Source organism: Coffea arabica, chromosome 2e (assembly GCF_036785885.1).
Source record: "Coffea arabica cultivar ET-39 chromosome 2e, Coffea Arabica ET-39 HiFi, whole genome shotgun sequence".
Lineage (NCBI taxonomy): Eukaryota > Viridiplantae > Streptophyta > Magnoliopsida > Gentianales > Rubiaceae > Coffea > Coffea arabica.
This window is the reverse complement of record NC_092313.1, coordinates 24,494,964-24,608,110: the sequence shown is the minus strand read 5'-3', so window position 1 is coordinate 24,608,110 and position 113,147 is coordinate 24,494,964. Positions and strand designations below refer to the sequence as shown.

At 33.4% G+C, this 113,147-nt stretch overlaps 9 protein-coding genes and 1 long non-coding RNA gene across 20 annotated transcripts in view; 4 read left to right on the top strand and 6 right to left on the bottom strand.

Annotated features, from left to right (window-relative positions):
• The first annotated feature begins 2,765 nt into the window (after positions 1–2,765).
• Positions 2,766–13,195, top strand: LOC113732097 (3-hydroxyisobutyryl-CoA hydrolase 1-like). The gene is made up of 14 exons (XM_027257715.2): positions 2,766–2,953; positions 3,414–3,494; positions 4,716–4,784; positions 5,202–5,265; positions 6,674–6,753; positions 6,880–6,963; positions 7,540–7,624; positions 9,496–9,581; positions 10,733–10,854; positions 11,326–11,386; positions 11,568–11,666; positions 12,547–12,648; positions 12,731–12,772; positions 12,866–13,195. Exons 1-14 carry the CDS (start codon positions 2,915–2,917, stop codon positions 13,001–13,003), a joined length of 1,152 nt encoding a protein of 383 aa, XP_027113516.1. The 5' UTR covers positions 2,766–2,914; the 3' UTR covers positions 13,004–13,195.
• Positions 13,196–18,290: 5,095 nt separating this feature from the next.
• Positions 18,291–19,817, bottom strand: LOC113732096 (E3 ubiquitin-protein ligase PUB23). The gene has a single exon (XM_027257714.2). The coding sequence runs from the start codon at positions 19,779–19,781 to the stop codon at positions 18,507–18,509; it is 1,275 nt and encodes a 424-aa protein (XP_027113515.1). The 5' UTR covers positions 19,782–19,817; the 3' UTR covers positions 18,291–18,506.
• A 2,969-nt stretch (positions 19,818–22,786) lies between these two features.
• On the top strand, positions 22,787–24,311 carry LOC140037244 (uncharacterized). The gene is made up of 2 exons (XR_011841163.1): positions 22,787–22,997; positions 23,692–24,311. It is a non-coding gene; the product is annotated as an uncharacterized lncRNA (long non-coding RNA).
• A 4,369-nt stretch (positions 24,312–28,680) lies between these two features.
• LOC113728796 (MND1-interacting protein 1-like) lies at positions 28,681–33,489 on the top strand. The gene is made up of 3 exons (XM_072081429.1): positions 28,681–30,425; positions 32,577–33,017; positions 33,266–33,489. The coding sequence occupies exons 1-2, from the start codon at positions 29,067–29,069 to the stop codon at positions 33,009–33,011; spliced, it is 1,794 nt and encodes a 597-aa protein (XP_071937530.1). The 5' UTR covers positions 28,681–29,066; the 3' UTR covers positions 33,012–33,017; positions 33,266–33,489.
• Positions 33,490–39,408: 5,919 nt separating this feature from the next.
• LOC140036923 (MND1-interacting protein 1-like) lies at positions 39,409–43,695 on the top strand. Its single transcript, XM_072080099.1, has 4 exons — positions 39,409–39,681; positions 40,126–40,871; positions 42,765–43,205; positions 43,406–43,695. The coding sequence occupies exons 2-3, from the start codon at positions 40,140–40,142 to the stop codon at positions 43,197–43,199; spliced, it is 1,167 nt and encodes a 388-aa protein (XP_071936200.1). The 5' UTR covers positions 39,409–39,681; positions 40,126–40,139; the 3' UTR covers positions 43,200–43,205; positions 43,406–43,695.
• A 692-nt stretch (positions 43,696–44,387) lies between these two features.
• LOC113732095 (DAR GTPase 2, mitochondrial) lies at positions 44,388–49,889 on the bottom strand. Its single transcript, XM_027257713.2, has 8 exons — positions 49,468–49,889; positions 49,083–49,187; positions 48,132–48,209; positions 47,110–47,260; positions 46,873–46,943; positions 46,242–46,338; positions 45,862–46,058; positions 44,388–44,663 (listed from the first exon to the last, which is right to left on the bottom strand). The coding sequence occupies exons 1-8, from the start codon at positions 49,639–49,641 to the stop codon at positions 44,418–44,420; spliced, it is 1,119 nt and encodes a 372-aa protein (XP_027113514.1). The 5' UTR covers positions 49,642–49,889; the 3' UTR covers positions 44,388–44,417.
• A 1,796-nt stretch (positions 49,890–51,685) lies between these two features.
• Positions 51,686–59,948, bottom strand: LOC113732094 (ent-kaurenoic acid oxidase 1-like). 3 transcript variants are annotated; one of them, XM_027257711.2, is made up of 10 exons: positions 59,427–59,948; positions 58,961–59,065; positions 54,557–54,863; positions 53,896–54,373; positions 53,442–53,705; positions 53,135–53,224; positions 52,964–53,042; positions 52,596–52,702; positions 52,242–52,363; positions 51,686–51,958 (listed from the first exon to the last, which is right to left on the bottom strand). In XM_027257711.2, the coding sequence occupies exons 3-10, from the start codon at positions 54,790–54,792 to the stop codon at positions 51,838–51,840; spliced, it is 1,497 nt and encodes a 498-aa protein (XP_027113512.2). In that variant the 5' UTR covers positions 54,793–54,863; positions 58,961–59,065; positions 59,427–59,948; the 3' UTR covers positions 51,686–51,837. The 3 variants fall into 3 exon arrangements, with proteins under 3 accessions (XP_027113512.2, XP_071936199.1, XP_027113513.2); XM_072080098.1 differs by lacking the exon at positions 58,961–59,065; XM_027257712.2 differs by lacking the exons at positions 58,961–59,065; positions 59,427–59,948 and having other exon boundaries at positions 54,557–55,431.
• Positions 59,949–94,604: 34,656 nt separating this feature from the next.
• LOC113732093 (DAR GTPase 2, mitochondrial-like) lies at positions 94,605–100,149 on the bottom strand. Of its 7 annotated transcripts, none has more exons than XM_027257705.2 (8): positions 99,671–100,149; positions 99,286–99,390; positions 98,356–98,447; positions 97,334–97,461; positions 97,098–97,168; positions 96,460–96,556; positions 96,078–96,274; positions 94,605–94,880 (listed from the first exon to the last, which is right to left on the bottom strand). In XM_027257705.2, exons 2-8 carry the CDS (start codon positions 99,289–99,291, stop codon positions 94,635–94,637), a joined length of 837 nt encoding a protein of 278 aa, XP_027113506.1. In that variant the 5' UTR covers positions 99,292–99,390; positions 99,671–100,149; the 3' UTR covers positions 94,605–94,634. The 7 variants fall into 7 exon arrangements, with proteins under 7 accessions (XP_027113506.1, XP_071936196.1, XP_027113510.1 ...); XM_072080095.1 differs by having other exon boundaries at positions 99,286–99,374; XM_027257709.2 differs by having other exon boundaries at positions 97,334–97,484; positions 98,553–99,390; positions 99,671–100,018.
• A 1,688-nt stretch (positions 100,150–101,837) lies between these two features.
• LOC113732092 (ent-kaurenoic acid oxidase 1) lies at positions 101,838–109,711 on the bottom strand. Of its 3 annotated transcripts, none has more exons than XM_027257703.2 (10): positions 109,519–109,711; positions 109,037–109,160; positions 104,714–105,020; positions 104,050–104,527; positions 103,596–103,859; positions 103,289–103,378; positions 103,118–103,196; positions 102,748–102,854; positions 102,394–102,515; positions 101,838–102,105 (listed from the first exon to the last, which is right to left on the bottom strand). In XM_027257703.2, exons 1-10 carry the CDS (start codon positions 109,687–109,689, stop codon positions 101,988–101,990), a joined length of 1,860 nt encoding a protein of 619 aa, XP_027113504.2. In that variant the 5' UTR covers positions 109,690–109,711; the 3' UTR covers positions 101,838–101,987. The 3 variants fall into 3 exon arrangements, with proteins under 3 accessions (XP_027113504.2, XP_027113505.1, XP_071936195.1); XM_027257704.2 differs by having other exon boundaries at positions 109,056–109,160; positions 109,519–109,709; XM_072080094.1 differs by lacking the exon at positions 102,394–102,515.
• A 1,439-nt stretch (positions 109,712–111,150) lies between these two features.
• The window catches only part of LOC113732091 (ent-kaurenoic acid oxidase 1-like), a 4,883-nt gene continuing 2,886 nt past the window's right edge, over positions 111,151–113,147 (bottom strand). The window contains exons 3-8 of the mRNA XM_027257702.2: positions 112,935–113,147; positions 112,662–112,751; positions 112,492–112,570; positions 112,123–112,229; positions 111,819–111,940; positions 111,151–111,532 (exon numbers count right to left, since the gene is read on the bottom strand). The exon at positions 112,935–113,147 is cut by the window's right edge and continues 51 nt beyond it. Of these exons, the coding sequence (XP_027113503.1) occupies positions 111,412–111,532; positions 111,819–111,940; positions 112,123–112,229; positions 112,492–112,570; positions 112,662–112,751; positions 112,935–113,147 (732 nt within the window). The 3' untranslated portion in view covers positions 111,151–111,411. The remainder of the gene's footprint in view (positions 111,533–111,818; positions 111,941–112,122; positions 112,230–112,491; positions 112,571–112,661; positions 112,752–112,934) is intronic.

Sequence of the window (113,147 nt, the reverse complement as noted above, 5' to 3'; positions counted from 1 at the left end):
CATTTTAGGAGAAGAGCTAAATGAACCAATACGGGAACCGGTAGGAACTGACCAACTATCGGACAAACAGGTGTACTATGCCCCAATGAAGCCACGTAGTGGCAATGCCATAGGAGACAATGTTTGAATCCTTGATCTCCCACCCCAACATAACTTTAAGTCATTGATGATGGCCAATAGCCCAAACAGATATAGGTTACTAATAGTAGTTATAAGCGTGCGACTTTTGAGCATTGCTATGAGCTTTGGTTGCTGCATGCTATTACTGTGGCTTATTGTTGTAAGTTTGGAAACAATGGAACTTGAAGAAAAAAATTGCCATTTGTGGGCACCTGGGGTGAGCCGAGAGAGGATCGGAAGAACTAGGAAGAGGGGGATGGGAGGTAGTTGTCTGAAGATGGGGTGGGGAGCGGGAGAGGGATCCTCGGCTCGTCCTGCTCCTATATACTAACTAGTTTTAAAGCCAAAAGACTAATATCAAAAGTCAAGAAATGGGTATTCAAAAGTATAAAATCCTTACTGTTGACATAAGTAGTACAAATGCACATTATAAGTACAAAAAATTCTAAAACAAAAGTCTCACAAAATAAAAAGAAGAATTGAGAAACTCTTGCGGTTTGAAATTATCACTATCATTAAGGTTCTAATTGCCCTTACTACACTAAGTATTTGTGGTGGGGATATGGCAATTTATCCCTAGGATACACAAAGTGAGAAAAAAAAGTTGATAGTAAATGTCAAGTTTCTCAAACTAAATAAAAATCAATGATTCTAGTTAGTTTTTTTTGCTTGAAACTTGTTATTTATAGTAAAACATACATACAACAAAGATCATAAAGTGATTAGACCTATTCACTCATGTCTTGGGCATCAGAAGATGGCATTTGAACTTCTTCAAACATGAAAAGGTGCCAAATAACGTTTCGTAAAAGTTAACCACCGCATAAGATTCGCCCATGGATCAATATGCAAATCTTGAGCCCAGAATTCTTGAGCGTGTCCGAACTGAGCGGCAGTGTGTTGAGCGAACTACAGTAGAGTGAACTGACGCTGGCAGGGTAAGCGAGGCGAACGAACTAACAGAGAGGGAGCGAGCGAACTGTCCTGCAAAAAAGATGAACGGCGGGGCTAGTTCCCCGGAGTAGCTCTGACGGTCAAGTCAGCGAGAGCTCAAGAGTGGAGCAACAACATAAGATGCTATATATATGGCGTACCTAGTATTGCCTTGGGATGGTGTATTTATAGAGTCCTTGATGATAGTTTCCTTGTAGGAGCATGAGTCCTTGTCAAGAGGGAGTCTCCCTAGGGCTCCGTCTACCATCTCCGAAGGGTTCAAGGGCCACGGCCCACTAGGCCCATCCAGCGGGGAGGCGGCGGCCATGCGCGAACTGGCATCCCCCTTTCTCGAACTATCCTGTTCAAGCTGACAGGCTACCACGTCCGAACTGACACGTGGCACCCGCGGACTGGCCCCACTACAATTCTAGTTAGTTTTTTTTGCTTGAAACTTGTTATTTATAGTAAAACATACATACAACAAAGATCACAAAGTGATTAGACCTATTCACTCATGTCTTGGGCATAAGAAGATGGCATTTGAACTTCTTCAAACATGAAAAGGTGCCAAATAACGTTTCGTAAAAACTAACCACCGCATAAGATTCGCCCATGGATCAACATGCAAATCTTGAGCCCAGAATTCTTGGACTCATAGAACAAAATCCACACTTTGGATTTGGCTTGTATCAAACTCGGATTTGCACGCAGATCTTTAAGTTTTGAGTTATTCAATGGATCTTTATGTTTTGAGTCCGAATTAACTTTTCAAATTCAAAATTAACAAGTCTCATAATTCCGTTTCATTTGACAAATTATTCCAACACACACTCCTCTGAAAGCAAAGATGCTCACATGGTAAGTGGTTATTAAGTTTATGCTGCATTGTCGAGTTCGGTATTGCCACTAGGGCTCTTTTTTCATTATATAGCGACATTTTTTTAGACTTTAGCATAAAGGAATAAAGTAAAGGAAGATAGTGAAAGTGCCATTTTAACAATTATTGAAAGAAAAGGGGCTGACTGATTTAAAATGTACACTTCAGATGGTTAAATCTTTAGTTCCAGTCGTTACAATTTGTTTGGGAGATAGGATTTCATGAGAAAAAATTGCGAGAAATAAGGAACTTTTAGTAGTCTGCCACTTTTCTATTGGATAGAAAAAAATAGAAATGGGCTGATTCGACAAATGAATTTTGCATTTACACCTTTAAAAAGTTTTTCGCCGTTTATGGTCTAATTTGGATGGAAAGCTATAGAAAGCTTTGTAAAATTTTTTAAAATGCCAATTCTACCCATCAATGATTGCTAAAATTTTTTTAAAGAATATAAGTACTTAATATTTTGTTCAAGAGCTTTTAAAGAACTAATAACATCCATAAAAAGGAAGAGTTCATTTTAGTTAGGGGTGCGATTGAATCAAATCAAATTTAAATAGTGCACTACTTGAGTTTGATTTAATTTAAAATATGGCAAGTGTGGATGGAACAAGCTCGCAAGTAACTCAATTGGGGTCCACTAGTTTGCACCACTTCTAATTGGTTATTTGTGAGTTTCTTTGGCCGAATGCAATTAAAGATCCAAGCCCAAACCCACATAGGTTTCCATATTAAGCCGAATCCTTCAGAAGGGAGCCCAATTTTTCATCCAAAATGTGTGAGGGTCCAATAGCCCAGTAAATAACTCGCGGTCATTTTAATACATTCTTTTACCCACTTTCATTTTACTTCACAGTTCACATGCACTTCTCTGTATAATCTAAACCATCAAAATTTCCGGCAACAGATGAACAGAAGCTACCAAAGTTACTTCGTTAAATTGTTCGACTGAAAATCCAAACCTTAAAAAGCTCAAGAATCATGGCTCCAGTGACTCCCACCAGCTCTGAAACTGAACTGGTATTTTTTTTTCTTAAATTCAAATTGTAGACTCCTTTAATATTTTTTTTGGTTACTTCTGATGCTGTGTTAAGTTAGTGGGGCAAACAAATAAAACATGGGATTTTGAAGCATCTTTTTCATTGGAAAGATTGAAACTTTCTGAAATTTTGCACTAATTTTACAGGGAATTTGGTGGAACTGATGTCAATTTTTATTGGGCTTTGTATGGTTTAAAGAAAATGGGCAAGAAGCTTATATATTCTATGGAGATATTGTTAGTTGTGCCATACTTAATTTATAGTGGCGTTTTGCACTCTTTTGTGTCTTGATGAAGTTAATGAATTGCATAAATTAGTGTTGAGGAATTACAGGATGCAATACTTGATATTCCATGCCTTACCAAGATAGATTTTTTTTCAAAATGGAGTTATTTGGATTCTTCGTCCAGTTATTGAATTCTAATAATGGGTTTTGGCAGATTTTGGTGGAAGAGAAGTCATCTGCAAGAATTTGGGTATTGAACAGGCCTAAGCAGTTGAATGCATTGAATTTTCCCATGGTATGTGTTTAGTAATTATGAGACATGTTTCTTTTCTAGGTTTCTCTTGCACTGATATCTTCTTGTACAATGCAAGGAATATAAGGAATATTTAACAACAGTATTCAGTTACTTTTTTCATTGGGCAAATAGGGCTCACTTTGTTGCATAAATTGGATTCAGTGATTGATCATGCATGTTTAGGTTTTTCAATTAGTGGTGACCTGTTGGATGATATGTATTAACCTAAACCAGTTTGTCATTCAAATTCTAATGCAGTTTGAAGTGTGTCAGTTTTTGAGGTTCTCATACTTGTACATTGACTCTTTGAAAGTGTGTGTAATTTTCGAACCTCATGTTGGAGAGGAAGTTTCTTTTTCTGATGAAGGGTGTGCGTTGTAAACATTCGGTTTTAATTCTCTGATGCTGCATATTATATGGAGGCTACAGCAGTAAGTGGAATAAGCAATGGAGTTGGTATCAACTTATTCCAGAAGCATGAATTAGTAATCTATGGCCTGTAATGTCCTATCTTGCTACCATTTTGATCATGTTGCTTTATTATGGGTCCGATGATCTACATTCCTGGTCCTCAAGCACGGTTATGTTGTTGTTTTATGTGATAATTAGATACAAATCAAATTCATAACCTAGACAAGGTTTTGCATGCATATATTTCAGTGTTTAAACCTTCATGGATATTCTATCTGGTAAGAAATGCTTAATTTTCTGTGCTTTCAAGGAATATTGTGATTTAAATGGGAATCAATAAGGACTGGCGATGTTATGATTGACCACTACCATGCTGAAGGAGTAACTGTTTTGAGTTTGGCATTTCGATGTCTTTGTGTGTAACTGAGGCTTGTGCGTTTAGTTAATTTTATACGTTTATTGAATACTCATGTGCCAGGTCTGTATTGTCAAGTGGCCATAATGGTTATCAGTTTTCCAACTGTTTTGAATATCATTTTCTCACCTTTAGAGTTTCTAGTTTGGCTTGTATATATCCCCTACGGTAGCTCACTCAAAATACTGCAGATTTCAATGAATGCAGTTTGATTTTTCATCTGATGCTTGCAATTAAAATATTTTCATGCTAAAATATTATTTGATGATATCTTGTTAAACCGACAGTAAGGATTTTGCTAGTCACACAAACCATAAGGGTGACGCAAGCATTTGCAAAAATTGTATCTGAACTTTAATAAATATCTTAGAGCTTTGTTGATTGTCTTGTTACAGGTATCTCGACTGCTGGATCTTTTCCTAGAAACTGAGAAGGATCTGAGTGTAAAGCTGATTGTTTTGAAGGTAAACTGCAACTTCATACTTCTCTGATTGTTTAGGGTTTTGCAAGGAGATCCTTCTTATATACTTGACTTAGAAGGTCGAGCAAAACATCCTTCTTGGACCAAATGTCCTTTAGTGTCAATGATAGGATTTTGTTTTGCCATGATCTGATAAATTTGGAACTTGTTAAGGCACTGTAGCTTTCTCTGTACTGTGTTTGGGCCTATGGTAGATGTAGATGATTGGTTTACTAAAGAATGTTAATTATGAGTTTAAAAATTGGCAGATCTTTCACTTTGAAACATCTAAGCAATTTCTTTACCCCAAAATTGTTGCTTGGTAAATTAATATGGGGTTGCCAAGATCTTGTTTTGTTGCTTTTTGAAGTGGTGTGTATTGTTCAGCGATTTTTTTTCTTTTTCCGGCTTATCATCTTAGGGAATAGGAAGAGCATTCTGTGCTGGAGGCGATGTTGCAAATGTGGTTCGTGATATTAGTCAAGGTGGATTCTTTCTTCCTTTTAATTGTCTTTTTGGCTGAACTAAAGTTTTCTATTCCAGATGATAAGACCCAAAGTTGATCCTTCAGTTTAGGGTGGATTGGATGTAACTTTAACATGCCTGTGTATGAATGTCTTGAAACAAAGTAGTGAAAATATTAGTTGATTCCAATCTTGTAGGAGACTGAAAGAAAATTAGCCCCAAAGTTTCAGATGATAGATTATCCAATATGTTTGAAGCACCTCTTAATTTGCAAGTTTAGTCAGAGCTATATTGACTGTGCTATTTTTGTTCCTTTTTTTACCCAGTTAGGCACTCGAATTTGCAATCTCTTAAAATTGGAAAAATATCTCTTAAGATTTTTTTAAGGATTACCTTTCTCCTTAGGATTTTTTATTTGTCACTCAGAACCCTTCTCTTATTTTCCTACACTTGAAAAGTTTGTCAAGGGTAAAAATGCTTGAAATAATACAAATAGACATTAAGCATTGAATTTTGTATTGCAGGCTTGTTTGCATACTAAAATGCATTTTCTTATGATTGTGTTTCAATTCAGTTATGACATCTAATTATTTTGCTTGTCTAACTCATACTGTTGGTTAAAGGTTTTCAGTATACCATTGATCTCCTTTTTTTGGTCCTTTTTCTCTTCCTTTATTTGTTCTTGAATAGATCTGATGCATATTTGCATTTATTCAGAAAGTTTACAAATTTCCTTAATTCTTCTGGAAATGTTATTTGCATGAAAAATACTCTTAATAAACCTGAAGCTATTAAGTTTGCATTTATGCATGTCCATATCCAACCGAGTGTTTTCAAGAACCAACAGTGGGCGGTGAGTAAAAAGGATAAAATATGAGTATAGAATGCATATTTTTTCTTTATCTTTGCTCTGTAAGTTTTGTTTTGATCCTTCAAATAACTGACATCCTTCTTTGTCTGGTCGGAATTTTATAGGCAGCGCTTTATCAGAATTTGACCTTTTGAGTACTATTATACATTGAAAAATTGATAACTTTGAGTGTGCATGCTCAAACATCTAACCAAATTAATTTTTAGTAGAAGTTCTAGAAGTTTGTCTCTGTATTCAATCACACTTTCTGGAGATAAATTTGTCAATAAAGAAATTCGTTGCAACTTAACACGTGAAAAGTTACCAAAAGAAAATCTGAATGACATTTAGAACTGTAAGGATCTAGGTGGTATTTAATAGAATTCTGAATTGTCTAGTTGATGATTAGAAGTTTTGAAGTTGGTCAGTTAACAATAGATACTTTAACTAAGGTTCTTATTTCTCAATACTTAAATTCTCCAGCTTATTTGCAATTGTAGTTATGTCAAGAAATTTCAGTTGGTCGTAAGAACCTTTATTACCTATAACTTATGATACTTTACTGTTATTTGCATCAGGAAACTGGAGATTAGGTGCACATTTTTTCCGTACAGAATTCACTTTGAACTATTTGATAGCAACATACAGTAAGCCACAGGTGCTAATTTATAATCATGATGAAGCTTTGCATTTTGTTGTTTATGACCTTTGACTCTTGAAGGTTTTGGTATGTGATACTTTAAATACTCCTATATTCTCACTATTAATCACCAATGTTTTGAAGGTTTCCATTCTTAATGGAATTGTCATGGGTGGAGGAGCGGGTGTTTCAATCCATGGTAGATTCCGAGTTGCTACAGAGAATTCGGTAGGTACTTCTTTCTTTGTTTCCTGTGAAAGTACTTGGTGTGCAATTCTCCTGTGTCTAAATTAATGTATTTGCTATGTTGCAGATTTTAGATCGCTGCTTTTTCTCCTTCTTTTCATCTTCTCTACTTATATCAGAAGTTTTTGATAGTTGATCCCCTTCTGAAACTTATCTTTTCTGATTTCTGTGTTTGGATAAGTTGGGATTTGAACTCTCAACACTGAGTGGATAAAATTTTCATTTGTTACCTGGATATCTGTTAGATGTCTTTTAGAATCCATGATTATCCTCTCCTCCCATTCAAAAGATCCAAAATATTTTGCCTGAGAAGTATGAATAAATTGAATTTTCAGAAGAAAATAAAATTGATAAACTGCACTGCTTTTTTAAGGTTATAATATGTTAATATCTGAAGGCGTATTGGCATTCTTGCCTCCTATCGCCAGCAAAAAATATGATGCTATTACTTTCTCAATTTCCAGTTTACTTATTATTTTCTCCTCCCTCATGCTATAATTGATTTGGATTTCAGTGAAATTTCTTGACTATAATCTCCTTGCTTTGACTTTCTTGTAGGTTTTCGCCATGCCTGAAACTGCCTTGGGACTTTTCCCTGATATTGGTGCCTCTTATTTCCTATCAAAACTCCCTGGCTTCTTGGGTAATTCCAGTTACATTTTTATTGTTTGCTCGTTTCTGTTTAGGGAAGTGAACATTTTTTAAACAAAAGCAGACAAGGGTACAGGGTTGATAACCTCCTACTTTACCTGATTCCATATTGATCACCATGTTAATTAAGGTTATACGTTGCAAGTAATTATATACTTAATAACAGTGAACATTAATTTCACTTAGTCCTACATTCCAAGATACTTAACCCATTGGTGAGAAGTCTGAACCTGAGTCTGACTTGATTTGCCGTACATTACATAAGCATTAGACCCTTTTGTTGATTATTTTACCATAAAAATGATTATATAAACTATATGTTCAGCAATATTTGGTTGGAAGTGTGTGTTGAGGCATTCAGAAGAGTAATCTTGATTTTTATTGTGAGAAATTATCGGAAAATACTTGATTCTGCTGCTTCTGTTCCAACTGTTTTTATTTATGTTTATACAAGTCAATGGTATATTTGTTGTGTCAAAGATTGTGTCAGCCTTTTAAACCTTAGAGACTTTGCATGTGCTTTACTAAAAAGGGCAAGCTGGGTTTGAGTTTCAATGTTTGAGCGGATTTAAAATGAAACATTTGTAATTTGATAATGATTCTCATGTTGAAATCCATGGTCTAAAAACTGTTATACATTGTCTCTTAGCTCAATTGCCACAATTTTGCCTGCCTCATATTTTTCTCATTGATTATGTTCTTGGTTTGGCATGTTTGATGATGTTAGCTGTTCTGGCAATGGGCCCTTTTACAATAAAGTACTTTCAAATATGATCAGTCTCATTGGACTGAAAAAATTGACAATCTTTCTAGTTCTGTTCTTTCTCCGCCTTCCCTCTCTGCCTTTAATTTCAAGATTTTTTTTTGGTAAGCTTAGTTTTAAGACTTTAGTGTACACTAAATGGTCTCTGAGATTGCAGTGTGTCACTTGCCTTTTGAATTTATCGTGTTCACTGGTTCAAGGAATAGAGGAATCTGATGGTTATTTCATGGTTGATCCTCTTAGCCTCCTTGGTTAATTGATGTTTGGTTCTGGGATCTTAATCAACTTGGTACTAAATTTTTTCAATTAAAAACCAAATGATTGAAGTTGATTCCCTTTTTGTGCCTGGAAGCTCTTTAATTGGTTGTTACTGGAATATGGGGAGAATACTTTTCTGGAACAGTTAACGTCATACTTTACAAATTTATTGGGCCACTATATTGCTACATGTAAATAATTACATGCTTTTATGCAGCAAACATTGTGTTACCTATCAAAAGGATAGTCCATAGGCACTAGAGATACTGTTTAAATTTCGAAACTTCCAAGCTTCTTATTTTTCACATATTTCACTAAGCTTTAATTTTTGATATCCAGTTGAAGGTTGTTCCAGATAAGCTAGTGACATTTTCTGATAATAATGTAATCTTAGCTGTAACTGATCCAGAGGCCCCTTTTTTCATTTGTCCAGATCCTGTTCGGGCCTTGCTATATATAATTAATGAGTGTCTGGTATGCACACACATAAAAGCACACAATAAATAATCAGGAACGTTTGTACATGCTTAAAAGTGGATACATCTAATTATAGATACAGAAGCAATACATGTATATATGTTTATCCGTATGAAAGGATTTCCCAGGTAGACATGTCATTAATGTTGGGTCTATATGTACATATTTAACTACTACATAGAATAAGTCATTGCTTTTCACTGCTATTTATATAACCTTCTTTACTCATATTTGTTGTGGCAGTTTTAACTCGTGATAGTCATTGTCTCATTTCTTAGTCTGTTAGAGAAAATATCATTTGCATCAGTACGGTGAGTTTATTTGCTGATTATACCTTTTCAATTGTAATTGAATGTCTTTGGCAGGAGAATATGTTGGCCTCACGGGTGCTAGGCTTGATGGTGCTGAAATGCTTGCCACTGGTCTAGCAACTCACTTTGTTCCAGCACAGGCACGTCTTTCTGCTAACATCTATTGAAATGAGAAGTTAGTGTTCTAAGTTTGAGGTGGTCTTACAACTTTTGACTTAAAAATTCTACAAATTTGACCATCTGCATGTACTTTTCAACTTGATATGCTTGTGGCTAGTCATTGGTATCAATTTTTTTGATTGTTCAGACTTAAAATGTTGTCTCTGACCTCATCTGATTCGGGCAAATTGACTGGACCTTCAATTGTAGGCTTGTAACGTAACTGGATGGTTGAGCAAAATGGTGAAATAAAGATAATAAACTATGAAAAGAAGAGGAAAAATGAACAAAAAAGAAAGGTTATGCAACCCAATGCTTTTGTGGATTTTTTCTTTTCTTTCTTTGGATGTGTGTTCCTCCGCCAACCGCCCCTCCCCCCCTTTTTAAAGCAGAAGAATCTGTGTTTTATTACCATGTAGGGGATTTTTTAATTTTTTTTGTTTCTTGTTTAGTTGTAAATTATTTTGGTTGGATGAACCCCAGTTGGGCAGGCTGTTAATCTGCCTTTATACTAGCTCAGCTTCTAGTGTTAGTATTGAGATAAATACTCAGCAAGCAGAGAAGGGAATCTTAACTCCATAACTCGTAAAATTAATCTATGAGGGCATCACTCTGTCTAAGCTCTTTTTGTTGCCTGAGTTGCCTTTGTGGCTTCTTCTGGTTCTTCATTGTATTAAAGAACTGTGTTTGGGTATGAATGACATATTGATTTTAGCATTCATTCTTCTCTGTGGCCTGCAAAATTATGTACATGATTTTAGTCTACAGATCAGGTTCCTTGGATCCCATCTGTAGATTATTTTCATTTTTGAGTGCTGCCATGTGGTTCATTTCACGAGTTGTCCTAGTTCTAGTTGTTATGATATACTATAGAGGAATTTTTCCAGTGCAATCAGTGAGGATTTCCCTGTCTGTGGTGACCTAAATAATCCTTTCCTACAACTCTTGAAGAAAATGTTCTGGGCATATTATCTGTTAAATAAACTTCTCAATAATTTAGGCTAGCAACTAGTAAGAATAAAGACTCATGTAAAGCTTGAAATATTCTTTCAGCTTTTTCTTTCTCATCTTATTATGTCTAAAACTCTAATTTAGTGTGATTGTTTTACTATCATGCTTATTTTCTGGACAGAGAATATCATCACTCGAAGAGGCACTCTATAAAGCAAATTCAAGTGATCTCGGTATTATTTCTTCAATCATTAGTGAATTCTCACAAGTGCCAACCTTGAAGGAGAAGAGCTTTTATCATAGGTAGTTTACTGTTAATTATGATATCATTGCATACGAATTACCTTGAATGTCCTCTGCTTGTGTCAAAATGGAACTGCTTGTGAATTTGATGCTTGCTCTTACGTTTAGTAAATTGTAATTAGCATCTTTCTTGCTATTGTTTCTACGTCAAGGGTCTTGTATATGAGTTCAAAAGACTAGTTTTGTATGATTGTCTTAAAAGTCTATTCTTATATGTGGTGGTGGAAATAACAGTTCTTTGCATTGCTTCTGCAGGGAAAAAGGTAATAAATGGTAATGTAGGTTGAGTCTTTTATAATATTTTTCAATGTTCGCTGCATATATTCAGATTAATATTCCTTTCTTTAGCTGTAATGCCTGGTAATTGAAGAGTACCTTATGAAGTTAGGACCTGTGTTACCTTTCCATGCAGTCATTATTTCATTCTTGTCTTCTGTCAGCGTCCTCATTAATGTTGAAATATATCTACAGGTTGACCATCATTAACAAGTCTTTTTCTCGAAGAACTGTCGAAGATATTATATCTACACTGGTAATTTTAATATTTTTCCCCTTTTCTGAAAGAAATTGCCCAATAACCATTTTGTTTGTTAGCTTGTACCAATGATTTTTTTTTTGTTGACCCTACAAGTTAGATTTATGAGTGGTTCTCTTATTTTATTCTTGAGAATTTCAATGGTGCTTGCCAACAATTTTGCACTCAATTCTGTTAGGAGAGGGAGGCTGCTGGCAGCAATGATGATTGGATCTTATCAACTATCCAGTCACTGAAGAAAGCATCCCCTACAAGTCTAAAGATTTCATTGAGATCGGTAAACATTTAATGATATTTGTTTGGCACGGAAATTGTTTGATTTAAATTGCGTCTGAATCCTTACCAACAAGGTCTAATATGTATATATGCAAAATGGGTTAGCTACAATCTATCATGACCTGATGCTTTAGTATGCAGGTTGTTTGAGTAACTTCTAAAAAATCTTTAAACGAGCATAATGATGATCCTATTGAATCCAATTGGCATATCCCACCAAAAAGGCTTGGCTATCTGATTGTAAAATGGCTCAGTATCTTCTCACTCAGAAATCAAATAACAATTGCAAATACCTCGAAGGATTGCATTAGCAATTTTTACGTCTGGTGCAGATAAAAAGTGGTGGGATTAGGCAAACTGCTGGGAAAAAGTTCATTATGGCTGCTTGTTATCATGTTATGTTCTTTTTGAAATAATTATTTATCTTGGACATTTAGCTAATGCTCCTATGCGTGATAGAACTTTTAGGATTTGTTCACGTTTGCATTATAACATCCTATGCGCTGGGCATGCATTGTTTTGTTTGTGTAAGCTACTCTGTCTGTAGTGACACTTTTGTTAAATAAGCCAAGTTCGATCGATTTAGTTCTTATGGCTGGTTGGGAGGTTGTGGAAAATGCTTCATAGAGGTGGGATAAACTAGGACTTGAATATCGTAGCTGTGGTACTGTTCACCATCAACCTTTCGAGATTAACTTGCAGAATTTTGTTTAGATGGCTTATTGATATATTCCTAGGAGGAGCTCAGAAGTGGGCTGCAGTGAGTTGATGATTCCGAAGTCCAGATACCATTTCTAGGCACAGTGATCATGTGTACTCCGGAAAGTTTGATGATTTTCGTTTTATTAAACAATTTTTGTTCTTCTGCTTGTTTATTGTAGATTAGAGAAGGGAGGCTCCAAGGCGTTGGTAAATGTCTTGTTCGTGAATATAGAATGGTTTGCCATGTCATGAGGGGCGAAATGAGCAAGGATTTTTTTGAGGTGTGTACCAATTCAATTCTGTCCTTTTCCTTATTACTTTCTTCCCCCAGTCCCAGATGACTAAACCTGTGTGCAAGTGCAGGGATGTCGAGCTATATTGCTGGACAAGGACAGGAATCCAAAGGTAGACAGGAATCCAAATTATCTAGCCAACAAAGTTCATTCTTTATATGAAAGTTTAAACCAATTTACATTCTCTCACTCTCACTCTCTCCAGTGGCAACCTTCTAAGTTGGAGCTGGTTAGTGACAAGATGGTTGACAGATACTTCTCTAAGGTAGATGAAGATGATTGGGAAGATCTGGAGCTCCCACCAAGATCAAACTTGCCTCATCATGCCATTGCAAAGCTCTAAATATCATCCAAAGGAAAATTCCCTTGATTCTGTTCAATTATCATAGTAATAACATGTAGCAACATGCCTCACATTTTTCCAAGGGTAATATAATAATGCCTTGTGTTGTTGAGAGGCTTTCTTGATGTAGATCGGAATTATTCATAATATTGTGATTAGAGGTGTCAATTTGGATTGAGATCCATTTATCCATCCATATAATTCATAAGTAAATGGATTTGGATGATCCATTTATAGTATTAGTTTTAAATGGTTGATCAAAGTAAAATCATTAAATTAAATGGATTTATATGGATTAATCACAAAAATCATATATATCCATTTACTTAAAAACCAAATAAAAGAAACGGAAAGGAATTGACTAAAAATCATATGTTTCTTGTTGCATGCTTTTCAACTCGATTCCAGGCAGAGAACCCAACTATAAAAACTCATCTTCAAACAGTCATTCTCAAAAACAGCTAATACGCATGTGACATTTCTATAAATACTCATCTTCCAGTACAAGGAAGAAGACCCCCACAAGGAATGTGCTGTGTGCTTGGAGGGTTTCAAGATCGGTGAAGTTTGCAAATTGCTACACATTTGCAACCACAACTTCCATGTTCAGTGCATAGACTCGTGGTTGCTGCAGGCGCCTTTTTGTCCTGTCTTTCGAACATTTGCGAAGACGCAATAGCTAGTGAGAAATATTTAATATCGTACATGATTATCATCATTTTCTCTAGTGGTTTTGGGATTTGGAATTTGGGTTTGAGCTAGACTCCTATTTGCCTGAAATTATTTTTTTTTTGGCCCCCGTGTAAATATGTAAATCCTTTTTAAGTGGTTGGCTCTTTAGTTGCGTTCAATGTGATCTTAAGAGTATCAAGCAGAAAACTCTTGAAACAGAATTCTGAAGCTATCTAACTTGCACTTTAGTGAGCAAGTGATTTGTAGGAATTTGTGTTCACCATGCTTATTTTGATACTGCTTTGGTCTTGATAGAATTATTTAAATGGATTATAAATGGATAATTGGTTTTTATTTAATCCATTTAGATCCATTTATTAAATGGATTGGATAAATTTCATCCACCATCTATTAAGTCAAAACCAATTATGAACCATTTATCCATATTGCCACCTCTAATCCATAGCATGTTTTCGAAATTGCAGAAAAGGAGAGAAAATGAGTTCAGTTTATAAACTTTGGCCTTGTATGGCAAGCAAGTTTTTGGCCAAGTTTGTCTTCACAAGTTTTCTAACAACTTTAATTATAGTAATCTCAAAAAACTTTTTAAAATATACACTTCAAAATATCCAAAAATTTACACACTTCAAAAATTTTTTCTACAATTTCTACAGTAAGCTACAGTAAAGTTTTAGACAAAAATTTAAAAAACTCACTTGCCAAATGGGGCCTTTGTTACAAGAAAATGAATAAATTAGTGATAGTTGTGACCCATAGAGGTGCAATTTATCAGTCATCTCTTGCTCCAATTGTTAATACTTGGACCTCATTTTCAGATGACCTAAGCTTTCACCCGTACTCTCAATAATTCTCAACTTGATGCTTCAAAGGTTGTTCAGAAGGATCATTTATGGCAACTTTGATAGACTTTTGTGCAGAGAAATGGTCAAGCCTTCCTATAGAAAACCAGCTAATAAACCAGCTGTGGACAAGTTGTATCTGATAACTTGCCACTTGTGATTCAGATAAGGAAAAGAAAGTGAATATTATCAATCCTCAAGGAACTGTCATGATTATGCTCAGAAGGAAAATAGAATATAGAAATGAATGACAGAAAGGAATAATCCATTTTTATGACTATGGCATTGAATCATCAAAACACCATATGACTTTTACAGTTTACTTGACCTCCTGTAGCCTAGTTTGTCACATGCAAAGAATTCTCCAAGTATAATGTAAATAATCTCTTGCGAAAATTGAATCTTGCCTTAAGATCAAGATCAATCTGTGAGTCTTAATCTTGAAAGAGACATAATTCTTTTAATATTGAAGAAACTGGATATGACAAAAAATCGATTACGAAATAAAACAACTAAGAAGATGAATCTTTGACTGCACACTAAAAATTTTGTTTAGTGAAAGAAATCAGTGGACATACCTAACCTTGCCTAAGGTCGGCAGGTCAATGACTCAATGCCACTGCAAAAATGGGCTGTCTGTATTAGTAAGACTATTCCTCTATCCAACCTAAAAAAAGAAAAAAGACTAATTTTTCTCCATCTGAAGTGGGTTCAACATGGGTTTAAACTACAAATTGAAGCCAACAAATTCTTGAAAAAATATATATACTTTTATTTGTTTTTAAACTTAGTACAACAAATCCAAGGGGTTTGCCTATGAGTTAGCATTGACCAAACAATTGAAGGAACAACACATGGAGTTGTAGTTAAACAGCATTTTTTTTAAAAAAAAAATTAGCAGTGTTTATGTTAGCAATACATAAATTCCTACTGAACTCCAATAAAAATCACTGGTTTAGTCGTTTTGGTGGTTAAACTAAGATTCCCTTTGACCATCAAAGGCTGGCTTTGATCACATGTTGAGACCAAGTGCTTTAGTGCTTTGAAATTTCCAAAACCATCAAAATCATCGGCTTGTTTGATAGTTATAGCAAACCCCTATATTGTATCCTTGTACTTCTACCCAAGGCCCAATTTCTGCTTTCGAGTCTATAACTTTGGAGGACAAGTATACAATCGCTGTCAAATGGTTTACTCTCGGGGGAAAAAAAAAAGGGATGTCTGGAAACACAACCACATACAACTTTTTTCGTACATAATCTTCAAACTACGAATTTCGATCTGAAAAACTCATTTGTCAAATAAAAATCGCATTTTTTGCCTTTCTCTACCAATAATATTAATTTTTAGGAGTTTTTTTTTTATTTTTTTTAATATAAGTGAAAGGTCTCAAAATCAGTTCTCTCCCTTGCACTTCCTCTTTTATATCACTCAATGCATTATTCCCTCGACTCTATACGAGTTTAATTTAGTCGTACTCTGCAGTTGTTTGCAGTGCACTTTGGTTGTCATTTTCATCTTAGACGGATTTGCAGGGAAAGTGGACATCTCTTTAATTCCAATTTATTAACTGTAAGTCTGTAACAACCAACCTATGCAGTTCGATTTCAATGAATATTCCATAAGTCCCAAAAAATCAAAGCGCCAATTAAAGCAACAAAAGTCTAATTAGAAAAACAAGTGTCAGTTTGTGGAAAATTAAGGTGGTCTCTGCCTATTTGATTTTCCTAGCTCTCTCCTACTATTAAAGTGAATGACCAAGTAAACGTCTCTCACTGGCCCCGCGTGAATGGTCCAGCGGTAGCACCTCCCATCGGTGACCAATAGATCCCAAGTTCGAGTCTCTGCTCTGCTGGATTCCTCTGCGCACATATCGTGCTTGGGTCGGGTTGGGGCACCTGGCCGGGCCGCAGGGGATTAGTCGGGTCCCGTAAGGATTGACCCGGACACCCCTGTGTAGACAAAAAAAAAAAGAAAAAAGTAAACGTCTCTCACTAAAATAGTCAGAGCTAATTAATGAAACCCTAATGTTATTGGACATCAAATTTGTAAATGTGTCTGAGTCTTTGAAAAAGTTAAAAGACTTGTCAAGATGTATTGACAAATCAGGTAGCATCGGCACCAGTATTTATACTTTTATCTGAGTTTGTAGTCCGATATCAAGCTGAAATAAAACTCAAATATATAAGAGATAGTTGTCTTCATTTAATTTTTCATAAGATGATGAACTATCATTTGTGTTCCCTCCAAAAAAAAAAAAAAAACTATCATATATGTTTTTGTTACATTTTACCATATGCAATTATGGATCATGATGAAGTATTTGATTATTTAGGAATTTCGTTCATTGCGATATTTCTGTGACTAAAATCAAATGGGAAAATGCTAATTTTCATTCCTAAACTTTGGGTTATGAACACATTTTGTTTTCAAACTTTTTAGCATAACACATTTAGTATTTGAACTATCAATTTTTGACCAATTTCATCTTCAAATGAGAAATTAATCAATTTGAACAAGAATTGGAGTTGGAAAGCAAGGTATTGGAGTTGAGAGAGTAAAGATAGCCGATCTATTTTGTTGATTTTAAGTCATGCAAAACTCTTTACTTAACAGGTTCGTGCTCATCCCATGCCCAATTTCCATTTAAATTGATTAATTTTTCATTTGATGATAAAATTGGTCAAAAATTTATAGTTCAGATACTAAATGTGTTACGCCAAAATGATTGAGTGCGAAATATGTCCATGACCAAAAGTTTAGGAATAAAAACTGGCATTTTCCCAAAATCAAAAATTAATTACAAAGTTTTAATGGTTCAACTACCTTGATAGACACTGCATGCTCTATCCAATACCATTTCTTTTGCTTTTCCTCTTTGGGATCAAGTCAGACTTAATAAATACAATGGTTTTTTCTTTTTGAAGTAATTGAATAACGAACTTCATAATCCTTTTGGTTTGAAAGTAAATCTTCAAAGAAAACTGATTAAACAAACAAAGCCCATATATTTTCTTGCAACTCGAAGCAAGAAATAGACTCTTGTGATTTCTGAATATTTGTGACTTCAAATCACTCTCAATGCATTTCTTTTTCCTGGATGATATCAATAAAACGCGTTTTCTTATACAAGAAATCTTTCCTTTTCCATTGTAACTTTGCTGCCCCGCCATCTGGAGCTAGCGGACGGATTCATTAGTTAAATGTAACAAATACAATTACCTGAATAGTTTATCGGTAGTCAACTTCCAATCGTCAAATACATCTATATATTCCTTTTATTTTTATTTTATTTTTACTTGTTTCTTGAATTAATTTCCTAATTTCTTGTTTCCATATTTTAATTGTTCGTATTTTTCTTTGCTTTTCTCTTTTTCCTTCTTTTTTTTGATTGATTCAGAATTATTCTCATCTCATTATTACCATGATTAGATGCAATATATGCCAGACTAGCTAATCACATCCATTTGTACTTTCAAAGAAAAATTTGAAACACATCTCATATTAGGGAAGGGCTATCTTTTTTCCTTGCTTAAATGCATATATCATAGTAATGTTACTGAAAATATTGAGTTACTGAAAAAGCCCTGATAAAAACCATCTAGACCAATCATCATTTCTTTTGATGGTCTTGACTATTTATTTAACCTGCAGTTTAATCAAAAGACCTAATCTACATGAGGGTAAAAGTGCAGAAAGCAAAAAAAAGAAGAGAATAGATTAAATGCTTTTATGGCTTATGAGAAGCATGAAACTAAAAGCAAATTAAGTATATTCCTCCGAAAGAGATTGTACATGACCAGTAATCTTGAGTAGAACAGAACATCCATGACATGAAATCATGGATGAAAAAAGCAAAACGAAATACAACACTGTTAAAAGAAAAATGAGTGTCTCCTGTTTTTCATCCCAAAATTCACCTTAATGTACATTTTGAACATTTGATTTTCTTTTTTTTTTTTTTTTTTTTATCAGATGTCATATCCCAAGCCCAAATAGTCTTTAATATCACTAGGAAAACAAGGATAGCGTTTCCAAGTATTGCCATGATACTTGAATATTTTTATGACTCTAGCCTTTGTAGTTGATGAACCACCAATATGCAGCAAGGCCACAAGCTTCTTCACCGATCCAAACATCAACATTTCTTCCAAAACATTCTCTGTTGGATGAGAGAAACAGATCAACCACAAAATCTTGACCCCAATCTTTGTAGCAGCAGTTGAAACATTCAACATTTTCTTTGAAATTGCTGCAATTCCAAGTCCATGTTCAATGAAGGCTAACCGGCCCTCAGCACATTCACACAACAACTTGATCAACAGCATTATTTTCTCGCATTTTGACTTGTTTGAATCAGGCAAAAGATCGATCAAGGTACAAAGTGCACCAGCTTCAATGGCTTGTAATCTACTTTTCTTGGATGCATCCAAGATATCTATCAAAACTTGCAAGGCACAAGAGCTCGCCCTGGTGCACATTTCGTCAGAGACAATCTCCAAAAGTGACTTGAAGAAATCAATCCCTTCATCTTTGATGGCATGGTTCCAATGAAAATCAGCTCTAGCCATCTTCTGAAATATTGAAACGATGCAAAACCTGGCTTCTGCACTACCCCTTTGAAGCATGATGGTAAAGGATTTTATGCACTCGGGCTTCATTAATAACTGAAGGGTTTGACAATCTTCTTCCTCGTCAGATAATGGGAGTTGATCCAAGACTCCGATGGCTTCCTCACAAGCTCGAAAGGCAACAAAATCGGAACAGCATTCAACTAGAATCTGTACAACAATTTTCACAAGTAATTCCACGCCTCCTGACTTTTTAAAATCAAGCTTTATTTCATCTCCGATTTCCACCACAGACTTAAGCTTCTTCAATGGACTTACCTTAAATGGCGTGGATTCGATAGTTTTGAGAAGCGAAATTAATTCTTCGTGCTTGGCAGCTTGTGCTGGAGATGATGGAATACATGATTTTGATTTTCCATTCTGCTGCCATGCTTGGATCAGCCTCTTGAGGGTGTGATTTGGAGTCATCTCAAAGCTATCAATGCATTGCATAGTGGCTGGACATGTATTTTTCTTGTAGGAGTTGAACCATTTTTCGATGTTTTTTCGCTCGTAGGTGACCCCGGTACAGATTGTAACGGGGTCCTTCATGAGTTCCATGGAAATTGGGCATCTGAAATGTTGAGGAAAATCCATATTCGGATCTGAATTGTGAAGATGACTGCACTTCTCCATTCTTGGGCTGGAGAGGGAGCTGAGTTGAAGATTTGTCTTGCGTTTTATATACGTAGGATAGAGATGCAATAAATGATCCGTATATTTTAATAGAGATGAATAAAAAGTCTAAACAAAGAATGAATCAAAGTCAAAACTCAATAGATGCTTGTTGCGAGCTGGGCAAACTGTGAACACGGAAGCTCACGTCTGTCATCGTTGAGTTTTATCCTCATGAAATGTGGAAATATCATTTGAGTACTTACTTTACAGATGCAATGTCAATTTGGCCCCAAACCATTTGCTAATAGTTATCAAAGCCCAAGTAAATATCATTTGTTTTTCATTTTCTACCTCTAGGCGAAATGTGACTCTGAAGCCATTATATATATATATATATATTGAAGTCATTCAAGGCCCTACTTTTGGATTGCAAACAATTATTTGATATCCAAAATAATATGATATAAGGACTACAAAGTAAACATGATCAATATATGTTTTATAGAACTTTTATTGCAAAGAAATTTTAAAGACATTTAGAGAAGATAATGGAATCTAATTTTCTTGGGGCAATCTTTTTGCTATAAGTGGCTTGAATTGATAAGCATGAATTGTGTAATGTATATTACAGTTTCTTTATTATTGAGATTATGAAAAAAATTTGGAATCACGTATTAAACTAAGACCAAGTTGGAACATATGCTTATATCATTAAATACATTTATTTTTCTTGTTTTTGATTGGATGTTTGCACCACGTATATCATTTCGCGTCACCAACATAACATTAAAAAAAAAAAGACAAAATATCCAATTCAACTTGATCGTAACCTAATTGATATCTTTTGATAACTTGACGGAATTTTATTCCTAAGCTTAATCTATAGTACAATTTTCTCATGTCATCACCATAAGTTTTTTTTTGTTTTAACAAATAAAATTGACTTTGAAAAGTATGTTTTTGCTCCTAGAAAACTCAAAAGCCATACGAACCTTGCAAGTCAAAATCATTAGAAACACACATTTGCATTGAAATTCATGTTATTTGACTTAAACAACAAAGCTACCTCCAACTCCTTTTCTTATTCATTACGACAATATAATCTAATCCCCTATATGTCAACTTTAACAATTGAATTGGTCACAACTTGTATACGCATAAGATTTACAATATTTGCACTTGAAAGATGTATGAATTTAAAAGTTTACAAATACACATATTAAAGCAAGATAGAGGATCAATCAATTGCATGAATGGCAAACGATCCATCTACAGTCAAAAAATCGCTGGTGTTGAGTAAAACTCAAACACAAACATGAGGGGACAAATGGGGTATCCTAAAACTTGAGGGTCAAGCATTTAAGGATTTTAAGCCACTAGTGTATATTCACCAAGTACATGGCGGACCGTTTGGAGGGTTGACTTCAACCCTTCAAGTGGGGCAAGGCACTACTGAATGAGATTAGATCTAAAAAGTTGCGAAAGACATGCATCGATCAGGTGTTAATAATACACAGAACTAATTATTAATTAATCAAAATTAACATGTAAAAATCAAGAATATATACATAAATGCTTTTTCAAACAAGCTTGTATCCTTTATTCAAACCTTGCCTACATGACGCCGGCGACGACTGCGATTCGATTCTTCCACACGTTACTAGCTACTAATGAACTGTTGAGCTGCTTCGCTGACTCTCTATTTCTCAATGAAATTCAACCTTTTTTTTTTTTGTTTTGTTTTCGTGAACTGCAACTTAATTGGGCTATTAAGACAGCTTGGCAGAGTTAGACAGAAAGCCAACCACCAAAAAAAAAAAAAAAGAGAAAGCCAACCAATTATTATACATTTCTGTGAGGCATTTACACGAAAAAAACAAATTTTTTTCAAGTTTAATAATTTGTTTTATTTTTATGAATATGATTTCTTGTGAGAGTTTTTTTTTTTAAATTATTATATGTAGTATTTGACAAAGAAATCAGTAACAGTTGTATATGGGTCTTACATTGCAGCGCCATTCAACGTTTGTGTTCCATGAAAGTATTGAAGATGGAACAAAAGTACGAACTGTTGGCCCAAAGTGGCCTATCCAAGCAGATAGGCTGGCATCTTTTCATGGCCGAAAAGCTGAAGAATAATTATATACATAGAACTGGTAATTTCAGCAATGGCTGCCTAGTTTAGTTTACACTAGTGGTTGTTAAGGCTTTGAGCTAATAATAAACAATACTGATCAATTTTGAGAAAACCAATGGATGATGCTTGTTTGATTAATATTGAAATATACTATAAGGTTCCATATTTGTAACACATGAGCATTGACGTATAAAGATTGTTTGGTAATACAAAAAGATTAGTATTTAATACATTAGCTCACTTACTTTTGTGTGCTCATTCAAATAATTAACATATTAGCGAGGAGTAACATTATATTCTTTTCCCTGTTTATCTATCTGTTCAGTCTTATTTACGTACAAACTAGTGGTGGCAAGTTTTCTGAAATGTCACAGGGCATTGACAAATTTTCATAGGTTAAATTTGATCTCAGAAGTTTCATAGGTTAAACTAGTGGTGGTTTTATGTGCGGACTAACTGAATAAATGTCAACTTAATCTTTCAAGGAAACTTCTCTAAAACTTTCAAGATATAAACTATGAGTAAATCTTATATACACTGACAATGTATATACTATCACCATTGGATTCATCACATGTGTGCAAAAATTGAATTTTAAATTCAAATTTTACATAGTTGTCATTCATCCAACTGATCAATGTGACGCCCGAAAGAAAGAAAAAAGAAAAAAATTCTAGTGAATAGTCATTTTTGGTGAATCCGGCCGCATATCTGGCTAGTTCTTGGCCGGATTGCTGGCCGGATTGGGTTGGCCGTTTGAAAAAAAATTTGTTCAGCTACTGCCTTGAATCCGGCCTCCCATCCGGCCAGATTCTATCGTGTCCAGCTTTTCTTAGTGATTAAGTCTTCATCTTTTGGCCTTTATTTAGAGTTCAAAACCCATTTTTCTTTCCTTGGGCTGGACCGAACAACTTGAGGGAGAGAAAGGAGAGGAAATACTTCATCTTGCACTTCAATTCCTTGCTTCTATCTTGAGTTCCAATCGATTAAATCGCGAAGTACTCCGTACAAAGTGCTAGCTAGGAAGGATTAAGGAGGTTGGTGGAGTTATTTTGATAGAGCAAGCTCTAAGCTACCAATTTTCTTGGGGTTTGAAGGTATCTTGTCAAGAACTTCCTCTTTACTTCAATAAATTGTGTATTAATGGATTGGAGAGGTTAAATAGGTTGTTTTGTGGATAAGTTTATGGTTTGAGGTAGTATCATGGAATTTTCGGTTTTATTGGGGATTTTTCTGCCTTTATATGATGAGTAATGATTGGCCATGGTTTGATAGCTTTAGTATGAGATATATTGAAGTTTTATAGACTAGTTTAACTTGCCTAAAGAAAATTTCTGGTTTGTGTGCATAAATTCCAGATTAGGGTTTCCAATTATGGTAGTAATCTGTCCTGTTTTTGCACTGTATGTTTGACCTTGAGAGAGACTGAATCGGCCCTTACTCAAAACATGAAAGTTGTAGATATATAAGTTAGCTAACTACCTGCAAAATTTCAGATTGTTTGGAGTACTTTAGCATGTGAAATGACCAAAATACCCTTGACTGCCCTTAAGCCCTGTTTCACGGCTAGTTTCCATTTTTCTCTAAGATTTCGGTTTTTGACCATGAAAATGTATGAGTTGGCTTTAGAGGTCTTCATAAGAAATGTTGGTATAGGTCTTAGCTTCGTAACCCCATAAGATTCGTTTCAATCGGATAAGTGTAGCTTCAATTGTGATTAATATACCAAAAGGTGATAGGAACTTGATGCTTTTAGAATTCCTTTTGTTTGACATGATATTTGTGATCTAGGATTTGGACTTGAGCAAGGCAATGATATATGATGGATGAGGTTCATGAGCCGTGGTTGGTGAGTGATTCCTCAACTATTTGCAAAGTTACTTTTCGAACTATTTCTTGCATTGCATACTCGATTGCATATCAGTGCTTGCATGTGGACCATGAAATGTTTTGGCTCAAATGAGTACTTGGAATTCGTGTGCTTAGAACCAACGTCTCCACCCCTGATTATTTGGAGCAAATGGCTCCCTTGTACTGTTTGACTGACTGGATCTGTTTGAGCGTTGGAGTTCTAAGTATGATGATTTCACTGACTCACAAGAGCAATAAACGTACATTTGATTATTGATTCATAATCTCATTTAAATGCACTATTGTGAAGCTTATTTGATTACTGATTTTATTGGACACTCGCTGAGCTTCTAGCTCGCCCCAAAAATAATTTTCTCCCCACAGGGCTCGAGGCAAAGGAAGAGTGTCTGAAGGGATATCTCATGTATAATTTGAATTCGATTCACTTGATGAGTATTAGATGTAATATTTGAGCCTAATATTGTAATTGTAATTATTTGAGAACTAAGGACTTTTGTCTTATTCGGGGAATTGTACCACTATTTGAGATTTGTAATGTATGTACGTATACAGTCTGAACTTGGGAAATGTTTTTGTTTATTATTGAGGGTTGTACCCTTTGTTATTGGATATGAATGTTGTAATTTATTTGAGAACTGTAGTAAGTACCGGCGAGAGTTGGGCAGGCGGTCCGTCGAACCCTTTGGTTCGCCTTAGGGGGAGGTGGGGCTGTCACAATCAAGAAATAATTACATCGAGAGAATTTTCAAAAATTCAATATGGAGAAGCAATGGAATGACAGATTCTTTACATGCCCCGGAAAATTTTCATTTGTCACCATTTGGAGAAGAAGAAGAATAGACATTAGGAGCACAACTATTGTGCTTTCTGAGGCAACAATTGTTTAAATAAATAGAGATTTTCATTTATCTTTTTCTATTTGGTTTCCATATTTAAGTACTGATTCAACTCTTGCCAGCCATTTTCCTCAGTCTAATTAATACTCGTAATGACAAAATCAAAGAAAACTAATAAAGGCGTCGCAAATAGACTGCTAGTTGAGGCAGAGTAAAATCAGTGTGCCAAGTGATGACCAGGAAGGGAAGTGAACTCCAATTGTTTTATGACAATAGTTTAAGATAAAATACTTGTTAGTTTTTGGGAGGTGTTGTATATGTATTCTATACTGCTTTCAAGGTTCATTATATTTTATGGATCAAGACTTGTTTGAATATTAAATTTAACTCCTCCAACATGCATTCATGCGGTAAAAAAAAAAAAGATATGTACAAAATCCAGAAAAATAAATTACAATAATTCAGTCAAAACATCAATATGTTGCCTTAAATTAATACTTAGTGATTGTGAGAGACGTGATGGGGTTTAGAAAGAATCTATTGGCACTTGCCAGGATCTTAACTTCATTCTTGAGTCATTTGTTATATACATATACATATACATACATACATATACGTGTGTGTATATATGTGTGTGTGTGTGTCGAGAGAGAGAGGTTTTTTTGGCTATCAATGAACTGAAGTTTAGAGGGGAGAGTTAGATTGGATCATAAGATGAGAAAAATTTTAAGTAGAAGATTTTGAATTCAATACCTTCTACTTAGAAAAAGAAAAAGAAAAAGAAAAAGAAGAAGAATTCAAGTTTAGAATATGTGTTATCCACGCAAGGGAGATATGTATCACTGCTGGCAATTAACACTTTTGCATCAAATACAAATCAAATTTTGTTGAATTTTATTAATGAAACTTTGTAATCACTTATTTTACTTTTATTACCGTTGAAGTTTGATATTATTGGTTACGTACTAATCTTGTCTTTGAACATTTGGCATGATTCTTCTTTCCATAAAAATGCGTTGTAAATTTACTAGATTTTTGTTATTAAAAGAAAAAAAGTGTAACGTCTGTACACCAAGGGCCCGCCAGAGAACCCATCTCTACTTTATGTATAATTGGACATCCATGCAGCCGCAAGAACGGTGGTATTTGTCTTCTTCCTGCAGAAGCTGATCATCAGCAAAATTGTGCCTATCTGCTTCAGGTTTGTTTCGTGCTGCCTTAAGCTATCATGCAATATCTCAGGTTCAGAAAGTGTAAGAAACTAAACCCTTTTGCTGAAGCTATCCTTCGGATCCTGCATGGAGCTTAAATTTTCCTATGGCCTAATTCTATGTATCCTGTGGGTTCATTATGCTCTCTTGGTAATACACATTTGTAATAGGCCAATTAATTTTGAGTCTGACCAAGCTATCTCTTTAAGTTGTTTGTACTAGATGCCTTCATTTAAGCCACTTCATTGGTAATTTTGTATGGCAGCTAAAAAGAAAAAAAAATTGTATGGCACCTTCTTTGACAATACCTTTGGTGTTATAGTGGCTCTTCCCCAACTTCACAAGGTAGTAAAAGAAAGGTTCTGCTTTAGTTGTTTGGATGAGTATTGAGTTGTTGTCGCCATATTGGTTTCCAACATATTGTTATGAATATTATTGTTTTATTATCTGATTAACCAAATTATTCATACTTTGACGACAAAACTTACTGAAAAAAGATTAAACAATGTAGCATTTATGCAACCTAAAAAAAATCCAAATACAGAAGAAATAGGTGGGAGTACCTATTTATGTTTATCTTTTTCTCATATTGTCAAAATTTATCATATTCTCAATGGTGTTGACTAAAAATAAATAATAAATTATTAAAGCAAATAGGTTATCTTTCATTTATTTTTGGAAATATATTTTTTATTCCTATTGGATTAATGCTTATTTTTATGAATATTATTTCGGGTTTACGAGACCTTAAATCAAGTACTAATAATGATGATGAATGATAGCCATAAATAAGAGTCAGCAAAGTTCTGTATGCTAAAAGTAATATTCAGTTTGTTATTTATCAAAGAGGAGTGTTTCATTCTTTTTTTGTCTACTTTATGTAAATCGTATGAAGGACATGTAACAATCTTTTGTCAGTCAAACTAGTCAATTATTAATATTTAACAAGGGCTAATATACTTTATTTTAAACTTAGAGAGGGAAAAGAGACATTTATAACTTAGAGCTCAAGAGCGGCAAAGTGACAATTATAATGCTTAGATTTGGCTTGGACAAACCATTTATAGCCAAATTTATTGCTTGAGAAATCTAATAGATACTTTTTAAAATCGAGGCACCAAATAAAATCATTGATAAAAGTTGTAGGACTATTAGACATATTTTCCCTAAATTATTGTGCAAAGGACTATGGTCAAATTTTGTGATCACAAGAATAAGGGATTTTTTTTACAGGATTAATTTTTTGTATGAAAATAATTTTGCATAAGGGATTTTTTTATGAGATTATATTTTGTCTGACAAGAATTTTCTTAAGCGATTTTACGTTTCAGGGCTTAATAGATATCTCAAAGGTGAGAAAAGGGTATTAAATATGAAGGCCAAATAATAGTTCATCCTTATCGTTAATAATAAGATTTTTGACTTGCAATTATATATAAAAAATTATTTTTCTCCTGCGGCCTAAAACTAATTCTCATCCTCCATCACTTCTTTTGATTCCCAAAAAAATTCTTTTACTTCATTTCTTGTTTGATACTTATTCTCTCACTTTCTCACTCAACCCTTCTCACTCTTAATTGTGTGAGATTATATTTTGTCTGACAAGAATTCTCTTAAACGGTTTTATGTTTCAGGGCTTTATAGATATTTGTAGTTGGGAAAGGGGTATTAAATATGAAGTCCAAATAATAGTTCATCATTATCTTTAATAATAAGATTTTTGACTCGAATTTATATATAAAATTCCTTTTCTTCTGTGACATAATACTAATTCCCATCCTCCAACACTTCTTTTAATGCCCGAAAAAAATTCTTTTACTTAATTTCTTGGTTGATACCTATTCTCTCACTTTCTCATTCAACCTCTCTCCTAAATAGTTATCAATGAAATTGTTCTTGAATGATGTAATATACTTTAGGACTTATACCTGTTTATTATTTCACCGAATTACAGATTTTGATTTTGAGTTATCAGTTTTTTATGTTTTTGATTATTTGTACACTTTCATTTCAAATACTTTAATAACCTAAATAGCAAAATCCCTCAAATCAATAAATGTAGCTTTAGTTGGTTTTGATTATTCTCTATAATCACTTGCCATAATTAGCTTTGCAAAATTCAAGTCAGATGAGAAAATCTTGTAATTAATCACAATTAACATGTGAATGTTCATAAGAAAAATTTTGCATTCAATTATCGTTCACACTCATCAGTCAAAATTAAGTGTCTTATATTGTTAAACTTTGTATTGTAGGGCAAATAATGACCATGGATTATTTGGATATTGGTATCTAACAATTATCCTACCCTCCTTCACTTCTTCTATTCAAATTGACTCATCACTTTCTCTTTCACTCACTCTTCTTAATTTCCAAAGAGACATTTCAATCCTACACATTACTCTCTTTCACTCACTCTTCTCAATTTCGAAAAAGACATTTCAATCTTACTCATCACTCACTCTTCTCCATTTCCAAGAAGAAATTTCAATCTTGCTCATCACTCTCTCTTTCACTCACTCTTCTCAATTTCCAAAAAGCCATTGCTTTGATTTGTTAACTCGAATTGACTTAAGTCTCTCTCTCTCGCCCAATCTCTAGACATTAATTTTTTTTTTACAAATATCTCCATTTTTCTTTTGTGACAACCGACAACTGTTCAGTTTTCTTCCGCATTTTAACGCGAATCACGAGGTGAGCATCTTCTTAGCGTTTCACTTGAATCTCATTGTCATTTTTGTATATTGCATTTAGACTCATTGACTAGTTAGATTCTTTTTTTTTTTGGAAATTCTAAATTAAAAGCAACCCAAGGAAAAAAAAAAGGAAATGAACCAAAATCAAAAGCAAAATAGTTTTTGATTCTTTTTCCTTAAAGGGTTATCAAAGTTGTATTATTATTATTACTTTGAATTTTTTTGTTCCTTGAAAGAGTTATAAACTTATAATAACATATATTGATTCTCTATATGCGGACTTAATAAGTGCAGTTACTTAAAATTAGATAACAGAAGGTTGTGAAGAATAAGAAGGAAATCGTTTTTTATTATTTGGTATTGTCTTGTGAACTTAAGATAATGTCAGACCTGATTTCTAATATGCGGTAACATTATTGTCATGTTAATTTCAATGCATAATTCTTTCTCTTTTAGCTTTTTCCTTATTCTTCGATAACATCATACATATTATTGGAAGTAATGAATGTTGTGGCCCTTTCATTTTTCTTCTTGCAGCTTAATCTGCATTGATGGCTGGCTCTAGGAAAGGAAAGCACAAGAAGAAAAAGGAGAAATCGAATCCTCATAAATCCAAAGAAAACAACAAGCAAATCGATATCTCAGTTATCAAATCTGAATTGGGACATGAGAAAGAAGGGGACAAATGTGATGCTAAGCACACTGAAGACAAGCAGGTAGAAAAATTACTGTACCTTAAAATTGAAATAGCATATGAAGAAGCATGCCTAATTATGTCAAAAATGGGATATGATACTCAAACCATTGAAGGGGCACTTTTGAGAGCAGGGTATATATTTGGTGAACCGGACATCCGAAGTAGTATCATGAAAAGTACATTGACTTTAATCAATAGTTCTCGCCAAGAAAATGGTAAAGTCATTTTTAATGAAGAACAAGAACCCATTTTTAAAACATTGGCCGAATTGATCGAGTTTTGGGTACAAGATTTGGTTAACTTAGTGGAAAGACAGCGCCCTGGTTTGTCGAAGTCTAGTGCTATGCAGCAGATTTTGTCAAGCAAGTTGCTTGCTATTGAGAAAACTAATCAATCTCTTGCTCCTGATAGAGTTGAAGCTTCTTCTTCTAGTGAAGTTTCAGGAGCTAATCAATTTGATTTTGATGCATTTTTGAAAGAAAATGCTCTTGCATTGAAGAGATTGACTGGTCTTACTTATACCCCAGAGTTGGCAAGTCAATCAGAAAAGAATGCTACTTCTTCTGCCAGTCCACAAGAACAAGGTCAAATCTCCTTGGAAGATTTTGAGTTTGATCAGATTTCTAATCCATTTGAAGGGTTTCAGGGGTTATGTGATGAAACAAGACTAAGAAATTGTTCCGAAGAGCAAAAACATGAAATTATTTTCAGCTTGGAAGAACTCATACGAAGTCTGGAGCAACAAGTGGAAGATAGAAAAAATTGGGCTCTGAATAAAAGAAGGGAATCGAGAGCGAGTTTGGTTAGTCACTCTCATGAGTTAATTATGCTAAGTTTGGAAAAAGAAAAGAGAGAGCAATTGGCTAAGGAGAAAGAGGAACTCGCAACTTCTATGTCTAAAATGATATTAAAGAAAGAAAATGCTCAACGAACCACAATGGATCAGATCGACAGGCTATATCAACAATTGGGAAAAGTTCAGGCTGAAAATCTTAGACTTCGAGCTGAGCTTACCAGCATTGAGTTGAATGAATCAGAATCAAAGAAGAATATGAAACTGGCTATGAAAAAGGAAAAGGAAGACCTTAAGAAGATCGAAAACTCAGAAAAACATATCAGCAAGACAAATAGTCTGATTAATCAAGAGAAAGAAAAGATTCTTCAGCTGGAAGTGGAGTTGAAAAATGTTGTTCAAGCCCAAGAAGAAGCCAAGGTAATTGTGTTTACTGATGATCTTTGACTTAATTTGATTGTGATTTATGTTGCATAGTACTTCCATGATACATCCTGTTTGGTTTGAATTTGATCAATGGGCACTATCTGCATGTGCATATTGATGAATCTTTATAGAGATTTAGGTTCCCAAGAACAGCAATATGATTATAGAAGTGATATAAAATTTGCATAATCATCAATTGTGAACTCACACCTATTGAAAGTATCAAATAGTGAAATACAATCGCTTCAAGGCGTCAATCAGATTTTTATCTTTTTCTGTTTAGTTGAATAATCTTCATTGCACTGCATAATAGGCTAGTGAAGAAAATTTCTCCTTATTCTTGGTTTAATATATTGGCAACTATGCGGAACTCAATTGACCTCATTATGAATGGTTATTGACGTGTAAGATCCAATTAAGGTGATCTAAAGAAACATTGTCAATGACACATAAAACTTGTATTTTGTTTGTGCAATGCACCACGCGTATTAATCGATACATTTTGGCATGTGAGGGACATTTTATGCTCTAATGGTATTAGTATGTGATAAATAAGTATTAAATGAGCTGAAAACTTTGGTTTTTCCTCAAAGAAAAGAGGTTCTGGATTTTCTTCCTCAAAGAGCATGTAGCGAACAGTTTAATTTTTTCTCTTTTCTGAAGTTCCTAGATTAGAATATCCTAATTTCTTATCACTTTTTGTACCACAATTAGTCCTATGTCCCGATGTGGCAATAAGATTATCTTGTACTTTTTTTTAATTATTTTTGGTGGGAAAAGATCTTAGAGTACTTACCATGAATAGATCATATTGGCGCCTTGCTTACAATCGTTAATGCCTTTTGTGTAATATGGGTACATCAATAAAGTGATCTATCGTGGCTCTTAGCAACACTGTATTACAACTGAATTGATACCCTAAAAAAGAATGAAGTGGGTTTTTTTTTGTCTCTAAATGCATTTTAATAAACTTTTTTGGGATCATTGCAAGTTTCCAAACCTACATAAGCCAAAATTAGAGAAAGTTGTCAGATTTGGAACCTTTCTTGTATGCTGTTAAACAGATCGTACAAATCACTTTTATGACCTCTTGTTTTCACGACTGATGATATAGACTCAAACAATAAAAAGAAAAAAAAATGTTTGAAATACAGTTTAACAGATACGTGCATGCACATTATTAGTACTTGTGATGCCTTTAATTGCATTTTAAATTAGCCATACTCAGGGGCGGAGCCAGAAAAAAATCTTAGTGGGGGCAAAAATAACACTAAAATTTTTTATCTACTCTTTTTCTAATTTTTTAAGCAAAAAAAAAGTCTCATGCATAAAATCACCATTTCACAAGTTAAAATATTTATCAAATAACCCATTTATTAGTTATTATATTAACTAATCAATTTTCAAATTTCTTTAAAATAGTAATAGTCTCATGCTTTAGATATATATTTGGAAACAAATTTAAAATAATAATAATAAGAAGTAATTGTTTAGAACCTGATTTTGATTGTCTCCTAAAGTTGGTGAAAAGAGTTGCAAAATATGGCGGATCCAAGTCCTAGAAGATCAATTGATTCTGGTGCAATCTCTAAATAGGATGAAGTGATCAAAAGAAAGAGTAACAAGCTTTGGTTGTGGAAAAAAAAATGGCTATCGTATGTATGTTGGGGAGTGGGGACAACCGAGAGCCAGATGAGGAAAGGGAAATTGGGGAGTGAGGACAAAGGAAATAAATAATAATTGGATGAAGTGATAAAAAAAAAGTAGTTGGCTTGGTGTGGAAGAAGAGGGGTCGGTTGTGAAGGAAAATGGGGGACCACAGGAGTAAAGGGAACTTGGGGAGTGGGGACCAAAAGGAATGACTGATATAATTGGTACTTGGCCCTGTTGGTGGGAAAATGGGAATTAGAGGAGGAAAGTGAATAATATAAATTTTGTGACCCATTCTTTCACATTTTTTCTAAAAAAAATTCTGGAGGCACCTTTAAAATTATGTCAAAATTATAGATGTATTATAGAAATTTAAGGGGGCAGTGGGGCCGTGCCCCCAGTGCCCCCACTTTAAATCCGCCCCTGGCCATACTCACTGATGCTCAAAGTACTTCATTATACTCTTATTTGTTCTTTTTTTTTCATTTTAAATAGCTGAAATTCAAGCAAGAAATAGAGGAAAAAGAGCAGGCCCGCATTCTAGTTTCAGAAGAAAAGAAACTAACTAGAATTGCAAGAGAATATAGAGATAGAAAGTTGTCAGCATTGGAGCAAAAATTAGAGGTAGAGCGTCGGCGTGTGATGGATGATAAGGAGAGGCTCATGTTAGAAGCATCCATTCTCAAGACACAGCACTTGTTGGGTTCAAGTGTTTCAGAGGCTGAAAGCTCACAAAACTTGGCTCAAGCAATGCTCATTCCTGATCACAGGCGTTGTATTATCTGCTGTAGAAAAGAAGTTTCTGTTCTGTTCTTGCCTTGTTCCCATCAAGTTGTATGCGTCGGCTGCAGTATTATTGTAGGAGAATATTGCCCTTCTTGCAGAGTGCAAATCACAGAAAGATATAAGGTTTACAGTGGAACCACTTAAGTTATGGTAAGACAATTATACTGCCTAGTTCTATTTCTTAATTTTCCTGCCTGTTCTTATAATACTTTTAGAAGGAGTCCACCTTATGTAATGCAATGCAATCCTCTTTTTTTTTTTTTTTTTTTTTTTTTGCTTTTTTTCCTTGTTTTGTGTTTGATGGAATTATTGTTAGCGTCCTGAGATGATGTAGATGTTGGTTATATATTTCTGGAATTGATTGACTCTGGACTTCTGTATCTTAATATGTTTTTCAGGCTATTGGCTCTTGGTTTTGCTGGCGAATTTAAAGCGCAGGTCATATTGTATGTCCAAGGATATGGATCTTTTGGGAGGAGAGAAGTATTTGTGATATGTATGTGTTGATTGTTCAATGACATTTCTCAAACTGTGTGATGCTGTAAGGAAATGTTTAAAAGTCTGGCTGACGTGCTAGAATGGTTGAAACTTCTGTTTTCTGTATGGTACAATTTCAACAGTATTTTAGGTCAAATTATTGCAATTTCTATGCTATTTATTTGCACAGAAAGGATGGTATGAGTTGTATGCCATCATTCAACCCTACTGTAAGGGTAGTCTTCTACCAGATATGTATTCTTATATCAGACCAGACATCTGAAATACAAGGAGAGACCAAGGTCAAAGATCTTGAGCCGCAGGATGATATGGAAGCAAAACTTCTTCCGAGTTATCATAAGGAACTTGGCTCTATTCCCTAACACCTTAATATTGACAAATCTTAGGCACCTGGCTAGCATAGAGTTCATGGAGACTACGTAGCTAAGAGGCTGATCTGTTGACTTCCCTTTTTCTTTTGAATTCTGTTAAAAGTTCAAGTTCTAAGGGTCTTACTATATGACCTCCCCCTCTATACCCAATGCAGTTTCCTCTGCCAATATCTACATACAGCAACTAAGTCTCTTATAGTGAGCTATGTTCTCTCAAGGTGATGGGAATGTATATAACTATATATGTACATCTCTTCTATCATAAGAGTTCAAAAAAGCAAACCCAATGAAGAAACCCATGTATGATTCTTGGTTTCTATTGATGCATAGGAAGCAAGATGGATAAGCATTGACAATTCCTATTTGACAGAATATTTTGGGATGAGCAGCTCACTCGCCCTGTAAAAGTCATGAAATTTGATCACTTATTGGAGCCATCTAACAAGCCATTGGTGGCCCTTCATTTCTCAGTATTCAACAGATTTAGCAATACTTTTTGAATATTTGCATACCAAGTCGATCCTCAATTAATCTGTAGCAAGGTACGTTGGAGAAGACACTGGCATTTCTTTCTTTTCACCCATCTCACTTTGTCAAGGCAAAGTGGAGAACACAGTAATGTTGCCTCTTGTCAATCTAAGCAAACATAATTCCATTTCTCTCCCGCTTGCCTCTGCCAGCATGTCTTAGCTGCCTGAAGCCCATGATTCTCACCCTTAACTGCAGCGATGAAGCTAGGACCTTTGTTCAAGGGTGTAACATTAATATTAGCTTAAATCTAAAGTATGTTTGTTTAGAAATTTTTACTATAATTAAATTTTTACTATAAGTACACCAATCAATTTACTTAATATTACAAATTTTTTTTAAAAAAGGTATTTGCTATTTGTGATTAACCATTAGTAAAAGTTATCAGGTCATGTAATTTTATAATTGCATAGAACTTTAAAATGTGCAAAAGACTACAAAATGTAAAAATCCATTATATAAACTGGGTTGGCAACTTGTACAGAACTGGAATGTAAAGGAAATGTTTATTTCGCTTGTAATTCGTATCATTGAACATCTAAAAAAGTTCAATGTTGCATAAAGCAAAACATTATAAAGAAAAAAACACCATTGTGTAATATATTTTGTTTCAATGTTCCATTAGAAATGGTAAGAGCAACTACAAAAGGTTTTAACACTTTTGGGAGGCAATTGTTGGATTAAAAGGAATACTATCAAAATTCAGGGGGGCAAGAGAGTTACAATATTAAAAAATCCAAAATTTTATAACCTATTCTACATTATTTTAAGATTGAGGGGGTACAATTGCACCCCCAGAGATGAACATGGCTCCGCCACTACTCAACCATCCCTGGAAAATGTAAGCAATACCCAGGTATCCCCAAGAAATCCTCGTTTAATAATTTGTTTTTTATGCATATATTTTCTTGTGGGAGTTTTTTTAATTATTATATGTAGTATTTGACATAGAAATCAATAATAGTTGTAAATTTTTTTTTGGCTTTTCCAAGTTTGTATTTGTTATATTTTGGTCTTACATTGCAGCGCATTCAACGTTTGTGTTCCATGAAATTTTTTTTATGATGGAACAAAAGTCGGGACTGTTGGCCTAAAATAGCCTATCCAAGCAGATAAGCTGGTATCTTTCCATGGCCGAAAAGCTAAAGAATAACTATGTACATAGAATCAGTGATTTCGGTTATGGCTGCAGAGTTTAGTTTACACTAATGGTTGTTGAGGCTTTGAGCTAATAACAAACAATACTGATCAATTTTGAGAAAACCAATGGATGATGCTTTTTTGGTTAATATTGAAAAATACTATTAGGTTCATATTTGTAACACATGAGCATTGGCGTATAAAGATTGTTTGGTAATACAAAAAGATTAGTATTTAATACATTAGCTCACTTACTTTTGTATGCTCATTCAAATAATGACATATTAACAAGGAACAATAACGCATTATTTTCTTTCTTTATTTGTCTTTTCGGTCTTATTTACGTAGAAACTAGTCATGGCAAATTTTCTTAAGTATCAAGAGGCATTGACAAATTTTCATAGGCTAAATTGGATCTCAAAAGTTGTACTACTAGGTGGATTCATGTGTGGACTGACTGAATAAATGCCAACCTAATCCTTCAAGGAAACTACTCTAAAACTTCCAAGATTTAAACTATCTTCGGTCCAATTGATCAAGAAATAATTATATCAAGAAAATTAACCTGCCACAAAATTTTCATTTGTCACCATTTGGAGAATAAGAAGAATAGACCTTAGATGTGATGGGGTTTAGAAAGAATCTACTAGCACTTGCTAGGATCTTAACTTCATTCTTGAGTCATTTGTTCTATATAAATCTACTGTGGTAGCAAATCAAAAGTTCAAAGCCCATGCATTTACATAGAGAAATGGTAATTTGACAATGGAATGTTAGACGTAACTCAGAGAGAGAGAGAGAAAGAGAGAGAATGTGTGTGTTTCCCTGCCAATGAGCTGAAGTTTGGGATATGCATCACCACTTGCACTTATTGTTTTTGCATTAGATATTAGATCTAAGTTTTTAGAAATTTTTAATAAAAATTTTTATTATCTTATTTTAATTTTATTTATGTTGAAATTTGATATTATTGGTTGAGTAATAATCTTATCGTTGAACATTTGGCATGATTCATTATTTCATGAAAATGTGCGATAAATTTACTGGATTTTTGTTGTTCTAAAAAAAATAAAAGTCTAACGTGTGTATACTTAGGCCCCGCTGGAGAAGCAAGGTTGTTTTTGGAGTACTATACAGGTAATGCCATCTCAACTTTATGTACATTTGGACATCCATGCAACCTCAGGGAACAGCAGTTTTCATCTTTTTCCTCCAGAAGCCGATCATCAGCAAAATTGAGCCTATCTGCTTCAGGTTTGTTTCGTGGTGCTTTGAAGTTATCAAACAATATGTCAGGTTCAGAGTGTGACCTAGTTACTAGTTGTGAAATTTTGTAAGAAATTTTGTTAATTTATTAAAACATGCCAAGTAAGATCTCTTTTAAGACTAGATGCCTACATGTAAGCCACTTCTTTGGTAATTTTGTATGGCAGCTAAAAAGAAAAAAAAAATTGTATGGCATCTTCTTTGACAATAACTTTGATGCTAGAGTGTCTCTTCCCTAACTTCACGAGGTAGTGAAAAAAAAAAGGTTATACTTTAGTTGTTTGGATGAGGATTGAATTGTTGACTAATTTAACTAATAATAAATGATAAAGCAACTATTTTATCAAATTTTAATTAGGCATATTTGTTTCCAAGTTATGAGTATTATTGTTTTGTTATACAATTTATCAAATTATTTACATTCTAACAGCAAAACTTAGTGAAAAAAGATTAAACAATGTAGCACTTATGCAACCTGAAGAAAAAACCAAATGCAGACGAAATAAATGGGAATACCTATTTTTGTTTATCATTTTCTGATTTTGTCAAAATTTATCATATTCTCAAAGGTGTGACTAAAAATAAATAATAAATTGATAAAGCAATAGATTCTCTTTCATTTATTTTTGGATACATTCTTCCCAGTATAGTTTGTTGGTAGATTTGGAAGGCAAGAAATAAAGCAATGTTTGAGGGTGCCCAAATGAGATCTTCTGCCCTTTGTCATGCCATTTTTTCGGAAATACAGTCCATGGCGGGAATTCAATTTAAACAAGGTTTTCGAGTACAGTCATTTCATCATTTATGTGATTTGTTGTATTCATCTAATGTTGGGGTTGCATACAAACTTGTTCGCTGGGAAAATAAGCAATCAGGTCAATACATTCTTAATACAGATGGCTGTTCAAAGGGTAATCCAGGAGTGGGTGAAGGCGATGGGGTTCTTCGGGATTCAAAGGGCATGCCTCTGATTGGTTTTTCGGCATATCTTGGAGAAACTACATGTCTCCGTGCAGAGGCTAGGGCCCTCCTTATTGGTCTTCAAATATGTGTACATAAGGGTTTTGGAAATCTATATGTGCAATCGGATTCTTTGGTATTAGTTGGAATTCTTCAGCATCGTATTCATTGCCCTTGGCATATTCGATGGGAGGTCAGGCAGATTTGGAAGTTCGTGGAAGATTCGAATCGTATCTCGCACTGTTATAGGGAGGCTAACACAGTTGCTGATGCGTTATCCAATGTGGTTGTATCACATCCAGAACAACAACTCAAGATATATGAGGCCTTTAATTCGTTTCCAAGATTGGCTCGTGGGGCAATTCGCTTGGATAGATTAGGAATGCCTTCAATCCGGAAAATTAAACTCAACTAAAAATATATATATATATCGAGTAATAATTGTGATGATGAATGATAAATATAAATAAAAGTTAGCAAAGTTCTATAAGCATAAAGTAATATTAAACTTGTTATTTGTCAAAGAGGGGTATTTCATCATTTTTTCCCCTACTTTATGTAAATTGTCCAAAGGATAGTTTACAATCTTTTGTAGTCAAATTAGTTAATCATTAACTATTTAACAAGGGTTAATATGTTATATTTTAAACTTAGAGCGGAAGAGGGCAAAGTAACAATCACAATGCTTAGATTTGGTTTGAACAACCTACTTAGAACCAAATTTATTGCTTGAGAGATCTAATTGATAATTTTTATAACCGAGGGACCAAATGAAATCATTGATAAAAGTTGTAGGGCTATCAGACTTATTGCCCCTAAATTATTGTGCAAAGGACTATGATCAAATTTTGTGACCACAAAAATAAGTGATTTTTTTATGAGATTAGTTTTTGTATGAAAATAATTGTGCGTAAGAGATTTTTTTATGAGATTGTATTTTGTCTGACAAGAATTTTATCAAGCAATTTTATGTTTCAAGGTTCAATAGATATTTCATAGTTGGGAAAGGGGTATTAAAAATGAAGTCCAAATAATAAATCATCATTATCTTTAATAATAAGATTTTTGACTCACATTTATATATAAAAATTATTTTTCTTCTGTGACCCAATACTAATTCTCATCCTCCACCACTTCTTTTAATGCCCAAAAAATTTTCTTTTACTGAATTTCTTGCTAATCAACCTATTCTCACACTTTCTCACTCTACCCCTCGCACTCAAAGAGAGGCAGAACAGTTACCGATGAAATTGTTCTTGAATGATACAATATACTTTAGGGCTTTATAGATTTTGATTTTGAAGTACCAGTTTTTTTATGTTTTTAATTATATTTACATTTTTATTTTATATATTTTAATAACTTAAATAGCAAAATCCCTCAAATCAATAAATATAGCTTTAGTTGGTTTTGATTATTTTCTATAATCACTTCCCATAATTAGCTATGCAAAATCTGAGTCAGATAAGAATACCTTGTAATTAATCACAAACTAAATTGTGAATCTTCGCAACTACAATTTCGTATTCAATTGTCATTCACACTTATCCATCAAGATTAAGCGTCTTACATTGTTAAACTTTGTATTGCAGGTCAAATAATGACCGTGCATTATTTGGATGCTAATATCTAACAATTGTCCCACCCACCCTCTGTCACTCCTATTCAATTTTACTCATTACTCTCTCTTTCGCTCACTCTTCTTAATATCCAAAAAGATATTTCAATCCTACACATCACTCTTTCTTTCACTCACACTTTTTGATTTCAAAAAGACTTTTCAATCCTATTCATTGTTTTATATTTCACTCACTTTTCTTGATTTCCAACAAGACATTTCAAACCTACTCATCAGTCTCTCTTTCACTCAATCTTCTCAATTTCCAAAAGGGCACTACTTCTACTTTGTTAACTCGAATTGACTTGAGTCTCTCTCTCTCTCTCTCTCTCTCTCTCTCTCTCTCTCTACACATAAATTTTATGTCTTCATCTTTCTTTTGCAACGACCGACAACTGTTCAGTTCTCTCTGCATTTTAACGTGAATCACGAGGTGATCATCTTTTCAACATTTCACTTGAATTTCATTGTCATTTTTGTATATTGCATTTAGACTCATTTATTAGTTAGATTCTTTCTTGTTTTAATTTTTTTTGGCAATTCTCGATCAAAAGCAACTGAAGGAAAAAAAAATAAGGAAATGAACCAAAATCAAAAGCAAATTAGTTTTTTATTCTTTTTCCTTAAAAGGGTTATCGAAGTTGCATTATTATTATTATTTTGAATCTTTTTGTTCCTTAATAGAGTTAACATATATTGATTCTCTATATGTGGACTTAATCAGTGCACTTAAAATTAGAAAGCAGAAGGTTGTGAAGAATAAGAAAGAGATCGTTCTTCTTATTATATGGTATTGTCTTGTGCACTTAAGATAATGTAAGACCCGAATTCTAATATCCAGTAACATTAATGTCAGACTGTATTTTTCTTCTTGTAGCTTAATCTGCATTGATGGCTGGCTCTAGGAAAGGAAAGCACAAGAAGAAAAAGGAGAAATCTAATCCTCATAAATCCAAAGAAAACAACAAGCAGATCGATATCTCAGATATCAAATCTGAATTGGGACATGAGAAAGAAGGGGACAAATGTGATTCTAAGCACACTGAAGACAAGCAGGTAGAACAATTGCCTACAAGACTAAGAAATTATTCTGAAGAGCAAATAAATGAAATTATTTTCAGTTTGGAAGAACTCATACAAAGTCTTGAGCAGCAGCTGAATGATAGAATAAATTGGATACTGAAGAAAAGAAGGGAAGTGAAAGCGAATATGGTTAGTCATACTCATGAGTTAATGAAGCTAAGTTCGGAGAAAAAAAAGAGAGAGCAACCGGCTAAGGAGAAAGAGGAACTCAAAACTTCTATGTCTAAAATGATGTTAAATAAAGAAAAAGTTAGAGGAATCGCAACCGGTCAGCTCGACAGGCTATATGAAGAATTGGGAAAAGTTGAGGCTGAAAATCTTAGACTTCGAGCTGAGCTCACTGCCATTAAATTGAATGAATCAGAATCAAAGAAGAATATGAAACAGGCTGTGAAAAAGGAAAAGGAAGGCGTTGAAGAGATAGAAAGCTCAAAAAAACACATTAGCAAGACAAAAAGTCTGATTAATCAAGAAAAAGAAAAGATTCTTCAGCAGGAAGTGGGGTTGAAAAATGTTGTTCAAGCCCAAGGAGAGGCCAAGGTACATACTTGTTTACTGATGAACTTTGACTTAATTTGACTATGATTTATGTTGCATTGTGCTTCTGTGATACTTCCTGTTTGGTTCGAATTTGATCAGTGGACACTATCTGCATATGCATGGAATGTTTAAAATTAATGATAAAACAAATCTTTCCTTCATGTTCTCATTCCTTAAGATGATATAGTAGAAAGGGTTTGTTGTTCTAGCAGAGAAACGTTTTTTCTCCAATTTTTTTTTTTTTTACTTTAGTGAACTACAAAACCCTTACATGATTACTTTATGTTTACCATGTGTCTATATTGTGTATGACAATGAATCTCCAAAAAAAAAAAGAAAAAAAAACAGAAGAATGAGCTTTATTTGACTACTTTGTCATCTTAAATATAATTTTATCCCAATATTTAAGCCAAAAAACTAATGAGTATAAACTCAAAGTTCTATTGATAATACATCTCTTTTTTGAATAATAATTGATATGTTTAGCATTGTTAGTGAGCTTCGACTTTTATAGCTCTATTGAGTATTACACTACATTATCTCAAAGAAAAAGTTTAGCACTTGTAACATCACTATATTGAAGAATGTATACAAATTTTGTTGAGTATTGATAACTTAAAAAAATAAGTCACTGGATTTGCTAGTGAATACAATAATTTTATACCTTTTGACAACATAAATAGAAGAAAGGGCAGTGATGAATCTCTATATAGATTTAGGTTCTCAAGATCATCAATATTATTATAGAAGCAATATAATGTTTGCATGATCGCCAATTGTAAACTCACAGATATTGAAAGTATCAAATAGTGAAATAAAATCACTTCAAGATGTCAATCAGATTTTTAATCTTTTTTTGTTTCATTCAATAATCATCATTTCACTGCATAATAGGCTAGTGAAGAAACTTTCTCCTTATTCTTGATTTAATATGTTGCCAACTATGAGGAACTTAATTGACCTCATTATGAATGGTTATTGATTGTTCAGCTTAACATTCTTGATAAATAAGATCCAAGTGAAGAGATCAAAGAAACATCATGAACGACATATAAAGATCATATTTTGTTTGTGGATGCACAACACATTAATTAATCCATACATTTTGGCATGTGAGTGACATTTTATGCTCTAATAGTGTTAGTTTGTGATAAATAAGTATTAAGTTAGAAGAAAACATTTGTTTTTCTTCGAAAAAAAGAGATTCTGTTGTTTCCTCCTCAAGGAGTATGTAGCTAACAGTTTAACTTTGTTTTTCTCTTTTGTGAAATTTCTAGATTAGAATATCCTAATTTCTCACCACTTTTTGTACCACAAATCATCTGTGCTGATGTGATGTTAAGATTATCTCATACATTATTTTTATTATTTTATTATCTTTTTTGGTGAGAAAAGATGTCAGAGCACTTCCCTTGAATGGATCCTAATAGGGCCTTGCTTACAATCTTTAATCCCTTTGGGTATATCGATAAATTGATCTGTGGCTCTCGGGAACACAGTGTGTACAACTGAATTAACACTCTAAAGAGTATGAAGTGGTCCTTTTGATTTGTAAATGCATTGTAATAAACTCTTTTGGGATCATTGCAAGTTTCCAAACCTACATAGGCCAAAATTACCGAAAGTTGTCAGATTTGGAACTTTTCTAGTATGTTGTTAAACATATCATCCAAATTACTTTTATGACCTCCTGTTTTCATGGTTGATGAAATAGACTCAAACAGTAAAAAGAAAAAAGGAAAAAAATTGTTTAAAGTACAGTTTAAGAGACGCATACACATTATTAATACTTATGATGCATGCCTTTAATTGCATTTTAACTTAGCCATACTTACTGATACTCAAAGTACTTCACTACACTCTTGCTTGTTCTTTTATATTCATTTTGCATAGCTGAAATTCAAGCAAGAAATGGAAGACAAAGAGCAGCCTCGCATTCTAGTTTTAGAAGAAAAGAAACCAACTAGAATTGCAACAGAAGATAGAGACAGAAAGTTGTCATCATTGGAGCAAGAATTAGAGACAGAACGTCGATGTGTGATAGATGATAAGGAGAGGCGCATGCTGGAAGCATCCCATCTCAAGACACAGCACTTGTTGGCTTCAGGTGTTTTAGAGGCTGGAAGCTCACAAAACTTGGCTCAAGCAATGCTCATTCCTGATCACGGGAGCTGTATTGTCTGCTGCAAAAAAGAAGTTTCTGTTCTTTTCATGCCTTGTTCCCATCAAGTTGCATGCTTCAACTGCAGTGTGATTGTGGGAGAATATTGCCCTTCTTGTCGAGTGCAAATTGATGAAAAATATAAGATTTATGGTGGTACATCTTAAGCTATGGTAAGATAAACTGCCTAGTTTTTATAATACTTTTAGCATGAGTCCACCTGCTATAATGTAATGCAATCTTTTTTGGCTTTTTTTTTTACCTTGTTTTGCGTTTGATGGAATTATTGTTAGTGCCTTGAGATGGTATAGATGTTGGTTATGTATTTCTGGAATTGATTGACTCGGGTCTCTGTATCTGAAAATGTTTTCAGGCTATTGGCTTGGTTTTGCTGGTGAATATGAAGCGCAGGTCATATTTTATGTCCAAGGATATAGATCTGCTGGGTGGAGAGAAGTATTTGTAATATGTATGTGTTGACAGTTCAGTGACATTTCTCAAACTGTGTGATGTTGCAAGGAAATGTTTAAAACTCTGGATGATGTGTTAGAATTGTTAAAACTCCTGTTTACCGTATGGTACAATTTCGGCAGTGTTTTAGGTCAAACGGTTGCAATTGCTATGCTATGTATTTGAACGGAAAGGATGGTAAGAGTTATGCCATCATTCAAGCCTACCGTAAGGGTAGTCTTCTACTGGGTAGGTAGCCTTATCTGAGACTAGACATCTGAAAAACAAAGAGAGGCCAAGGTCAAATTCCTCTTCTGTGTAATCATAAGGAACTTGGCTTTATTCCCTAATACCTTAATACTGACTTCACTTTTGTTTTTGAATTCTACTTAAAGTTCAAGTGAGCTATGTTCTCTCATGGTGATGGGATGGGATGTACATCTCTTCTGTCTACAAGAGCGGAAAAAAAAGAAAACCCCAACGAGGATACCCTTGTCTGATTCTTGGTCACTGTAGCTGCATCGGTGATTCGTGTTTGACAAAAGGTTTTGGGATAAAGTGAATGTGCTAAACCTGTCAAAGAAAAATGTTGTGCATTCAAGCCTCCAGGTTGGGGGTTCATCCGCATAACACCAATCTAATTATAATTGGTTTATAACACCTTGTAGAAATTATCTTCTGAGGTGGTTAGTTGATCATTCAGTCATAATTCTTCTTTATTCAGTTATGTTGAAAAATGAAGAAATTGCCATTAAAATTTCTTCAATATCATTTCACTCTGCAATTCACTAAAACATTGATACAGTATACCTTTTTTTTTTTTTTTTTTTTTTTTTGCGTGCATGATTTGAGCACCACGGAAACACTATGCATCTTGGCTTTCAAGAAAAGTGAAACATAAAAAGTGCAAGAAAAAGATGGCCAGGTTTATATTCTCAGGAAATCCTTGGAATATCATCTAAAACATAATGACCAAGCCTTCCTGTGCGATACAGATCCAATAATTTAATAGCAACTTTAGTATGACCATCCACTTCTGATTGAGTAACACGAAAGGCATTTCGTAACATTCTGGACTCTACTTCAATGAGCTGTTCCAAATACTTATCATTTTCCAGATCTCCGCTGAAAGTTGAAACAGCTTCACAAAGAGTTCGCCGAACATCATTTACGATGAAATCCTGCATAAATGGTTATGAATGCCATTATCAATAATGTAGTCACAAGCAAAACAAAAAAGGAACCTGTAGGCCCTAACTTTCATTATTGTTCTTATCACAAGTCTTTAAACTTCAGTTGTTTGATTGAGTGCATACAGCAGATAACGCAGTGGAGCAAGACTCACAAAGGATGGATAAGCTCCTCAAGAAGTGTAGCCCCTATCCACAATAAGCATAAAATTTTCTGTTTCCCTTACCCGTAGATTTTAATATTCAGCATTCCTTTTGAACTATGAATACTGTCAGTTATATTTAAAGCTTTTAATTGTTCACCACGTCATTGAACTATACACCATTCTGGCCACCAGAATCAGGAGGAGACAGGAGAAAAATCCTCAACTGGCCCTTCTCCTTTGAACCGAACGTACACATGCTTTAGGGTTATCACATGAAAAGGCAACAGAACAGAATTTAATAACTTTAGATTAGTTGAATCATGCGTGCGTTCGTCATGAACCTATTATAATAAATTGGCTCAACTATTTCAAAGCTACTGTATCAACAGAATGAAGGAAGAAAATAGGCAAGTCCAGAATAATCTCACTGTTAATCCCACTGGAGAGTTTGGCTTAATTAATTTTGTTTCCATGCCCCTGGAAGAGTAGGCATTTAATGTAAACCACACCTCTTAGTACCACCAAATTCTTGCCAATTGCACAGCTGAAGTTTGCTAGTCAAAACATGAAAACCATGACACAGGAAGGAAAATTTTACATAAAAGCAACACCGGACCTAGAAGTTTCCTAATACATAGTTAGACGTGATTACGTAGGAATTTGGGCTAATAAAACTAACTTATGCAAGTAACTCTAGGCAGTCTCCTGATGATTTGCTCCTGTTTTTTCTTTTCTGTTTTCTTTTCTTCCTGTTTTAATAGCTCTTGCATCTTTTGGTACTAGTGTCTACCTCTGTAAGTTCTTTAATGGTAAAGCTAACTCTTAAGCAACCTTCATTAAAAACTATTCCTTTTTTTTTTTTTGTGAGGCACATTTATATGAGAAGATTTATTATCTTATCCAACTTCCAACAGACAGCAATTCATCAATTTGTCTTGATTGAAACAAGCACACATTCTCAAGGAGCTGCTTCCGTTTGAAAAAATACTTGGAAAGGCCAAAGCCAATCCCAAGGAACAGTGAAGCACCCATTTACAAAATACCTGTGTGTGATCAGTTGCATATTGCCTCTTGTCCACGTGAGAGCTCTCAGAAAGCTCCCCTTCCTGATAAATTGATGATCTAACATTCTCCATGGCAGAAAACCTTGACCATTTCTTGTATTCTTGGCTCAAATTAAGAACAGCAAGAAAGTAATGAGCTAAATCATTTTTCCCAACAATGCAGTCCCTGATAGCTCCTATGCATTGGAAACACGTCAGTACAATTTACTGGAAAGTTTAATTTTGTTCTCAATGGCCTCGACTGAATAGTTAAGGTACATTCCTGCAACAGCTAAAGAGAGTTTTTCACATGTAAACCAAGGCCAAAAGAAAGTTCTCAGAACAAGAATGAATAAAAACTGTACAATTAGCATTTCTACCTATTAAAGCTAGTTTAGAGCACAGTTCGTCACCAAAAATCTCTGGAGGCAAGATACCAGGAGTGTCCAAGACGTAGATATTCGGATGACTGGCAATCTGAATGCAAAAAACCTCATGAATAATAACAAAAAGCAAAAAGCATGAAGACTGAAAACAGAAAGGGGATAAAAGGGAAACAGAGGTTTTTTGGAGGTGTACAATCATTAGCATGCAAGGGGACTCTAAGATACAGATGATGGCTGGCAGTGAAATTTCAGCAAATGCTTTAAAAATGAGAAGTGATAAATTAAGCAAACTGATGATAGAAAAACATAACAACCAGACAAACTTAAGTTTTGGGGGGTCTGATTATTGATTAATTTGCTCAGATAGATGATAGTTGGCTTAAGGGAGAATAGCTAAATCAAGATCTCCAAAAAAGGTTATTATGCCCCACAAATCTTGAGCTTACTCAGCTTACTGGCAACGCAATGAAGTTTTTGCATGAAATAACAGCAGCAATTACGAAATTTGAAATTTCTGATTTCAGCTTGTGCATGCAAGTACGATGACTAACAATGTATAAAAATGTGCAACTTTGCTAGATTCCCAAGTTGAAATAGAGCACATATTAAAGAGAAAATTTTGCACCTTTAAGCTGCTTATATTTTTTGTCTCCCCTGGTTGTGGATTCACGGTGGCATGCTTTAACTTCCCTTTCTCTTAAATCAACAACATATCATCAGGTTAGAAGCAACAAAAAAAAAATGAATATCATCTACAGAAAAAAGAAAAGGAAAGAAAGAAAATGAAATATTTATTGAAGCTATGGTTACCATACCAAAAAGATTAATAGCATTATGAAAAGTACAGTAAGGATCAACTGACCTAGAGCGCTTATCCTTCCAACTTGGTGCAGTGCATTGGCGAGGGCAGACTTGCCTACATTAGGCATTCCAACAAGCATTAGAGTTATCGTTTGACCGGAGTGACCTGTCTTCAGAAGTTCTCTAGCTCTAGCTTGCAGAAAGTTGAGGAACTGTAAGATGTTAAAATTGGTGATGAATCCAATATATATAAAGAAGATAGAAGATTATCGACAGAAAATATTACCACCTAAGCACAAAGGTAACAACAAATTGTCAGTCACAAATCTTGAAATGAATGATATTGTCTTTATTGGAAATGAGCAAGAGCTTTGTCAGACATGAGACCACATGGAATAACAAAGAAAACTTAAAATAAGTGGAACAACTGAATATCCTAGAGCTTTGAAAGCGAAACTTCTGAAAAACAGATGAACCCAAGTGGCCCACCAGTATGAAAATCAGAAGGTGTGTATATTATGTTAAAAGATGATTTGTCGCTCACTGGATTGATCAAAAAGAAAAAAGATATAGCATTTACGTGGCAATTATCTCCTATTTTCTCTCAGGATTTGTATACTTTGTTTTCAGCGTAGATATCCTCGTCAACGGAGGATGCCACAGGATTATCTTTGTACTAGGTGAGGATAGTTTACCCTGTCTATGATCAATATTATGCTATAAAAGAACAATTTAACTTGAGAAGACAAAGACTGTATCATGCTTACTAAGTTTTGCTAATTAGAAGATGTATACCACTTCACCCCTTAAGAGATTGATATAACACTAATCTTCATAGATATATCTTTTATTACTTCCAATTAATATAGCATCAAGGAGATCAATTTTTAGTGTTGTGATATCATATTTCTGGCTGTAACCAGTTTACCCTTAATAATTCGTCAGACAAGTAAACAGGACCCACATTGGCAATAATTAAACCATTTCTATTAGATAAAATTAATTGAGATGGAATGCATTTATTTCAGTAATAAGTCAGCTAGTATAAGAATTATACTGTGTGAGAACAGCTTCTAGAATTACCTCTCTGATGTTTTCCTTATTATGCGCGTTGACTCCGAAAGCAGGAGACTTTTCTTGGTTGAAATACTTGGTCCACTCCTGAATGATAGTATGTCAGATGTTTATATACATATAACTGCAAATATGACGAATCAGATGAACAGGATCAAGTAGATAAATACTCAAAGGCCGAATTTTCTTCCAATGAGGGAAATGCTGCTAAGAGTGATGTATTCATGGTTAGAGTTACAAGTATGCTACAAGAGTGAAAATCTCATGCCCCAATCCCCTTCCTTGTCTAATATATTGAAGTTTGCTATAAGATAAGATGTCGACCTACAATACCCTCCTGCATGATATATATTGAAGATGTAGTACTTTGAAGCATTAGTTCTTCAGATGCCACTGCCAACTCACTGTAACCGAGGAAGAAGTTTTAACTGATCTCAAAAGTATCCTTCCCATTGTCCCAAATTACAATCTCCAATTACTTCCATCCATGGTAAATATCTCTCATCACCAAGCAATTGAAGCAATCAACAGGTCTTGGGAGGAACTGTCTTGTACACTCTTCAATATCTAGTAATTGAGAACTTTTGCCCAACAAAATATTTGATTAATCATGCCAAATTCACCAAAATATGTGGAGCCAAATCACACTGAAGTTCAATGAACATTTCAGTTAGATTAAGTAAAAACAAGCATTCAACATAGACATCAAACTTTCCAGCTTCCATCTTAATCTCCCAGAATAACTTTAGATTTTCCATTATTCCTGTTATACATTCTTCTATGATAATATATCCTAATAATATTTATGTTATGCACATGATTAACTTTAAGAAAACATACAACAAATCTTTTGATAGCCAAAAGGGTGATTTAAATCCAGCATTCTGCAACAAAGAGTTCGACATTCATATCGAATCTGCATGATGACCCACAAGTTCTACTATGAGGATAGATACTCACCTTCATAGCTGATTGTTTTGCAAGGTCTATCTTGTTCAAGACAATGATGCGCCTTGAAGAAGACAACAAATCACCGAGTTGGCTGCATTCTGATGACAAAGGAATCTACGAATCATACCCAGAAAAATTTTCAGAACCAAATAGGAAATAAAACGCAATTGAAGAAAAAAACCAAACTAAGCAGAAGCATACGGACATATCTTAATACATAAATCAACATCAGTATTTCAATATTTACTGCGTCCCCAGAACTTAAAATTCAGAAACTCACAACGTGAATACAAGGACAAAGGAACAAGAAAGAGAGCAGTCACTCAGATATTTTAGCAAACAGTTTGTTTGCAATTAAAAGGAACCAGAAGCCAGATTTTTCCCTGTGCCTTACCCTTGCATCGCGAACTTCGAGGACGAAATCAACCAAAGGGATACGTTCAGCAATAGCGCGGGAAGCAGCTGCCATGTGGGGTGTGTACCACCAGCTTGAGCATTTGGTCCTGGCCACTTCTTTAACCGCACTACCTAACTTTTGAACTATACTTCTAGTAGCCGTTGAACCCATGAGGCCTTTGATCCTAACAAGCAAAATTAGTTTGTCATCGTGGAGTCATCTTCAACAATGGTACGCAGGCTTCTCTGGGATCCTCTTCCTTCAGTTCTTTTTTTGTTTTATTTTGCACCCACCAACTGAATCCTGATTCTCATTTTGGCCCCTGAACTCTAAACTAATGTCATTTTAATCTCTAAACTTCACCAGTTCCTGCTTTGTTTTTTTGTTTTTTTTTCCACAATTGATAATAGCCTATTCTATATTATTTCCACTCCTACTCCTACTCTAATCTATTTTAGGGAGACTCAACTAAATCTATGTGATCCAACTGGGCCTATGGGGGGGCCGATCGGACCAAACGGGTACATTACACACCCATCTGGATTTGGAGAGCCACATACTTGGCAATAACCTTGTCTTCCACCCCACTAAGCCTTAATAGTGGCCACAAGGTGGTTAGTTCCTACTTTGTTCTCTGAACCATAAATTGAGACATTTTAAACCCTAAACTTATGTTATTTTTTAATTTTAAGATTTTTGAGATTATTGTTTAATCTAATTTTCTTGCTACGTTCTTGTGATATGCAATCATGCAGCTCAAGTGACTAGTATTCTATTAGTTTTGGAGATTCTGTTAATGATTGTACTTAAGTGGGATAATTTTTATAGTTTAGGAACTAAAAAGTTCCAATTTATAATTACAAAACTGAAATAAAAATTGAAACATAGTTGAATGGTACAAAATAAAATTCACCCTTTGATGGTAAATTTATGATTTGACGCTAAACCCTATAAAAATAGTAAAAGTTTTCATCTTAAAGCACCAAGAAATTTCTCACTTTTACATTTTCATCCTCCAATTTTAATATCAATTTTACATTTTCTCAAAAGGTATGCATAAAGAAATGCTTGTGAATTTAAATTTACTAAAAGGACAAATTCCAATTTCATCCACAAACTTGTATTACTTTTTCACTTTGCATCCTAAATTTCAATTTCAGATACTTTGCACCCTAAACTCTTAGTTTTGGATACTTTACACTGTAAATTCTCAAGTTTGACTTATTTAAGTCAAATCAATGACAACTTTAGCAAAATTAACAACATAGAAGACCCAATAAATCAATGATAATGTGCCAAAAGTAGTTAAAAGGTACCAAGGGTATCATAACAGAAATTAAATAATATATTGTCATTAATTTGTGATGTCTTTTATCTCTTTAATTTTGTTAACAATAATAGTAATTGACACTTTATAAATAAAAAATAATGTACTAAAAATCGCCAAAAAGGTTAAGGGATTGCAGTTAGAACAAAATGGTAGATTATCATTAATTTTCACCACTCTTTATTTAATTAATTTTGCTAGCATAGTCATTTATTGGACTGAAATTGGACAAAATTAAGAGTTTAGGATACAAAGTATCCAAAATTAAGAATTTAGGATGCAAAGTGTCTAAAATTGAAATTTAGAGCATAAAATAAAAAAGTAATACAAGTTCGAAAGCGCAAAGTGAAATCTGTCCTCACTAAAAGTTTGCTAAACATGCCAATGTTTAAAAGATTTATCCCTTCACAATTTTAGAAGAGTTCATTAGTCCTAATGACTGAAATCAAATGCATTACGAGAGCATTTGCAGCTATTTCCGCGCCTTTTTTTTTTTTTTTGGTTTTGCTATGTGCATGTTGGTAAATAGCGTGTACCATGATCTTGTTGTTGCCAAAATATTTATATGTCAACCTCGTATTGTTTTCAACTTCAATAGATTACTTCCGGACAAACATGGCGTACTGGAACTTGATGTCATGCTTTTGATTGCTTTTGTGCTGAATTATGAGAAACGCCACTCCTTAAGCAATTTCTGAACCTCTGCAGACTAATACTTATGTACGACAATTGTGCTGAAAGGTTAAGTAACACAGAGATGTGTACAAGGGATCACGAAAGCAACTATTCCTGTGATATTCTTTCCCTTCGCCCAAAAAAAAAAAAAAAAAAAAGGCCCGAGATCAGACAACATAATCGATATCTTCATGGTCCTCTGGCTAAAACAAATAATGAATTGCTAGGCCAATGGCTAAAATTTTATTAAGATTGTTTTTTTCTGAATATAGAACTAGTACATTGGGTACAACGGCCACACAATCTATCTAGATACGTCATACGAACTTAAGCATGCCAAAGATTTCACTGAAATAGAGGAGAGTTCAGTCCTCCTTTTTCCGCACACTTGAAGGTGAGACCCTTCTGACTCTTCCCAAACAATTATCTATAGGCCTCTGATGAGGTAAATAGATTAATGGGCACGAAGGATTCTGCCTTTCTAGCCTGCAAGACAAAGGGCCAACATAATCAATAAAAATGTGCCTAATGTATTTTGTTTTCTGAAAACACCAAGGGATTGAATTAGCAATTTCAATCTTTTCTCCATGAAAATGAACAAAATTTCTAATACAGGTTTGATTTGTGAATGGTACTAGCAACTACTTAAGAAACCAGTGTTTATGCACTTGCCATGTCAATCATACATCTTTTCCGAATGTTATTCTACAGTTTGAAAGGAATTTTAAGCTAAGAAGTGCAAGTAAGGGATGGAAGCCAGGTTGCTCACTCATAGTCAAGGAGAAAATAGTGAAGGAAAATAGAAATTTCGAGCTTTGCAAGATCATTTCCGGGACAAGTTCTGGCTCCTGCCCCGAAAGGAAGAAAAGTTCCTGCTTTAGCTGTAAGACCCTGGAAAATGAATATAGCATCTGTTAATTTTCTTGATTATCTTCTCTCAGTTTCTAGATAAAATCATTATTGCGTCACAAGAAAAAGCAGTAATCCGTACTTGAGGAAATAAAAAGTTAAAAGATAATAATTCTTGCTTGATAGAGATAGCCAGGAAGCGAAGAGAAGAAATTATACACTAAAAATAGATACAAGGAGCAGAGCAGAGGACTATAGAACAGTTATAACTTACATCCCATCTGTCAGGATCAAATTTCTTTGGCTCCGGATACAATTCAGGATCAAAATGAACGTTCCTAAACCAGACTAATGCTTTCCACCCTTTTGGAATTGTAAAACCTGAAGGAAACGAGAATCCTGCAGTTAGCACATTTTTATAAACATAACAAATAGGTTGCTTCTTGCAGGTTTTTATTTGCAAGATTATCCAATAAGCATAATAGCTAGTTTTCCATCTGCACCATTTGAGCAAAATCATTTTCTGTGAAGAGAAGAAAACACAGAAAAACGTCTTTCAAGAAATTACTTCATGTATATGCTTTTGCATTGGTTTCTGGGATGTCATCCTGATGTATGAAAATCAAGGATTACTGAACTTACCAGAGATATTGATGTCTTTCTGTGCTTCTCTGAATACCACAAATGAGAAGGTAACTACACGTAGTGTTTCATCAATGACCTTCAAGATTTTGGAGCAAGAAAATTTCATCAGCAAACTCAGGTGAATGCTGGAAGATTGCAAATTTATGAGATGTTAAGAAATTCAGCTACCTTTGAAAGATAGTCCATTTGTCGAATTTCTTTCAGAGTCAAACCTACTTGGCCCGGTGGCCTGTTCTTAACAATTGCCTCTTGCTCAGCCTGCAAGTAAGTCCAATACTTTAGGCAAACGGTGGTCCTCAAATCCTTGAGAACTCTAATTAGCCAGAATCTTGAACTCTTTGTCCATTTTTTCACTCCCAAGCATCATCACATTTAGTAGACTAAACTCATTCTTAGCTAGTGGCATCCATGAGTAGAAGGTAGATCACATTGATCAAGAAATACACAGCAAAGGTGATGAGTATGATTTTCTTACCTTTGCTTTCTGAAGGACTTCAGGGTTCTTCTGCAGAAATAGAGTAGCCCACATTGAAACATGGCCAGATGATTCATGGCCTGCATTTAGATACATTACTAGAACATCAATAATTTCCTCATCATCCAATTTTCTACCTTTATCATCTACAGCATCCATCAGCGCGTCCATCATATCCCTTTTCTCAGCAGTTGAATCTTCCTTTCTCCTTGCCCTTCGCTCAGTCACAACAGATTGAAATATAGCCACAAGCCTTTTCCGTGCCTGAACATTTCAGATCACTTATTTGAGTCACAGTTTATAATCCCAAAAGTATAATCCTGGCAATCAAGGTACTACATTTATTCCTCAACTTAAAATCAAATGCCATAGCACCGTTAAATGAGTATTGTACCATTTCATTTCCACTGGAATAAGTTGTGCAATGAATATAAGAATGATGAACAAAGCTCACCTTGAGAGCATTATAGTAAGCAAATCCAGGAACGTTAATAGACATTGCTCTAACACCATGGTTGAGTACAGTATACTCCCTTTCTAAGGCTTCCATTACTTGCTCACTCTCTGAACCCAGGAAAATATGTGTAATTATCCTGAATGTAAGTTTTCGAAGTTGAGTTAAAAACTCAATTTGTCCCATTCCTGCCCATTTCTCCAAAGCCTCTATAACATTGTCTTCAATGTACTTCAAGTAAATGGACAATGCCTCATGTCCATTCACTGGTGCTGCTGTTAATTTGCGCAATCTTTTGTGCTCTTGGGCGGATATGCCAATGAAAGATTTTCTCCCCATAAGTGTCAGGGTTGAACTAGGCCATCCAGGCATGAATGCTTCATCATCTGTTAAAACTCTCTTGCAAGCTTCTGGTGTTGTAACAATGATGCTTGGGCTACCAAACATCATAGTCTTGTAAAGTCCCACAGGACCAAATCTGGATCATTCATTGGGTTAATTTTGCATGGCCACCAGAAAAAATAAAGAGCAAAGGGGAAAAAAGAAAAGCTAAGGAACAAATTTGATAAAAACATGAAATCAAAAGAAAATTATGCTACATTTGCTTAGTGTAAGCAAATGTAGCAGACACACAGACACAAACACACACAACTGAGAGAACCTGTCGACAAAACTGGAGATGAAAGAATCAGGATTGCTGGACTTGAAAGCTCTGAGGAAAGCCCACATGCTGCCAATAAAAGGCCATCCCAGATCACCGGGTGGCAGAGAGAATCTCCTATCACCCAACTTAGCTTCAAAGTGCCACCGATTTAAGCTCTTCAGCAGGGACTTCAATCCCATAAGACCACCAAAAACAGCCATCATCAGCATGCAGATGAAGCCCCAGTACTCCATTATGAGATCAGCTGGAGTAAGATTTGCGAATAGGCAATGAGGTTTTTTTTCCGAAAGGGCCCACCAGCAATCTGAAAAGGATACCAAACTTGGGTTTTCAGGGGAAGAAGTGAAAGGAAAAAAGTACAGAACTCACACACACATCCCTCTCATCAGTCTCTCTCTCAAGTCTTATGTAAAAGGATGTGGATGCAGAGAAGTAAAAGGCAGAAATCACAAAAGATGATGGGGGTAAAACATAGGAAAGTAATATGGGTCAAGAGAAGGCTTGGATTTGTATATATATAAGGGAAAGGGCATAGCAGAGATAGCTTTGCGGCCTATTTCTATTTGTCTTGCGTCTTGTGCATATCCTTTTAAGCCACTTATGCTTTCAAAATCTATGCACTGATGAACAATTATAAGTATCCTTTTAAGCCACTTATGATTTCAAAATCTGTGCACTGATGAACAATTATAAGTATCCTTTGAAGCCACCTGTGATTTGGGAAGATGTCCTGCTTTGTTCTAAAAGGCTGTATTGATGAGTAATTATAAATATCCTTTGCATTTATGAGTAATAAAAATATCCTTTAAATTACCTGTGATTTCAAAACTTTCGTATTGACGCGTAATTATAAATATTCTTTTAAACCACCCATGATTTGGGAACTCATTCAAAAAGGGTGCTTTGACAAGTAAGTATAAGTATCCATTTAAACCGTCTGTGATTTCGGAGCTTACCCTGCTTCATTCTAGAAGGGTGCATTGATGAGTAATTATAAAGATTCTTTGCATAAGTCATTATAAGTATCCTTTTAATTCACTTGTGCATTGATAAGTAATTATTACTATTCTTTTAAGTTACCTGTGATTTGAGAACATGTCCTACTCCGCTTTAAAAGGGTGCATTGATAAGCAATTAAGAGTATTCATTGCATTAATCAGTAATTATAAGTATCCTTTTACGTCACCTGAGATTTCAGAATCTGCCCTGTTTCATTTTGAAAGGGTAGATAATGAGTAATTATAAATATCTTTTGCATTGATGAGTAGTTATAAATATCCTTTTAAGCAACCTGTGATTTTGGAACCTGTGCATTGATGAGTAATAAACCACTTGTCATTCAAGCCACCTGTGATTTGGGAACTTGTCCTACTTTGTCTAAAAAGGGTACATTGATGAGTAACTATGAGAATCGAATCCTTTTAAACCACCTGTGATTTCGGAACCTATCCTGTTTTGTTCTAAGAGGGTGCATTGGTGAGTAATTATAAGTGTCCTTTTAAACCACCATCGTGATTTTGAAACCTGTACATTGATGAGTAATTATAATTATCCATTTAATCTAACTGTGATTTGGGAACTTGCCCTATTTCATTCCAAAAGGATACATTAATGAGTAATTATAAGTATCCTTTATTGATGAGTAATTATAATTGATAAGTATCCTTTTAAGTCACCAGTGATTTCAAAACCTGCCCTCCTTCGTGTTTTAAAAGGGTACTCTGATGAGTAATTATAAGTATCCTTTGCATGGATGAGTAATTATAAATATCTTTTTAAACCACTTGTGATTTTGAAGTCTATCTTGACTTGGGATGGTCAAACTTTGAAAAAAAAAAGTACGTGTATATATGTCACGTTCATTTGTCGGACAAAGGTTCACAGGACAAAAATGTAGTCATGATTACTGTTTTAATGAGCCATAGTTTTCTAGATGAGATACTGGATTAATTGTTCAACATAAATAGCTATACACATGTCTATGTGTATATCTATGTGTATATTAAAATATGATATGTGCACATTCATAGTGTGGAAATGAACCAAAAAAATAGCATTTAATTTTTATTTTTTGTTATTCATAATTGGTAAATTTTTTAACCATTGATTTCATATCCTCTCAATCCATACATCCTTTCAATCTAGTAAATCTATACAACCAACTTATTGCACCATTCATTGTTCTTGCTTCAATCCAATGATTTTGGCATTTCAAGGTTAGTTTCACGCAATCTGACTCTTAATTGTTAGTTGTTCAAAACTGACTTAAATACCCTCAATACAGATTTTCTAATAATTTAATCACCCAAAATTTGTTAACTTTAAATCTATTCCTGTATACTTCTAGAAATTGCATATTGAATATAACATCTTGACATTATATGCCCATACTAAGAAACGCGAAAGCCTAATCAAGTATTTTTGTAAATTATGAGACTTCTCTAAATATTAGTCTTAAAATTAACTATTGCATTACACCTTTTCATATATTAATCAAACTTGCCAAAGCCTACTTTTTAATTACTTTACCAATTTATTACCTAAATTTTTCTAAATACAAGATGACATGAATATACATTAACAGAGGATCTGCGAATTCACTTGCCAAGCCTAGATCCGAGCTAAGTCACATTCTTTGCATATAGCTTGGATCAGAATGCCTTAATTTAATGTTCTCGTGGGCCTTGAATGCTTGAACAAAAAAACAGCTCTCTTCTGTAGCTTTTTCATTTTTCAGTCTCATGTCTTCAGGTGAAAATATATTGTTTTCATGTTATAGTTCACACATCAAAAGGTGAAAACCCATGGCAATTATCATTCATGGATGCATAAATCAAATCTTCTGATATAGCTGTGATAGTTTACAAATCAAAAGAATCAAAAAGCAATAAAAATTGTATAAGCTGGTTGCTTGAAAAAGTTTGATTGATTTTAATTTTTTTTTTGTTTGATTGATTTTACTTTACAAAAAAGTCATGTACTATATCCCTCTGACAAATTATTTAATTTTGACTTGAACGTCATCATAACACCTTAATTCAAGCATTGTACTTGGCAAAGAAAGATACGTATACAGTATACATATCCTTACCGCCAAGTTGGTGTAATTTTGCCTGTAATGTTCTTAGAACACCTTAATGCATAAAGTGAAATAGTATAAAGCAGGTGGGTTGTCCTTAGAAAATCTATCTGTACTTGTTTTCCTCTTTTTAAGCGCTCACTTTGGGCTTAGGATTTTAAAACTCCTATGAAATAACATTTCTTAGTTTTTGAACAGATCTTCTCTCATCCTACTTATTTACACTTCCATGAGAGTCCCATTGACACCTTGTCACTCGAAACTTTCAAATTAATGCCATAAGGTATTGTATGACAAAACCTATTGTATCTACAGAGCATATATTAACTCACATCTAATGTTCCCTTTATGAGTAACTTGGTTTACAAGGCCTCACTAGTAAATCTTCTGTTGGTTAAATTACCTACTCCATGCATGAATGATAGTGTGTCAGATGTTTATATGCATATAACTGCAAATATGATGAATCAGATGAACAGGATCAAGTAGATAAGTAACCAAAGGCCAAAATTTTCTTCCCATGAAGGAAATCCTACTAAGAGTGATGTATTCATATTTAGAATCACAAGTACACTACAATGTGATCCCCCAAATCTCATCCTTGTCTAATATATTGAAGGTTGCTATAAGATAAAAATGTCAACCGACAATACCCTTCCTTGTAATAGATATTGAAGATGTTGTAATTTGAAGTACTAGTTCTTCAGATGCCACTGCCAACTCATTGTAGCGAACCAAGAAAAAAGTATTAACCAGTCTCAAAAAGTTTCTTCCTGTTGTCCCAAATTACAATCTCCAATTACTTATATAGTCAGTATTACTATCCATGGTAAACATCTCTCATCACCAAGCAATTGACACAATCATCAGACCCTAGGATGGACTGTCTTGTAAACACTTCACCATCTAGTGATTGAGAACTTCTGCCTAACAAAAATTTGATTAGTCATGCCAACTAATCAACTTTCTTACATAAGATATTTCACCAAATATTGTGGAACCATATCACACTGAACTTCAATGAATGCTTCAGTTAGATTAAGTAAAATTAAGCAGCATTCACCATAGACATCAAACTTTCCAGCTTCTATCTAATCTCCTAGAACAACTTCAAATTGTCCACAAACCCATGTTGGTCATTCTTCTATGATAATATATCCTAATAACCGTTATGTTATACATATGATTAACTTTTATTAAACATACAATGAATCTTTTGATAGCCAAAAGGGTGATGTAAATCTAGCATTCTGCAACAAAGAGTTCAACATTCATAGCTTGCATGATTACCACCAAATTTTACTATTAGGATAGATACTCACCTTCATATCTGATTGTTTTGCAAGGTCTGCCTTGTTCAAAGCTATGACCCGCCTCAGAGAAGACAATAAATCACCGAGTTGGCTGCATTCTGATGACAAAGGAATCTAGGAATCGTACAAACCAAAAAAAAAAAAATCAGAACCAAAAAGAAGAAAAAAGCAATTAAAAATAAACAAACAAAGCAGAAACATACTTTAAAAATAAATAAATAAAATGAGCATAAGCATACAGACGTTCCTTAATGCATAAATCAACATCAATATTCTACTATTTACTACGTCAATCAACCAAAAGATGACAACCCAAACGTTAAAATTCAGAAACTCATAACGTAAGTACAAGGGCAGCGGACAAACAAACCAAAAGAGAAGCAAAAACAGAAGAGACAAGTCATTCAGATATTTCAGCAAACAGTTTGTTTGCAATTAAAAGGACCCAGAAGCCAGATTTTCCCCCCTGCCTTACCCTTGAGTCGCGAACTTCGAGGACGAAATCAACCAAAGGGATACGTTCAGCAATAGCGAGGGAAGCAGCAGCCATGTGGGGTGTGTGCCACCAGCTTGAGCCTTTGGTTCTGGCCACTTCTTTAACCGCACTACCTAACTTTTGAACTATACTTCTAGTAGCCGTTGAAATCACGAGGCCTTTGAAGCTAACAAGCAATATTAGTTTGACATCGTGGAGTTCATTCTGAACAAGAGTACACAAGCTTCTCCGGGAACCTCTTCCTTCTGTTCACTTTTTTGGCTAGACAACTCAAATGGCTTTTTTGTTGCTTTTGGCTTTGCATCCAAACCGGTAGCTATTCACACATTCCCTAATGAAATTGGGATTTTTAGCCAAAGAAATTAATATAATCTCTCAATTGTTATTTTCTTTTAGTGAAACAAGTACAAAAATGGTTTATCCATTGAGTTCCTTAATATTGCAATTAATCTGGTTATTTAGAAACATTTATTGGCAATTGGTGATGTCTACAATAGGTGGAAAACACTTTGCATCAGGGTTCTTGGTTGGCTTATGTTATTTTGACCTTTAATTTATAATAAAAATATTTCTGGCAATTAGGATAATTTATAATGGGTTCAAGTGCTTATAATTTGAAGAATTTATGCTACTTTTTTCTTCTTTATGTAGGGTTGAAGTTGAGGAAGGTCAAAAAATCACTTAACTTTTGGCCAAACTTTTTAGATTGGGTTTTATATGAATCCTAGGTAAGTAAATAGAAAATAAATAAATTGTTCCCAGTAAGTAGTCTGCTGTAGTTTTTCACGTTATTCTTTTTGGAGAATGAGTTGATAATGTGGGTGTCTGGTGCCTGTGGGGAAGGAGGTTTTTTTGTTGAACAAACAATAGTACATTGTGAGAAGAAATAAAACTTAGTATGAAAAGATAAACGATATAATCAATCAATTCACACAGCATTATAATAAAACTGTGTCAAATTGAAGGTCGTTGATAATGCAGAAAGACAGAGCAACACAGAAAGCTAACCTTATTCCAGAATCCCCACCGAGAGCTCTTATTTGCTGTTGCTCCAAACCTATAAGATTATAACAAATCCAGACCAATTGGGGTTAGGTAACGTGATAAGAGTCGCTAATTGTAGATACTAAAAACACACCAATAAAATTAAGGGAGGAACTGAAAAATTGGGAGGGGGGGTGAAATCTAACCTCACGCTGAGTCACCAGGAGTAGCTGGGACTGAAGAGCATTCTGAGCTGATTAGTATGAAACCAGGTAGAATTATCCCAATCCTAGAATGCGAACAGGAAGAAACTGATAATCAACCATTTAGGCATTAACATACCAACGGTTCGGCAATTGAATTGGGTGTAATTAATGACGAAATAATAGGTAATTTCAGAGTTGAATTCGGATGGAAGAGAAAACGATGAGGCAAATTGTTGTAGACAAAGGCAAAAAGGAAAAACTTAACTCGTGAAGCTGAAAGGGGATAAACTGACCAACGTTTGTAGCTCATAAATGCAAATTATAAATGATAGAGAAATGGGATCCTATCATTGATAGAGAAATCGTTGCCTCATTTCCTAAATTCGATTGCCATTCAAACGTTTTAAACAAAGCAACATCTCAAACGGTTATCTGTGGCTGAAAAAGAGAATTATTGGTAGCTAAGGGATATTCCGGTAATTACACCAACACACAAGCATATATGAGTTGTACAAAATGCAAAAACGGTTGCACATTAATTACACATTCCATCAATACCCAGATGGTTCATCAATGACAACTTTAAATGTATTAAAATGGGGTCATTTCAGTAAACATACCCAAATATATGTTTCCTTAACTTGTACCTAAAGCTTTTAAACCAATACACAACATTTCACATTTCCAAAAAGCCCCCACCTTGCGGTTGAAATTCAACCTATTCTTTGACCAAAACTCAATCTTATATAGTATAAGGATTTTGGACCTTCCAACTGAATGTTGATTCTCATTTTGTTTCTAAACTATAAATTATGGCATTTTAATCTCTAAACTTCACCGGTTCCTACTTTGTTTCTTGAATTCTAAATTAAGACATTTTAAACCCTAAACTTATGTTATTTTCTAATTTTGAAATTTCTTTTAGGTTGTTATTCAGTCTAATTTTCTTTCTATGCCCTTGTAACATGCAATCATGCTCTTCAAATGACTAGTATTCTATTAATTTTGGAGATTATGTTAATGATTGTACTTAAGTGGGATAATTTTATAGTTTAAGAACTAAAGAGTCTCAATTTATAATTTCAAGGCCTAAATAAAAATTGAAACATAGTTAAATGGCACAAAATAAAATTCACCCTCTTAAGGCAAATTTATGATTTGATGCTAAATCCCTATACAAAAAATAAAAGTTTTCATCGTAGAGCACCAAAAACTTTCTCACTTTTATATTTTCATCCTTCAATGTTAATATCAATTTTACATTTTCTCAAAAGCTGTGCAAGAGATAAAGAAATGCTTGTGAATTTAAATTTAGTAAAAGGGACAAACTCCACTTTGCACCATAAGCTTGTATCACCTTTTCATTTTGCACCCTAAATTTCAATTTTTAACACTATGTGCAATAAACTCTTAGTTTTGGATACTTTGCACTCTAAACTCTTAAGTTTGTCCTATTTAAGTCAAATCGATGACAACTTTAGAAAAATTAATAGCATAGAGGACCCAACAAGTCAATGATAATGTGCCAAAAGTGGTCAAAACCTCAGGGGACGTCAGTAAAATTGTCAGAAACTTTAGGAGAGGTTTGAAATTATCCCTTTTATAAAATGGGAGAATTGTAGTTTTGATCCTCAATTTATCATCTATGCGAGCATTTCATCCTAAATCTATTTTTTAAATTAAAGGTGGTTCTCAATCTATTCAATTTTGTTCGAAAGTGGACAATTGACATATTTTGTCTAATTTCTAATGGAAATGATGGCGCATGAGAAGTCACTTGCCATGACTTGCATGCATTTTGTTTCAGATTAATTACATTTACCACCCCTTAGAATTAACTTCTTGTCTACTCTTGACTATTTTTGCAGAAGAGCAACCACGGTAGCGAAAAGAGGCAGCAACTCTATCTGCATGGGGCTGAACTTTGGCGATAGCTGTTTGACTCCCATCGCCACTACCACTGTCCCCTCTGCTACAACCAACTCAAAATTGAGATGGTTTCTCTAATTTAGGAGAGTCACATGCACTCGGTATAATTTGAGTTATATTCAATTTCTTTCTTTCCATTTTTCTTTTGGTGGATTATGGTGTTTCCAATTTGAGGAGAAATAGTGAACTGGGTGGTTTCCCCTAGAAAGAGTGGCAGCTGCAACAGCTTAGAGGTGCAGCTGGTGGTGGTGGCGGGGATGCTGCCTCTACAGATACAATCGAGGTGATAGCAGTTTAAGGAAATTCATCGATCAAATGGCCCCAAGATGCCCCCTCTACCAACACTAGCTCAAATGTTGCAAGTAAATCTGAATTGGATGTTGTTGCTGACTCTGAGCTCTAACCTATTCCACACTGCCATTAGCTCTTGTGATGAGTGTTGGCACCACTGTTGCGGTGGCCATTGAAACATGCATAAATGGAGAAGTGGGAGAGTTTTCTACCCAAGTCCATGACACCATCCTCAAGCCAAGAGCAATCTATTCTATGATAGATCATAGGGGACGTGGATGACCCATATATGGCTAATTTAAATAAGGTTCTCCAACTGCTGGTAGTGGTGGGTCTGTGCCGCCAACTACGAGTTCAAAGATTCATGAATTAAAAACCAAAGTCCCGTAACTCCAAAATCCTTCATCAACCTTGAATTCAAATTTCCTAAGATTCTTACCCATCTAAGGGCGTTCGTCAAGCTTTAGACTAGTTTTGCCATTTTGATTTGATGTAGTTCTGGGTTTCTTCTAGGCTTATAGTATATTCTATTTTTGGTCAAAAATAGTCTGTTTCTAATTTTTTGATTTTTTTGAGTAAGTATTTCTTTCATTTCAAAAATTGTTTTTCTTTTTCTGTGCAAAGAAGATTTAGATAAATTTTGTGACATTTTTTCAAACATGCAACTCTCATTTTGGTTCCTTTTTTTGAAAATTTTAATGTATTTCTTTTTTTTTGGACAAAAAAGATGTGCATTTTTTTTCTTTTATGCATAGAAATTTGTTGTGATTGTTCTTTATTTGTTTACTTTGTAGTATTTCTTACTTTATTTTTTTGTAAAATTTTCTTTTACTATTTTCTACCTTTTCTTTCTAAGGGGGTTTCTGAAACACATTTGTTCCTTCAAGGATCTGATTGTCATTTGGCCAAATCTCAAGATTGAATTGGTAATTCGGTTAGACCTCAAGAGAGGTAACCCAAAATGAAAAACTTCATTTCTCTTGAAAATTGGATGAAATCCATCAATTGCACACTCTCACGCAAAATTGGATAGATTGGGGACTACGTTTACTTTCAGAAATAGATTGGGGACCAAATGTGCGCACAGATGAATGTGCAAAAGGCTGCATAATGTAAAATCTAGTATATAAACTGGGCAAGTAACTTGTACAAAACTGGATTGTCAAAGGAATGTTTATTTCGCTTGTAATTCATATTAGTCAACAACTAAAAAAGTTCAATGTTACATAAAACAAAACATTAGAAAGAAGAAATAGCATTGTGTAATATATTCTGTTTCAATGTTCCATTAGAACTGTTAAGAGCAATTGCAAAAGGTTTTAACACTTTCGAGAGGCAGTTGTTGGATTAAAAGGAATATTATCAAAATTTAGGGGGGAAACACAGGAACAATATTAAAAAAATCCAAATTTTATAACCTATTCTAGAATTTTTTTTTTTTTTTAAGTTGTACTCCTAGGTGGATTCATGTGTGGACTGGTTGAATAAATGTCAACTTAATCCTTCATGGAAACTTCTCTAAAACTTCCAAGATTTAAGCTATTTTCTATCCAATTGATCAAGAAATAATTATATTAAGAGAACTTTTTTAAAATCAATATGGAGAAACAATGAAATGATCAATTCTTAACATGCCCCGGAAATTTTTCATTTGTCACCATTTGGAGAACAAGCAGAATAGACCTTAAATGTTATGGGGTTTAGAAAGAATCTATTAGCACTTGCTAGGATCTTAACTTCATTCTTGAGTCATTTGTTATATATAAATCTACTGTGGTAGCAAATCAAAAGTTCAAAACCCATGCATTTACACAGAGAAATGGTAATTAAAGAGAGAGAGTGAGTGTGTGTGTGTATGTGTTTCACTGCCAATAAACTGAAGTTTGGGATATGCAATGTGCATATAAGACAGATATGCATCACTTCTTGCACTTATTATTTTTGCATTAGATATCAGATCCAAGTTTTTAGAATTTTTTTAATAAAACTTTTTGTATTCTCTTATTTTAATTTTATTTCTATTGAAATTTGATATTATTGGTTGCATACTAGTTTTATCTTTGAACATTTGGCTTGATTCTTGTTTCCATGAAAATATGCGGTAAATTTACTAGATTTTTGTTGTTCTAAAAAAATGTAGTAAAAGTCTAACGTGCATATGCCTAGACCCCCGCCAGAGAAGCAGGGTTGTTTTTGGAGTATTAGACAAGTGATGCCATCACAATTTTATGTACAGTTGGACATCCATGCAACCGCAGGAATGACAGTATTTGTCTTCTTCCTCCAGAAGCTAATCATCAACTTTATGCACAATTGGGCCTATCTATTTTAGGTTTATTTCATGCTACTTTGAAGCTATCATGTAATATCTCAGGTTGAGAGAGTGTAAGAAGCCAAACCCTTTTCTTGATGTCGTCCTTCAGATCCTGCATGGAGCCTAAAATTTTGTATGGTCTAATTCTATGTATCTTGTGGGGTTCATTATTCTCTATTGGCAAGTTTGAGTCTGACCTAGTTACTAGTCGTGAGATTTTGCAAGGAATATTATTAATTTATTAAAACATGCCAAGTAAGATCTCTTTAACCATCCCACATCGAAAGATCGTGGGGTCTTTACTCTGGGTCTAAGGTCCTCAGCCGCACCTCCTGTCACCAATTGGCTGGATGGTGTTGGTTTGTGGGTCCCCTTTAGACCGCCTTCTGGGCCATTCTCTCGTTAACTGCTTGTGAGTGTGTATTTATTAGTTTGTGTGTGTTGATCTTGATCCCTATCTTTTGATGTTTACAAAACAAATGGATGATACTAATATTTCTTCAAGATATATTTTTAGTTATGAAGTTATTTGATTCCATGATCAAGTACAATTGAAAGGGGACTAAGTATGCTGAATCTGTCGGACGCTCAAATAGTCAGGATCGGACGTCCGAAATGATGAAGAACATCAAGAAGGAAACTCTGTCGGACGCTCGTAAGGAAGCATCAGACGTCCTGAAGGATCGGACGCATGCTTCGGACGCACATCAATCTCATCGGACGTCCTAAAAATTCCACGAAGATTTGATAACTCTCTGGACGACGTTCGGACACAGAAGCTCGGACGATAAAATACCATCGGACGTCCGAACGACAACTTGGCTGATTTTCCGACGATGGGATCGGATGGTGATTAATCTGTCGGATGTCCGACGTCCCCAACGGCTAGTTGACTATTCAGCTACTTTCTATCCGTTGGATGCTTTAATGTGGCACTTTCTTGGTCCTATATAAATAGTGGTTGGTCAGATACTTCAGATAACTTTTGCACACTGAAGATACAAAAGATCTAGAGTGATTTTAGTGAGAAAATACTCATCAAAGAAGATTTGTAGTCTTAGTGGTGTGAGGTTCATTGTAAGCTTTTCATTTGTGAGTGAATCTTTCATGAGTGTAGCTCTGTGAGGGTTGTCCTGAGGGATAGTAAAACGTCCTGGCTTGACCGAGTGGTGTTCGGGGCAAGGAGGAGGTGAACCTTCCTTTGTACGCAAGAGTGATTGTAATTCATCAATTTGAAGAAGCTTATTTGAATTAATCTACAAGCTCAAGAGGAGCTGTGTAGTTAATTGGTTTGCAATTCTTTCCTTTTACTTATTGTTACATTTATGATCTTTAAATTGTTTATCTCTTCTACTCACAAGCACTTGTGCTTTCTTATCAACTGCTCCATTGTGTGGTCGCCTAGAAAAGGGTTGTTTTCGGGCCTTACAGTGTGTGTGTGTTATTTGCCGTAAGGGAAAAAATACAAATCCATTGGCTGGTGAGTGTGTGTGCACGGGCGGGGGGTTGGGCAACCATCCCACATCGAAAGATCGTGGGGTCTTTACTCTGGTCTTGTGCGTGTGTATTTATTTGTTTGTGTGTGTGTGTTATTTGCCGTAAGGGAAAAAAAAGATCTCTTTAAGACTAGATGCCTTCATGTAAGCCACTTCTTTGGTAATTTTGTATGGCAGCTAAAAAGTAAAAAAAAAAAAAAAGTTGTATGGCACCTTCTTTGACAATAACTTTGATGTGAGGTTGGCTCTTCTCCAACTTCACGAGGTAGTAAAAAAAAGGTTCTACTTTAGTTGTTTGGATGAGAATTGAATTGTTAACTAGTTTAACTAATAATAACAAATGAGAAAGCAACTATTTTATCAAATTTTAATTAGACATATTTGTTTCCAATATCTTGTTATGAGTATTATTGTTTTATTATCCGATTTATCAAATTATTCATATTCTAACAGCAAAACTTAGTGAAAAAAGATGAAACAATGTAGAACTTAAGCAACCTAAAGAAAAAACCAAATACAGAAGAAATAAATAGTAGTACCTATTTATGTTTATCGTTTTCTCATATTGTCAAAATTTATCATATTCTCAAAAAGTGTTGACTAAAAATAAATAATAAATTGAGAAAGCAAATAGATTCTCTTTCATTTATTTTTGGAAATATATTTTGTATTCCCATTGGGTTAATGTTTACTTTTATGTACATTATTTTAGCTTTATGAGACCTTATCAAGAAATAATTATGATGATGAATGATAACTATAAATAAAGGTTAGCAAAGTTCTGTAAGCATAAAGTAATATTAAGTTTGTCATTTGTCAAAGAGGGGTATTTCATCCCTTTTTCCCCTACTTTATGTAAATTGTACGAAGGATAGTATACAATCTTTTGTTAGTCAAATTAGTCAATCATTAACTATTTAACAAGGGTTAATATTCTATATTTTAAACTTAGAGAGGGAAAAGAGACATTTATGACTTAGAGCTGAAGAGGACAAAGTGACAATCATAATGCTTAGATTTGGCTTGGATAAACCATTTATGCTTGAGAGATCTAATAGATATTTTTAAAACCAAGGGACCAAATGAAATCATTGATAAAAGTTGTAGGACTATCAGACTTATTTTCCCTAAATTATTGTGCAAAGGACTATGATCAAATTTTGTGACCACAAGAATAAGTGATTTTTTGTGAGATTAATTTTTGTATGAATATAATTGTGTGTAAGAGATTTTTTTTTTATGAGGTTGTATTTTGTCTAACAAGAATTTTATCAAGCAATTTTATGTTTTAGGGTTTAATAGATATTACATAGTTGGGAAAGGGATATTAAAAATGAAGTCCAAATAATAGTTCATCTATATCTTTAATAATAAGATTTTTGACTCATATTTATATATAAAAATTCTTTTTCTTCTGTGACCTAATACTAATTCTCATCCTCCATCACTTCCTTTAATACCCAAAAAATTTCTTTTACTGAATTGCTTGCTTATTAACCTATTCTCTCACTTTTTCGCTCAACCCCTCTCGCTCAAAGAGAGGTAGAATAGTTATCAATGAAATTGTTCTTGAATGATATAATATACTTTAGGGCTTATTTTGGTTTATTATTTCACCGGCTTATAGATTTTGATTTTGAAGTACCAGTTTTTTTATGTTTTTTATTATGTTTTTAATAACCTAAACAGTAATATCACTCAAATCAATAAATATAGCTTTAGTTGGTTTTCATTATTCTTTATAATCACTTCCCATAATTAGCTTTGCAAAATCTAAGTCAAATGAAAATATCTTGTAATTAATCACAAACTAAATTGTCAATCTTCGTAACTACAAATTGGTGTTCAATTATCGTTCACACTTATCCATCAAGATTAAGTGTCTTATATTGTTAAACTTTGTATTGTAGGTCAAATAATGACCGTGCATTATTTGGATGCTCATATCTAACAATTGTCCCACCCTCTTTCACTCTCATTCAATTTTACTCATCACCTTCTCTTTCGCTCACTCTTCTTAATATTCGAAAAGATATTTCAATCCTACACAACATTCTGTCTTTCACTCACACTTTTCGATTTAAAAAAGACATTTCAATCCTATTCATTACTTTATATTTCACTCACTTTTCTTGATTTCCAAAAAGACAATTCAAACTTACTCATCACTTTTTCTTTCACTCAATCTGCTCAATTTCCAAAAGGGCACTGCTTCTACTTTGTTAACTCGAATTGACTTGAGTCTCTCTCTCTCTCTCTCTACACATAAATTTTATACAAATATCTTCATCTTTCTTTTGCAACGACCGACAGTTCTCTCTGCATTTTAACGTGAATCACGAGGTGATCATCTTTTCGACATTTCACTTGAATTTCATTGTCATTTTTGTATATTGCATTTAGACTCATTTACTAGTTAGATTCTTTCTTGTTTTAATTTTTTTGGCAATTCTAAATCAAAAGCAACCCAAGGAAAAAAAGCTAAGGAAATGAACCAAAATCAAAAGCTTACTCAAAATTAAGTGGGCTTACTCTATATGTGGACTTAATAAGTGGGCTTAATAAGCTTACTCTATATGCGGACTTAATCAGTGGGCTTACTCAAAATTAGAAAACAAAAGATTGTGAAGAATACTAAGGAAATCGTTCTTTTTATTTTCTCGTGTTGTCTTGTGCACTTAAGATAATGTCAGACCTGATTTCCAATATGCGGTAACATTATTGTCATGTTAATTTCCATGCACAATTCTTTCTCTTTTTGCTTTTTCTAGATTTTTCAATGACATCTTATATATTATTGCAACTAATGAATGTTGTGGCCCTTTCATTTTTCTTCTTGCAACTTAATCTGCATTGATGGCTGGCTCTAGGAAAGGAAAGCACAAGAAGAAAAAGTGGAAATCTAATCCTAATAAATCCAAAGAAAACAACAAGCAAATCGATATCTTAGGTATCAAATTTGAATTGGGACATGAGAAAGAATGGGACAACTGTGATTCTAAGCACTCTAAAGACAAGCAAGTAGAAAAATTCTTTACAAGACTAAGAAATTATTCTGAAGAGCAAATAAATGAAATTATTTTCAGCATGAAAGAACTCATACGAAGTCTTGAGCAACAACTGGAAGATAGAATAAATTGGGTACTGAAGAAAAGAAGGGAAGCGAAAGCGAATATGGTTAGTCATACTCATGAGTTAATTAAGCTAAGTTCGGAGAAAGAAAAGAGAGAGCAACTGGCTATGGAGAAAGAGGAACTCCCAACTTCAATGTCTAAAATGATGTTAAAGAAAGAAAAAGCTAGAAGAACCGCAAATGGTCAGCTCAATAGGCTATATGAAGAATTGGAGAAAGTTCAGGTTGAAAATCTTAGACTTCGAGCTGAGCTCACTACCATTAAATTGAATGAATCAGAATCAAAGAAGAATCTGAAATACGTTGTGAAAAAGGAAAATGAAGGCCTTGAAAAGATAGAAAGCTCAAGGAGAGGCCAAGATACGTGCTTGTTGAAAAATGTTGTTCAACCCAAGGAGAGGCCAAGATACGTGCTTGTTTACTGATGAACTTTGACTTAATTTGGCTGTGATTTATGTTGCATTGTACTTCCATGATACTTCCTATTTGGTTCGAATTTGATCAATGGACACTATCTGCATATGTATCGAATGTTCGAAATTAATGATAAAACAAATCTTTCCTTCAAATTCACATTCCTTAAGATGATATAGTAGAAAGGGTTTGTTGTTCTAACAGAGAGACATTTTTTCTCCTATTTTTTTTTTTTACTTTAGTGAACTACAAAACCCTTACATGATTGCTTTATGTTTACCGTAAGTCTATATTGTGTATGACAATGAATCTCCCAAAAAAAAAAGAAAAAAAAAGAAGAATGAGCTTTATTTGACTACTTTGTCATCTTAAATATAATTTTATCCCAATATTTAAGCCAAAAAACTAATGAGTTTATACTGTAGTTAGAATAAAAGTAAAATCTTGCTACTTTCGAGATTATTTGAATTATATACCATTTTTCTTAAAAGCCTGCGTATACATCTATTTTTTGAATAATAATTGATATGTTTAGCATTGTTAGTGAGCTTTGACTTTTATAGCTCTATTGAGTATTGCACTACATTATCTCAAAGAAAAAGTTTAGCACTTGTAACATCACTATATTGAAGAATGTATACAAATTTTGTTGAGTATTGTTAACTTAAAAAAAAAAATAAGTCACTGGATTTGCTAGTGAATACAATAATTTTATACCTTTTGACAACATAAATAGAAGAAAGGGCAGTGATGAATCTCTATATAGATTTAGGTTCTCAAGATCATCAATATTATTATAGAAGCAATATAAAGTTTGCATAATCGCCAATTGTAAGCTCACACATATTGAAAGTATTAAATAGTGAAATAAAATCACTTCAAGATGTCAATCAGATTTTTTTTTATCTTTTTTTGTTTCATTCAATAATCTTCATTGCACTGCATAATAGGCTAGTGAAGAAACTTTCTCATTTTTCTTGGTTTAATATGTTGCCAACTATGAGGAACTTAATTGACCTCATTATGAATGGTTATTGATCGTTCAGCTTAACATTCTTGATATGTAAGATCCAAGTGAGGAGATCTAAAGAAACATCATGAACGACATATAAAGATCATATTTTGTTTGTGGATGCACCACACATATTAATTAATCCCTACATTTTGGCATGTGAGTGACATTTTATGCTCTAATAGTATTAGTTTGTGATAAATAAGTATTAAGTTAGAAGAAAACTTTTGTTTTTCCTCGAAGAAAAGAGACCTACAGTTTCCTCCTCAATGAGTACGTAGCTAACAGTTTAATTTTGTTTTTCTCTTTCGTGAAGTTCCTACATTAGAATATCCTAATTTCTCACTACTTTTTGTACCACAAATCATCTGTACTAATGTGGTGTTAAGATTATCTTGTACATTGTTTTTATTATTTTATTATCTTTTTTGGTGAGAAAAGATCTTGAGCACTTCTGTTGAATAGATCCTACTGGGGCCTTGCTTACAATCTTTAATCCCATTGGGTATATCAATAAATTGATTCGTGACTCTTAGCAACACAATGTGTACAACTGAATTAATACTCAAAAGAGAATGAAGTGGTTCTTTTAGTTTGTAAATGCATTGTAATAAACTCTTTTGGGATCATTGCAAGTTTCCAAACCTACATGGGCCAAAATTACAGAAAGTTGTCAGATTCAGAACTTTTCTAGTATGCTGTTAAACATATCATCCAGATTACTTTTATGACATCTTGTTTCCATGGTTGATGATATAGACTCAAATAGTAAAAAGAAAAAATTCTTTAAAGTACATTTTAAGAGACGCATACACATTATTAGTACTTATGATGCCTTTAATTGCAATTTAACTTAGCCATACTTATTGATACTCAAAGTATTTCATTATACTCTTATTTGCTCTTTTATTTTCATTTTGCATAGCTGAAATTCAAGAAAGAAATGGATGAAAAAGAGCAAGCACACATTCTAGTTTCAGAGGAAAACAAACCAACTAGAATTGCAACAGAAGTCATTGGAGCAAGAATTAGAGACAGAACGTCAATGTGTGATAGATGATAAGGAGAGGTCAAGCTAGAAGCATCCCATCTCAAGACGCAGCAGTTGTTGGCTTCAGGTGTTTCAGAGGCTGGAAGCTCACAAAACTTGGCTCAAGCAATGCTCATTCCTGATCACAGGCGTTGTATTGTCTGCTGCAGAAAAGAAGTTTCTATTCTTTTCATGCCTTGTTCCCATCAAGTTGTATGCTTCGACTGTAGTTTGATTGTGGGAGAATATTGCCCTTCTTGTCAAGTGCAAATTGCTGAAAAATATAAGATTTACGGTGGTACCTCCTAAGCTATGGTAAGACAAGTTGCCTAGTTCTATTTCTTAATTTTGCTGCCTATTCTTATAATACTTTTAGCATGAGTCCACCTTCTGTAATGTAATGCAATCTTTTTTGGCTTTTTTTCCCCTTGTTTTGTGTTTGATGGAATTATTGTTAGCACCTTGAGATGGTATAGATGTTGGTTATATATTTCTGGAATTAATTGACTCGGTTCTTTGTATCTTATAATGTATTCAGGCTATTGGCTTGGTTTTGCTAGTGAATATGAAACGCATGTCATATTTTAAGTCCAAGGATATAGATCTGCTGGGTGGAGAGAAGTATTTGTAATACGTTAGTGTTTACAGTTTAGTGACATTTCTCAAATTGTGTGATGTTGTGAGGAAATGTTTAAAACTCTGGATGATGTGTTAGAATTGTTAAAACTCCTGTTTTCCATATGGTACAATTTTGACAGTGTTTTAAGTCAAACGGTTGCAATTGCTATGCTATGTATTTGAACGGAAAGGATGGTATGACTTGTATGCCAACATACAACCCTACCGTAAGCGTAGTCTTCTACCAAGTATGTAGTCTTATATGAGACCAGACATCTGAAATACAAGGAGAGATCAAGGTCAAAGACCTTGAGCTGCAGGATGATGTGGAAACAAACCTCTTCCGAGTTATCGCAAGGAACTTGGCTTTATTCCCTAATACCTTAATGTTGACAAAGCTTAGGCACCTGGCTAGCATAGAGTTCATGGAGACTACGTAGCTAAGAGGCTAATCTGTTGACTTCCCTTTTTCTTTTGAATTCTGTTAAAAGTTCAAGTTCTAAAGGTCTTACTATATGACCTCCCCCTCTATACCCAGTGCAGTTTCCTCTGCCAATATCTGCATAGAGCAACTAAGTCTCTTATAGTGAGCTATGTTCTCTCAAGGTCATGGGATGGTATATATGTATATCTTTTCTATCATAAGAGTTCAAAAAAGGAAACCAATGAAGAAAGCCATGTATGATTCTTGGTTGCTATTGATGCATAGTAAGCAAGATGGACAAGCATTGATAATTCCTATTTCACAGAATATTTTGGGATGAGCAGCTCACTCGCCCTGTAAAAGTCATGAAATTTGATCACTTATTGGATCCATCTTACAAGCCATTGGTGACCATTCATTTCTCGGTATTCAACAAATTTAGCAATACTTTTTGAATTTTTGCATACCAAGTCGATCCTCAATTAATCTGTAGCAAGGTTAGTTGGAGAAGACACTTGCCTTTCTTTCTTGTCACCCATCTCACTGTGTGAAGGCAAAGTGAAGAACACGGTAGTCTTGCCTTTTGTCAATCTAAGCAAACATAATTCCATTTCCCTCTCGCTTGCAGTCTGCCAGCATGTCTCAGCCGCCTAAAGCCTATGATTCTCACCCTCAACCGCAGTGATGAAGCCAGGACCTTTGTTCAAGGGTGTAACACTAATATTAGCTTAAATTTAAAGTATGTTTGTTTAGAAATTTTTACTATAATTAAATATTTATTATAAGTACACCAATCAATTTACTTAATATTACAAGTTTTTTAAAAAAAAGGTATTTGCTATTTGTGATTAACCATTAGTAAAAGTTATCAGGTTATGTTATTTTATAATTGCATAGAACTTTAAAATGTGCAAAAGACTACAAAATGTAAAAGTCTATTATGTAAACTAGGCTAGTAACTTTTACAGAATTGGAATGTCAAAAAAATATTTATTTCGCTTGTAATTCGTATTATTGAACATCTAAAAAAGTTCAATGTTTCATAAAACAAAACATTAGAAAGAAAAATTGAGGGGCTGCAATTGGACCCCAGAGATGAACGTGGCTCCGCCACTACTCAACCATCCCTGGATCATCCTGTGTTAGACACTTCTTCAGGAATTCTAAAGTGAATGTCTTAATACATGCAACAAAGAAAAATGTCAACAGCACATAACACCTTGTAGCAATTATCTTTTGAGGGGGTTAGTTGATCATTCAGTTATAATTACTCTTTTTTCAGTTATGTTAAAAAATGGAGAAATTGCTATTAAAATTTCTTTAATATCATTTCAATCTTCAATTGCCTAAAACATGGATACAATATACTCTTTTTTGTTTTTAAGAAAACATGATTTGAGTGCCATGAAAACACTATACATGTCGACTTTTAAGAAAAATAAATATAAAAAATGTAAGCAATACCTAGGTAGCCTCAAGAAATCCTCATTTAATAATTTTTTTTACGTATATATTTTCTTGTGAGAGTTTTTTTTAATTATTATATGTAGTATTTGACATAATAATCAATTACAGTTGTATTTTTTTTTTTTGTTTTTCCAAGTTTGTATTTGTTATATATTGGTCTTACATTGCAACGCATTCAATATTTGTGTTCCATGAAATTTTTGATGGAACAAAAGTCGAGACTATTGGCCCAAAACGGCCTATCCAAGCAGATTAGCTAGTATCTTTTCATGGCCGAAAAGTTGAAGAATAACTATTGTGATTTCAGCTATGGTTGCAGAGTTTAGTTTACATTAATGGTTGTTGAGGCTTTGAGCTAATAACAAACAATAATGATCAATTTTGAGAAAACCAATGGATGATGCTTTTTTGGTTAATATTGAAAAATGCTATTAGGTTCATATTTGTAACACATGAGCATTGACGTATAAAGATTGTTTGGTAATACAAAAAGATTAGTATTTAATACATTAGTTCACTTACTTTTGTAAGCTCATTCAAATAATGACATATTAACAAGCAGTAATAATGCATTATTTTCTTTGTATATCTGTCTTTCCGGTCTTAGTTTCATACAAACTAGCCATGACAAGTTTTCTTAAGTATCAAAGGGCATTGACAAATTTTCATAAGCAAAATTGGATCACAAAAGTTTGTTCTGCTAGGTGGAATCATGTGTGCATTGACTGAATAAATGTCAACTTAATCCTTCAAGGAAACTAATCTAAAACTTCCAAGAATCAAACTATCTTCAGTCCAATTGATCAAGAAATAATTATATCAAGAAAAAATACTCTCAAAATCAACACGGAGAAGCAATGGAATGATTGATTCTTAACATGCCACGGAAATTTTTCATTTTTCACCCTTTGGAGAACAAGCAGAATAGACCTTAGATGTGATGGGGTTTAGAAAGAATCTACTGGCACTTGCTAGGATCTTAACTTCATTCTTGAGTCATTTGTTGTATATAAATTTACCGTGGTACCAAATCAAAAGTTCAAAACCCATGCGTTTACATCGAGAAATGGTTATTTGGCATTGGAATGTTAGACGTAACTCTGAAAGAGAGAGAGATAGAAAGAGAAAGTGTGTGTGTGTGTGTGTGTGTGTGTGTGTGTGTGTTTCACTGCCAATGAGTTGAAGTCTGGGATATGCATTGTGCATATAAGACAGATATGCATCACCGCTTGCACTTATTATTTTTGCATTAGATATCAGATCCAAGTTTTTAGAATTTTTTTAATAAAACATTGTATTCTCTTATTTTAATTGTATTTCTATTGAAATTTGATATTTGATATTATTGGTTGCATACTAATCTTATCTTTGAATATTTGGCATGATTCTTGTTTCCATGAAAATGTACTGTAAATTTACTGGATTTTTATTGTTCTAAGAAAAATAATAAAAGTCTAACGTGTATGTACCTAGGACTCGTCTGAGAAGCAGGGTTGTTTTTGGAGTACTAGACAGGTGATGTCATCACAACTTTATGTACAATTGGACATCTATGCAGCCGTAGAAACGGCCTTATTTGTCTTCTTCCTCTAGAAGCTAATCATCAACTTTATGTACAATTGGACATATCTGTTTTAGGTTTATTTCATGCTACTTTGAAGCTATCATGTAATATCTCAGCTTCAGAGAGTGTAAGAAGCTAAACCCTTTTCCTGACGCCATCTTTCGAATCCTGCATGGAGGTTAAATTTTTGTATAGTCTAATTCTATGTATCCGGTGTGGTTCATTATTCTCTCTTGGCAATTTTGAGTTTGACCTAGTTACTGGTCATGAGATTTTGCAAGGAATATTGTTAATTTATTAAAACAGGCCAAGTGAGATCTCTCTAAGACTAGATGCCTTCATATAAAACACTTCTTTGGTAATTTTGTATGGCAGCTAAAAATAAAAAAAAAAAATTGTATGGCACCTTCTTTAACAATAACTTTGATGTTAGAGTGGCTTTTCTCCAATGTCAGGAGGTAGTAAAAAAAAGGTTCTACTTTAGTTGTTTGGATGAGGATTGAATTGTTGACTAGTTTAATTAATAACAAATGATAAAGCAACTATTTTAACAAATTTTAATTAGACATATTTGTTTCCAATATCTCATTGTGAGTATTATAACTGAAATGATCAAAATGTATAAACATGATATGTGTGACACCCTAACCCCATATGGTTTTATATTTTACGATATAACCTCCTTATACTTTTCAAAATACACACATAACCCTCCTACGGTAAATAAATAATTTTCAACTTTACATAGAGATGTTTTTTACATTTCAGTTGACTTCGCTATGAATTGCAAATTTCGTCACTTTGATACTTTAATCCAAACTATGAGGGGATTATGTATTATTTTTGAACTATAGGGGGGTTATATGAAAAAGTACTAAACTACGGGGTAAAGTGTAATTTACCATATTTTATAAAATGGGAGAATTGTAGTTTTGGTTCTCAATTTATCATTTGTGGCGCATTTGATCCTTCATCTATTTCTAAAAGTAAATGTGGTTCTTAATCTATTCAATTGTGTTCGAAAGTGGACTATTGACAGATTTTGTCAAATTTCTAACGGAAATGAAGGCACAAGAAGTCGCGTGCCATGACTTGCATGCTTTTCGTTTTGGATTAATTACATTTACACCTCTCATAATTAACTTCTTGTCTACTCTTGACTATTTTTTCAGAAGAGCAACCACAGTAGCAAAAAAATGACAGCAACTCCACCTGCAGGGACTGAACTTCGGTGATAACTGTTTGACGCCTATCGCCTCTACAACTGGCCCCTCTGCTACCACTAACTCAAATTGAGATATTTGTAGTGGGCTTCTCTAATTTAGGACAGTCACATACACTTGGTATAATTTGAGTTATATTCAATTTCTTTCTTTCCTTTTTTCTCTTTTGGTGGATTATGGTGTTTCCAATTTGAGGAGAAATAGTGAACTGGGTGATTTTTTGTAGAAAGAGTGGCAGCTGCAATAGCTTAGGTGCAGCTGGTGGTGGCGGCGATGGTGCTACCTCTACATATATAACCGAGGTGATGACAGTTTAAGGAAATTCATCAATCAAATGGCCCAAAGATGCCCCCTTTACTAACACTAGCTCAAATGTTGTCTGAATTGGATGTTGTTGCTGACTGTGAACTCCAACCTATTCCACACTGCTATTAACTCTTGAGTTGAGTGTTGGCACCACTGTCACAGTGGCCATTGAAACATGCAAAATGGAGGAGTTGAAGTATTTTCTACCCGAGTCCATGACAGCATCCTCAACCCAAGAGCAATCTATTCTATGCTAGATCATGGGGGATGTGGATGACTCTTATATGGTTAATTTAAGCAAGTTTCTCCAACTGGTGGTGGTGGTGGGTCAGTGCCACCGACTACGAGTTCAAAGATTCATGAATTAAGAACCAAAGTCCCGTAACTCCAAAACCCTTCATCAACCTTGAATTCAAATTTCCTACAATGCTTAGCCATCTAACGGCCTTCGTCAAGCTTTAGACCAATTTTGCCATTTTGATTTGATGTAGTTCTAGGTTTCTTCTAGGCATATTGTATATTCTATTTTTGGTCAAAAATATAATGTCATCCAGTTTCTAATTTTTTGATTTTTGAGTAAGTATTTCTTTCATTTCAAAAAATGTTACTCAAAAAATTTGTTTTTCTTTTTTTGTTCAAAGAAGATTTAGACGAATTTTGTGATTTTTTTCAAACATGTAATTCTCATTTTGGTTCCCTTTTTCTAATTTTAATGTATTTCTTTTATTGGACAAAACAGATGTGCATTTTTTCTTTTGTGCATAGAATTTTGTTGTGATTGTTTTTTTTTTAACTTGTAGTATTTATTATTTTATTTTTTTTGTAAATTTTTCTTTTACTATTTTCTACCTTTTCTTTCTAAGGGGGTTTTTGATACGCATTTGTTCCTTCAAGGATCCGATTGCCATTTGGCCAAATCTAAAGATTGAATTAGTAAATTGGTTAAACCCCAAGAGAGGTAAGAGTAATTAACCCAAAATGAAAACCTTTTAAGTCAAAGCACGTGACTGCACATGCCATCATTTTTCTTGAAAATTGGACAAAATCCGTCAATTGCACACTCTCACGCAAACTTAGATAGATTGGGGACTACATTTACTTTTAGAAATAGATTGCGGACCAAATATGCACACAGATGAGTAGATTGGGGACCAAAATAACTGACGAGCGCGGGGTATACATATATAATTAGTTCATCCACAATCAAGTTTTACATTTATAAAATTCTAAATACTTCACAAGCGATTTGTTACAAGTATACGAATCGTTTATTGAGCATAGGGGTATTAGGTGTCGATCCCACAAGGAAGATTGTCAACTACCAATGATTTTCGGACTCCTTTATTATTTAGACTATCACAAACATAAAAGATTAAATCTACACTATAAACATGAGATAAAAATAACACTAGAAAGCTCATAAAAGTATGAAATTCCTCACTACTCTAGTAAATTTCCTCACTCCCAAATGCTACAGTAAATGTGTATTTCTAAAACAACTCCAAAAACACCATATCCAAACATTATATCAAAAACAACTACATATGTATATTTCAATTATGTATATTATATATATATATATTATATTAATATAAATTGAAATATACAAATTGAAAATTATATATATTATATATTATATAAATATTTATATACATTAATATTATAATATACATAATATAATATACATAATATGTAATATTGTATACATAAATGTGTAAATATTTATACATAATATATTATGTACATTATATTATAATATATACATTATTAATGTATAATATTATTATGTACATTATTGTGTATAATAATGTCTAATAATGTTAGGTATAATATATAATATACATAATATGTAATAATGTAACAATGTATATTATGTATAATATATTATATTATATATATATAATATTATGTATATTATACAAATTGAAAATTATATATTATATATTATATGAATATTTATATAATGAAATATAAAATAAATATTAAAAATTGAAATATTATATAAACACCATATTTATAATATTATAATATTTATAATTAATATTAATGTATATTATATATATATTAAATATTTATATATTTATTTTTACATATTATAAATATTTTATTTTACTTAAAAAATATTTTTACATATTTATAATATATTTATATGAATATTATATATTATATAAATTATATATAATATAATATATATTTTACATTTATATAAATGTACATTTATACATAATATATATATTAATGTATATTTATAATATACATTTATATTATGTATTATACAAAATATAATACATTTATATTAATATACATAATATTAATTTTACATTTATACATAATATTAATACATTTGTACATTTATATTAATTATATTAATACATTTATACATAATATTAATATATATTAATAAAATTATAATTTATACATTTATATAATATTCATTTGTAATTTATACATTTATAATAATATGCAATTTTACATTTATAAATATATTTATAATATGTATTATATGTAATATAATACATTTATATATTTTTATATAAATACATAAATATATTTATTTATAAATATTTATAAATGTATATTTATATAAAAATATATAATTTATAATTTATACATTTATACATTTATACATTTATGTAATATTCCTTTATAATTTATAAATTTACAAGAATATACACTTATACATTTATAAATATATTTATATTATGTATTATATGTAATATAATACATTTATATACTTTTATAGAAATAAATAAATATATTTATTTATAAGTATTTATAAATGTATTATAAATGCATAAATGTATATTTATATAAAAATATAAAAATTATAAATTATAAATTATACATTTATACATTTATATAATATTCATTTATAATTTATAAATTTACAATAATATACACTTATACATTTATAAATATATTTATATTATGTATTATATATAATACAATAAATTTATAATATATTTTTATATAAATATATAAATATATTTATTTATAAATGCATAAATGTATATTTATATAAAAATATAAAAATTATAACTTATAATTTATACATTTATACAATATTCATTTATAATTTATACATTTATAATAATATACACTTATACATTTATAAATATATTTATATTATGTATTATATATAATATAATACATTTATAATACATTTATATATTTTTTAGCGAATATATAAATATATTTATTTATAAATATTTATAAATGTATTATAAATGCATAAATGTATATAAAAATAAAATTATATAAATTATAAATTATAAAAATACCCAAAATATGTTTTAAAAATATCTCTAAAAATAATCCAAAAAACATCTACAGTAAAAGTTTTTCATATAGTTTTTGAAAAACAATCTCAAAAACAACTAATCCAAACGGACTTGTATTTCAAAAACGAAATGCTACAGTGCTGTTTTTGAAAAACAACCCAAAAAACAGGTAATCCAAACGGAGCCTTAGTTAGTTAAGGCGTAATTTCCTAATGTATGTGAAACCTACTTTCATAGTGAATCAACTATACTTATAGTTAAATCATACCTACTCTCGTGGTTATAAAATTAACTACAAATTCATTCCTTCTATTAAATTACATGAAACAAGTCACTAAAACCACAAAAGGTGCTCCTCTACTCTCGTAAGTGAACTCTCTAGATTTATCACTTCCTTTAACTAGTGTTAATCCCAATTCTCATTGCAAATTTAACACCTTAAAATTATCATAATTAATAGCCAGTTGATCATGATTAAAAAAGTAAAAATGATAAATAACTTGTTCAAAATAATATCATCAAATAACCAAGTAAATTTCACTAACAAGATATGGTAAGTTCATCCATAACTTTAGACATAAACTTTAACTAAACATGATAAAAATACAAATCCAAACTTGTATTATAACTAAACATGAAATCAAATACAAGAGAGAAAGTAATAGAAGAGATATCACTCTTATCACATGAAATCAACCTTTCCATTTTTGCTTCTTGATTCTTCATCCAAATCTAACTACAAATACAAGGAGGATAAACTACACTACCCATACTATACTACTCTAACTAATGAACAAAGGAAATTCTAGTGAAGACTACATTTTTGATGAGTTTCTCTTGTCTTCCAAAGTTATGAAAGTAATCTCCAAAGGCTGTTATTTATAGAGAATTCAAACTCAAGGTGAGTTGTTTTCTTAATTGGCAAAGTTGGCTTTTGAACTCACCAAGAGTTGTTCTCTAAGTTTTCACACTCTTCTTGGTCAGATACAGCCGAAATTGCTTGTTGGAATTGAGTTGAAAAGTTGTGTGAACAAAGAACAAGTTGCAGCTGAAAATGATGAACACACGACCTCAAAAACGCAACCTTAGGTCGCGTATTGTGCCTCACGTTTTTTCCTTTGCAGGTTTGTACTTTTTGGGCAGAATTCATCCTTGCTTTGTTTTTTGTCCAATTTCAACTGAAAGTTTCTTGATATTAGAGGCTGAAGTAGTTCTTTTACACAACATGAAAATTGTAACTCTTTGAGTTAGCTTTCCAATCCATCAAGAATCATTCAATTTGGAGCTCTGTGGACCAAGAAATGACCAAAATACCCTTGACTAGTCAGAACTCTATTTTAGCTTTCAACAATGAAATTGCACTTTTGTATTTCGACTTTTTGACTAAGAAAACGACTAAAATGGATTACGATGTCTTCATACCAATTGTAGATTTATATCTTAGCTTCAAAATGATATAAGAATCACCTCAATTCAATTCTTGTAACTCAAGATATAGCCAAAATACCACAAGATGTTAAAGTTGAAAAACTTCCTTTAATTGTATTTCATCTCTTGCACTTCATATTCTCTTTTTATCACTTCAAACCATTATAAATCAACCAATTATCTTCTCAATTCATGTCATTTGATGATTGAATCTTTAAACTTATAAAAATATGAAATTTTCACCATTAAAATTCATAGAAATGTAATTTTTACACTTTAAACTACAAAATGCATATTTTCATTTGAAACTTAGTTAATTAGCTAAAACCATGACTAAAAAGCACCAAAATTATATAATAAAATACACTTAAAACACGTAAAATATGCACTTATCAAACTCTCCACACTTGAACCATTGATTGTCCTCAAGCAATTAAGAATTACAAACCAATAATGATCCAAAATTTTAAAAATAAACACATGTGCACCATTCAACTTCGTTTCCTCACAACAAGGTAAATAATTATTATGCAATCACTCAACTAAGTTCAAATACTCATAATATCAAGTAAAGAAGAGTCAATTATACCATAAATTTAACTAGTTCAACTCAATTTCTCATTTTTACCTAATTTCACAAGCAAGTAATCCCTATGGTCAATAATAATACTTTCTAAACCCATGATCATCTTTTTATTCAATTTAAAGAGGGATTTATTCATATAACACAATTAAATATATACTTAAATTATGAAAGTGCCTTTTTACATGAAAATCTACATTTTTAGATGAAAATTTTCAATTACTCAACACTTCACATACTTAAGTTGTTTTACATACTCTTAATTCAAGTATCATTTTACGTGAAAATTGACATTTGAAGATAAAAACTCCCGGTTACTAGGTACAAGAACCATTGGAGTAGAACAAATTTTATTCTTTTTTTCTTCTTCTTTGTTTTTTTTTTCTTTTTCTCTTTTTTTCTGAAATAAAAAATAATAACATTCCTTCAAAAGAATAATCATGAGAAGTGTATTACACTTATTAACCATATCAATCACTTAACTATGTAAAATCAGATAAAAAGAAAAAATTTCATCAAAATTGCAAAATTTAGACATAATTTTCTCTATTTTACACGACATACTTTCCTATAAATGTACAAATTATAATCACATAATAGTTATTTTCAAATTAAATGAGAAAAGAAGTTTTCGAACCACATATATTTATCTCAAAAAGAGAAGGAATTTGAGTTACTAATGGTTTGGAACTTGTTACCCTTGGATAGAATTGAAAAAATTGAAACTTTGTGGGAAAAATTTATAATTTTGGACAAGATTTTGAAAAACTTTTGGTAGAGTTTCCTCTTATAAATGGACAAAACTCCTGCCAACAAATCCAATTTTTGAACAAATTAAAGTATAAATCCAATAGTTGCAACCAACAAGTCAATCACATACAATGTATATATTCTCAATTCTCTTCCCCCCAACACTTAAAATACACATTATCATCAATGTGTAAAAAGGAAACCAAAATAAAGAAATTAATACTCCCTTATGTTGCGATTGACGCATCATGAAGTGTCACAATCCGTTGTCCGCTTATCTCCAAAATTTCATGAGTTCCATTGTAACCATTAGTAATTAAACTTAAGAAGTGAAAATGAGAAACAAAGATAATAACAAAGATATTAATAAACATAAAACGGCGATCTGTACCTATAGAAAATGCACAACAAGCTACTCAAGGTACAAGAAAATACATGGAGAAAAAAAAGAAAAAAAGAATGAACAAGGAACTTGCATTTTTCTTTAAAAATAATCATAAAAACGCAACTGTAGAAAACAGCAGCTTGAGGTCACGTTTTCAGTTGAGAAATTGTAGGGTCAAATACGCGGCTCATGAAAACACTACTTGGGGTCGCATTTTTGTAACCATGTTTTCTGTTGAAAATTTACAGAATGCAAAACGCAATTGGGAAAACGCAACATGAAGTCGCATTTTGATACCCGCATTTTCTTCATTCTGTAATTTTTCTGCAAAAATTTCTAACTTTCAAAAAATTATGCTTTTATCCCAATTACTCAAAATGTATTCTAGATCATTTTTTTGCCAAACTATTCAATACACGCACATGTAAAATAATCAAAACATGCATGTTAACCCTATTTAACAAATTAAAAATAACTTTTACTCAAATCGAGGGATGGAGTTCCTTGATCAAATTTCGTATTTTACACCTCATTTGGTCACTTTTGCTTCTATTTCAAATACCTATAAAAGAAAAAGAATAAAATAATTTAAACGCATAATTTAAACATAAAATCACACCAAAATAATATAAACTTAAACAAACATTGGGTTGCCTCCCAACAAGTACTTCTTTATAGTCATCAGCTTGACTATTTCACCTCATTTTTTAGAAAGATTTTGTTAAAAAATAATCCACTATTTTAGGACGTGGTGGGTCATTAAAAGATGACTTAACAACAAAAGTCACGTGTTCTAATGATGTGAGAGGTGGAAGTAGCTTACCTGTTTCAAGTGATTTATAGATATTATCTTGAATGTGTATCACTTGAATACTCACCAAAGGAGATGCCATGAGGGTTTCTTAGGCAACATACATTTAGAACCTATACTTTCAACACAATCTTCAAGAGGGGTAATCAATGATTCGTTAAGGCTCACTTCTTGAGATTCAAGATTAGATCCAAAGGTACTATCATGTGAAATGGACATTTCTTCATTGAAACTCAAATTAGATTCATCATTTTGATCAAAATATAATCCATTGTCACATACAACATTCCCACCATTCATAATAGGGTCAACTTGTATATTATTAGAAGATATAACTTCATACAACTCATGCAATTGGTCTTGTATTCTACCAAAGTGAGAAGTTAATTCATTTAATTTTTCTTCAACCCTATCAAAACGGTCGGAAGTTGCATTAACTAGCCTTTCTATAATTAAATCAAATTCATTAGAAGAATTTTCTATAACTAACTCCCAAGATGGTTTAGAATCATTAGATAATGGTTCACTTTCTAGTTCCAAGGTAAAGATGCATTAACTAACTTTTCTATTGCCAATTCTCAAGACGGTTTTAATTCATATTAGACACATTCAGGTTGAAAATCATAAAAACATGAAAAATCACTATAAGTACATTGATTATCCCAACCATAAGTGGAAGAATTATCCCAATTGACACCATATTAATCAAAACAAGGATTGTAATGCCCCAATTCATTATAATTATCCACATTTTGTGCTTGCTTACACGTATGAGTAGCATGATAACCTCCACATAAGTCATAAATTACATGATAAGAATTGAAAGTATTGACATTCCTCTTTTGTTCAATCTTATGCATAATGGTATCCAATTGGACTTTTAATGTTATAACATCAAATTTAACCTTTAAGCACCTTAAACCATCTTCAAAAGACATACCTTCGGTAATTTCTTGGTTACCTCTATCCAAGGAGTTTTGCACATGATAACCATCCATTGTCGATCTTCCATTTCTCAACCATTGTCCATCCATGTATTCTACTCTTCTTGAACCCCAAAACATGTTTTCAAAATAACTCAAAAACAAGTTTAGTCAAAGATAATAGATGACTCGACACATATAAAAATGAGACACTAAACACAAAATAAATGATTTTACAAGACACTAAACATAACAATTAAGACACTGGACATAACAGATACAAGAAAAACAAGTAAAAATGTCTAAATTAATAAATTTGTTCTTAACTCCGATATTGAGCAAATCTTTGCTAGCAACGGCAGCAAAAACTTGACGAGCGTAGGGTATATATATACAATTAACTCATTCACAATCAAATTTTATATTTATAAAATTATAAATACCCCACATATGATTTTTTACAAGTTACGAATCGTTTATTGAATATAGGGGTATTAGGTGTCGATCTCACAGAGAAGATTGTCAACTACCAATGATTTTTGAACTCCTTTATTATTTAGATTGTCACAAATGCAAAAGATTAAATCTACACTATAAACATGAGATAAAAATGATAAAAATAACACTAGAAAACTCAAAGAGGTATGAAATTCCTCACTACTCTTGCAAATGAAATTACTAGTTAAGTAAATGCTATTATCTTGGCTAATTATAGCGTAATTTCCTAATGTATGTGAACCTACTCTCGTAGTGAATCAACTATACTTGTAACTAAGTCATACCTACTCTCGTGGTTATGAAATTAACTACATTCCCATTCCTTCTATGAAATTACATAAAACAAGTCACTAAAACTACAAAGGTACTCCTCTACTCTCGTGAGTGAACTCTCTAGATTTATCACTTCCTTGAACTAGTGTTAAGTTAAATCTCAATTCTCATTGCAAACTTAACACTTTAAGATTATCATAATTAATGGCCGATTAATCATGATTAGAAAAGCAAAAGTGATAAATAACTTGTTTAAAATAATATCATCAAATAACCAAGTAAACTTCACTAATAAGATATAGTAAGTTCATCCATAACTCTAAGTATAAACTTTAACTAAACATGATAAAAACACAAATCCAAACTTGTATTATAACTAAACATGAAATTAAATACAAGAGAGAAAGTAGTAGAAGAGATATTACCTTTGTCACATGAGATCAACCTCTCCATTTTTGCTCCTTGATTCTTTATCCAAATCTAACTACAAATACAAGGTGGATAAACTACACTGCCTATAATATACTACTCTAATTAATGAACTAAGAAAATTCTAATGAAAACTACATTTTTGTTGAGTTTCTCTAACCTTCCAAAATTATGAAAGTGGTTTCCAAAGGCTGCTATTTATAGAGGATTCAAACTCAAGGTGAGTTGTTTCTTGGTTGATAAAGTTGACTTTTGAACTCACCAAGAGTTGTTCTCCAAGTTTTCACACTCTTCTTGATGAAATACAGTCGAAATTGCTTACTAGAATTGAGTTGGAAAGTTGTGTGAACAAAGAACAAGTTGCAGAGCAAGTTGTAGTTGAAAATAATGAATATGCGACCTCGAAAATGAGACCTTAGATCGCGTATTGTACCCCACATTTTCTCCTTTGCAAGTTTGCACTTTTTGGGCAGAATTCATTGTTGCTCTATTTTCGGTCTAATTTCGACTGAAATTTTCTCGATGTTAGAGACTGAATAGCTCTTTTATACAACACAAAAGTTGTAGCCCTTTAACTTATCTTTCAAATGCATCAAGAATCATTCAATTCGGAGGTCTGTGGATTGATAAATGACCAAAATACCCTTGACTGTCAAAACTCTGTTTCAACTTTCGACAATAAAATTGCACTTCTGTATTTAAACTTTTTGCCTAGTAAAATGACTAAACTGGACTTGGATCTCTTCATACCAATTGTAGATCTATCTCTTACTTCAAAATGGTATATGAATCACCTCAATCCAATGCTTGTAACTTAAGATATAGTCAAAATACCATAAGGTATCAAAGTTGGAAAACTTCCTTTAATTGCATTTCATCTCTTGCACTTCATATTCTCTTTTATCACTTCAAAACCATCATCAATCATCCAATTATCTTCCGAATTCATGCCGTTTGATGATTGAATCTTTAAACCTACAAAAACATGAAGTTTTTACCATTAAAATCCATAGAAATGCAATTTTTACACTTTAAATCATAAAATGCATATTTTCACTGGAAACTTAGTTAATTAGCTAAAAATATGAAACACACCAAAACTAAATAATAAAAAATGTTTAAAACACACAAAATATACACTTATCAACAATAATTCTCTCTTATAAAATTGTATAGGACTTTAAAATGTGCAAAAGAATTCAAAATGTAAAAATCTAGTATATAAACTGGGCTAGTAATTTGTACAGAACTGGATTGTCAAAGGAATGTTTATTTCGCTTGTAATTCTTATTATTTAACATCTAAAAAAGTTCAATGTTACATAAAACAAAACATTAGAAAGAAAAAAAATAGCATTGTGTAATATATATTGTTTCAATGTTCCATTAGAACTGGTTAGAGAAATTGCAAAAGGTTTTAACACTTTCGAGAGGCAATTGTTGGATTTAAAGGAATATTATCAAAATTTAGGGGGGACAAGAGAGGATCGATATTAAAAAAATCCAATGTGTGGACTGACTGAATAAATGTCAACTTAATCCTTCAAGGAAACTTCTCTAAAACTTCCAAGATTTATACTATCTTCTATCTAATTGATCAAGAAATAATTATATCAAGAGAATTTTTTGAAAATCAACATAGAGAAGCAATGGAAGATCGATGCTTAACATACCACAGAAATTTTTCATTTGTCTCCATTTGGAGAACAAGAAGAATAGACCTTAGATGTGATAGGGTTTAGAACAAGAAGAATCTACTAGCATTTGCTAGGATCTTAACTTCATTCTTGAGTCATTTGTTGTATATAAATCTACTGCGGTACCAAATCAAAAGTTAAAAACTCATGCATTTACATCGAGAAATGGTTATTTGGCAATGGAATGTTAGACGTAACTCTGAAAGAGAGAGAGAGAAAGTGTGTATGCGTGTGTGTGTGTGTTTCACTACCAATGAGCTGGAGTTTGGGATATGCATTGTGCATATAAGACAGATATGCATCACCTCTTGCACTTATTGTTTTTGCATTAGCTATCAAATCCAAGTTTTTAAAATATTTTTTAAAAAATTTTGTATTCTCTTATTTAAATTTTATTCTGTTGAAGTTTGATATTATTGGTTGCATACTAATCTTATCTTTGAACATTTGGCATGATTCTTGTTTCCATGAAAATGTGCTGTAAATTTACTGGATTTTTGTTGTTCTAAAAAATAATAATAAAAGTCTAACATGCATATGCGTAGGCCCCGCTGGAGAAGCAGGGTTGTTTTTCGAGTACTAGACAAGTGATGCCATCACAACTTTATGTACAATTGGACATCCATGCAGCCGCAGGAACGATAGTATTTGTCTTCTTCCTCTAGAAGCTGATTATCAGCAAAATTGAGCCTATCTGCTTCAGGTTTATTTCATGGTGCTTTGAAGTTATCAAACAATATCTCGGGTTCAGAGTGGACCTAGTTACTAGTTGTGAAATTTTGCAAGAAATATTGTTAATTTATTAAAAGATGCCAAGTAAGATCTCTTCTAAGACTAGATGCCTTCATGTAAGCTACTTCTTTGATAATTTTGTATGGCAGCTAAAAAGAAAAAAAATTGTATGGCATCTTCTTTGACAATAACTTTGATATTACATTGGCTCTTCCTTAATTGCACGAGGTAGTGAAAAAAAGGTTCTACTTTAGTTGTTTGGATGAGGATTGAATTGTTGACTAGTTTAACTAATAATAAATGATAAAGCAACTATTTTAACAAATTTTAATTAGGCATGTTTGTTTCCAATATCTTGTTATGTGTATTATTGTTTTATTATACGATTTAGCAAATTATTTATATTTTGATGGCAAAACTTAGTGAAAAAGGATTAAACAATGTAGAACTTATGCAACCTGAAGAAAAAACCAAATGCAGAAGAAATAAATGGGAGTACCTATTTATGTTTATCATTTTCTCATATTGTCAAAATTTATCCTATTCTCAAAGGTGTTGACTAAAAATAAATAATATATTGATAAAGCAATAGATTATCATTCATTTATTTTTGGAAATATATTTCATAGTTGGGAAAGGGGTATAAAAATTGAAGTCCAATTAATAGTTCATCATTATCTTTAATACTAAGATTTTTGAATCACATTTATATATAAAAATTCTTTTTCTTCTATGACCTAATACTAATTCTCATCCTCCAACACTTCTTTTGATGCCCAACTTTTACTGAATTTCTTGCTAATCAACCTATTCGCTCACTTTCTCGCTCAACCCCTTTCGCTCAAAGAGAGGCAGTATAGTTATCAAAGAAATTGTTCTTGAATGATATAATATACTTTAGGGCATATTTTGGTTTAGTATTTAACTAGCTTATAGATTTTGATTTTGATGTACCAGTTTTTTATGTTTTTTTATTATGTTTACACTTTCATTTTATATATTTTAATAACCTAAATAGAAAAATCCCTCAAATCAATAAATATAGTTTTAGTCGGTTTTGATTAATCTCTATAATTAGTTCCCATAATTAGCTTTGAAAAATCTAAGTCAAATGAGAATATCTTGTAATTAATTACAAACTAAATTGTGAATTTTCGTAACTACAATTTTGTGTTCTATTATCGTTCACACTTATCCATCAAGATTAGGCATCCTATATTGTTAAACTTTGTATTGCAGGTCAAATAATGACGTGCATTATTTGGATGCTCATATCTAACAATTGTCCTACCCTCTTTCACACCTATTCAATTTTACTCACCAGTTTCTCTTTCGCTCACTCTTCTTAATATCCAAAAAGATATTTCAATCCTACACATCACTCTCCCTTTCTCTCACACTTTTCGATTTCAAAAAGACATTTCAATTCTATTCATTACTTTATATTTCACTCACTCTTCTTGATTTCCAAAAAGGCATTTCAAACCTACTCATCACTCTCTCTTTCACTCAATCTTCTCAATTTCCAAAAGGGCACTACTTCTACTTTGTTAACTCAAATTGACTTGAGTCTCTCTCTCTCTCTCTCTCTCTCTCTCTCTCTCTCTCTACACATAAATTTTATATAAATATCTTCATCTTTCTTTTGCTATAACCGACAACTGTTCAGTTCTCTCCACATTTTAACGTGAATCATGAGGTGATCATCTTTTCAACATTTCACTGTATTTCAATGTCATTTTTGTATATTGCATTTAGACTCATTTACTAGTTAGATTCTTTCTTGTTTTTTTTTTTTTTTGGCAATTCTAAATCAAAAGCAACCCAAGGAAAGAAAAATAAGGAAATGAACCAAAATCAAAAGCAAATTAGTTTTTGATTCTTTTTCCTTAAAGAGGGTTTTCGAACTTGTGTTATTATTACTATTTCGAATATTTTTGTTCATTTGAAGAGCTATATTGACATACATTGATTCTCTACATGTGGGCTTAATAAGTGGACTTACTCAAAATTAGAAAACAAAAGATGGTGAAGAATACTAAGGAAATCGTTTTTTTCATTTTCTTGTATTGTCTTCCGCACATAAGATAATGTCAGACCTGATTTCTAAAATGCGGTATCATTATTGTCATGTTAATTTCCATGCATAATTCTTTCTCTTTTTGCTTTTTCCCGATTTTTCAATGACATCTTATATATTATTGCAACTAATGAATGTAGTGGCCCTTTCATTTTTCTTCTTGCAGCTTAATCTGCATTGATGGCTAGCACTAGGAAAGGAAAGCACAAGAAGAAAAAGTAGAAATCTAATCCTTATAAATCCAAAGAAAACAGCAAGCAAACTGATATCTCAGGTATCAAATTTGAATTGGGACATGAGAAAGAAGGGGAAAACTGTGATTCTAAGCACTCTAAAGAAAAGCTAGTAGAAAAATTCTTTACAAGACTAAGAAATTATTCTGAAGAGCAAATAAATGAAATTATTTTCAGCATGGAAGAACTCATACGAAGTCATGAGCAACAACTGGAAGATAGAATAAATTGGGTACTGAATAAAAGAGGGGAAGCGAAAGCGAATATGGTTAGTCATACTCATGAGTTAATTAAGCTAAGTTCGGAGAAAGAAAAGAGTGATCAACTAGCTAAGGAGAAAGAGGAACTCACAACTTCTATGTCTTAAATGATGTTAAATAAAGAAAAAGGTGGAAGAACCGCAACTGGTCAGCTCAACAGGCTCTATGAAGAATTGGAAAAAGTTCAGGCTGAAAATCTTAGACTTCGAGCAGAGCTCACTAACATTAAATTGAATGAATCAGAATCAATGAAGAATCTGAAACAGGCTGTGAAAAACGAAAAGGAAGGCCTTGAAAAGATAGAAAGCTCAGAAAAACACATTAGCAAGACAAAAAGTCTGATTAATCAAGAGAAAGAAAAGATTCTTCAGCAGGAAGTGAGGTTGAAAAATGTTGTTCAAGCCCAAGGAGAGGGCAAGGTACGTGCTTGTTTACTGATGAACTTTGACTTAATTTGACTATGATTTATGTTGCATTGTACTTCCATGATACTTCCTGTTTGGTTCGAATTTGATCAATGGACACTATTTGCATATGCATGGAATGTTTGAAATTAATGATAAAACAAATCTTTCCTTCAAGTTCTCATTCCTTAAGATGATATAGTAGAAAGGGTTTGTTGTTCTAACAGAGAGACATTTTTTCTCCTATTTTTTTTTTTTTACTTTAGTGAACTACAAAACCCTTACATGATTGCTTTATGTTTACCGTGTGTCTATATTGTGTATGACAATGAATCTCCCAAAAAAAAAAAGAAAAAAAAAAGAAGAATGAGCTTTATTTGACTACTTTGTCATCTTAAATATAATTTTATCCCAATATTTAAGCCAAAAAACTAATGAGTTTATACTGTAGTTACAATAAAAGTAAAATCTTGCTACTTTCAAGATTATTTGAATTATATACCATTTTTCTTAAAAGCCTGCGTATACATCTATTTTTTGAATAATAATTGATATGTTTAGCATTGTTAGTGAGCTTTGACTTTTATAGCTCTATTGAGTATTGCACTACATTATCTCAAAGAAAAAGTTTAGCACTTGTAACATCACTATATTGAAGAATGTATACAAATTTTGTTGAGTATTGTTAACTTAAAAAAAAAATAAGTCACTGGATTTGCTAGTGAATACAATAATTTTATACCTTTTGACAACATAAATAGAAGAAAGGGCAGTGATGAATCTCTATATAGATTTAGGTTCTCAAGATCATCAATATTATTATAGAAGCAATATAAAGTTTGCATAATCGCCAATTGTAAACTCACAGATGTTGAAAGTATCAAATAGTGAAATAAAATCACTTCAAGATGTCAATCAGATTTTTTAATCTTTTTTTGTTTCATTCAATAATCTTCATTTCACTGCTAGTGAAGAAACTTTCTCCTTATTCTTGGTTTAATATGTTGCCAACTATGAGGAACTTAATTGACCTCATTATGAATGGTTATTGATTGTTCAGCTTAACACTCTTGATATGTAAGATCCAAGTGAGGAGATCTAAAGAAACATCATGAACGACATATAAAAATCATATTTTGTTTGTGGATGCACCACACATATTAATTAATCCCTACATTTTGGCATGTGAGTGACATTTTATGCTCTAATAGTATTAGTTTGTGATAAATAAGTATTAAGTTAGAAGAAAACTTTTATTTTTTCTCGAAACAAAGAGGTTTTGCAGTTTCCTCCTCAAGGAGTATGTAGCTAACAGTTTAATTTTGTTTTTCTCTTTCGTGAAATTCCTACATTAGAATATCCTAATTTCTCACCACTTTTTGTACCACAAATCATCTGTGCTGATGTTGTAAGGAAATGTTTAAAGCTCTTGATGATCTATTAGAATTGTTAAAACTCCTGTTTTCCGTATTGTACAATTTCGACAGTGTTTTAGGTCAAACGGTTGCAATTGCTATGAACGGAAAGGATGGTAAGAGTTATGCCATCATTCAAGCCTACCGTAAGGGTAGTCTTCTACTGGGCAGGTAGCCTTATCTGAGACTAGACCTCTGAAAAACAAAGAGAGGCCAAGGTCAAAAGCCTTGAGCTGCAGGATGATACAGATGCAAAAACCTCTTCTGTGTTATCATAGGGAACTTGGCTTTATTCCCTAATACCTTAATATTGACAAATCTTAGGCACTGACTCACATATAGTTCGTGGAGACTATGTACATAAGGTGCCCATGGTTGACTTCACTTTTCTTTTGAATTCTTTTGAATTCTTTTAAGGGTGCCACTATTTCAATCTGCAATTCACTAAAACATTGATACAGTATGCTTTTTTTTTTTTTTTTTTTTTTTTTTTTTTGCGTGCATGATTTGAGCACCGCGGAAACATTATACACCTTGGCTTTCAAGAAAAGTGAAAAATAAAAAGTGCAAGAAAAAGATGGCCAGGTTTATATTCTCAGGAAATCCTTGGAATATCATCTAAAACATAATGACCAAGCCTTCCTGTGCGACACAGATCCAATAATTTAATAGCAAATTTAGTATGACCATCCGCTCCAGATTGAGTAATACGAAAGGCATTTCGTAACATTCTGGACTCTACTTCAATGAGCTGTTCCAAATACTTATCATTTTCCAGATCTCCGCTGAAAGTTGAAACAGCTTCAAAAAGAGTTCGCCGAACATCATTTACAATGAAATCCTGCATAAATGGTTATGAATGCCATTATCAATAATGTAGTCACAAGCTAAACAAAAAAGGAATCTGATGGCCCTAACTTTCATTATTGTTCTTATCACAAGTCTTTAAACTTCAGTTGTTTGATTGAGTGCATATAGCAGATAATGCAGTGGAGAAAGACTCACAAAGGACGGATAACCTCCTCAAGAAGTGTAGTCCCTATCCACAATAAGCATAAAATTTTCTGTTTCCCTTACCCGTAGATTTTAATATTCAGCATTCCTTTTGAACTATGAATACTGTCAGTTATATTTAAAGCTTTTAGTTGTTCACTACGTATTTGAACTACATACCATTCTGGCCACCAGAATCAGGAGGAGACAAGAAAAATCCTAAAATGGTCCTCCTTTGAACCGAACGTATATGTGCTTTAGGGTTATCACATGAAAAGGCAACAGAACAGAATTTAACAACTATAGATTAGTTGAATCATGCAAGCGTTCGTTATGAACCTATTATAATAAATTCGGTCAACTGTTTCAAAGCTACTGTATCAACAGAAATGAAGGAAGAAAATAGGCAAGTCCAGAATAATCTCTCACTGTTAATCCCACTGGAGAGTTTGACTTAATTAATTTTGTTTTCATGCCCCTGGTAGAGTAGGCATTTAATGTAAACCACACCTCTTAGTACCACCAAATTCTTACCAATATCACACAGCTGAAGTTTGCTAGTCAAAACATGGAAACCATCACACAGGAAGGAAAATTTTACATAAAAGCAACACCGGACCTAGAAGTTTCCTAATACATAGTTAGACGTGATTACGTAGGAATTTAGGCTAATAAAACTAACTTATGCAAGTAACTCTAGGCAGTCTCCTGATGATTTGTCCTGTTTTTTCTTTTCTGTTTTCTTTTCCTACTGTTTTAATAGCTCTTGCATCTTGTGGTACTAATGTCTACCTCTGTAAGTTCTTTAATGGTAAAGCTAACTCTTAAGCAACCTTCGTTAAAAACTATTCCCTTTTTTTTTTGTGTGAGGCACATTTATATGAGAAGATTTATTATCTTATCAAACTTCCAACAGAATACAATTCATGAATTTGTCTCGATTGAAACAAGCACACATTCTCAAAGACCTGCTTCTGTTTGAAAGAATACTTCGAAAGGCCAAAGCCAATCCCAAGGAACAGTGAAGCACCCATTTACAAAATACCTGTGTGTGATCAGTTGCATATTGCCTCTTGTCCATGTGAGAGCTCTCAGAAAGCTCCTCTTCCTGATAAATTGATGATCTAACATTCTCCATGGCAGAAAACTTCAACCATTTCTTATATTCTTGGCTCAAATTAAGAACGGCAAGAAAGTAATGAGCTAAATCATTTTTCCCAACAATGCAGTCCCTGATAGCTCCTATGCATTGGAAACACATGTCAGTACAATTTACTGGAAACTTTAATTTTGTTCTCAATGGCCTCGACTGAATAGTTAAGGTACATACCTGCAACAGCAAAAGAGAGTTTTTCACATGTAAACCAAGGCCAAAAGAAAGTTCTCAGAACAAGAATGAATAAAAACTGTACAGTTAGCATTTCTACCTATTAAAGCTAGTTTAGAGCACAGTTCGTCACCAAAAATCTCTGGAGGCAAGATACCAGGAGTGTCCAAGACGTAGATATTCAGATGACTGGCAATCTGAATGCAAAAAACCTCATGAATAATAACAAAAAGCAAAAAGCAAAAAGCATGAAGACTGAAAACAGAAAGGGGACAAAATGGAAACAGAGATTTTTTGGAGGTGTACAATCATTAGCATGCAAGGGGACTCTTAAGATACAGATGATGGCTTGCAGTGAAATTTCAGCAAATGCTTCAAAAATGAGAAGTGATAAATTAAGCAAACTGATGATAGAAAAACATAACAACCAGACAAACTTAAGTTTTGGGGGTCTGATTATTGATTAATTTGCTCAGATAGATGATAGTTGGCTTAAGGGAGAATAGCTAAATCAAGATCTCCAAAAAAGGTTATTATGCCCCACAAATCTTGAGCTTACTCAGCTTACTGGCAACGCAATGAAGTTTTTGCATGAAATAACAGCAGCAATTACGAAATTTGAAATTTCTGATTTCAGCTTGTGCATGCAAGTACGATGACTAACAACGTATAAAAATGTGCAACTTTGCTAGATTCCCAAGTTGAAATAGAGCACATATTAAAGAGAAAGTTTTGCACCTTTAAGCTGCTTATATTTTTTGTCTCCCCTGGTTGTGGACTCACGGTGGCATGCTTTGACTTCCCTTTCTCTTAAATCAACAACATATCATCAGGTTAGAAGCAACAAAAAAAAATGAATATCATCTACAGAAAAAAGAAAACGAAAGAAAGAAAATGAAATATTTATTGAAGCTATGGATACCATACCAAAAAGACTAATAGTATTATGAAAAGTACAGTAAGGATCAACTGACCTAGAGCGCTTATCCTTCCAACTTGGTGCAGTGCATTGGCGAGGGCAGACTTGCCTACATTAGGTATTCCAACAAGCATTAGAATTATCGTTTCACCGGAGTGACCTGTCTTCAGAAGTTCTCCAGCTCTAGCTTGCAGAAAGTTGAGGAACTGTAAGATGTTAAAATTGGTGATGAATCCAATATATATAAAGAAGATAGAAGATTATCAACAGAAAATATTACCACCTAAGCACAAAGGTAACAACAAATTGTCAGTCACAAATCTTGAAATGAATGATATAGTCTTTAATGGAAATGAGCAAGAGCTTTGTCAAACATGAGATCACATGGAATAATAAAGAAAACTTAAAATAAGTGGAACAATTGAATATCCTAGAGCTTTCAAAGTGACACTTCTGAAAAACAGATGAACCCAAGTGGCCCACCAGTATGAAAATCAGAAGGTGTGTATATTATGTTAAAAGATGCTTTGTTGCTCACTGGATGGATCAAAAAGAAAAAAGATATAGCCTTTAAATGGCAATTATCTCCTAGTTTTCTCAGGATTTGTATAGTTTGTTTTCTGCATAGATATCCTCGTCAACGGAGGATGCCACAGGATTATCTTTGTACTAGGCGAGGATAGTGTACCCTGTCTATGATCAATATTTATGATATAAAAGAACAATTTAACTTGAGAAAACAAAGAATATATCATGCTTACTAAGTTTTGCTAATTAGAAGATGTAAACCACTTCACCACTTAAAAGATTAAAATAACACTAATCTTCATAGATATAACTTTTATTACTTCCAATTAATATAGCGTCAAGGAGATCAATTTTTAGTGTTGTGATATCATATTTCTGGCTGTAACCAGTTTACCCTTAATAATTCGTCAGACAAGTAAACAGGACCCACACTGGCGATAATTAAATCATTTCTATTAGATAAAATTAATCGAGATGGAATGCATTTATTTCAGTAATAAGTCAGCTAGTATAACAACCATACTGTGTGGGAACAGCTTCTAGAATTACCTCTCTGATGTTTTCCTTATTATGCGCATTGACTCCGAAAGCAAGAGACCTTTCTTGGTTGAAATACATGTCAGATGTTTATATCCATATAACTGCAAATATGATGAATCAGATGAACAGGATCAAGTAGATAAATACTCAAAGGCCAAAATTTTCTTCCAATGAAGGAAATGCTGCTAAGAGTGATGTATTCATACTTAGAATTGCAAGTATGCTACATGAGTGAAATTCTCATGCCCCAATCCCCTTCTTTGTCAAATATATTGAAGTTTGCTATAAGATAAAAATGTCAACCGACAATACCCTTCTGCATGATACATATTGAAGATGTAGTACTTTGAAGCATTAGTTCTTCAGATGCCACTGCCAACTCACTGTAACCAAGGAAGAAGTTTTAACTGATCTCAAAAGTATCCTTCCTACTGTCCCGAATTACAATCTCCAATTACTTCCATCCATGGTAAATATCTCTCATCGCCAAGCAATTGAAGCAAACAACAGGTCTTAGGAGGAACTGTCTTGTACACTCTTCAATATCTAGTAATTGAGAACTTTTGCCCAACAAAATATTTGATTAATCATGCCAAATTCACCAAAATTTGTGGAGCCAAATCACACTGATGTTCAATGAACATTTCAGTTAGATTAAGTAAAAACAAGCATTCAACATAAACATCAAACTTTCCAGCTTCCATCTTAATCTCCCAGAATAACTTTAGATTTTCCATTATTCCTGTTATACATTCTTCTATGATAATATATCCTAATAATATTTATGTTATGCACATGATTAACTTTAAGAAAACATACAACAAATCTTTTGATAGCCAAAAGGGTGATTTAAATCCAGCATTCTGCAACAAAGAGTTCGACATTCATATCGAATCTGCATGATGACCCACAAGTTCTACTATGAGGATAGATACTCACCTTCATTGCTGATTGTTTTGCAAGGTCTATCTTGTTCAAGACAATGATGCGCCTCGAAGAAGACAACAAATCACCGAGTTGGCTGCATTCTGATGACAAAGGAATCTACGAATCATACCCAGAAAAATTTTCAGAACCAAATAGGAAATAAAACGCAATTGAAGAAAAAAACCAAACTAAGCAGAAGCATACGGACGTATCTTAATACATAAATCAACATCAGTATTTCAATATTTACTGCGTCCCCAGAACTTAAAATTCAGAAACTCACAACGTGAATACAAGGGCAAAGGAACAAGAAAGAGAGCAGTCACTCAGATATTTTAGCAAACAGTTTGTTTGCAATTAAAAGGAACCAGAAGCCAGATTTTTCCCTGTGCCTTACCCTTGCATCGCGAACTTCGAGGACGAAATCAACCAAAAGGGATACGTTCAGCAATAGCGCGGGAAGCAGCAGCCATGTGGGGTGTGTACCACCAGCTTGAGCATTTGGTTCTGGCCACTTCTTTAACCGCACTACCTAACTTTTGAACTATACTTCTAGTAGCCGTTGAACCCATGAGGCCTTTGATGCTAACAAGCAAAATTAGTTTGTCATCGTGGAGTCATCTTCAACAATGGTACGCAGGCTTCTCTGGGATCCTCTTCCTTCAGTTCTTTTTTTGTTTTGTTTTTTTTTTTGTTTTATTATGCACCCACCAACTGAATCCTGATTCTCATTTTGGCCCCTGAACTCTAAACTGTGGCATTTTAATCTCTAAACTTCAATAGTTTATTCTATACTATTTCTACTTCTACCCCTACTCTAACCTATTCTAAGGGAGGGATTCAACTAGGCCTATGAGATCCAATTGGGCCTGTGGGGGGTCGACACAGATTGAACCACCATCGAATCAGACGGATAAGCTACACACCTGTCTGGATTTGGAGAGTCACGTACTGTGGCAATAACCTTGCCTCCCACCCCACCAAACCTTAATGGCTTGATGGTGGCATTTTTAAAAAAATTGAAACATTTTTTAATTTTTTAATTTTGAGATTTTTGAGATTATTGTTTAATCTAATTTTCTTGCTACGTTTTTGTGATATGCAATCATACAGTTCAAGTGACTAGTATTCTATTAGTTTTGGAGATTCTGTTAATGATTGTACTTAAGTGGGATAATTTTTATAGTTTAGGAACTAAAAAGTTCCAATTTATAATTTCAAAACTGAAATAAAAATTGAAACATAGTTGAATGGTACAAAATAAAATTCATACTTTGATGGCAAATTTATGATTTGACGCTAAACCATGTAAAAATAGTAAAAGTTTTCATCTTAAAGCACCAAGAAATTTCTCACTTTTACATTTTCATCCTCCAATTTTAATATCAATTTTACATTTTCTCAAAAGGTATGCATAAAGAAATGCTTGTGCATTTAAATTTACTAAAAGGACAAATTCCACTTTGCACCCATAAACTTGTATCACTTTTTCACCTTGCACCCTAAATTTCAATTTTGGATATCTTGCACCATAAACTCTTAGTTTTGGATACTTTGCACCCTAAACTCTTAGTTTTTGATACTTTACGCTCTAAACACTCAAGTTTGTCCTATTTAAGTCTGATCAATGACAACTTTAACAAAATTAACAGCATAGAGGACCTAATAAACTAATGATAATGTCCCAAAAGTAGTCAAAAGCTACCATGGGTATCATAACAAAAATAAAATAATATATTGTCATTAATTTGTAATGTCTTTTATCTCTTTAATTTTGTTAACAATAATAGTAATTGAGGCTTTATAAATAAAAAATAATGTTGTAAAAATGGTCAAAAAGTTAAGGGATTGCGAGTAGAACAAAATGGCATATTATCATTAATTTTCACTACTCTTTATTTAATTAATTTTGCTAGTATAGTCATTGATTGGACTGAAATTGGACAAAACTGAGAGTTTAAGATACAAAGTGTCCAAAATTAAGAATTTAGTATGCAAAGTGTCCAAAATTGAAATTTAGAGCGCAAAAAAAAAGTAATACAAGTTCGAGAGCGTAAAGTAAAATTTGTCCTTACTAAAAGTTTGCTAAACATATCAGTGTTTAAAAGATTTATCCCTTCACAATTTTAGAAGGGTTAATTAGTCCTAACGACTGAAATCAAATGCATCACGAGAGCATTCGCGGCTATTTCCACCTTCTTTTTTTTTTTTTGGTTTTGCTATGTGAATGTTGGTAAATAGTGTATACCATGGTCTTCTTCTTGTCGAAATATTTATACGTCAACCTCATATTGTTTTCATCTTCTATAGATTACTTCTGCACAAACATGGCGTACTAGGCTTACATTATGAAACTTGATGTCATGATTTTGATTGCTTTTGTGCTAATACTTATGTACGACAATTGTGCTGAAAGGTTAAGTAACACGGAGATGTGTATAAGGGATCACGAAAGCAACTATTCCTGCGCTATCCTTTCACTTAGCCCAACAAAAAAAAAATTAAGCCCGAGATCATACAACATAATCGATATCTCCATGGTCCTCTGGCTAAAACAAATAATATTATTTTGCTAGGCCAATGGCTAAAATTTTATTAAGATTGTATTTTTCTGAATATCGAACTAGTAGATTGGGTACAAAGGCCACATAATCTATCTAGATACGTCTTACGAACTTAAGCATGCCAAAGATTTCACTGAAATAGAGGAGAGTTCAGTCCTTTTTCCGCACACTTGAAGGTGAGACCCTTCTGACTCGTCCCAAACAATTATCTATAGGCCTCTGATGAGGTAAATAGATTAATGGGCACGAAGGATTCTGCCTTTCTAGCCTGCAAGACAAAGGGACAACACAATCAATAAAAATGTGCCTTATGTATTTTGTTTTCTGAAAACACCAAGGGATTGAATTAGCAATTTCAATCTTTTCTCCATGAAAATGAACGTAATTTCTAATCCAGGTTTGATTTATGAATGGTACTAGCAACTACTTAAGAAGCCAGTGTTTATGCACATGCCATGTCAATCATACATCTTTTCTGAATGTTATGCTACAGTTTGAAAGGAAATTTTAAGCTAAGAAGTGCAAGTCAAGAAGGGATGGAAGCCAGGTTGCTCACTCATAGTCAAGGAGAAAATAGTGAAGGAAAATAGAAATTTCGAGCTTTGCAAGATCATTTCCGGGACAAGTTCTGGCTCCTGCCCCGAAAGGAAGAAAACTTCCTGCTTTAGCTGTAAGACCCTGGAAAATAAATATAGCATCTGTTAATTTTCTTGATTATCTTCTCTCAGTTTCTAGATAAAATCATTATTGCGTCACAAGAAAAAGCAGTAATCCGTACTTGAGGAAATAAACAGTTAAAAGATAATAATTCTTGCTTGATAGAGATAGCCAGGAAGCGAAGAGAAGAAATTATACATTAAAAATAGATACAAGGAGCAGAGCAGAGGACTATAGAACAGTTATAACTTACATCCCATCTGTCAGGATCAAATTTCTTTGGCTCGGGATACAATTCAGGATCAAAATGAACGTTCCTAAACCAGACTAATGCTTTCCACCCTTTTGGAATTGTAAAACCTGAAGGAAACGAGAATCCTGCAGTTAGCACATTTTTATAAACATAACAAATAGGTTGCTTCTTGCAGGTTTTTATTTGCAAGATTATCCAATAAGCATAATAGCTAGTTTTCCATCTGCACCATTTGAGCAAAATCATTTTCTGTGAAGAGAAGAAAACACAGAAAAACGTCTTTCAAGAAATTACTTCATGTATATGCGCTTTTGCATTGGTTTCTGGGATGTCATCCTGATATATGAAAATCAAGGATTACTGAACTTACCAGAGATATTGATGTCTTTCTGTGCTTCTCTGAATACCACAAATGAGAAGGTAACTACACGTAGTGTTTCATCAATGACCTTCAAGATTTTGGAGAAGGAAAATTTCATCAGCAAACTCAGGTGCATGCTTGAAGATTGCAAATTTATGAGACGTTAAGAAATTCAGCTACCTTTGAAAGATAGTCCATTTGTCGAATTTCTTTCAGAGTCAAACCTACTTGGCCTGGTGGCCTGTTCTTAACAATTGCCTCTTGCTCAGCCTGCAAGTAAGTCCAATACTTTAGGCAAACGGTGGTCCTCAAATCCTTGAGAACCCTAATTAGCCAGAATCTTGAACTCTTTGTCCATTTTTTCACTCCCAAGCATCATTACATATAGTAGACTAAACTCATTCTTAGCTAGTGGCATCCATGAGTAGAAGGTAGATCACATTGATCAAGAAATACAGAGCAAAGGTGATGAGTATGATTTTCTTACCTTTGCTTTCTGAAGGACTTCAGGGTTCTTCTGCAGAAATAGAGTAGCCCACATTGAAACATGGCCAGATGATTCATGGCCTGCATTTAGATACATTACTAGAACATCAATAATTTCCTCATCATCCAATTTTCTACCTTTATCATCTACAGCATCCATCAGCGCGTCCATCATATCCCTTTTCTCAGCAGTTGAATTTTCCTTTCTCCTTGCCCTTCGCTCAGTCACAACAGATTGAAATATAGCCACAAGCCTTTTCCGTGCCTGAACATTTCAGATCACTTATTTGAGTCACAGTTTATAATCCCAAAAGTATAATCCTGGCAATCAAGGTACTACATTTATTCCTCAACTTAAAATCAAATGCCATAGCACCGTTAAATGAGTATTGTACCATTTCATTTCCACTGGAATAAGTTGTGAAATGAATATAAGAATGATGAACAAAGCTCACCTTGAGAGCATTATAGTAAGCAAATCCAGGAACGTTAATAGACATTGCTCTAACACCATGGTTGAGTACAGTATACTCCCTTTCTAAGGCTTCCATTACTTGCTCACTCTCTGAACCCAGGAAAATATGTGTAATTATCCTGAATGTAAGTTTTCGAAGTTGAGTTAAAAACTCAATTTGTCCCATTCCTGCCCATTTCTCCAAAGCCTCTATAACATTGTCTTCAATGTACTTCAAGTAAATGGACAATGCCTCATGTCCATTCACTGGTGCTGCTGTTAATTTGCGCAATCTTTTGTGCTCTTGGGCGGATATGCCAATGAAAGATTTTCTCCCCATAAGTGTCAGGGTTGAACTAGGCCATCCAGGCATGAATGCTTCATCATCTGTTAAAACTCTCTTGCAAGCTTCTGGTGTTGTAACAATGATGCTTGGGCTACCAAACATCATAGTCTTGTAAAGTCCCACAGGACCAAATCTGGATCATTCATTGGGTTAATTTTGCATGGCCACCAGAAAAAATAAAGAGCAAAGGGGAAAAAGAAAAGCTAACAAAGGAACAAATTTGATAAAAACATGAAATCAAAAGAAAATTATGCTACGTTTGCTTAGTGTAAGCAAATGTTGCAGACACAGACACACAAACACACACAACTGAGAGAACCTGTTGACAAAACTGGAGATGAAAGAATCAGGATTGCTGGACTTGAAAGCTCTGAGGAAAGCCCACATGCTGCCAATAAAAGGCCATCCCAGATCACCGGGTGGCAGAGAGAATCTCCTATCACCCAACTTAGCTTCAAAGTGCCACCGATTTAAGCTCTTCAGCAGGGACTTCAATCCCATAAGACCACCAAAAACAGCCATCATCAGCATGCAGATGAAGCCCCAGTACTCCATTATGAGATCAGCCGGAGTAAGATTTGTGAATTGGCAATGAGGTTTTTTTTCCGAAAGGGTCCACCAGCAATCTGAAAAGGATACCAAACTTGGGTTTTCAGGGGAATAAGTGAAAGGAAAAAAGAAGTACAGAACTCACACACACATCCCTCTCATCAGTCTCTCTCTCAAGTCTCATGTAAAAGGATGTGGATGCAGAGAAGTAAAAGACAGAAATCACAAAAGATGGCAGGGGTGAAACATAGGAAAGTATATGGGTCAAGAGAAGGCTTGGATTTGTATATATATAAGGGAAAGGGCATAGCATAGATTGCTTTGCGGCCTATTTCTATTTGTCTTATCATCTTGTGCATATCCTTTTAAGCCACTTATGATTTCAAAATCTGTGCACTGATGAACAATTATAAGTATCCATTTAAGCCACTTATGATTTCAAAATCTGTGCACTGATGAACAATTATAAGTATCCTTTTAAGCCACTTATGATTTCAAAATCTGTGCACTGATGAACAATTATAAGTATCCTTTGAAACCACCTGTGATTTGGGAAGATGTCCGGCTTTGTTTTAAAAGGCTGTATTGATGAGTAATTATAAATATCCTTTGCATTTATGAGTAATATAAATATCCTTTTAAATTACCTGTGATTTCAAAACTTTCGCATTGATGCGTAATTATAAGTATTCTTTTAAACCACCGATAATTTGGGAACTCATTCAAAAAGGGTGCTTTGACAAGTATGTATAAGTATCCATTTAAACCGTCTGTGATTTCGGAGCCTACCCTGCTTCATTCTAAAAGGGTGCATTGATGAGTAATTATAAATATTCTTTGCATAAGTCATTATAAGTATCCTTTTAAGTCATCTGTGCAATGATAAGTAATTATTACTATTCTTTTAAGTTACCTGTGATTTGAGAACATGTCCTACTTCGTTTTAAAAGGGTGCATTGATGAGCAATTAAAAGTATTCATTGCATTAATTAGTAATTTTAAGTATCCTTTTAAGTCACCTGTGATTTCAGAGTGGAAGGGTAAATAATGAGTAATTACAAATATCCTTTGCATTGATGAGTAGTTATAAATATCCTTTTAAGCAACCTGTGATTTTGGAACTGGTGCGTTGATGAGTAATAAACCACTTGTCATTCAAGCCACCTGTGATTTGGGAACTTGTCCTACTTTGTCTAATAAGGGTACATTGATGAGTAACTATGAGAATCGAATCATTTTAAACCACCTGTGATTTCAGAACCTATCCTGCTTTGTTCTAAGAGGGTGCATTGGTGAGTAATTATAAGTGTCCTTTGCATTGACAAGTAATTATTAAGTGTCCTTTTAAACCACCATTGTGATTTTGAAACCTGTACATTGATGAGTAATTATAATTATCCATTTAATCTAACTGTGATTTGGGAACTTGCCCTGTTTCATTCCAAAAGGATACATTAATGAGTAATTATAAGTATCCTTTATTGATGAGTAATTATAATTGATAAGCATCCTTTTAAGTCACCAGTGATTTCAAAACCTGCACTCTGATGAGTAATTATAAGAATCCTTTGCATGGATGAGTAATTATAAGTATCTTTTTAAACCACTTGTGATTTCAAAGTCTATCTTGAATTGGGATGGTCAAACTTTGAAAAAAAAAATATGTGTATATATGTCACATTCATTTGTCGGACAAAGGTGCGCAGGACAAAGATGTAGTCATGATTACTGTTTTAATGAGCCAAAGTTTTCTAGATGAGATACTGGATTAATTGTTCAACATAAATAGCTACACACATGTCTATGTGTATATCTATGTGTATATTAAAATATGATACGTGCACATTCAGTGTGGAAATGAACCAAAAAAATAGCATTTAATTTTTTTATTGCTATTCATAATTGGTAATTTTTTTAATCATTGATTTCATATCCTCTCAATCCATACATCCTTTCAATCTAGTCAATCTATACCACCAACTTATTGCACCATTCATTGTTCTTGCTTCAATCCAATGATTTTACGCAATCTGACTCTTAATTGTTAGTTGTTCAAAACTGACTTAAATACCCTCAATACAGATTTTCTAATAATTTAATCACCCAAAATTTGTTAACTTTAAATCTATTCCTGTACACTTGTAGAAATTGCATATTGAATATAACATCTTGACATTATATGCCCATAATAAGAAACGCGAAAGCCTAATAAAGTATTTTTGTAAATTATGAGACTTCTCTAAATATTAGTCTTAAAAGACATGATGACATGAATATACATTAACTGAGGATCTGCGAATTCACTTGCCAAGCCTAGATCCGAGCTAAGTCACATTCTTTGCATATAACTTGGATTAGAATGCCTTAATTTAATGTTCTCGTGGACCTTGAATGCTTGAACAAAAAAACAGCTCTCTTCTGTAGCTTTTTCATTTTTCAGTCTCATGTCTTCAGGTGAAAATCTATTGTTTTCATGTTATAGTTCACACATCAAAAGGTGAAAACCCATGGCGATTATCATTCATGGATGCATAAAATAAATCCTCTGATATAGCTGTGATAGCTTAGAAATCAAATGAATCAAAAAGCAAGAAAAATTGTATAAGCCGGTTGCTTGAAAAAGTTTGATTGATTTTAATTTTTTTTTTTGTTTGATTGATTTTACGTTACAAAAAAGTCATGTACTATATCCCTCTGACAAATTATGTAATTTTGACTTGAATGTCATCATAACACCTTAATTCAAGCATTGTACTTGGCAAAGAAAGATATGTATACAGTATACATATCCTTACCGCCAAGTTGGTATAATTTTGCCTGCAATGTTCTTAGAACACCTTAATGCATAAAGTGAAATCGTATAAAGCAGGTGGGTTGTCCTTAGAAAATCTATGTGTACTTGTTTTCCTCTTTTTAAGCGCTCACTTTGGGCTTAGTATTTTAAAACTCCTATGAAATAACATTTCTTAGTTTTTGAACAGATCTTCTCTCATCCTACTTATTTACACTTCCATGAGAGTCCCATTCACACCTTGTCACTATAAACTTTCAAATTAATGCCATAAGCTATTGTATGACAAAACCTTTTGTATCTACAGAGCATATATTAGCTCACATCTAATGTTCCCTTTATGAGTAACTTGGTTTACAATGCCTCACTAATAAATCTTGTGTTGGTTAAAGTACCTACTCCATGCCTGAATGATAGTATGTCAGATGTTTATATGCATATAACTGCAAATATGATGAATCAGACGAACAGGATCAACTAGATAAGTGACCAAAGGCCAAAATTTTCTTCCCATGAAGGAAATCCTACTAAGAGTGATGTATTCGTATTTAGAATCACAAGTATGCTACATGAGTGGAAATGTGATCCCCCAAATCCCATCCTTGCCTAATATATTGAAGGTTGCTATAAGATAAAAAGTCAACCGACAAAACCCTTTCTCGTAATATATATTGAAGATGTTGTACTTTGAAGTACTAGTTCTTCAGATGCCACTGCCAACTCATTGTAGCCAACCAAGAAAAAAGTATTAACCAGTCTCAAAAAGTTTCTTCCTGTTGTCCCAAATTACAATCTCCAATTACTTATATAGTCAGTATTACGATCCATGGTAAACATCTCTCATCACCAAGCAATTGAAGCAATCATCAGACCCTAGGATGAACTGTCTTGTAAACACTTCACCATCTAGTGATTGAGAATTTCTGCCTAACAAAAATTTGATTAGTCATGCCAACTAATCAACTTTCTTACATAAGATATTCACCAAATATTGTGGAACCATATCATACTGAACTTCAATGAATGCTTCAGTTAGATTAAGTAAAATTAAGCAGCATTCACCATAGACATCAAACTTTCCAGGTTCTATCTAATCTCCTAGAACAACTTCAAATTGTCCACAAATCCATGTTGGTCATTCTTCTATGATAATATATCCTAATAACCGTTATGTTATGCATATGATTAACTTTTATTAAACATACAATGAATCTTTTGATAGCCAAAAGGGTGATGTAAATCTAGCATTCTGCAACAGAGAGTTCAACATTCATAGCTTGCATGATTACCACCAAATTTTACCATTAGGATAGATACTCGCCTTCATATCTGATTGTTTTGCAAGGTCTGTCTTGTTCAAGGCTATGACACGTCTCGGAGAAGACAATAAATCACCGAGTTGGCTGCATTCTGATGACAAAGAAATCTAGTAATCGTACAAACAAAAAAAAAAATCAGAACCAAAAAGAAGAAAAAAGCAATGAAAAATAAACAAACTAAGCAGAAACATACTTTAAAAATAAATAAATAAAATCAGCATAAGCATACAGACGTTCCTTGATGCATAAATCAACATCAGTATTCTACTATTTACTACGTCAATCAACCAAAAGATGACAACCCAAGCGTTAAAATTCAGAAACTCATAACGTAAGTACAAGGGCAGCAGACAAAGAAACCAAAAGAGAAGGAAAAACAAAAGCGACCAGTCATTCAGATATTTCAGTAAACAGTTTGTTTGCAATTAAAAGGACCCAGAAGCCAGAATTTTCCCCCTGCCTTACCCTTGAGTCGCGAACTTCGAGGACGAAATCATCCAAAGGGATACGTTCAGCAATAGCGCGGGAAGCAGCAGCCATGTGGGATGTGTACCACCAGCTTGAGCCTTTGGTTCTGGCCACTTCTTTAACTGCACTACCTGACTTTTGAAATATAATTCTAGTAGCCGTTGACATCACGAGGCCTTTGATGCTAACAAGCAAAATTAGTTTGACATCGTGGGGTTTATTTCAACAAGAATCCTGATTCTCATTTTGGTCCCTAAATTCTAAAATGTGACGTTTTAGTCTCTAAATTTTACCGGACCCCTAATTTGGTCCCTAAACTTTTGTTATTTTCTGATTTTTGAGATTTTTTTTTAAGTTTGTTCTTTAATCTTTCCTTCGACGCCCTTGTAACATGCAATCATGCTAGTCAAGTGAAAGGTATTCTATTAGTTTTGGAGATTCTGTTAATGGTTGTACTTAAGGGACTAAAGAGTCTTAATATATAATTTCAAGACCGAAAATAAAAATTGAAACATAGTTGAAGGTTACAAAATGGAATTAACTCTTTTTTTAAGGCAAATTTATGATTTGACACTAAACCCTCTAAAGCCAGTAAAGGTTTTCATCTTAGACCACCAAGAAATTTCTCACTTTTACATTTTCATCCCCCAATTTTAATATCAATTTTACATTTTCCAAAGCATGAGATGAAGAAATGATTGCAAAAACATATTTAAGTTTTACCAAAAGTTTGCTAAACATGCCAATGTTTAAAAGATTTATCCCTTCACAACTTTAGGATAGTTACTTAGTCCTAGTGACTGAAATCAAATGCATTACAATAACATTTGCACCTCTTTTCACCATGCTTTTTTTATTATTTTTTGGTGTGTGTGTGTTGGTAGATAGCATATACCATGGTCTTCTTGTTTCTAAAATATTTATATGTCAACCTGGTATTATTTTCATCTTCTAGTCGTCCATTATGGAACTTGATGACATGCTTATGTTTGCTTTTGTGCTGAAATATATGAGAAGCGCCATTTCTTTAGCAATTTTTGAATCTGTACAGGCTATTACTCATGGCCTATCAATGGGCCGGGTCCGGGCCGAAATTCATTATTCCGGACCCCGGTCCCGGCATAACATATCAGACCCGGATCCGACCTGTTTATCCGACGGGTCTTCCACTCTATGTTCCGGATCCAAATTCGACGGGTCTCGGATTCGGGTCGGGCTTACCCGAAAAATTTATCAAAACTTATAATTTCTAATGAAAATGAGAAAAAAATATATTTGTAAACTAATTTCTAACTAATACCAAAAAAAAATAATAAGAAAAGAAATCAAATTGACTTTACTCAAATACATCACCCTAATCAAATTATATTGATAAATATATATATTTTAAATTATTAATCCATTTATATCCGGATCTGGGTCTAATATGGGTCGAAATACTATGTTCCGTATCCGACCCGATTTTGTTTAACAAAACGGATCCGGATCCGGATCCGAGTAACGGAATTAAATCCCTACCTGTACCCGCAATAATTTAATGATCCGGTCCGGGTCCGGGTCTAGACCCGGACTGTTGACAGGCCTAACTCATGTACGACAATTGTGCTGAAAGATTAAGCAACACAAAGATTTGTACAAGGGATCAAGAAAGCAACTATTCGTGTGATATCCTTTTCTTTAGCCAAAAAAAATTGAGCCCGAGATCATAGAACATGAGTGCTATCTGCATGGTCCTCTGGCTAAAACTAACAAAGAATTGTTAGGAAAATGGCTAAAATTTTAATGAGCTTTTTTTTTCCTGAATATAGAACTAGTACAATGGATACAAAGGCCACATAAACTATCTAGTTAAGTCTTACTAACTTAAACATTACTGAAATAGAGGAGAGTTCAGTCCTCCTTTTTCCGTACACTTGAAGGTGAGACCTTTCTGATTCTTCCCAAGCAATTATCTTTAGGCCTCTGATGAGGTAAATACATTATTGGGCATGAAGGATTCTGCCTTTCTAGCCTGCAAGACAAAAAGCAAACAATCAATAAAATCTGGCTTGTGGATTTTGTTTTCTGAAAACACCAAGGATTTTGAATTAGCAACTTTCAATCTTTTCTCCATGAAAATGAACCTAATTTCTAATACGGGTTTGATTTGTGAATGATACCAGCAAGTGGTTAAGAAACCAGTGTTCATGCACAAGCCTTGTCAATCATACATAGTTTCTGAACGTTATATTACAGTTTGAAAGGAATTTTAAGCTAAGAAGTGCAAGTTAAGAAGGTATGGAAGCCAGGTTGCTCACTCATAATCAAGGAGAAAATAGTGAAGAAAAATAGCAATTTCAAGCTTTGCAAGATCATTTCCCGGACAAGTTCTGGTTCCTGCCCCAAAAGGAAGAAAACTTCCTGCTTTAGCTGTAAGACCCTGGAAAACGAATATATCATCTGTTAATTTTCTTGATTTTCTTCTATCAGTCTCTAGATTAACTCATAATTGCCGTCACAAGAAAAAGCAGTAATCCGTACTTGAGGAAATAAAAAGATAAAACTCAACAAAAATAGATACAAGGAGCAGAGCAGAGGAACACAGAACAGTTAAAAACTTACATCCCATCTGTCAGGATCAAATCTCTTTGGATCAGGATACAATTCAGGATCAAAATGAACGTTCCTAAACCAGACTAATGCTTTCCACCCTTTTGGGATCGTATAACCTGAAAGAAACGAGAATCCTGCAGTTAGCGCATTTTCATAAACATAACAAATAGACTGCTTCTTGCATGTTTTTATTTGCAAGATTATCCAAAAAGCATTATAGTTGGTTTTTCATTTACACTATTTGAGCGCAGTCATTTTCCTGTGAAGAGAAGAAAACACAGAAAAACTTCTGCTAAGAAATTACTTCATGTATATGCTTTTGCATTGGTTTCTGGGATGTCATCCGGATATATGAAAATCAAGGATCACTGAACTTACCCGTGATATTAATGTCTTTCTTTGCTTCTCTGAATACCACAAATGAGAAGGTAACCACACGTAGTGTTTCATCGATGACCTTCAAGATTTGGGAGCAAGAAAATTTCATCAGCAAACTCAGGTGCATGCTTGAAGATGCAAATTTCTGAGATGTTAAGAAATTCAGCTACCTTTGAAAGATAGTCCATTTGTCGAATTTCTTTCAGAGTCAAACCTACTTGGCCCGGTGGCCTGTTCTTAACAATTGCCTCTTGCTCAGCCTGCAAGTAAGTCCAGTACTTTAGGCAAAGGGTGGTCCTCAAATCCTTAAGAACTCTAATTAGCCAGAATCTTGAACTCTTAGGCCATTTTTGCACTCCCAAACATCATCACATTTAGTAGACTAAACTCAGTCTTAGCTAGTGGCATCCATGAGTAGAAGGTGATGAGTATGATTTTCTTACCTTTGCTTTCTGAAGGACTTCAGGGTTCATCTGCAGAAATAGAGTAGCCCACATTGAAACATGGCCAGATGATTCATGGCCTGCATTTAGATACATTACTAGCACATCAATAATTTCCTCATCATCTAATTTTCTACCTTTATCATCTACAGCATCCATCAGCGCGTCCATCATATCCCTTTTCTCAGCAGTTGGATTTTCCTGTCTCCTTGC

Coding starts and splice junctions, on each gene's coding strand:
- LOC113732097 (XM_027257715.2), top strand. CDS start 2,915: ATGGCTCCAGTGACTCCCACCAGCTCTGAAACTGAACTG. Junction 6,964..7,539: donor GAGTTGCTACAGAGAATTCG/GTAGGTACTTCT, acceptor ACTTTCTTGTAG/GTTTTCGCCATGCCTGAAAC. Junction 12,649..12,730: donor TGAGCAAGGATTTTTTTGAG/GTGTGTACCAAT, acceptor GTGCAAGTGCAG/GGATGTCGAGCTATATTGCT.
- LOC113732096 (XM_027257714.2), bottom strand. CDS start 19,781: ATGGAGAAGTGCAGTCATCTTCACAATTCAGATCCGAATATGGATTTT.
- LOC113728796 (XM_072081429.1), top strand. CDS start 29,067: ATGGCTGGCTCTAGGAAAGGAAAGCACAAGAAGAAAAAGGAGAAATCG. Junction 30,426..32,576: donor AAGCCCAAGAAGAAGCCAAG/GTAATTGTGTTT, acceptor CATTTTAAATAG/CTGAAATTCAAGCAAGAAAT.
- LOC140036923 (XM_072080099.1), top strand. CDS start 40,140: ATGGCTGGCTCTAGGAAAGGAAAGCACAAGAAGAAAAAGGAGAAATCT. Junction 40,872..42,764: donor AAGCCCAAGGAGAGGCCAAG/GTACATACTTGT, acceptor CATTTTGCATAG/CTGAAATTCAAGCAAGAAAT.
- LOC113732095 (XM_027257713.2), bottom strand. CDS start 49,641: ATGGGTTCAACGGCTACTAGAAGTATAGTTCAAAAGTTAGGTAGTGCG. Junction 46,944..47,109: donor TGGAAGGATAAGCGCTCTAG/GTCAGTTGATCC, acceptor TGTTGATTTAAG/AGAAAGGGAAGTTAAAGCAT. Junction 44,664..45,861: donor ATGCAACTGATCACACACAG/GTATTTTGTAAA, acceptor CCATTTATGCAG/GATTTCATCGTAAATGATGT.
- LOC113732094 (XM_027257711.2), bottom strand. CDS start 54,792: ATGGAGTACTGGGGCTTCATCTGCATGCTGATGATGGCTGTTTTTGGT. Junction 54,374..54,556: donor ATCTCCAGTTTTGTCGACAG/GTTCTCTCAGTT, acceptor TGAATGATCCAG/ATTTGGTCCTGTGGGACTTT. Junction 52,364..52,595: donor TTGATCCTGACAGATGGGAT/GTAAGTTATAAC, acceptor TTCATTTTCCAG/GGTCTTACAGCTAAAGCAGG.
- LOC113732093 (XM_027257705.2), bottom strand. Junction 96,557..97,097: donor AAAATATAAGCAGCTTAAAG/GTGCAAAACTTT, acceptor TTTTGCATTCAG/ATTGCCAGTCATCTGAATAT. Junction 96,275..96,459: donor CTCTAAACTAGCTTTAATAG/GTAGAAATGCTA, acceptor TCCAATGCATAG/GAGCTATCAGGGACTGCATT.
- LOC113732092 (XM_027257703.2), bottom strand. CDS start 109,689: ATGTCAACGGCTACTAGAATTATATTTCAAAAGTCAGGTAGTGCAGTT. Junction 109,161..109,518: donor TCGAAGTTCGCGACTCAAGG/GTAAGGCAGGGG, acceptor TACGATTACTAG/ATTTCTTTGTCATCAGAATG. Junction 102,855..103,117: donor GAAAGACATCAATATCTCTG/GTAAGTTCAGTA, acceptor CGTTTCCTTCAG/GTTTTACAATTCCAAAAGGG.